The following is a 136,470-nucleotide window of genomic DNA, read 5'->3' as shown; positions in this document are numbered from 1 at the left end:
AATTTTACAAAAAAACATCAGAAAAATACGAAAGAGGATTAGGGCCACAGAAAAAAATAAAAAAGTTAACTGATTTTTAAATATTATTTCAGTTTAATATGAGAAAAAAGTCAGAATTCTGGCGGGTTTTTTTTTTTTTTTCCAAATTCTTACTTTAATCTCAGAATTCTGATTTTTTTCTCAGAATTTTCTACTTTCATTTCAGAATTCTGATTTTATTTTTTTCTCAGAATTCTGAGAGATGTGGGAGTGCTGAGCTTTACTGACAAAGATGTGAGTTATTTGGGAGGAACAGTAACACATTGTTGGAAAATGACGCAATTAGGTGACTTTTCCGTCCCTAAAGCGTCCCTGGTGATGCTGTTTCATTAATGGAAGAGCAGAAGGTGATTAAAACAAGAGAGCTAGTCCCTAAAACAGACATGGCTACGGCTTGATGCTAACGTTTGTTAGCTGACAAAATTCAGTCAGAATTCTGAATTTTTTTCTCATATTATACTGAAGTACAATTTTAAAATCAGTTACATTTTTTCCCCCAGTGGCCCTAATCCTCTTCTGAAGAAAAACAACAAAGTCAAAAATATTTTTTGAACTTTTTCATGCACATTTGAAATGACTCTAAAAACCTTTTTTTAATGAGTTTTTCTGAAGTTCTGCTGACCCAACAGAACACAAATGTTCGTCTCACATCAACCAGAAAACATCTTAATGGTCTTTAAGAGATCTGGAGAAATATCCTGTGGGGTGAAGAGACAAAAGCAGACTTTGTTGGTTCTTTGTCAAATGTTAACATTTATTTGATGATCAGGAACCTCGGAAAACCTCAATGATGAAGCTCTAGAAGAGCAGCTGCTTTAGATCTGGTGCCTAACTAATCCTTACAGACAGGTTAGTCAGGGTGTTGAACATCTAGAGACAATCTCTACTATTTATTGCATTTTCACCTGAGCGAAAAGTTAATTACTGACAGTAGATGGAAATTTGACTAAAGTAGGAGTAATGATGCTTCTTCTAATATTGCTTAAAGGAATAGTACACCCAAAACACGATTAGCCTTCATTTTCTACTCACCCCCATGCTGAACAACACTCTGGAGTACTTTTTTGATATCTCAAATGCATCTGGAGATCTGGGAGGCTTCTTGCTGTCTGCTGACATTCAAATAATGGAGGTCTATGGCGCCCGAGACAGAAAGGTCCATAAAAGTCCACAAAAAACGTGTCAATATTCCTCCATACTGCTCGTCCAATGTATTCCAAGTGTCCTGAGTGGGTAGCGTCCAGAATTTACTCGAAACGAAGTCATTTAGAATGTTTTTAGAGCATAAACAGTAGTGTATAGGATTTCCCGAAAGCGCGCGCCAGCGCGTTCACAAGTCTACGGAAACCGCGGCAGACCAAACCAGATGAAAGTGCGCATTCAGCGTCTGCTCTGCCGATAATGCAAGCGTAGAAGAAGAAATGTGCTGTTTACCTGTGCAAAGAAAGAAACAACGAAAGAAAAATGTCTGAGGACTTCAGTGTTGAGGAAGAGCATGAGTTCTTTGCCGAGCTGAATGCGCACTTTCATCTGGTTTGGTTCCGTAGACTCGTGAACGCGCTTTTAGGAAATCCTATACACTACTGTTTATGCTCTAAAAACATTCTAAATGACTTCGTTTCGAGTAAATTCTGGATGCTACCCACTCAGGACACTTGGAATACATTGGACGAGCAGTATGGAGGAATATTGACACGTTTTTTGTGGACTTTTATGGACCTTTCTGCCTCGGGCGCCATAGACCTCCATTATTTGAATGTCAGCAGACAGCAAGAAGCCTCCCAGATCTCCAGATGCATTTGAGATATCAAAAAAGTACTCCAGAGTGTTGTTCAGCATGGGGGTGAGTAGAAAATGAAGGCTAATCATGTTTTGGGTGTACTATTCCTTTAAGGAAAAGTAAGATCTACAGTACAAGAGAACTATTCTTAAAAATATGATCCTACTAAATGTTACAGAATAAATATAAATTTCATGTTTTGGTTGTGGTTCAGAGGACCCAAATGCAGAGGCAGAGAGGCTGAGGTGATTTCTTGTAGTTTTAATGCAAACAATAATAACAAATCCAAAAATCCAACTAAAAATGCAACACAGACCAGAAACATGGAGACATCAGGGGAAAACACGCACAAGGAGCCAGGGAGAGACGAGGTGAGCAAAGAACAGCAACGACAAGGAACCAACGAGGAATGACAGCAGAGGGAGAGAATACAGCTGACTGAGACAAAGGGAGGGCTAACGAGCTGATGAGGAGCAGGTGTGAGAGGAGACACCGAGGGAGCCAAGGGGAAAGGAACACACACAAGAGGGCAACAGAGGAAAACTACAAAATAACCTGAGAACTAACTTAAATCTAGAAACTACAACAAATAGGAATTAAACCAATAAAACTAGGAAACATGGAGCAAAGTAAAGCACAACAGAACCAAAACCATGACAGTAAGTAGTTACTACCCACCTCTCATGTTTTTTTCTCTCTTTAGGAACAAGGAAAGTCAGACAATAAAATCGATTTTCTGGGCTCTAAAACCCGAAGGACGGAAGGAAGGAAGGAACATACTTACTTCTCTAATAAAGAGCGCATGAGCAGGCTGCGTCTCCTTAAGGCTGATTTATACTCAGAAACCAGGTCGTCTGCGTGAGTCACAGTGAACGTAGATATCGCCACGCCCCTTCCGCAGCCACTCTGCTGCACCTCTCCAAAATTGTAGGTGACCGCAGACAGGAGGCCTCTGATTGGTCAATTCTACATCCGCCCTACTCTATGCGTATTTCCTGTTTGGTTCCTTACCCCCTTGTTCTGTTTGTCTGACCGCCATTGTGAAAAGCGACTCATGAAGTTGGACCCGCTAGCAGAGCGAGGTGCGCGAGAACGCTGGGACCCTTTTTCCACCAGGATCCCCGCTCTTTTTGTCCCCTCATGTCCCTCCGTTGTCGCACAAACTTGCCCCCACTTCCTCTCCGCCTCGGCCGTCTCTAGACCCACAGCTAGTCCCTGATTGGCCCTCTGGCATTGTGGCTTGGAATAACATAGCGCAGACCACGCTTCAATATTGAGCATAAATAAAAAATATCAGCATCATACCTGCAACAGACTTCTGCGGGAGGATAACCAGCACTTAACGGCTCCTCAGCTAACAGCAACTGGGCGACCAGAGCTGGATTAGCTCTCATCTGCTTCAACAGGTGGATTCACAGAAAACTGCATTCATGTGTTTATCACAGTAAAAAGACTACGTTAGTACGATCAGCTCCTTCTGAATCGTAGGAAAGTCAGTCTGACTCGGTCCAGCAAGCAAAGACTTCTCCGGAAGGATTTGGTCGCTACTTAGCGCAGCTTTCAGCTTAGAACCTGTGTGTCTAGCCGTTGCCACCGGCAACGGGAAGTTGAATAGGAGCCACTTCCTTAAATAAACTCCATCACAGGTTGTGACTTCAGGGGGGAGTCGCTCCTGTTACATGACTGTCATTTGATCTTAACAGAGGGAACCTCTAGTGCTGCATCACACAGAGACAGAGCGGTCCATGAAGACGATTATGTTCTGAATTAACTCTGATACAAAGGAATGACCGAAGGGGAAGAGGGGGGCTTTCAGGTCAGGAAACACAGAAGCAAACAATGTCAGTCAGTGGTCCGCAGCGCAGGGGGCAGTTCTGGAACCGTCCCTGTTCCCCCTCCATCAGCTACCAAGGCCGCCACCTGTAGCCGCTTTCAGCTGCCACGGTCGACCGCATCAGAGGCCCCGTCACCGTGGAAACAGAGCAGGAAGTTGGAGACAGAAGTACATCATGTTAAACTACATGTTAAATACAGGTCAACAGATGCGTCCTGTCAGTGGGCCGTCGCTCTGAGATCCTTCTCATGTATAAACCCTCGTGATGTTTAGCACCCATGATGACAGTTTATGAAACATGAACGTTACCTCTTCCCTAGACAGACTGTTTTCCCAAAACACGGAGTCAAACTTTCTATTTACAGGAAAAATAAAGATGAGTGTTTGGTTTGTGGAAAATAAATCAGTGTTTCTAGACCAGACCGGGAGGAACCGCAGAAGGTGATCAGTGAGACAGTTTGGGCAACAAGACCTTTCTCTTTATGACAACATGCAGGTCGTGATGAAACATGATCCCTGTGCTGAGAATCATACATCTGACTGAAAATGATCCTTAACTCCTTGCTTCTGGATAGAAAGAGATCTTATCTTTGATCCATCAGATGTTCTGGTGAAGATTCTCATTCATTCAGGTCGGCCATTTAAAAAAAAAGTAAAAAAAACAATCCACTGGACTTTGTTTCCAAGTTTCTCTCCCCATCCAGGAAGCTTTTTCAATTCAAGGCTTTATAGAGTGGACATGAATGTTCACGTTTTGGACAAAGAAGGCAGGTGGTTTGAAAGGCGAGTGAAGGAAGCCATCTATGTTAACAAAAAAAAAAACAACCTTAAACAGAAGGGGGGGGGGGGGGGTGGACTCAGATTTCAGCTTTCAAAAACCTACAATGCAGCATTAGAGGTGATTCCTTCCCGCGATCATCGCTACTGTATAAAACCTGGAACTCAACGCTATTCCTGACATTTTGAATGGAAAAAGCTTCCTGGATGGGAAGAGAAACGTCTTAAAACTTGGAAACAAAGTCCAGTGGATTGTTTTTTTACGAATGATCCATTAGATGATTCTGGATCCAGGTCCATTATCACTGGCCTATGAAAGAACACAGAGCAGGGGGGAGTTCTCCAAAGGTTTGGTGTAAAACTGCTGATAATGATTCTGCTGCTCTCAGTCTGTCTGATGAAACAAAGCAGCAGGAGGAGAACGTCCTCAAACTCAAGGACAGCTGTGGACGCCGTGTTCTGACCGCCTCAATGGATCCGTCTCAGCTCATGCCGAGCAGATCTGAGGACTCGACTGAACAGCTGATGGGTACAAATAAACTGTCTGTGGTTAAAGGGGGCGGTCTAATCTCTGGCTCTGCCCAGCTATTGGCTGAATGGATCTGGCTAACTGCTGCCCTGCACAGGGAAAGATTCTCTGGTATTATTGAAAGAAAGAAAAACATGTTTCAAAAGGAAGATGTGAAAAACTTCTCAATAAAAAAAGTTGTTTTTTTTTCTTTTTAAGAGAAAGTTATTTTTTATGAACAACTTTAATTTTTTTAGGCAAAGGTTTAACCAGTCATTTCACAGTTTACTATTTCTTCAAAAAACTTTTTTTTTCTTCAAAAATGTAAAAATATATCACATTTTTTCCCTAATTGCATTATTTTAAAATCTGCTACTCTCTCAACATAATTTAAAAAAATTAAGAATTGAAAAAAAGCTTTCTTGGGAAAACAAGAAAAAAAGTCAAACACTTTTTGTAAAAAAAAATAAATAAATAATAAAAATAATCTATATCATCTGAACTAAAGCAAACTGAAAATATGGGTAAAACTTTTTTTTTTAATGCAAATTATAAATTATTTTCTTAACCTTCAGACCTTCATTTCTCAAAACGCATTTTCCTCAAATTAATTTCTGTGTGTTTGCGCTCCATATTCTCTGAAATTATCCTCAGCACAACAGTGAAGCATTTGTCGCCCCCTAGTGGGAACTGTACAAACTGCACACAGAGCCTCTGACAGCAGATAAAAAATTATTTATTCATGAATAAAAAAAAAAAGTAAACATACCCAAAACAGAATCAATTACTTCTTCTTCCTCTACCTTATTAAACAGCAGAGTTTTTTTTGTATACATGGTTAAACTGGTCCTTAGGCACCACCAGCAGGGGGTGCTGTTTCTAAAACAGTGGAATGGAAAAAATTAATAAAATATAAATCCAGATTTAATTTATTGATAACACAAACATTTTATTTTCACAGTGTAGGAGTGTTTGTTCTGGTTTAAGTTCATAAAAAAAAAATACAAAAACACTATGTGTTTAAAAAAGAATAACTTCACAACATTGAGAACTTTTTAAATTTAAATAAAATGGAAATAAAATAGAAAATGACAATGATGTTATTTAGGCTGCTTTATATTTTTTAAGGACATTACTATTATAATTTCTGTTTCTAATAGAAATAAGTATAAAAGATTTACATTAAAAATGTCAGTGTTAAATGTGATATTTTACAGATCGGCTTTTGAATTGGCCGATTTTCTGCTGAAATGATGTTAATAAGTCAAAATAAAATCGAGCTATTAAAATATATGATCACAGTTCTTAAAAAAGCTTCAGTCGGCATCAGAACATGTGAGAAAAATCCTGCAATAGTTTGATAGAACTGGAGATGTTCAGCAAAGAGGGTTCCAGGAGGAGGCAGCTAGTCTGAGCTAAGAGCTGAATGAGGAGCTTTAAATGTGCTGCAGAGATTCAGATAAAAATAAAGATGGTTTTTCATTGAAACTTTCACTCAGATTGAGCCAAGAAAACTATTAAAACAATAAAATTAGAGAAGATTCAGACAGAAAGTTGATTCTGGTGAAGAAAATCCAGTTTGGCTCTGCTTTTATTGTGAAAGTCAATAAAAAGAATCCCTCCCTCTTCATTGGGTTTCTTTCCTTTTCAGCTAAAATGTCTCATTTAAAAACAAACTTTTCAAATATTAATCATTGCAACATTAGGAAATGTAAACTATAAAAAACAAACTTCTGCTAGAAGATCTGGACTGTTTCCGGGTTCAAATGGAGAAAACTAAAGTAGTGTAATTTCAGAGCTGCTGGAGTGTGAGAGATCCGCCCGTTTTCAGGTGTCTTTACCTCTGGGACAGAGCAGACGGATTTCAGTCCTGCTGCTCGTGGAGTGAAGCAGTTTGGCATCTCGGTTTCATCTCAGGAGCCTTTTTCTTTTCCTGAACACCTGCAGGAGGGATAGAGGAGGAAAGATCAGAGGTTTAAAGAGTTTCAAATGTTTCTCCGAGGTCTGAACTGAGAACAAAGAACATTTCCTGAAACAGGAAGTCATCCAGGTCATAGTCATTTAAAAAACATTTAAAAAACATTTGAAAAAACAGTCTTCTGGACTTTGTTTCCGACTTTGAAGACGTTTCTCTTCCCATCCAGGAAGCTTTTTCAATGCAAAATATCAGAAATAGTGTTGAGTTCCAGGATTTATAGAGTGGACCAACAAAGCCTGTTTTTTTGTTTAAAAAACATGCAAATTACGTAAGAGAAACTCCGAGATATTTTAAGATTTTTTTCAGATTCCAACCAGTTTCAGTCACAAGTCAACAGCTGCAGGCATTCACTTTCGGACTCTAAACAACCAGCATAAGAAAGGTTGCTGGGCCTGAGCCAGCTTTGAAACCGGATCAGACTACAACCTGGTGTTCCATACAGTCCTGCTTAAGATCTGCAGCTTTGCCTAAAGTGCAAAGCATGCTGGGTAGATTATGAGCTGTCCGAATCAGGACTGGTTTCATGCAAACTAGACTCCTGGGACAGATGAAGAACAGTCGGTGTTCTGTCAGATGAGCATACCCCGTCAGACCAGCATACCCATAGTCAATACTTGTTTAACCCTTTAGTTTTGTACGATAAATAAACTTTAAACTACCTCAGTGGGCATGTATCCCTTAAGTCATGTTACTGATTGGTGTTTTTTTGAAGCGTATGGCAATCTGACCTTAAATATTTTTTTTTTTGTTCACGACTAAAGGGATACACACTCTTTGAGGTAGTTTAAAATCTATTTTCCGTAAAAAACCAAAGGGATAAACGCAAAAAAACGCAAACATTGACTATGGGTATGCTGGTCTGACGGGGTATGCTGATCTGACAGAGCGCCGGTTTGTTCTCCTGGGAGGATGCTGACCGGTGGATCAGCAGCAGAACATTCTTCACCATCTGGGTTTTAGCCTGGAGGATATTCAGCCTAAATCGTTTTTCAGAACCAAAACCAATTCCAGAATTTCTCCTGAACTGTTGAACATTTGGAGCTCAGAAAACACAATGTAGAACATCTTCACAGTTTGCCTCTGAAAGAGAAGATCTCCAGGAGAGAACCTGCACCGGTTCTTAAAGTTTCCACCATAACTACAGAGATCAGGACTGTTTGCTGGACAAGAACAACCTGGGAAGGTCTTGGTACCGTAGAGGTAATCACCTCCTGGTAGAAAGGAAAGCTCTCTGCCTCAAACTGAGTTATTCTGGATTTTTCCGCAATTTAAACCCATAAAAGAGAAAGAATCCAATGATAATAACATCAGCAAATTATTTCGTACAAAAGAAACCTGAGAGCTATGTCTAAAGAAGAGGAGCATTTTTTTTTATCAGTAATTAACTGGTTGGTTTTATCCACACGCTGATGGTGGTGAGCTAATTTGGAGCCAAAGCTGCCCTGGGGCACGATGACAGATCCAAGTCTGCAGTGCGACCAGAACAGGATCCCCTAAATGTCTGGATCAGATGAAGAAAGGTGAACTGGAGCAAAGATGCTGGACAGAAAATACGTCATCAGTTTCCTAAAGATTGTTTAGCTGATTTTTTCATTAGTGCTCCGCTTTAGAAGAATTATACCGTTAAAAAAGTGTTTACATATGTTTGGACATTGAGAATGATTCTAAATACATCAAAATAAGTTAAACAACTTAATAAACTCCATAAATGCATTATTCTAATATATTATATTTTACTGCAGAAATTAGAGAAAACGTTTTTTATTCAAAGCAGGTGTGTACAAACTCTAGCCACTAGGGGGTGCTAAACCTGACAGTTACAAGTCCTGATCAGGTCCCTGAGGGTACGACGGAGTATTAGGGCCAGGCTAGAGATTTTTATTCTTATTTTTATTTTGAGAATAAAGTCGTAAAATTACGCGAATAAAGTCGTAACATTACGAGAATAATGTCATCATACATCAACCGGTTTCAGAAAGAAAGCTTGGAGCTCCGCCCAGCAGATGACGGCCGACCAGCTCCACCAATCAGCAACCAGATTCCACTTTGACATCCTGCCCAGCTTGATGCTGCTGCTAAAAGATTTCCTGATTAGTCAAACTGACAAAGGTGTCAAGTAACAAAGTACAAATACTTCATTACTGTATTTAAGTAATTTTTTTTAGGTATTTATACTTTACTGTATTACTTATTTTTCTTCCTACTTCTGACTTCTACTCATTACATTTTCACACCAGTATCTGTACTTTCTATTCCTTACATTTTTTAAAACAAATGTTACTCGTTACTCTTGGCTTCGGTTTAATGTTTCTAAATCTTTATTTCCCGTCATGTGCTCCATCCAATGCAGATCATTGGCTCCACCCACATCTAGTGAAAACTAGTGTGATTGGATGAGTCACAGAACGCAAACACTCATTGGTTAGCTAAAGGAAATCATCAGAAGCAAGCAGGTGTTCTTCAAACTGCTAACGTGAATTGTCTATGCCATGCTACAATGTGGGATTCAGAAAAAGATGTTGAAATGTCTGAAAGGTCGGACACAGGCGACACCGTATCGTAACTACTTGTTTCACGTAATTTTACGAATTTATTCTTGTAACATTGCGACTTTATTCTCGAAATAGAAGAAAAACTAATCTCTAGCCTGGCCCTAATACTCCATGGTACTGAGGGTACCATGCACTGCGTTGCACTGTGGCGAAATGAAGCGGCCTCGCTCGCTGCTTTGGAACCTCATAGCGAACTGATGTATAAGTCATGAAGTTCCTTGTAAAGATAAAACCACATTCATCCTTCTAGATCAAATCCTATGTCCAAAAAATCTTAAATATGTCTGATCATGTTAGGGTCATAACTGTTTAGTTAGCTAACAAAGACTTTTAGCTTAGTTAGCTTAGTTAGCGTTTGCAGGGCTAACACCCAGACCTATAGCGGGTCACTCATTCAGTGACGGATCTGACCCTTTCAAAACAAAGGTCCGTTAAGTTATTAATTAGATAAATATTTATTATTTATTAGTTTGATCTATAGACATTTCCTTTAAAATTAACCGAAATTATTCTAATATGTCAGCTGTGGGTGGATATAATATCCCCTATAAACAATCAAGCCTAGAGGTGCAGTGTGGAACTAAGTTGATTGAGGGTGTGGCTTGTGTTTACTTCCTGGTTCCTGAGCCAATCACATTAGAGTTCCTAAAGCAGAGCGCAGAATTTGTTTATTTTTGGGCAAAAGGAGCAGCAGCCAGAAAACAAGGAAGCCAGAAAGAGAAGCAGAGCAGAAATAGTCTGGAAAAAAACTAAGAAGCCTCGTCGTCCTTCAGAAGGATTAGAAAATCTACTTACTGTTTCTGAAGGGTCTTTTCTCATCTTGAATCTAGCTGCGCTATGACTTGATCCTCAACTCACCAACCAGGACGACGCTCTCAATGAGAGAAAGTAGCGCGATTAGTTTGGTGTCGTTTCTGTCTGAAACATTATTGACCCCTTTACACCGGTCCTCTGAAACCGATCCGTGCCGAGTTTGGACCGAGCTCGGATCAGTTAACCGTGCCGAGCTCGGTTCTTACGACCATTTACACGTCACGCTAGCACGTTCCTCGCCTACAATCTGTGGTCCACGATATTACAGCTCTCAAGGTGGGAATTACACAAACAAAAATGGCAGTACTGGAAACACACCGGGCCTGGAACCGAGCCGTCAGCTCCGGGCCCTGGAACCCCGGTGGAGGGGGGCAGGGAGCCAGCGGTGGTAACAGAGGTTGGGTGCTGCTATCTGTGTTCAGAGCGTTTTGAGTCAGTGTTTGTTTTTTTATTTTTTTCCTCTCTCCCACTGCTCCCATGTCCCGCCTCTCAGTGTTACATCATCGTATCTGTCACTTTGAGACACCTGATTGGCGGTCGCATTCCACTGCTTAGAGAGTCGCTACGTGATTGGAGGAGAGACACAGCAGCACTAGGTGAATATTAACCAGCAGCTACTTCGATGTTTAGGTAAAAGTTAGGAGACGGATCGGTTAAAATAATTAGAGATGACACCGAAAAATCTTTTCGTTAAACATACGGAGCTTTTTCAGCTAAAAATGGAAACAGATTGTAGGTTAATACAAGTTATAACAAAAGAAGTTTGAGAAAATATAGTGTGTTATTCTTTACTAGTTAAAAAAAAATCTAGGCTTCTAAGCGGACAATGACTCCCAGTTCCAGGTTAAAATGAACATGTTTCCTTATTGAACAGATAGAATCAGCCTGCAGAGCTTCTACAGATCTTAAACTGATGTTTCTGGCATCATTATATTAGTAAAGAGGTGCATAAATCTTTTTTAAACAGAGAACAGAGAGAAGCAGGGAGAGCTGCAGATTTACTGGGAAATGCAACATGCAATAAAATACATGTCCAAGTTTAAAAGAAATTTTACAAGAAAAAAATGCTATGCTATATTTAAAATGCAGCATATCCAATTTTTTTCTGGATAGAATTGAAATTGTGCTTCTAGGGATGCATTTTTTTCATGCATTGATGTTTTTGGGTCCTATATTTGTAATCTATAAATATAAATATCAGTGTGTTGTTGTCTTGTGTTCTCAAAAATAGGAAAGCATTCAATAAATAGATGTTTTAGCTCATTTTTGGATAATTAGCCTAATGAAAGCGCAACTGTAGGTCCATGATCCTCCACCAACTTTCATCACAAGGTTAAACCCGTTGACGGTACACTTCCCTGTTGATTCCCGGACCAGCCCCCGAAGCTGACGGCTTGGTTCGAGTGCAGATCTCAGCTAAAAGCAGGAAAACTTCAGGGTGCGTCCAATCAATGCTACGGGTTTCGGTTGTTTCATGGAGTCATTCGTCATAAATCTATGATTCACCGGCTTCCTGTTTGCAGGAATTCAGCCCAGAACTGACTCTGGATCAGCACCAGCCCTGCTCTGTGAATCGTCACTTATTGCTCCTTTAATACTTTAGCAGAACCAGACGTCTGTTGTTCCTAGAAGGCGTTTCATCTCTGATGAGTAACAGACACCATCAGCTGAGGTCAGAGAATCCTAAACGGCCTGTTAGGGTCACCTGACCCACTGCTCAACCAGTCAATGAATCAGTTCTTTGCAGATTAATCCACGTTAATCCTCATCTATGCCATTTAAAAAAATGTTTCATCCTTTCTGAATCCTTTTTAAAATTTAAAGGACACTTTGCAAAAAAAGACAAATTGAAGACAAACTCCAGAGTTTAGTGTTTGCTTTATAAAACTTTACCAAAAGAAGTATTTACAAACTCACAAACGGAATACAAATCAACAATCGAGTGCAACTTAAACTGTCCGAACAGAATCAGAACCTCCAGCATGAAGTTCTGAACCGAGACGGTTTCTGATTCGATAAGAGAGCAACCAGCAGGGGGCGCTCCAGGCTGTCAGCTGGGATCAGATCCAGAAAATCTGCATCATTTTCAGGTGAATTCATAAAAAAGCCACTAAAAACTGATACATTTCATGTTTTATAAACTTTAAATATTAAAAGACAGATCAAACATTCAGCTTATTGACAAGAACATTTTATCATAACCCTTTCTTTACGTAAAAACAATATTAAAATAAATCAACAAAGAGATAAAATATCATAAAATTATTTCTATCTACCTGTATTTTACACATTTTTGATAATTTATCTGTATTTGTTTTACATTAATTTAACTTGATATTAAATTATCATGGTTGCAAAAAAACAAACTTCCAGACAACAGAAAATGCATTTAGATTTTTTGGCATTTCAGCATCTCCTTTTGGTGAAAGAATCAAAGATTTTTATGGAAAAATGTTATTAATGAGGCGAAAAGCTATGATGATGAAACCAGGAGATCAGTTCAGCTCAGAGACTCAGAGAATATTTCGGTTCATCAGTTGTTCCTGATGGAGATCAGAGCTTTAAAGGAGCCAGAGGACATCCTGTGCTGCTGAGGCCCCCTGGTGGCCGTTCAGAGGGCTGCATGAGGACCACAGTTCATCTGGAGGCTGATCTGGTTCCTTCAGAGACCCAGATCAGCTGATATTAAAGAATAATTCTGATAAATCAACATTAAGACATTAAACATGACCAGAAACAGGAAGCAGGCCGATAAATATGGAAGAAAAACGGTCTCATTGGAATCTGCCTTTTTCTCGTACACCAAATTTTAAACACTATTTTTTTACATATTGAATTCCTTACGCTGAATTTTAACTGAAGTGACCTTCAAAAAATTAGATTGCAAATGTTTTTACCTTTTAGTGAACTAAAGCCAAAGCAATCTACACTCGATGTAGTCGAGCAGCTTCTAGCCAATGAAATGAGCTTCTTTGGTCACTGACAACGGTTGGGCGTAGCTTTGTTCCAGGAAAAATGAAGCTGAATGAGATTTTCTTGGTAAATAGATATGATTACAAAACGTCAGGTAACTACTAACAGACAGCCATTAGAATTGTTCATCTGATCAGACTGAGTAAAATAACTGATCCGATCACAGCTAGTGCAGCACCCCCGCCTGCCAAGGCTCTTGGTTTGATCCGGAAGAGGCGGCTGGCGGAAAAACTTAAATTTTTCCTGTACAAAAATGAGCTAATTTCATTGGCTAGAAGCTGCATCAAATGTAGATTGCTTTGGCTTGAGTTCACCAAAAGGTCAACACATTTACTGCAGATTTTTTTGCAGCTGATTTTTTTTTTTTTTTGCAGCTGAATTTTTTGCAGCTGATTTTTTTTTTTTTTGCAGTCACTTTTTTTTGCAGCTGATTTGTTATGTTTTTGCAGCCGAATTTTTTGCAGCTGAATTTTTTTTTTGCAGCTGAATTTTTTTTTTTACAGCTGAATTTTTTGCAGCCGGATTTTTTTCTTTTTTTTTGCAGCTGAATTTTTTTTTTTGCATCTGAATTTTTTGCAGTCGGATTTTTTTCGTTTTTTTTGCAGCTGAATTTTTTGACATTGAACTTCTTTTTGCAGCTGAATTTTTTGCAGCTGATTTTTTTTTTTTGCAGCCGAATTTTTTTTTTTTTTTGCAGCTGAATTGTTTTTTTTTTTTTGCAGCTGATTTTTTTATTTTTTTTTTGCAGCTGAATTTTTCTTTTTTTTTTTTGCAGCTGAATTTTTCTTTTTCTTTTTTTTTTGTGCAGCTGAAATTTTTGCAGCCGATTTTTTTTGTGCAGCTGAAATTTTTGCAGCCGATTTTTTTTTTGCAGCCGGATTTTTTTTCGTTTTTTTTGCAGCTGAATTTTTTGCAGCCGGATTTTTTTCGTTTTTTTTGCAGCTGAATTTTTTGCAGCCGGATTTTTTTCGTTTTTTTTGCAGCTGAATTTGTTTTTTGCAGCTGAATTTTTTGCAGCCGGATTTTTTTTCGTTTTTTTTGCAGCTGAATTTTTTGATATTGAATTTTTTTTGCAGCTGAATTTTTTTTTTGCAGCTGAATTTTTTTTTTTACAGCTGAAGTTTTTGCAGCCGGATTTTTTTCTTTTTTTTTGCAGCTGAATTTTTTTTTTTGCATCTGAATTTTTTGGTCGGATTTTTTTCGTTTTTTTTGCAGCTGAATTTTTTGCAGCTGATTTTTTTTTTTTGCAGCTGAATTTTTTGCAGCCGAATTTTTTTTTTTTTTGCAGCTGAATTTTTTTTTTTTTTTTTGCAGCTGATTTTTTTATTTTTTTTTTGCAGCTGAATTTTTCTATTTTTTTTTTGCAGCTGAATTTTTCTTTTTCTTTTTTTTTTTGTGCAGCTGAAATTTTTGCAGCCGATTTTTTTTGTGCAGCTGAAATTTTTTCAGCCGATTTTTTTTTTGCAGCCGGATTTTTTTCGTTTTTTTTGCAGCTGAATTTTTTGCAGCCGGATTTTTTTCGTTTTTTTTGCAGCTGAATTTGTTTTTTGCAGCTGAATTTTTTGCAGCCGGATTTTTTTTCGTTTTTTTTGCAGCTGAATTTTTTGATATTGAATTTCTTTTTGCAGCTGAATTTTTTGCAGCTGATTTTTTTTTTTTTTTTTGCAGCTGAATTTTTTGCAGCCGAATTTTTTTTTTTTTTTGCAGCTGAATTTTTTATTTTTTTTTTGCAGCTGAATTTTTCTTTTTTTTTTTTTTTTTGTGCAGCTGAAATTTTTGCAGCCGATTTTTTTTTTGCAGCTGAATTTTTTGCAGGGATTTTTTTGCAGCTGAATTTTCACCAGATAAAAATTGAGTGTTTAAAATTCGGCGTTAAAAAAGGCAGATACCAAGGAGACCTGTTTTCTTCCATAGATAAAGGCTGACCATTTTATCTGTAAATAAAATAACTTAAGTTTAATAACTTAAACTCGTTTCCATCATTGCTCTGGTCTTCGTCTGCTGCAGCTCAGGCACCAAACAAGCCAACAGAACTCCTATTGAACCTTTCCTGCTGAGAATGTCAACCATCAGAGGGGGGGTAGGGTCTGCTTCGGATCACTGAAAACACCTCAAAGCTGCAGCTTCTATTCAAGTTTTTATTTTCCAGAAACAGAACCAAAAAATAAATCAGATACCCAGATAAACCTCTTTATCTGATCAGAATCCAAAAGAACTTCCTGTCCCAAAGACACCTGCAGCAACGTGCGGTGAAGGTCCATCCGTTCTGAGAACTAAACCGGCTCTGCAGTCTGATGCCTGAAGCTTCCTGCTAACTCATCCAAAACAAAAAGTCCCAACCAAAAAACACACACCCACTCCCACAGTCAGAAAAACACACAGTCCTACATGAAAACCTCCTTCACTGCTTTAAAGTTCTGATGATCTAGCTTTTTATTTTTATATTTTTTTTATCTCCACATGAAGGCGACCTGAGAGCCGATGGGAGGTTCTAACAGGAAGGAACCCGGAAAACAACCTGGAGATTTCTTAAGGAATTGGATACAAACTGGACTTGTCTTTAATAAACCAACGTGAGTATGGAAACCTTTAGGTTTCGCTAAACCAGGATGCAGTACTAGCTTCTACCAGCAGGAGGAGCAGCTGCCTGTTGAGTGTGGGCGGGGCTACATTGTTAACTCCACCCAGTTCCTGCTTTCATGTTGATGATTTCCATTATAATGTTGATGTTCAGCAGAAATTCCCATAAATATTTTCTAAAAAATTATATTCCATCTCTGCGTTCCAATATATGGAGTAAATTATGTTCCAGTATTGTTGAAACGAAAGAAAACTGAAAAGAAAAATGCAGTCGGGAAATTTAACTTGGAAAAACAGTTTTATCAAACAACAGTTTTGAGAGAAACTTTTTCAAAGAGAGATTTCTTTTTCAAAAATTTTTTTAATCAATATTCTGTTTTTTTAAATGTTATTGTCCAAAGTCTCTTCTGTAAAACACAATTTAAAAAGAAAGAACCCAATTTGTAATATTCTAAAAAAGAAAGAAAATCTAAAAAATGTTTGAACAAATTAAATATAGAAAAATATTTGAAAAAAAAAGTTTTTTAAATAAAATCTAAGAAAACAGTAAATTTTTTCTCAAAAGCTTTTTTAATCAAGTTTTTCCCAGTTTTTATTTATGGATTGCATTTAATTTTTTTAATTTCCATTTTCATGGTGTCCTCTTTGCTCGAAAACAATAATGGAACAAATTTTACTCCATACACGTAACTGAGAAGGTTTCCATGGAGATCCTTCCGGTTTGTTAACCTCTTCTGATTTTCAGAGGCATCTCAGTTCTTCTTGGGGTGGAGACAAAAAAGTGAAAGTTCTTCAAAAAGTGAAACGGAGAAGCAGCAAACAGACACGTGACCCCCGTGACCCCGATCCAAACGACCAACGTCAGGAAATAAAAGACGCTCCAAACAACCAGCTCGGCCCAGAATCCGAGCCGAGAACTGTGACGGCATGGCTTCTGTACAGACGAGAGGAAAAGGCACCGAACAGCACCGCTCTGCAGGGGGCGCCGTCTGCGCAGACGCCCACACAGACCATCCAATCAGCTGTTAGAAAGCAGGAGCCCAGTCAGGTCAAGGTGCTTCTTTCTTTCGGTTAGTAAAGAGTTTTAAGGCAAGAAAACAGCAGGAGGCGCTGCTGCGCCTTCCTGCCCTGCTTCCAGGAATTAGTCTGTGCCGCTGCCGGCCGAGGGAGGAGCTCTGAGGAAGAGAGGAGGAGCAGCGGTTAGTACCCAGAGGGAAGGAGGACGGAGGAGGAGACGCAGCAGCAGCCCGCTAATTGATTAGTTGGATTAGAGGGGAAAGGACCACCAGGTGGCGCCAGAGAAAGACAGAATCACTTCACCAGAACTGACTTTGGCAGAAACTCCTCCATTTCGCCGCCTCTGTCTGTCCTCAGGGGCTCCGCAGACGCAGAGGAAGAGGTGGAGTTTGGGGGAAAAGGCCCGCTGGACGCAGGCTTGGGGAGGCTGTACATGTAGACGGCACCGATGACGAGCCCCGCCCCCGCGGAGAAGAGCAGGTCCACATGGAAGCTGAACAGGTAGATGGACATCACCGTGGAGACGATGATGGAGAAGGACGTGGCGAAGCCCTTCAGGATGTTGTCGGCGTACTTGACCACGACGGCCACCAGGAGCCCGCCGAACGCCTGGTTGAAGATGACGCACCAGACCATGCCCGTGTAGCCAAACAGGAAGCCGTGCTCAGACACGGCGGGCCCGTCGTTCCACCACAATCCCAGCAGGCCGAGCACCGTGCCAAAGATCCCCAGCTGCACGTTCCTCATCCACACCGACGCAGAGCTCCCCTTCAGGATCCTCTCAAAGTAAACGCCGGCAAACCCTGACGACAGGCAGCTGATCACCACGGCGACCAGACCCACCATGTAGTTCTGGCTGGAGGAGTCAGCCACCGCCGCCTCTTTGTTTCCCTCCTGCTGCACCTGCAAGGAGACGACCAGCGAACCATCAGCTGGAGCCGCTGGACTGCAGACGGCTCAGAATCACCTGATACCACAAACAACAACAACAAACTACAACATAAAGAACAACATTAGCTAAGCTATGTAATATCAGCAACATTAGCTAAGCTACACTAGCAACATTAGCTAAGCTATACTAGCAACATTAGCTAAGCTATGTAACCTCAGCAACTTTAGCTAAGCTATGTAATATCAGCAACATTAGCTAAGCTACACTAGCAACATTAGCTAAGCTACACTAGCAACATTAGCTAAGCTATGTAACCTCAGCAACATTAGCTAAGCTATGTAATATCAGCAACATTAGCTAAGCTATACTAGCAACATTAGCTAAGCTATGTAATATCAGCAACATTAGCTAAGCTATACTAGCAACATTAGCTAAGCTATGTAACCTCAGCAACTTTAGCTAAGCTATGTAATAGCAGCAACATTAGCTAAGCTACACTAGCAACATTAGCTAAGCTATGTAACCTCAGCAACATTAGCTAAGCTATGTAATATCAGCAACATTAGCTAAGCTACACTAGCAACATTAGCTAAGCTATGTAACCTCAGCAACTTTAGCTAAGCTATGTAATCTCAGCAACATTAGCTAAGCTACACTAGCAACATTAGCTAAGCTATGCAATCTCAGCAACTTTAGCTAAGCTATGTAATCTCAGCAACGTTAGCTAAGCTACACTAGCAACATTAGCTAAGCTAAGTAATCTCAGCAACATTAGTTAAACTATGTAATCTCAGCAACATTAGCTAAGCTACACTAGCAACATTAGCTAAGCTACACTAACAACATTAGCTCAGCTACACTAACAACATTAGCTAAACTATGTAATCTCAGCAACATTAGCTAAGCTACACTAGCAACATTAGCTAAGCTATACTAGCAACATTAGCTAAGCTACACTAGCAACATTAGCTAAGCTATACTAGCAACATTAGCTAAGCTATGTAACCTCAGCAACTTTAGCTAAGCTATGTAATCTCAGCAACATTAGCTAAGCTACACTAGCAACATTAGCTAAGCTATGCAATCCCCAGCAACTTTAGCTAAGCTATGTAATCTCAGCAACTTTAGCTAAGCTACACTAGCAACATTAGCTAAGCTATGTAACCTCAGCAACATTATCTAAGCTATGTAATCTCAGCAACATTAGCTAAGCTATGTAATCTCAGCAACATTAGCTAAACTATGTAATCTCAACAACATTAGCTAAGCTAAACTAGCAACATTAGCTAAGCTGTGTAAACTCAGCAACATTGGGTAAGCTATGTAATCTCAGCAACATTAGCTAAGCTATGTAATCTCAGCAACATTAGCTAAGCTATGTAATCTCAGCAACATTAGCTAAACTATGTAATCTCAACAACATTAGCTAAGCTACACTAGCAACATTAGCTAAGCTATGTAATCTCAGCAACATTATCTAAGCTATGTAACCTCAGCAACATTAGCTAAGCTATGTAATTTCAACAACATTAGCTAAGCTACACTAGCAACATTAGCTAAGCTGTGTAATCTCAGCAACATTAGCTAAGCTATGTAACCTCAGCAACATTAGCTAAACTATGTAATCTCAACAACATTAGCTAAGCTACACTAGCAACATTAGCTAAGCTGTGTAACCTCAGCAACATTAGCTAAGCTATGTAATCTCAGCAACATTAGCTAAGCTATGTAATCTCAATAACATTAGCTAAGCTATGTAATCTCAATAACATTAGCTAAGCTACACTAGCAACATTAGCTAACCTATGTAATCCCAGCAATATTAGCTAAGCTACACTAGCAACATTAGCTAAGCTATGTAATCTCAGCAACATTAGCTAAGCTACACTAGCAACATTAGCTAAGCTACGTAATCTCAATAACATTAGCTAAGCTACACTAGCAACATTAGCTAAACTATGTAATCTCAGCAACATTAGCTAAACTACACTAGCAACATTAGCTAAGATATGTAATCTCAGCAACATTAGCTAAGCTACACTAGCAACATTAGCTAAGCTATGTAATCTCAGCAACATTAGCTAAGCTATGCAATCTCAGCAACATTAGCTAAGCTACACTAGCAACATTAGCTAAACTAGTGACCATCAGCTAAGCCACATTAGCCTGCTGTAGCACATCAGTTTTTATCAGAAATGTGGGAACCTGGTTCTGCTGGAGGTTTCTTCCTGTTCAAAGGGAGTTTTTCCTCTCCACTGTCGCTACAAGCATGCTTAGTGTGAGGGATTGCTGAAGAGTCAATGAGTCGATGCAATCGACTGGTTTCCTTAGATAGAAAACATTGTATCAATCTGACTGGATGATCTGGTGAACTGGAAAGTGCCTTGAGATGACAGGATGTGAATTGGAGCTATAGAAATAAACTGAATAGAATTGAATTGAACCTTCAGGGGTGTGAATACTTTTGACCAGTGTCGGTGTTTGGAGAAGCGGACGTACCTGAACGATGGCGACGCCTCCAAACAGCAGCAGCAGAGAGACCCACTGGACCCTGGACAGAGACTTCCGGAGCATCAGGACGCTGAAGAGCGCCGTGGTGAGGATCTTCAGCTGGTACGTCACCTGAAGGGGGAGGAGCCTATTAGAACCATGAGGTACGAGCTGCAATCATCTTTGGCTCCAACGTTGATGCTAGAAGCTTCTTAGCAAGCTTCTTAAGGATCAGCTTCATAAAAGCTTTAATCCACGGATCTTTTCGGGTTCTGAGGTCTGACAGCGTAGAAATGTTGGTTCTAGAGTTAAAAGACGTCTGGCTGATGGAGATGAGTAATCTGTTTCCTGGTATGTTGAAGAACCAATAGTTTGCATCCAATCATTTAATTAAACGTTCTTAGTTTTGGGGAATAGATAAGAATTATACTCTAATTTGTAGTTACCAATCTGTCGTTATATTTTAATTTGACAAACTGGATCTTCTAGATGTTCTTTTTCCTGTTTGGTAAGACTGCAGTTGTAGATCTTGACCTGGCTGGAGCAGAGTCGAGTAACGAATATCTCGGCTCCGTATTTTGACGATGAAAGACAGAGAAGACGTACGTTGACGGTGACGTGCGGAGGATGTGGAACAATTCTTATTGGTTAACATGACAGAGAAATACGATGCACGACGTACGCGAGCGGCGCGGTGACAGACAATACAGGTGCTGGTCATAAAATTAGAATATCATGAAAAAGTAGATTGATTTCAGTAATTCCATTTAAAAAGTGAAACTTGTATATTATATTCATACATTACATACAAACTCATATATTTCAGATGTTTATTTTGTTTAATTTTGATGATTACAAATGACAACAAATGAAAATCTCAAATTCATCATATCAGAAAATTAGAATATTACTGAAGACCAATAAAAACAAAGGATTTATAGAAATGTTGGCCAACTGAAAAGTATGAACATGAAAAGTATGAGCATGTACAGCACTCAGTATTTAGTTGGGCCTCCTTTGGCCTGTATTACTGCAGCAATGCGGCGTGGCATGGAGTCGATCAGTCTGTGGCACTGCTCAGGTGTTATGATAGCCCAGGTTGCTCTAATAGTGGCTTTTAGCTCTTCTGAATTGTTGGGTCTGGTGTATTGCATCTTCTTCTTCACAATACCCCATAGATTTTCTATGGGGTTAAGGTCAGGAGAGTTTGCTGGCCAATTAAGAACAGGGATACCATGGTCCTTCAACCAGGTACTGGTAGCTTTGGCACTGTGTGCAGGTGCCAAGTCCTGTTGGAAAATGAAATCTGCATCTCCAAAAAGTTGGTCAGCTGCAGGAAGCATGAAGTGCTCTAAAACTTCCTGGTATGTGGCTGCGTTGACCCTGGACCTCAGAAAACACAATGGACCAACACCAGCAGATGACATGGCACCCCAAACCATCACTGACTGTGGAAACTTTACACTGGACTTCAAGCAACGTGGATGAAGTGCCTCTCTTCTTTTCCTCCAGACTCTGGGACCTTGATTTCCAAAGGAAATGCAAAATTTACTTTCATCAGAGAACATGACTTTGGACCACTCACCAGCAGTCCAGTCCTGTTTCTCTTTAGCCCAGGCAAGACGCTTCTGACGCTGTCTGTGGTTCAAGAGTGGCTTGACACAAGGAATGCGACAGCAGAAACCCATGTCTTTCATACGTCTGTGTGTGGTGGTTCTTGAAGCACTCACTCCAGCTGCAGTCCACTCTTTGTGAATCTCCCCCACATTTTTGAATGGGTTTTGTTTCACAATCCTCTCCAGGGTGCGGTTATCTCTCTTGCTTGTACACTTTTTTCGACCACATCTTTTCCTTCCCTTCGCCTCTCTATTAATGTGCTTGGACACTGAGCTCTGTGAACAGCCAGCCTCTTTAGCGATGACCTTTTGTGTCTTGCCCTCCTTGTGCAAGGTGTCGATGGTCGTCTTTTGGACAACTGTCAAGTCAGCAGTCTTCCCCATGATTGTGTAGCCTATAGAACTAGACTGAAAGACCATTTAAAGGCTTTTGCAGGTGGTTTGAGTTAATTAGCTGATTAGAGTGTGGCACCAGGGGCCATCAATTTTGAACCTTTTCACAATATTCTAATTTTCTGATATGATGAATTTGAGATTTTCATTTGTTGTCATTTGTAATCATCAAAATTAAACAAAATAAACATCTGAAATATATGAGTTTGTATGTAATGTATGAATATAATATACAAGTTTCACTTTTTAAATGGAATTACTGAAATCAATCTACTTTTTCATGATATTCTAATTTTATGACCAGCACCTGTATGAAATCTGGGGGTTAGATGCTTCTTCACTGGGCTAATCCACCATTCTCTTTGTTTAAACTTCTGATTGGCTCAGTGGAGTCATGTGATTAGACGCACGCTGCAGTGTCTTAAAGGGGAAGGAAATGGTTTGGAGCGGTTCTGGTCTGACCTGGAAGGTGGCCGCCGGCAGGTTGGAGATGGCCACGTACTGCAGGTTGTTCTGCAGCGTGTAGATGAGGGACGGCACCGCCAGCTTCAGAGTGTCTTTGTACTGAAAGACGACGGAGTCCAGCAGGAAGCAGGCGGTCTCCTTCAGGTTGACTGCAAAAAGACGTCAGCATCAGAACCAAGTCGCTCAGAGACACCTGGAACCCCACCCCCCACCTGGACTTACATCTCTTCTGCAGCAGGATGATCAGCAGACACGTCGTCACCTTCAGAACCTCGGCCATGACCACGGCCGACGTGGTGAAGAACCGGTCCCCCGGCAACGTGCGCACGTAGCGGATGCTGAGGATGAGCGAAGCGTTCTGGACCACCAGAACCGCCAGACTGATGTACTTCAACTTCCTGTTAGCTACAGCTGGAAAAAGGAAACAGGGGGGTGATAACCACGCTACAAGCATTTAATGTCTACTTATAAAGCTTCTAGTTAGAGTGGCTCAGCTTATCCTGAGCTATCTCTATAGTTCTGCTGCTATAGGCTTAGACTGCTGGAGGACATAGGGACCCCTTTTTCATCATTCTATTTCTATTCTCCCACTCTGCAGAATCTGTTAGTTCAATCTCTAACGTTCTGCTCTCTCCTTATGCTCTTTTCTTGGAGAGAAATATCAGCTGTGCTGCTGCCATCAACACCTTTGTTTCTAGATGTTGGAGCTTGGCCTGTTTTTCAGTGTAGTCCTGTTTCTCTGACTGTGACTAACTGGATGTGCAACAGATGAATCAAGATGCTATGACTGGAAAAATTTGATTGACAGATGACCGTTGACATATGATTGGCCGAATTTAGGTGATTTTAAGACAGGATTTTTAATAAAAATATAAATTTTCAAACTTTTTTGGACAATATAGATAAAGAGTACATTTATATACATGTTTAAGCCAGAATGATTTGACATTTAAATATGATTTCCCTACGACTTTAATATTAGCTGCCTGTTTTGTGTCAGAACTGATGTTTTCTCCAATAGTTTATCTAATTAAGACAGTTTATCTGTCCAGATATACAGTTATAATCTTCATTGTGTCCATGGAAAATTATTTGGGAATGGAATGAGAGCGGCGTCCTTCACGTAAGAACAAAGTGTAATATTGTGATAAGGCTGGAGCCATGGATGTCTCCACATCTGCTAACGTGTTTGATGTGATGATGTGGCAGATTGGGGATTTATAAAATTTTATAAAATTTTTAACTGTTAATCGGGGCCACTTCCTGAGAGGTGAGCAGCTGCCTTCTGTAACTCTAAGCAACTTCTCTGATCTGAGTAAAGTCCAATTTATGCTTTTGAGGCATATCCTCTGCACCGTCAAATCTGTCTCTGTGCGTGACCACACCCCCCGCGCAGAGGTTCTGCAACCCGTCGTCACGCACCTCAAAAAAATCCTGACTACGCGTCGGACCTCAAGCGGATGTGCGTAGACAAAAAGCAGCTGTGATTGGTCCTTAGTATGCCTTTCCGGCTGTCTGTGTGGTCGTGCTTCTCCATTCGGTGCCGCGGCGCGCCATTTTTAAAAACCGAGAAACAACTACAATAGAAAACTATGATGAAAGGTTAATCGGTCTTTTTGCCAACTCCATTAACAGAACCTTTTCCTCTGCAATGTCTCGCAAAATCCATCTCTGTGACCATGATATCCTGCAGACGCGCCATTATTGTTTAGGAAAATAAACACTCCCGCCGGTGCCGCAGAAGTTCTCGCGACTTTTCGAATAGGCTAACCCTAGCGCTTTGGTGGGAAACTGCTGTGCATCCCTAGAAATTCCAGACTGATGGTGCAGAAGCAAACCAGCAAAACTGGTTCTCCACCAGAAACAAGCAACAGTTGATGTGTGCGGCTGCAGAAGTATAATCTGACCTAAAGATTACAATTGCTATCAGAATCAGGTGTCATCTCTTCTGGTTATTTAATTCATATAAGTTAAGACGTGTTATTTAAAGAGTTTTTCCCAAAAAAAAAAAAACATTTTCAGGAAAAAGAACCAGAGAGCTTCAAGGTGCAGACACAGAGTCTATCATTAACTAAATCTACAGGCTTCACTGAATGTTTAACGTTTTAGCCAAATATCTCCTCTGAGTTTTTTGTTCTTAAAGCAAATAACATTTTTCGGTTTTTAATTCTGCTTCTCTGGAACCCATTTCACCCTGAACCCAGCACACATGCAGGGAGGACCGGGTCAGATTCATATGGAAGGGGATTAGGGCCACTGAAAAAAAGTTAACTGATTTTTAAATATTATTTCAAAATAATATGAGAAAAAAGTCAGAATTCTGACTTAAATCTCAGAATTGTGGATCTTAATGTAGATGGGCATCATGAAGGCAGAGAGGTGGAGCTCTCAGCTTCACTGACAAACATGTGAGTTGTTTGGGAGGAACAGGAACACCTTAAAACAAGAGATCTAGTCTCTAAAACAGACATGGCTACGGCTTGATGCTAACATGTTTGTTAGCTGACAGAATTCAGAGATTAAAGTCAGAATTCTGAGAAAAAAAGACTTTTTAGATTAGATTAGATTCAACTTTATTGGCATTACACAGGCACGGGTACAATAGCAGCAAGTGGTGGATAAATAATGGTTCCATAAATACAGGACATGGGTTTCTACTGAATAAGCATAGAGATTAATACTATTATAAATAATTAATATAATATATAGATCACTAGTTTTCTGCATATTATACTCAAATAAAATGTAAAAATCAGTTCACTTCCTCTTCCGTAGCACAATAAGTTCATCCCCCCCCCCCCCCCCATGTGTTCAGGGGCCGCTGACACACCTGAGTCAAAGCTCCACGTCACCAGGTGACATTCACTGAGCCGTCGCCGCTCATTCCACCTTAAAGCCGCAGTACTTAAGGCGGAATGGATGTTTAACAGAACCTTCACCTGTACAACTGCACAAGTCAGCAGCTAAATGAGAGAAACCAGGATCTCTGCCAAACTTCATCTAAAAAAACATGAATTTACATCAAAGCTGCTTTTCACCTTTAAATATCGACTTCTTCTACTAATATTAATTAGTCACCATAGCAACTGATAGTTCGGCTTTGTTTCACCGATAACCAGTTTTTTTATTCGGCCCAAACTGGTAGATTTAGCTGCAGTTAGCTGCAGCTCTCACTGGTACAACCAGTTTAAAAGGCTGATAAGGTTCAATGAGAATTCAGTGTTTTAATCCGAACTATGTTCACCTTCATTCTGAGTCCGGTTTGGAGCCTCCCCGGTCTTACTGCTGCTCACAGACGCCATGCTGCGCTCTGCCCCGTCCGGACCGAACCTTCACCCCCACAGCCCACACTGCTAACGCACGCCGCTAGCCTCCTGGGTTAGCTCCGATATCGGTTCCGAACCGGCCAGTGTTCGGAACCTCCGGCGGGTCCTGGTGTCTGAGGCAGGGCGGCTCTGACGGATGAAAGTGAGCGGAGCTGAGTGGAGGGTCCGCGGAGGGCGAGCAGGAGCCCCCTGGAGCATCGGGGGGAGAAACTCTGCTGCGTGGACTGGCGCTGAGCTGTCCCGGAAGTCAGTAGGACTACAGCTACAGAGCTGGAACTGATGGACAGGAGGTCTTCTTCTTCTTCTTATGGGATTTTATGGCGGTTGGCAGACTTGTGAATTGTGCATTACCGCCACCAACTGATATGGAGTAAAGCAAGAAAACAGGAAACGATTCACCCCCCCAAAAAAAAAAAAAAAAAAAAAAAAAAAAAAAAAAAAAAAAAAAACCTGTGTAACTTAAACCAACATAATACTAAATCACATTTGCCCATATAATTTTAATTTACTCTAGGTCATCTTAACTCTGCCAGTTTCTGATGGTCCCATCGGTCCTCCCATCATACTTCCAACCATCTCCCAGTTCAAATCTTTAATGTCCAGATATTTTTCTGCAGCCTTCACTATTATTTTGATTTTTTCCGTTTTTTTTGTTGTCTGTGCAGTACAATTAATAACTTCTACCATGAAAAGAACAAAATTTGTCTTTTTAACAATAAGTGAGTCTTCATCAATTTTTAGAGATTTCTCTAGAGGTTTGGAATTTGCTGTGTGTTGAACTGTAGGTTTGGGGTTTTCTGACTGAGATGGGATCCTTTTTGCAGCTTCAGCGTAGGTTATTCCGAGCTCAAATTGACAGGAGGTCTTACTCTGTAGAACACCGATTACACAAAAACATATGGATTGTAAAATCTTAATTTAGAATATTTTTATGATGATTTGATTTATTATGGATGTTATTTTAATTGTTTAAAAGAAGTATTTTCATAATTTCTATTTTTCAGATATCTATTCTTGTAATTATGGGGTTGATATCAGTTAAGTTGATCACAAATATCAATTTTGGACAGATTTAATTTTTAAAAATCATTTTTGGTTTAAAATTTAGATACAGTTGTGGTTTTGGAAAGTTTCCGCTGGGGCCAATAATTTTTTATGGGAGCAAAGAATAAAATCTAAACACAAAAAAAAAATGAAACAAAAGAAGATCAGATTTCAGTTTTAAAAAAAGAAGCATAGATAAATAAGATGATCAAAGGAAGGAAGACTTGGTTCCATAAGGCAAGATAATCAGAAACTTTGCCTTCAAAATAAGTTGTTTTTTCTTTAAACAATTAATCATTTCCATCTGCAGATTTTCTTCCCTATCTGCTTAAATCAAGTAAATTTACACCTATTTCAAGAAAAAAAATACTTGCATTTAAATTTTTGCAGGTTATGTTTTCAGTAGAGGGGCCATAAAAGGTCTGCAGAGCCACTGGCCCCTGACGGCCCCCATCTGGAACCGCCCATGTTCAGATAACAGCCCATAACATGGATAACAGATGTTGAGCTAATCAGGCTGAAGTAAGAATTGTTTGAATTAGAAAAAAAGCTTAAAATATTAGAGAGGAACCAAAAAAACAATCCTCAGTTCAAAACATAGAAAATATGTTAAAATAAGGCCACATTTATGACAGTACATTTAACGGTGAATGAATCTGGGCTATTATCTTAGTGACCAGCAGGGGGCGTAGGCTAAACATCAATGAACTGTAATCTCTGAGAAAAAAAAAATCATAGATATTATATATATTTTTTTCTTTTTATTTTAATAAACTTTATTTGAAAATTCTTTATAAAACAAAAAGTAAGGAAAACATTTTCCTGTGAAGAATCGCAAAGGGTCTGAACAAAAAATTATACATAAAAATAACTAAAATAAGTAAAAATAATAATAGAGATTAAGTAAAGCAACACATAGAAGCATGTAAAGGGATTACATAAATACTTTGAATTTAGCGTACAAAGATAAAGTTTTAACAGCCTTTTTGTTATTAGAGGAGGATAATGTAGAAAAATAAGTTGTTGCTTCCTTTAAAAAAAGAGATAGATGAGGGTTTAATCCTAATAATTTTATATTTGTGGATATAAAACCTGGCCAACAGTAGCAAAAGATTACATAAGAAGAAATGGTCAGAAAGTTATTTTTTTAATATTTTGATTCCAAATTAAAACATCCTTTAAATAAAGTTCAAATTTATCATAAATGTTGTCCAGAATAAAGCGACAAATGGCTTGCCATAGACGCCTGGTGTTCAAAGGACCAGCACAGGTTAGAGCCGCGGTTCTCAAAGTGTGTGGCGCGACCCACTGGTGGGGAATTGAGACGTGACAGGTGGGGCGCGCCAAGTTCCGGTGTGTGTGTGTGTGTGTGTGTGTGTGTGTGTGTGTGACTATAAATGTAGAACGTGTGAGAGCAAACTGTCCTTATAGCTGTATGTTGCCGCTTTTTAGACCAATCAAACCCACAAAGTAATCATTACTAGCCTACATGCAGTCTAATTAAAAGAACATTAGATATGAGAAAAATTTCCCCTGGAACTGAAGTGCCAAAATAATGATTGACGTGACGTCGGCATATTATTTGTAACAGAATAAACTTTCGCGCCCCAGTGTTGCCAACTCAGCGACTTTGTCGCTATATTTCAGACCCCTCCAGCGACTCTTTTTCAAAAAAACAAATCTAGCGCCTTTTGGAGACTCTTACGTGAAAGCACGTATCGTTCCTTTTCTTGTCCTCCAGCGGCAGGTGCTGCCGTGGGGCGCCTCCCCCGTCCCCACCCCGTTCTCCCCCGCTATCGCAGGAGTCCCTATCAGCGCTGCAGTCAGAGCAGAGACACAGCATGTTTAACTTTAGCGTCCAGACTGCAAATAAAGCGCACATGCGCCGGGATTGACGGCGCAGGTTGATCATAAATAACTGAATTTGAAATATTTTATCTTAAATAAATAACGGCGTTTGATTCACACAGCCACATGTTCATGTTTCTGGTTAGGAGTGGAGAGCGAGTATCCACTCATCGGGCAGAGAGCTGTGTGCATTCTTCTTCCCTTTGCCACATCATATCTCTGTGAGATGGGCTTTTCAGCTGCTGCTTCAATGAAAACAAAATACAGATCTCAGCAGAACATTGAGCATGACTTGAGAGTGGCAGTATCAAGCCTGCAACCCCGTTTTGAGAAACTGCAATGCAAAACAGGCTCATTGCAGCCACTAATGCAGGGATAAATAGACCTGTCTTGCCAGATGGATTTCACTTCTTTTCTTTTATTAACAGATTGCAGAGTGGCACTTTAATTTTTTCTATCTTTGAGCTTGATACAAATTTTGACACAGCTGCATTTTTATTTTCTTTATTTTTGAGCTTGCTGTTATTTGATGTAGATTTGTATTTAGATACTACTTGTTACTTCAATAAAATTGGAACATTTTAAGATTGTTGAATATTTCATTAGCATTGTGTTGGGGCGATGGGGACAGGCGGGGCTTGAAAATTCCCCCTTGTCCAAAGTGGGGAATGACAGAAAAAGTTTGAGAACCACTGGGTTAGAGAGACTGAGAGGAAAGGCTGCAGAAAATAAAACCTGCATCAATGTTAGACATTTTATAGGTAGACGCCGCATTGGATGCTGGCCGACGAGGGCGGCCATCTTGGATCGGACCACCTGCTGTCAGAATGAACAGGAGGCGCCATAGATCTCATTTTAATCACATATTACAATAATATTATAATTGTTAAAAGTCCGTCTGTTTCTTTAGTACCACATTACCCATGATGCATCTGTTCATCTTGTAGTTCTAATTTTACGTAGCTGAATAAGCTGTGTTTTCCATGCTTCTGGGTGGTTCGGTGGCACAAAATAGCATCCACCATTAATCCTACTTCAATCCAGTGTGTATGAAACCTGTGTGCGTTCTTTACGATGTAAGTATACATTTTAAGTCCGATATTGTGTTTTTTTCTGTCAGTTATTAACCCAGGAGGTTAAATTGTTCTTTAGTTTCTCTGGTTACTGACAATGCAAGAATATACTTATAATAACTCAAGTTCTTTGTTACACTTTGCTAGATATATTTCCATTTTATTAGTAAATGAGGGCATCGCCATTTATTTCATATTTTCCGACGGTTTCGTCAGTTAAATGCTTATTACGTTTGATCAATAATGCATGTGTGATGTGATGGCGACCTCCAGTGGATTTATTTGGTATTACAAGCCAATTTCATCCTTCATCTATATGCACATGTTTTGCCTGCATAGCTATAAATATGCATATTTATTGTTTATTCTGTTTCAGATAACCACACATCCATATACATATCCCTAAGAAAAGCAAATATAAACCTCATCATCTGTACCATCATCTCCAATGTACCTGCTTCTATTCCATTAATAAACCTTTTGAGCTGCACCGATGGAGTTGGCATATTCCTTCTGACCGAGGAAGATTCAACTGATGAGATATCTGGAACTAGTGCATCTAAACGCACACAGTCTTCTACAATTGGTCCTTCGAGCCGGATCTCATTGGTCGAATCAACAACATGACATCTTCACAAGACAACATTCCTCAGGAGAAAAGTCATGAGCATAGTCCCCGTCCACGCAGGAGCAGGAAGCTTCCGGGACATCTGGTGGAGTATGAGCATGACCTACCTGATCCGGAGGAGTCAGGGTCATCAACAAGCAGCAGCTCAGAAGAATCTTATAAGGATAAGAAAAGAAGATGGGACAAGATGGAGGCAGTATGGGGCAGTGTTTTAGAAGCAATGAATGAGATGCAAGTTACCATGAAGGAGACCAGTGGTGCATTAACCAAGCGTGTGGAGCAACTAGAGCGAACATGTAGGTCATGCAGCCCTCTCGTGCCCCACAGTCATGTTCAACAACATAATAGAGCAGAATCCCTTCCTGCATTCCTACCACAGTCTAGCAGTGTGGATATACACAGCAGTCATACCAGGGATCAGTTGAACATCCTGGCACCAGCAAGGCAGGACAACAGAACACCTGTGAACCTACTAAGACAAGTAGAACCTGCTGCATCCTTATCATCGCTAAAGGCAAGCCCCACGGTACAGACAGCACGGTTCCACACGGTTCCACAGCCAGATGTAGTTGAAGCACCTCAGCATACGTTTCAGCCACCACCTATGTCCCAGCCTCGGATAGACACGGCCTTCCAGCCAGTAGGTCAGTCAGCATCGTTACCAGCTCCGCCTCCTAGAGTGAGACATGTGATACAGCCTGCTCTACAACCTGACATCCAAGTATCACAATCTAAGCAGCTTGGGAAGCTCGAACCACATCACGCTCAGTCTTTATTCAGTCAGAGATACCAACATCTGCAGTTACCAAGCGGAACCAGCCAGGTGTACTCTGGAGCATCATACAACCTTGCTGCGGCCTCTGCTACACCTTTGTATCAGAAACCACAGGGAGCGGCAGCACAGCAGAACTATAGCCAGCAATATGCTGCTCCACCTACTGATTTTCCCAGCCATTACTCTGCGGCCTATCCAACACCTCCAGGTGCATATCAGACAACAGCCCCACTACGTTTGACGGAAGAAGTCAACCAGCCAAACCTGATGGAGATGATTGTGGCATCATCATACGGCATCCCAAAGCCTAGATTGGTCACATTCAAATCAGGCCGAGAGAGTGAATTTGCACTTCTGAAGAAAGGATTGGACAGCCTGCTAGGGCCTCATGCACACCTCACTGAGGAATATAAATATCACATCCTGCTGGATCATTTAGAGCATCCATGTGCTCTACAAGTTGCTAGGCGCTATATTCATGACCGCACTCCCTACACTAGTGCAATTCGAGCCTTAGAACAGAGATATGGACAGCCTCGACAGTTAATCCAGAGTGAACTCAGTGCTATCCTTAACTGCTCTCCTGTTAAGGTTGGTGACCCTCAAGCCTTTGAAGATTTCTCCCTGGCAGTGTCTAGCCTTGTAGGTTTCCTTAGTACTATGGATGATGTAGCAGCCAGTGAGCTCCATTGTGGTTCACATGTAGACAGGTTACTCACCAAACTCCCTCCTAGCTACAGAGACAGTTTCATTGAGTACTGTATCACGCGTGGCATTATACGCACTGGGAGCAGCCGCACATACAACATGTATGACCTGTCTGAATGGCTCGAACGCAAGTCCCAAGTTCTTCAGCTATCAAGGCAAGCCACTCAAACACAGTCATCAGACAGACCACGACCGGGGAGAAGTAACTCCATAGCATCTACAGGGTCCAAAGCACAGAGTAAGTCTGCATCCATATATTATGGCACAGATCCTTCTCAAATGCCGACAGACATATATCAAGGCAGAAGCTGTTAGTTCTTCTTCCCCTTCCAAGAAGAACAAAAGTTTAAGCCATATTGCCCATACTGTGAAGGAACAGAACACTACCTCAGTGGCTGTGTAAACTTTAAGAAGCTGGACCTCACAGCTGTCGCCACATGGCTAAAGGATAAATCCAGATGCTGGCGCTGTGGCTGTAAACACACTCCGGAACAGTGCACTCTGAAGAAGCTGTGCACCACCTGTGGAGAACAGCACTTATTAGTGCTTCATGACCTGGTTGAGGCTAGAAGGTGGGACCCTAACATCCTAACAGTGAGTACCAGAAGAGTATTTCTGGATCCTGTCAGTCACTCTGGTCGTGTAATGCTCAAGGTGGTGCCCATTCAGTTACACCATCAGAAGAAATCTTTAGACACGTTTGCTCTCATTGATGACGGCTCAGAGAAGACAGTCATACTCCCAGCTGCAGTTAAGTTATTAGGCTTATGCCCAGAGGAGGAAACTCTATCTCTGCGCACCATCCGTCAAGATGTGATCCAGATAAAGGGGGGCTACGTCTCATTCCAGGTATCCCCGAAGGCCCAACCAAAGCGACGTTATAAAATAGCACATGCCTTTACTGCTGAACAGCTCCGCCTAGCTGAACAGTCGTGTCCAGTGGAGCTCCTGAAGGAGAAGTATTACCACTTACAGCCAGTGCAGCTGGAGGGATTCAATCAGATACAGCCTCTAGTGTTAATTGGTTCAGATAATGCTCACCTTATAACTCCTGTTCGTCCAGTCAGGCATGGCCCCGCCCATGCTCCTGTAGCTGTTTGCACCAAGCTAGGGTGGGCCATCCAAGGTCCAAGCAGTAGTATGCCTACACAGCAGGGAGACTTGCACTGCCTAAACATATCATGCCTTCCTCCTGCTGAGGCCCTGCGTCAGGATGTTCAACGTCTGTGGCAACTGGACGCTCCCATATATAGATCTGAGAAGGAGGTTACACGCTCAAAGGAGGACAGAGAAGCTATAGCCATGTTGGAGGCTAAGACAATCAGGGTTCCTGTAGATGGTGTGGAGAGATACGCCACTCCTCTGCTGAGGAAGAAAGATTTCCCTCAGATGCATGTCCCTCCAGAAGTAGTTAAAGGCCTGCTAAGGTCCACAGAGCGGAAGCTGATTAAACATCCAGACCTGGCCCGCACATACAACCAGGAGATTAAGAAGTTGGTTGATTCTGGTTATGTGGTGAAGTTGACTGCAGGAGAGATTAAAAGTTCTACTGAATCTTGGTATGTACCACACCATATGGTACATCATAACAACAAGGCTAGGGTGGTCTTTAACTGCTCTTTTGAGTTTCAGGGCACCATCCTCAACAATTACCTCCTGGTAGGCCCTCCTCTGGGGCCTACACTACTGGGTGTACTCCTCCGCTTCCGTCAGTAACCTGTGGCAGTTAGTGGAGACATAAAGGCCATGTTTCACCAGATCCGCCTGCTCCCTGAAGACTGCCCCCTGCTACGGTTCTTGTGGAGAGATGGTGAAACAGAAAGGTTGCCAGATGTATATGAGTGGAGAGTCTTGCCCATTGGGACAACGTGTAGCCCCTGCTGTGCTACGTTTGCTCTCCAGAGACACGTGAGGGAACATCAAGACACTCATAAAGACATCTATGAATCCGTCCATACAGCATTTTATGTGGACAACTGCCTGCAGTCCCTTTCTGACCCACAAGAGGCTAAGTTGCTTATCGACAGGATGAGAGAGTTGCTCCTCCAAGGTGGATTTGAGATAAGACAGTGGGCCAGCAACCTCCCTGAAGTGGTTGCCCATCTGCCCAGTACAGCCAGGTCAGAAAGCTGTGAACTGTGGTTAAATTTCAGTAGCCTTGATCCCCAGGAGTCAACATTGGGGCTCAGCTGGCACTGCCCAACTGATGTCCTGGGATACAAGCATCGCCCAGTGTCCTATACAACTGTCCCACTGCGCAATATTTATAAGGTGCTAGCCAGTCAGTATGACCCTCTGGGTTATATCTGTCCTTACACCACAAGAGCAAAGCTCATTGTGCAGGCCCTGTGGAGTACAGAGAGAGGATGGGATGAGCCCATAGAAGGAAATCTGCTTCAGTTGTGGATTGAATGGGAGGAAGAACTGTCTCATCTCCAGCATATCGCCATCCCTCGCTGTTACAGCCCTCACAGCATCACGGGTACTACAAACGAGGTTCACATCTTCTGTGATGCCTCCGAGAGATCCTATGGAGCTGTTGCATATCTGAGAACCACAGAGCAACAGGCACACATCTCGACCTCCTTCATCATGGCACGCTCAAGAGTTGCACCCCGCAAGCAGGTTTCGATTCCCAGACTGGAGCTGTGTGCTGCGTTGACCGGAGCCCAACTAGCTAAAGTGCTCCAAACTGAGCTTTCATTACCACTCCACTCCATATATCTATGGACGGATTCTACTACAGTGCTGCAGTGGATCCAGTCCAGTTCCTGCAGGTACAAAGTTTTTGTTGGGACTCGGATTTGTGAAATACAGGAGTTGACCTCCCCAGAGCAGTGGGGGTGTGTGAACTCTGATGAAAATCCGGCTGATGACATCACAAGAGGGAAACTGCTGTCAGAGCTCACCATCTCCAGCCGCTGGTCACAGGGCCCACACTTTCTCACAAAGAGTCCTGACACCCATCAGGAACCCCCAACAGAGTTTTTACATTGTGGCAGTGAAGAACTCAGAAAGACTGCTTTTTGTAGCTTTACATCTATATCTCAAAATCTACCAGATCCTGCACAGAGCAAATCATTAGAGGACCTGCTTCTGGCCACTCATCAATCTCTGCATGGGGCGGCTGCCACCTCCTTCACTGCTGAGGAGCGTCTGGAGGCGGAGAACAAGCTGCTTCGCTCTGCACAGGAGGACAGCTTCCCAGAAGAGGTCAGAGCCCTCCAAGCCGGTGACTCTGTGCACCCAACCAGTCGTCTTAATGCTCTCTCCCTGGAATATGACAGCATCAGTGGACTGATCAGAGTTGGAGGACGCCTACGCCAAGCGATGGATGTAGATTTTGACAGCATCCATCCAGTTGTATTAGCTCCTGATCATCCTCTTACTCGACTCATCATAAAGCACTACAACGCTCAGCTATTCCACCCAGGTGCAGAGAGACTCTATGCTGAAATACGCCGCACATATTGGATCCTTAAAGGTCGACAGGCCATTAAGAAACACCAGTACCAGTGTGTGGACTGTAGGAGATGGCGCGCCTCACCTTCCACACCAAAGATGGCTGACCTTCCCTCAGCTCGCCTGAGAATCTACAAACCCCCATTCTGGTCTACAGGAGCAAATTGTTTTGGACCCTACCTAGTTAAGATTGGACGTCGAAGAGAGAAACGCTGGGGGATCATCTACAAATGTCTGACTACTCGATGTCTTCACTTGGATCTCCTCCCTAGCCTCGACACCGACTCTTTCCTGATGTCTTTATGTAGGTTTGTTGCTCGCCGGGGGAAGCCGTACGAGCTGTGGTCTGACAGAGGCACCAATTTCAGGGGAGGACACAAAGAACTGCAGAGCGCCTTTGAAAACATGGCCCCAGTGTTGCAGCAACAGTTAGCCAAACAGACCATCAACTTCAACTTCAATCCGCCGCATGCTCCACACTTTGGGGGAGCTTGGGAAAGGGAAATCAGGTCAGTCAAATCAGCTTTACAAGTTGCCCTGAAAGACCAAGTTGTGGCGGAGGAAGTGCTTCTAACAGCTCTCATAGAGGTTGAAGGCATCCTTAACTCTAAACCTCTCGGTTAAGCCTCCTCTGACGTGGCTGATCCAGACCCCATCACACCAAATCTTCTGTTAATGGGGCGGCGTGATGCAGGACTACCGCAGGCAGTATATGGTTCTCATGATGCCCTGTCCAAGAGAAGATGGCAACACAGTCAGATCGTCAGCGATCATTTTTGGAAACGCTTTATCCAGAACTACCTCCTAGGACTTCAGTTACGACAGAAATGGAGGAAATCGACTGAAAATACTGCTGTGGGACAAATTGTGATGATCGTTGATTCCAACCTTCCCAGAGGACTGTGGCCTGTTGGGATCATCACGAAGGGTTTCCCTGGGAAGGATGGCGTTTTTCGAGCTGCTGAGGTGAAGGTTAAGGACAGTATCTACATCCGCCCGGTAACCAAACTGGTAGAGCTTCCTGAGGTACCTGAAGATTTGAATACTCCTTCAAACTAGCGGACTTTGCATGAGTGTATTTGTTGCAAATACAGGGGCGGCTGTTAAAAGTCCGTCTGTTTCTTTAGTACCACATTACCCATGATGCATCTGTTCATCTTGTAGTTCTAATTTTACGTAGCTGAATAAGTTGTGTTTTCCATGCTTCTGGGTGGTTCGGTGGCACAAAATAGCATCCACCATTAATCCTACTTCAATCCAGTGTGTATGAAACCTGTGTGCGTTCTTTACGATGTAAGTATACATTTTAAGTCCGATATTGTGTTTTTTTCTGTCAGTTATTAACCCAGGAGGTTAAATTGTTCTTTAGTTTCTCTGGTTACTGACAATGCAAGAATATACTTATAATATCTCAAGTTCTTTGTTACACTTTGCTAGATATATTTCCATTTTATTAGTAAATGAGGGCATCGCCATTTATTTCATATTTTCCGACGGTTTTGTCAGTTAAATGCTTATTACGTTTGATCAATAATGCATGTGTGATGTGATGGCGACCTCTAGTGGATTTATTTGGTATTACAAGCCAATTTCATCCTTCATCTATATGCACATGTTTTGCCTGCATAGCTATAAATATGCATATTTATTGTTTATTCTGTTTCAGATAACCACACATCCATATACATATCCCTAAGAAAAGCAAATATAAACCTCATCATCTGTACCATCATCTCCAATGTACCTTTTTCTATTCCATTAATAAACCTTTTGAGCTGCACCGATGGAGTTGGCATATTCCTTCTGACCGAGGAAGATTCAACTGATGAGATATCTGGAACTAGTGCATCTAAACGCACACAGTCTTCTACAATAATAATCTCTGTCATGTCACAACTTAAAATACCAAAACTAGTTCTAAAATTACTTTTACCTTAGATTACACATATATATTCAGAGTAAAAACTACTTAAACTGAACTCAAACTGGATAAAATATATATGCAAATATATATTATATTTATATATAATATATATGATATATTTTGATATTAAATAAATTGATAAACACAAAGTTTTATATTATGTTATAAGATTATGTTTTAGAAATATACATTTATATTCTATATTATTGAGTATTTTTAAGGATTGCTCTTTGATAATGAGTATTCTGATCTATAGAGGAAAATTTGTTGTAATGCAAAGTAAATTATTTTTATTTTATGTACATTTTTATTTATTTTTGGTAATTTGCAAGACTTTCTGGCAAGGCTTTTTGCCTAAACTTCTTCCAAAACTAATTTTTTAAACTATATTTAATCAGTTAATGTGTGTCATATATATAAATATATATATATAAAAAGCAAACTTAAAAAAAAAGAAATTAGAGATATTACAATAATCTTTTACATATCACAAGAACTTAAAAGACTAAAACAAATTCTAAGATATAAATATATATATTTATTGTATATTCATATATTATATATGACAAATATTAACTGATTAAATATAGTTTGAAAAAGAGTTTTGTAAGAAGTTTAGACAAATTTATAAGGACTAAAAGGCTTTAGTTAGACAACATAAATTTACCATTCACTACGATTTGACAGAAAGTCCTGAAAATGACAATAAAAAACATAAAAAAATTTACTCATTTGTAAATCACATTACAAATTTTCACCTATAGATCAGAATACTCATTAAAGAGCAATCCTTAAAAATACTGAATAATAATGTAGTATACAAATATATTTGTAAAACATAATCTTATGATATAAAACTTTGTGCTTATTAAATTATGAGCACAAAAAATATGCATATATTTTATCCAGTTTGATTTCAGTTTAAATAGTTTTTAATCTGAATAAATCAGTGTAATCTAATTTAAAGGTAATTTTAGAATTAATTTAGGTATTTTAAGGGGTTTTGACATGACAGAGATTATTGTAATATTATTTCTGACTCGTCTTTTGTGTTAATAAAGTTAGATCCTGTTCATTCTGATTGCAGCTATCTGAAATGCGGTCTGATCCAAGATGGCCGCCCTCTAGGCACGTCGGCCAGCATCCAATGAGGCATCTATGGATAAAATGATGGACTTCTGCTCAGCATGGTGATCATTTTATCAGCTCTTTGAATCAGGATTAAAACTGTCGGTGGAAATCTGTCAAAGTGAGACCTCTTTGTAAAACAAAGACAGGAATCCAAAGAATCAGTGTCCAGCAGTTTTTTTATTCAAACATCGGATCTTTGCGTCATCGATCCAGAACTTTTTATTTAATGTAAATAAACAGAACCAAATGGCGGCGAAGCCACTTTGAAGAAATACGAACGTATTTACTGCCGTGCCTTCGGACCGAACATAGTTCCTGGCAACTTTTACCAGGAAGTGATGAAACGGAACGTCTGAGGCGAAGCAACGAGGTTTTCACAGTTTTCCCAAAACTCATCTCAACCAACAAGCTGAGATTTAATGAGTCCAAAACAACAACAAACATGGCAAAGATCCTGCAGCGGGTCAGGAGGAAGGAGCCAACAGTTCGGCGCTCCCTCCTCTTCATCAGTTCCCAGCTTCGCTCTGCCGATCCCGTCCAGCAGGACGTCGAACTGATCAGAAACTAATAAATAATCAATAAATAAAAACTCTTCATCGCTGATGAGGAGCATCTCAGTGGAGGTAAAGTGACTTTATTCGTGGCTTTGATCCGACTTGGATTCACAGCGACGGGCTGGGCAGCGTGTCGCCATCTTCCTCCTCCTCCTCCTCTCTTCCCTCCATCCAAGCGTGAGACAGGATGTCCTCCAGGGACGGACGGTCCTCAGGACGGAAAGAGAGACACCAGCGAATCAGAGCTTGGCATTCTGCGGGGGGAGAGAGAGGGCGGAGCCAAGTCAGCGGCTGAATACTCCCCGAGCAGCTAGGAGTCAGAAGGGGCGGGGCCTGTGTTTACCTTTAGAGACGCGGCGCGTGAAGAAGGGCGCGGCCCCGACTATCTCCTGGTCGCGCTCGAACGGGATGTCGCCGCAGACCATGTCGAAGAGCAGCACGCCCAGCGACCAGACGGTGAGCGGGACGGCGTGGTACGTCCGGCTTTGGACCCACTCTGGGGGGCTGTAGACCCGCGTACCTGCATAAAGAGAACGTTAAAACCCTGCCTACTTCCATCATCATCATCATCCTCCTTCAGCTCCATGCCGCACCTTCAAACTCGTCGTACGCCGAGTCCTTCAGCAGCGCCCCGGACCCGAAGTCGATGATCTTCACCTCCAGCGTCCTGGTGTCCACCACAATGTTCTCGTCCTTAATGTCTCTGTGGACCACTCCCTGAGAATGGACGAACTTTAGCGTCTCTACGATCTGCCTGAAGAACCTGGAGGGGGCGGAGCAAACGCAGGACATCAGAAACTCATTCCTGTAGGAGGAACGCCCAGGTCTGACTGCGGGAACCAAACGGAGACACACCTGAGAGCCAGGCGCTCCGGCAGCGCCCCTCGCTCCGTGATGAAGTCAAACAGATCCTGGCACTGCGGCGGGCGCTCCATCACCAGCAGGAAGCCCCGCCCCTCCACCTCGAACCAGTCAAGCATCTGGATCACGCCGCCGTGACCCCCGACCTCAGAGAGCCGCTGGAGCAGAGCGATCTCCATGGGAACCGGGCTGAGCTCACCGGGCTGCAGGGAAAAAATAAATTCATATTAATAAAACAGCAGGACGGGTCAGAACAGAACCAGATCAGAATGAAACCAGTTTAGAACGAAGCCGGGTCGAAACAGAACCGGATCGGAACAGAACCAGTTCTGAATAGAACCAGGTCGGAACGAACCCGGGTCGAAACAGAACCGGATCAGAACAGAACCAGGTCTGAATGGAACCGGGTCAGAACAGAACCGGTTCATATTCAGGTTTCAGAATCTCTCCGCCCTGACTGCAGGTGTTTATAGGGGGGAGTCCCAGTTAACGGAACCAGTTATTTTCTTTGGGAAAATCCGCTCCAAATGACGTCACAGGTTTCCGCTGGAACCCCCCTAACAGCTGCAGTTCAGCTGCCCCACCAGCAGGGGGCGGCAGCAGCTGACTGGTTTCCCTGATCGAACTGGAGGGGAACTCACCAGTCTGGCCCACTGCTGGACTCTGTCACTGGAGATCTGCTTGATGGCGACCTGGAGTCCATCTGAGATTCTGTGACCCGAAAACACGGAACCGAACCCGCCGCTGCCGAGCAGCGGGCCGCAGCGGTACTGTTTGCTGAAGGGCTCCTTCCCTGAGGGACACAACATAGAAACACATCAGTTAGAACCGCAGTTAACCTGGAGTCTGCTGACATTTAGCAGAAAAGGTCATAAAAAAAAATATTCCATCTACCCACGGAGGGGAAATACAAAAAAACAAAACAACAACTAGTGGATCAATTAATCAACTTCAGCCGGAAAAAATAATAGAAAAAAAACAGATTTTTTTTTCATTTATTTTTTTAATCCATGAAGGGAAAAATAAAAAGTAACAAAAATGTGAAATTGTATGTGAAACTGTTATATTAATAATAAAAATAATAAAAAATAATAAAAAAAATAATAAAAACAACAGCGTAAAGGTCCTGGCAGGTCAAAACTGGACCGGAAGTGAATCTATTCTATAAATCCTAATTCAGCAAATATCATGCTGGCTTTTAATAGTTATTTTTTTAAAGTAAATTATTTTAATGTCATGTAAAAACTGTTAAACTTGAACAAAAAGTGGCGCTTTAAATAGTATTGAATAAATTCTGTCTGAACTAAAACTTTTGTTTTTTTTAAACGTTGGTTCCGATGCAGAGCCGCCAATCAAAAGCCAACTTCAAAGCCAACTTGAGTTAAAATAAAAAAATCTTAAAAATCCAAAAATAAAAGCAACAATAATAACGATAAAAAAAACAACAAAAAACTTTTCAGTTCATCTTTTAAATCCTCTTTTCTTACCATCTTTTCCGTCCACCTTCTCCTCCACATGCGGATCCGCTGGTCTTTTCTCAAACATTTTCCTCCCTTTTAATCAGTTGAAGAACATAAAATCCATCCTTAATCGCGGAACTCGTCAGATTTTAACGGTCCAGAACTTTTTAGGAGAACCCGTCTGAAGCGTCCTGGTGTTTCCCGCTCGATAGGTCCGGTTTAGGTTCGGAACTGCCAGGAAGTTCGGTTCTGTTGCCTAAATATCTAATATTGAGCTTCTAGCTCAGCGGCAGCTCCTGCTCCTCCGTCGCTGTTTTCTTCTGGTTTTATATCCTCTCTGCGCCCCGCCCTTTCCTAATCCTCCCATCCAATCAGAACCTTGCAGTGTGCTCAATGTTTTGAACTGAGCAGCCAATGGGATTAAAGCTGTCGGCTCATTAATATTGAAACGGCGCGTAGGGAAGAAAATTCGTAGAATTCAGAACCTCGAGGCGGGGGGGAGGGGGGGAGCTAACGCTGATGAACTGACGGGAAGCAAGCGGCCGATTTCCTCTCAAACATCAGTGCGCGCGCGAACACACTAGCATAGAAACCACCGCGAACACGCGCGCTTCTAAAAAAAAATGGCGGTTACTCCGACAAGCACGCGCAGCTTCCTGTCAGTTTGTATCTGATGAAGTAGGTGAAGCGTTCAGGGAACTTGTTGGGAGTCTCACCCAATCAGTCTGTTACTCAATCGTTTAAAAGATGCTTTTAATAATAATTAGTATTTTTTAAAATATATTAATTTCCTTTCAGAATCAATACATTGGTTTTTTTTTTTTATTAATTGTATGTTAGGGTGAAATTAACCTACTGTGATGAAAAGAACATTTGCAAAAGAGCCAAAAAATAAAAATAAAAAATTGCATAATAATCTTATGCAATTTTTTTTTTTTTTGTGTGTGTGGGTCTTACCAAATATTTCTTGTTTTAGATTTTTACCTTTTATAACATAATCAGTCTTATTTATTACATTGCAACCACAGTTTACAGGAAAAATAGGCTGATCTGAGATGATTCAGGTTCCTTTGCACAAACTTCCACATTTCTAAATTCCCTAAATAGGCCAACAGACATCCGTCCTCTTACAGCAGAGGTACCATGAAGGCATCATGATGTCAGCCGCAGGATGTTGCGTAGTTTACAAGATCTGAAGTCACATCTTGCATCTCCAAGAATCACATTTTATGTTAACAGTTTAAAGATAACACATAAAAATTCTCTTTATATAATGCATCAACTATTTGTGTGTAATCAAATTATGCACTGGATTAAAGTCAAGATTTCTTGAAAAAACCCAAACCTGGAATTTTTTGTTTATAAATATTCATAAAGAACAAACCCTTCACTGAAATTAAAGATCAGTGCTTGAAATGTTAAAGTTTTTACTTGAACATTTCCTCCTGAAGAGGAACCATAACATGCAGATAAGGAGAAGCTAAGATCCTGAACGCATCGTATGTGGAGGGAAAACTGAAGCTGTTAAAATGAACAGATTAGAGTCGAGCATAAACCTGCTAACATAAGATGAGGAAATAATTTCTTCCACCTGGATCAGGACTTTGAGGCGGTAACCTGGAGGTAGCGGGTCATCCTCGGGTTGCCGGGGGAACATGGAGAATCATGGAGAATCTAAAGAACTACAGCGTTCACATTTAGCAGCAAACTTGTGTATGGACAGAATTTGTTCCTTTATTTTTAGAGGCAAAGAACACGTTTTGTAAATGGAAATAAACCAAAAACTTTAAAAAAACGTGTTCTTTGCTTTTGATGATCTGGATCAACCTGAAGAACCACAGAGCGAACAGAAAACTCTTCCTGCTCCATTCAGAGATTTAACATGTTGCTCAACATGAAGTGCTTTCTTCTTCTTCTTCTTCACATGAATGTTTGTTGCTCCTTAACCTGAGAAAGATTCACGGATCTGAGGAATGTCTGAAGTTCTGGATCGTCGGCTCCTGGTCGGCGCCGCGTCGGGTCGAGCCGCCGGACCCGGGTTCTGAGGAGAGCCCAGTGGGTGGAGCTGAAGCTGAACAGACATTTAAAGGCTGGAAACATGAAGCGCAGCTACTTTTCAGAAACTTCTTCCTCTTTTTATTCCAAGAAACAAAAAAAAGTTTTCATCCCAACTGAGAAAATAAAATAAAACAAACTTATATTATTAATAATAGCAACAATAATCAATCATTAAGAGGATAAGTATGACAATTTTCTATGTCTTCTCCTTTGAAGTCGTCATTTCTTCTATGATGAGCTCGGCTGTTTAACATGCAGCTAAATAAGTCTGATGATGAAGGTGATGATGAGGAGGCGTTTCTATCCGCTGCGCCCTCGCTGGGAATGATCGGCGCCTAACAGAACATGATAAGACTTTTGATCGCCGAGCAGAGCCGGATGGCCCCCGGACAGTCCGGCTCGGGTCGGAACCGCGGGGCCGACAGCCTGATTGTGAGAACAGGAACTAAAAATTCAAACTGCTGGAAGCTGTCCACATTTAAATAAGAACTGATCCCGGATCAGCGCAGGGACCCAGCTCCGTCTCAGAGGGAACCAGGAGGGTGGGGGGCGGCGGCGGCGGGCGTGAAGCGGAGGATTTAGAAAACAAAAAGAGTGCATTGTGGTTGGATGGTTTATTTTCTCCATGTTAGAGCTCCGTCTGTGGGGTTGGGTCTGAGGTGGGGGAAGTAGGCAGGGCGGGTCCGGAGCGCCGTCACCCGGCTATCAGCTGCTGTCCGGCGACGGCTCACGCTCTCTATGCATGGCAGCGGCGGCAGCGCTCTGGTGTTTGATGGTGTCCAGGTATTCTTGCTGGGAGACGGCGAGCACCGAGGCCAGGATCTCGTCGTCCTCCCAGTCCGTCAGACCTGAAACAGAGACGCCATCGTTAGGAAGGAAACCCGGTCCAAACACTGAATACTTCGTGTCGCTACCCAGGAAGGGTTCTAGCTAACCTGAACCGCTGGTAGTAATAACACCTGGGTTCACGACTTTCTGTAGCGGCACCGACCCATTACCCAATCAGTGGTTCATCCACAGCAAAAATAAAATACATTAGAAAATAATCTAAAAAGGGGCGCAACGGGTTGCTCATGTACCGAGCCTTCGGACCTCTACCGGGCCGCCACAGAGTCCCAGCCTGGTGACCTTTGTGGCATTGGGTGTTTTGGTAGATTTGGTCGTCTGCGTCAGATTAGGTTTACGTTCTGATAACAGAACCTTCTCACAGGTACCGTCTGGACTTTGTTCTGTAGAGCTGTGAGACTTTCTGTGCTGCTGATGTTCTGTCAGCTCAGCATACGGCGTCAGGCCAGCATACCGTTAGCATGATCGCTATTAGCTGCTGGAATGGCTTCAGATTGTGCCAGCAGGCTCAGTAGGTAGTTATTGAGTGAATCCTAATCCTAACCTAAAGTCCTTCCTTCCCCTAGCAGAATTATTTGTAATCTGAAAATAACTTTATTAGTTCTTCATGTACTGTTAAAATAAATAAATAAAAATAAAATGATCTGAATGCGGATCATATTTAACAAACTAAAGACAAATAAATCTCATATCCTGTCAACTGGGATGTAGAATCCTATCTATATAAATATTTAATTCTCTGTGAAAAAGTGCCGATCATTCTTTAAAGTCGTAGGGAAGCGGCTGTTCCAACCGTTTCATTTCCGAATTCTCCTGAGTGGTGCCCGACTTTATACGAGTGAATAAAGTGAATGTGATTGGTCGATTATCAAAGGGGCGGGATTGTTGTGGCGGAAGGTTCGCAAGCAAGTTTGGTTGTGGCCGGTTTGTGGGAAGCATCTTGCTAATCAGTTAGCAACTTAGTGCTAGCAGGTTCCCAATGGGAAATTCCATTGGGACCAAGTAGCACTAAATTGGTGACTTAGAAACGACGCTGTCAAAGAACGCTATGGACAGCGGAAATATGCAAGAGGAGGAGAGTTTAGTGTCGGAGGTCGTGGATGAGTCTCCTCCGTCATCCATTTTTTATTTAGAGGAGGAAAGCGGGGACGAAGATGTTGTGGAAGAGGACGCCAGGGCGGCAGAAGCTTGGTTTGGTGTAGAAGGCTTCCAGCCGTACATGTTTGAGCCCTTGCCTCGCAACGCTGCCAGTTCTGTTAGCTCTACGCCTGCCGAAGACACAGACGTCCATCCCCGTGAACACTGGGACGCAACTCAATGGGAAAGGAAAGGATTCTGGTTTCAACCGTTGCGTAAATTAGCTGCGACATATGAATCAAGATGCTATGACCGAAAACATGTGATTGACAGATGATCGTTGATAAATGATTGGCTGAATTTAGGTGTTCAGGCTGACGTAGAACTAACTGGCCTGCAGAAGAAAACGAAAAAAAAAAAAACAGATTTTAAGACAAGATTTTAAAAAAATATCTAAATTAAAGACATTTATATACATGTTTAAACCAGAATGATTTGACATGTAAATATGATTTCCCTATGATTTTAACTCCTCATCAAACTGAGATGAAATTTTGTAGTGAATGACTTTTTTTGTTGTTTTATGCACAAAACTTCTACAAAAACCTGACTAAATCGGGAAATAAAACTGATTGGCTGTAAGGAGAGTGGAGACAGATGACAATCTATGTAACACTTATTACTATGGGTTTGCTGAGGTGACAGAACACTGGTTCATAACGATCCATTTAGAAAACAAACATCTTATCTGATCAAGCATCTGATCCCTTTGGATTCTGGATCAAAACGAAAACCACCAACAGAACCAGAACCTCCACAGAACCAAACAACAGAACCTGACTGATGAATCTGGAGCTGCAGGTTGAGACATCAGCTCTGAGTTTATGAGTAAAACTGGAAACTTAACAATGAAACTCAGAAGGTCTGAGATGACTGGCTGGAAACAAAGAGTTTGTATCTCTGTGAGGACCTGCTCCTCAAGTTTAGCTCAGAATCTGTCTGGGAAGTGGAACCGTTAAAGGTTGGACCGGCGAGACCCGTGTCTGGGCGTGGGTCTTACCGAACGCTGTGGGGGACATCTCCTGCATGATGGCTCTGTACTCCAGGTGGCGGCTCTGGTTGCTGGGACCTGAACAGAGGAGCATAAACAGAACCCTTAAAGTTCTGATCCAGTTCTTCTCGCAGTGATCAGAGAACCTTTCATAACATGAAATGGATTAAAGTGACCAACTTTGGGATGACTGTTTTTAGTTCTGGTCTAAACCTGAGCTTCAACAAAGCTAAGATTAAAGGAAAAGTCTGGTCAGACTCAGAATCCAAACTTCTGAAAGTTCTTTAAATCTGAAATGATTCCATCCTGTTCAATAACTGATCAGTGTTTTTAATTCAGAGTCATTTTCATGTGAATGTGCTTTACTGGAGGCATCCATGTTTGTCAAAGAACACTACTGCCACCTACTGGTTAGTGACGTCACGGTGCGGTATCGGCTGTTGATCAAGTCCCAGTGCTGTATCTGGTGTTTGTCACAACACGCTATTATCCAAGTCATCTTAAAAACATTCTTCTTCCAAATGTTGGCTACATATTACGGGTTTTTTCTCGCTCCCAGACTCAGTGATCGCAAAGTAAATTAATGTTTTTATTCTTTTACTGATTAATGCTAAATTCATTAAATTACCACAAAGGTATTAGTTTTAGGTATAAATAATGATCCATTGATTATTCTTTGCTGACCGGACTTTTCCTTTAAAGTTTACGCCTTATTTAGACCTCTGATAGAGTCCTGATAGAACCGACTGCCCTACATGCATGAAACAGTCCTATTAACCAGACCGATCACAGATTTCTAAGCGTTTGATGCTTTTCTGATCATTCCTTTTGGCTCACGTGTTTAAAAAAAGGGAATTTTATTCCGTAAAAACTTAAACAACCTGTTAAGTTCAAGGGTCGCCGGGTGAGGAGCTGCTCAGGATAGTTACCTGGGGCGCAGGGCGACGGCGGTTTGCTCAGGATGAGGGCGGCCCCGGCGGGGGACGGCGGCTTGTTGTTGGTCGACGGGGCGGTCGTGAGGTCCGAGTGAGAGGGGTCGGCGTCCCGTTGCCGTGGTGAGCGGGCGCTCCAGTCGTCCAGCCCGCTGGAGGCGGCGGCGGTGGCCGAGCTGCAGGTGGCGCTGGCTTTACGGGGCTGGAAACAGAAACCAGGTCACAGCGGAAACAGGACGACGGGTCGGTTCTGCCGGGTCCACGCTTCCTACCTGCCGCGCCTGCTTCTCCTGGTCCTGCAGCCACTGCAGGTAGGACTCCCGGGCCACCTGCTCCTCGATGGCTTCGTTGGTGGCCTCCCAGTCCGTCGCCCTCTTCTTGTCCTCCAGCATCTGCTGCTCGATCCACGACTCCTCTGACGTCTTGATGGCCGACTTCATCAGCGACTGGTCTGCGTACTGGGAGGAAGAGACAACCGTCGGTTAGAGCTTCCATTCGTTCTGGAGTCCAAAGCTCCAGAACGGCTGTGCGGCAACAGCAGGAGAGGAAATGAGAGTCTGGTTTAGTTTTGGTCTCTGGAATAATGAAGTGGTTTTTGTGTGTATTACTGCAGGGTTCTGGTGTGGTTCTGGTACCCCGGGTTTGAAGGCAGGCAGTCCCAGTCCCACCCCGATGGTGGCCTTGTTCGGGTTCACCACAGAGTTGTAGTGGATGTTGCGGTGGTAGCTGACTCTGATTGGCTCGTCGTTGTTCTGGTGGATGCCGTGGAATGTGTTGATTGGCTCTGCAGGAGGAAGAGGAGGACGATGAGGATGAATCAGGACCAATGGGATCCGGGTCCGTTTGGGCCCACGGACTCACCTGTGCTGTACTGGTACACCTCCACCGGTCTGTTGTACATCTCGGCCATGGCCTGCATCTCGATGTGGTTGCCGTGGCAATTGTTTTTCCTCTTCCTGTTGATGTATGTGGTGAAGTCTTCCGTCACGTAGTTGGAGAAGTAATCTGCGTTCTTCATCTGAGGGGGAAAAACGAGCCTCGTTCACGATGCCGGCAGTTTGCAGCCGATTGGCCGAGGGGGGGGTCACGTGATCGGACAGAGCGACTCACCAGGTAATCCATGCAGTGCTTCCTCACCACCTCGTGCATGTCCTGATCTCCGTACACCTGATCGGCTGGAAGCAAACAGAAACCAGACGGTTTGAATGAAGCCAGACTGCAGTCCTCTGCTTTCAGCTAAAACTCATAGCAACCCAAAAACTTCAACTTCAAACAGATTCAGGCTAAGCTGTTGCTAATCGTTACCATGCATTCAAGGTAAAAATGATAACATCTTATCTCGTAATTATGAGATAAGCTGTCTGATTTATTTTTTCCTTGCTTCTATAAATTATAAAGAAAAACAAAAAGCACATATCTACTAAGTTTACCTCTGGTACCTTCATGTTTGATGTAGGGCGATTTAATTAATCCAATTAATTGGATTAATCGTGATTAATTGATTATTGAAATAATTGTCAACTAATTTATCAATCAATTAATCTTTAATTGGCGTAGAGACTCTAAAACATGCTTTAAGCTGACAGAGCGACACACTTAGAGCAGCAATTATATCAAGATTTAGATTGAAAATTTAAATATATCTTTTTCGTCTGTCAATCTGCTCTATAATCCAGAACTCCTTAAGTGGAAAAGTTTTAGTTTCACCTGCTTTAATTTCATAAACAGTCTTCTTTAAGGAACCTTTGGTTATCTTATTATTAATTGATTTATAACAAAAAAAAAATCAAGAGATTAATTGTTTTGCAAAATAATCGTTAGTTTTAGGCCTAATTCAGATTCATTTTATATTCAACTAATGTTCATTTGAAGTTCATTTAAAATAAAAACACTAATCTATTTGGCTTTGCTAAATAAATAGAAGCTTCAATGACTTTGGGTGATTTTTAAGAGACAGAAGGAAAAAGTTCATTGATTTTTAATTGAAATCAATTTGAAATCAATTTTTTCAACAATCAATTTTTAATTGTTTGTGGCTTTTATTAATCTCAGAATCATCATAATATCATCCTGGAGAGAAATATCAGCTGTGCTGCTGCCATCAACACCTTTGTTTCTAGATGTTGGAGCTTGGCCTGTTTTCCAGTGTAGTCCTGTTTCTCTGACTGTGACTAACTGGATGTGCTCTCTTCATCCTCTGACATGGGAGCTGGCTCGGAGCTCGTCTGCCTGGCTGTGTGTTTCCTGGACGGGGCCGCCTGTGGAGCTGGTTGACAGTTGCCTTTTGTATCTATGCTTCTTTTTCTATGTCTGCTTCTGTCTCCTTGAACCCCAGTGGGCCTCAGCAGATGGCCGCTCACACTGAGCCTGGTTCTGCTGGAGGTTTCTTCCTGTTCAAAGGGAGTTTTTCCTCTCCACTGTCGCTACAACACTGCAAAAATGATCTTGAAATAAGTCAAAATTTCTTAAATTAAGTGTATTTACCCTGAATTTGAGTAGGTAAATAAGATGATCTGCAAATGGAATGAGTACTTTTATTCTTAAAATAAGATAATTGGATAATATGCACTTAAAAAAGCATATCTCTTACCTCTGCAATTCAACAAAATTAACTTATTTTAAGAAAAGGTGACTTATTTAGATTCATTTTTTTCCAGTGAAGCATGCTTAGTGTGAGGGATTGCTGAAGAGTCAATGAGTCGATGCAATCAGCTGGTTTTCCTTTGATAGAAAACTTTGAATCAATCTGACTGGATGATCTGGTGAACGGTAAAGTGACCTGAGATGACGTGTTGTAAGTTGGCGCTTTAGAAATAAACTGAATTCAATTGAAGATCTGTAGATCCTCTAAAAAAGAAAAACCCAACACTGATGGCACCTTCAGGTTGGATCAGTTTAGCTTTACGAATGTAGATGCTTTTCATTCAAAAAACAAAACAGCGTTTCAGAATAAAACCCTTCAGTCTGCATCCTGCACTTGAGCCCAATGTCTGAATCAGCTCCTCAGCATGAAGACAAGTCCTGCTAATAACCCGAGTTTTACATCAGAGCCACGTCTAAACGTTTCAGGACCTCGGCCCTCCAAGACAGGAAGGTTTGCAATAACTACTGCTTTGTTTCCTGCAGGAATCTATGAATTAATCAGCCATCAGTTTGTTGAGTTTTGCAGCTTTAAAAGCTGATGGAAGACATTTTAAAAAGATGCACAATCAGGCCCTAAAAGGAAAGAAAAAATTTACATTTGACACTTCTTCCTTTTTTAGAAGCATAAAAATACACTGAGCAGAAACTAAGAGTTAAAAACAAAAACACAGAGACGCAGTTCCTCCCTGCTGGGGGTGTCGGTATGTAAATGAGGCTTAGTTCAGTTTGATTTCCAGCAAGTCACATGATGTGTTACCGCGGCGATTCTCAGAACCCCCCAACAGCTTCCCTTTCTCACATGTGGTTATCAAGTGTGGGTTTTTGTGTGTTGTTGACATGAACACTGAGAATGTAACTCATAACAAAACTAGCAGACATGAAGGAGCAGCAGCAGGAGGTGATGCAGCGCTGACAGGTAATCTCCCCTAGCGCCGCTGAGGCCTCATGCATGCCGGGACCCCGTCCCACAGCGGGCCCCGGACCCCAACCTGTCACTGAGTCAGACTTTCCTGCGCCGTCAGTCTCCCTGTGAGGAGCTGCAGCAGGTGAGTCAGAGAGGCTCAGAGGGAATCTCCCTCCAAGTCTCTGACTCACAGGGAGTCGCTTCGGATCAATTGATTCATCCACCGCCTGACTCTGAGCGGGTCGGGGGCCCGGAGCCACACGCACAGGACACGGAACCAACAGTCATACAGTGTCAAACGGAAAAAATTTGACTGCATGTGAGGTCCAGGCTGCAGAACTGATGCATCGCCTTTTATGACGACATAAATCATTTATGGATCAACCTAAAAGATGTTTTCTAACATCAACATGTTGGACCCTAAAGGTCCAAATCAGGGACTGATAATGTTCTGTTCTCATAGCTCTGAACATTTCCCAGTTCCTCCAGTTGCTTAAACACTACAGACCAGAGATGAACCAGTACATGCATTCCTCCATTCATTATCCCATTCAGCACAGGTGCTTAGAGGCTGCCCGCTCCATCAGTTATCCAGTCCTAATAGTTTGGTTTTTAATAAATTTTTAACATTTATGATTCATTTTATGGGATTGGAGGAAGAAAAAGTAATAAAAACCTAAAGAATCCGCCCAGAAATTAAATCATCAGTAAACATGGTTCCGTTTGATCTCCACTGCAGGCTGTGGAGGATTTGTGGGAGCAGAGAGGAGACGCCATCCACAGCCTGACCTCTGATGCTGGGATGGAAAAAGATGGCGAGGATAAAGTGCGTTACGTTTAGAAAATAAAAGGAACCAGTCGTCATTATGCTCTATGTTCACATGGTTTGTCCATCTTTAGTTTTCTCAGGTTGAGACAACTGGGAAAGCATGTTTTAGTTATTCTGCTCCTGCTGCCTCTAAAACTTAACTAAAACTGTCTGAACTTAGAATTTAAATCTTTTTGTTTGTTTTTATATAAAAGGCCAAAGAAATGCAACAAAACAGAGTGTAAGTCAGTGGAAAACTGCCTATTTAAAATCCACTTGTTTAAACTCCTCATCTATCTCTATAGTTCTGCTGCTATAGGCTTAGACTGCTGGAGGACATAGGGACCCCTTTTTCATCATTCTGCTTCATTCTATCTCTATTCTCCCACTCTGCAGAATCTGTTAGTTCAATCTCTAACGTTCTGCTCTCTCTGCTTTTCTCATTGCTGTGACTCCATCCTGGAGAAAAATATCGGTCTGTTTTCCAGTGTAGTCCTGTTTCTCTGACTGTGACTAACTGGATGTGCTCTCTTCATCCTCTGACATGGGAGCTGGCTCGGAGCTCGTCTGCCTGGCTGTGTGTTTCCTGGACAGGGCCGCCTGTGGAGCTGGTTGACAGTTGCCTTTTGTATCTATGCTTCTTTTTCTATGTCTGCTTCTGTCTCCTTGAACCCCAGTGGGCCTCAGCAGATGGCCGCTCACACTGAGCCTGGTTCTGCTGGAGGTTTCTTCCTGTTCAAAGGGAGTTTTTCCTCTCCACTGTCGCTACAAGCATGCTTAGTGTGAGGGATTGCTGAAGAGTCAATGAGTCGATGCAATCAGCTGGTTTTCCTTAGATAGAAAACTTTGAATCAATCTGACTGGATGATCTGGTGAACTGGAAAGTGACCTGAGATGACATGATGTGAATTGGAGCTATAGAAATAAAGTGAATAGAATTGAACTATACTTTGCTATAACTCAGTTAGTTTTGCATTTATTTCTTTTATGCCTGCTTGCTTCTGTGATTAACTGTATTTTAGCTGTAAACAGGCATTTCTTTTTTTTTTTGTTCTTCTGAGATGCAGTTAAAAACCTCTGGCAGGTCTGCCTTGAAAAAGAAAACAGATCTCAGTCAAATTGGTTTGTTTACAGCTGGTTAAATAAAATGAATTATTACAAAACAAGGCAACAAAAATATTCTTTAGAATGAAATCTGCCACAGAAAACCAATTGTAAAGGAAACATCAGGATGCAATTGCATATATCTATTCTATTCCACAGAAGGAGGGGCCCTGATGCTTCTGAGAAGCGATGGACCTCAGGGCAGCGGTTTAGGGTCTTATAAGAACTTTACTAACCGCTGTTTTTTTGTGCTTTGAGGTCAGACAGCAGAAAACACGTGCTAGATTTGCTCACCCCCATTCTTCAGACTAACCAGAATCAACAGAACATTTCATTTTTATTTCTTGCTTTTTTAATTATTAGCTAATTAATTGTGCAGTCTGTGATTAATTCAGTTCCTAAAGGTTCAGTCAGTCTCGGATCTGATGCTGCTGCAATAAAAAGAACTCATATAAAGATCCATATGAGGCTCAGGGCTATTGATTAGTGCTGCTGTTTTATTTTTGTTAGACATAACGGAGGAGAAACTTATTTCTGACAAGCAGAGATAAATTTATCAGAACTGGACTCAATGACCTCAGTTACAGAAAAACTAACTGGGGCAGGAAATTAATTAAAAATGAAGCTTAACTTCAGAGAAGTGAGTAAAAACAGCAGCTGTGAGGCGGTTACTGAAAAAAAACCAAAGATAGACTTCTTCAGAATTTACCCAGGAAACCACAGCAGGCGCTCTGATTGGCCGGCTCGGCCTCCGCGTGTCCATCCTGTGTGAAACTCCTCTGGTGTTGATAAAGTTTTATCTGTGCCTCCTGGTCCGACTCCACCCTAAGCTGCAAAGCATGCTGGGTAATATAGCTCAGCAGTAGAACGCCATTAGAGTAGTAACCACGGAGGCTGTCCGATTTGAGTCTTTCAGCTGTTAAGCTCCGCCCCTTTCTCTCACCAGCATCAAACTGCTCCATCGTAGTTTGTCTTCCTGTTTCCTAGGAAACTGATTCCTAATCAGAGATCAGCTGCAGAGAGGATGTGAACCCCAGGGAAAGGGGTCAAAGGTCGGCGGCAAGGCAACCCCCTCTATGTCATCCTTTGCTTGATTCACAGAGAAAAGTCTGGTGACGTAAACGGACCCGTATCAGAGCTGGAAACCAGAACCAGCGTCATCCGCTGGTCTCTGCTCAATCAATCAGCTTTTCAGTTCAACTTTCTCTAGAATTCAAGACTTTTTAATGCCACTTGACATAAAAATTTAGGACCAAATTCACAAGAAACACAAGAAAAACCTGCTTGCGACAACTTAACCCAAAGGTTTATTTTAACATAAACCACTGCACTAATGTTTCAAATGTTGAAAAGCTTCCCATACAGGAAGAAAGCTAAAAACACACAAATGACAGATATATTTGAACAATTATTTAACTGAATTCACAAACTTTGTTTTAGCAGGGAACAAAACAAATCAGTTTTAAACCAGTGCTAAGTCTTTTTTGCAGCTATTTTTCTTTGTATGGTTTTCTTAGTATGTTTGATTTGGTGATACGTGGAGGCGTTGCAGAGACAAGGGTGGAACTAAACTGAGAAATACCGGCTGTTTCTCTGTAACTCCATTTTGACGCTTTGTGTTTCGCGCTTCGCATGTGCGACTCCACTGCCTTAATTCCCATCGTTCTGAGCTTGAATGACTTCTTGCACAAAATACACTGTGCCTCATGTATGTTCCCTACAGAAGAGGATTAGCGCCACTGAAAAAAAAAAAGTTAACTGATTTTTAAATTTTATTTCAGTTTAGCATGGGAAAAAAGTCAGAATTCTGACTTTTTTCTAAGAATTTTGATTTTAATCTCAGAATTTTGACTCTTTTATTGTCAGAATTCAGTCAGAATTCTGAGTTTAAAGTCAGAATTCGGACGTTTTTTCTCAGAATTCTGACTTTTTTCCCCATACTAAACTGAAATATAATTTATCAATCAATCAGTTAACTTTTTTTTTTCCACTGGCCCTAATCCTCTTCCGTAGTTCCCTGGTTTTAGCCATGGAGAAAACTCTTGGCTGGAGACAATTTTGGTTACATTTACACTTGCTCATATTTTCCAGACAAAAAGTTAATGGAGCATCTCCCAGATGTCCCGGCCGCAACAACGCTTTATTGGTTCCGCTATCGGGACGGAACCAATAATGGCGAGCCGTTATTTTTTTTTAAATAATAAAAAAAATTGTAAATTTTAACGTTTTATTTAGATTACAAAAATAATGTGCTATGGGTATTTGGTTTGTATCTAAATTAAAACATCACTGCTGCTTCAACTCCAGATTGCAGTTCTACAGTGAAAGTTTGAAATGTGATTGGGATGCTGAGATCTGACCTGGGAAATATTCCTCCGTATCTGAATTAAAACATCAGAGCAAAGCAGAGTGAACATTTTATTTTGTTTTTAAACCCTGAACAGAGTTCATCCATCAGGACTAAAGTTCATCCTTGAAACGTTGAGTAAATGTGAACCAGACGCTTCAGATGATGATAGGAAATGGTACAAACTGATCTGAGGGAAGTCCGTGTTTAACTCAGAGCGTCTGAACCCTCCGCTGATGGAGACACCCTGGAGATTCCTCAGTCTACGACCTGCTGTTTACCTCGGGACACCATCAGTCAGACGTTACAGTAAACAGGTCAGGGGTCACCATGGCAGAGCTCACACAAACACAGAGAAATAGCTGAAGCCCAGTCATAAAAACACATGAGTCACATCGTTTGTCATTAGCCTCCTGACATCAGCCTCGTCAGCTGGACAGGAGAAAACAGGCCAGGTTGTCTTATTCGGCCAAGGAACCACTTCCTGTGTAGAAACACTGGTGTGCGGCGTCATGTTTAATATTTGCTAAGACACCTAGTCATGGCTGCCAGCCAGTTTGCAACACTTCAAACACTAAAGACCCGGATTTTCAACTTTAACGTGACTATTACAGTTGAAGGTTTCCTTTTGTTCACGTCATAAACATATTTTAGGAGCTGCACTGCAAAAACAATCTGGAAATAAGTAAACATTTCATAAATAAAGTGTATTTACCACTAATTAGAGAGGATTTGCCGATGGAATTAGTTTTTTTACTCTTAAAATAAGATAATTAGATAATATGTACTAGAAATAACACAACTGTTTTTCTTTTTTTTTAAATTGAGTTGTTCCATTGCCAAAGTTTTTCACTTACCTCCTCAATTCAACAAAAATTACTTATTTAGATTGAGACTTTTTGCAGTGTGCGTTCTTGGTTCATTCCTCTTAATGTGGAAGCTACAGTTCAGTGAGACATAAGCTCCATTTACACTACGCTCTGAACACCAATCCGTGCCAAGCGCGGTTCCCTACGGCACGCTAACACGGGTTCCCCACTGCCTAGTGACGATCTACGGTACTACTTAGGGCTGGGCGATAATTCAATAACGATATATATCGATCGATAGACGTGTGGCGCAATAGAAAAAAAGAGAGTCGATAAAAGTTCGATAAAGAAACGCAGTTTTCCTTCCGTCTCATTGTAGCCTCGCATGTAGGTTTATGCTAGTCACTGCTTCCTCCCAACCAATCACAATCGCGGACCCAGGCACGCCGTCACAAAGCGCCGCCCTCTCAAACCACAACACAGAGCACATGAAGATGTCGCAGCAAGGAGAGGCGGAGGAAATTGTTCCAAAGAAGGGTTTTTGTAGTTCGCCAGTTTGGCAGTATTTCGGTCATGGCAAGTCGGACAAAAAACAAACCACAGTCATCTGGAAAATGTGTCGGGAACCAGTGAAAACCAAGTCTGATAACACAACCAACTTTTTTTTATCATCTCAACCGCTCACACCCGCAGGAGTACGAGCTGTGTAGGCCCCGGCGCGGCTCTCCTCCCGAGGAATCTTCGGGAATTTCGGGAAAATATATATATACATATTCAGTTCTGGGCAGTTTCCCACGTAGTTCTAACAATTGAAATAAAAATGCTGAGGGGCCAGAAACTTCAAAGTAATAACTCAGGTTAAAGCAGGAAGAATGCGGGTGGCGGCGGGGAGGGGTCCATTTATTTATTTGTTATATTTATTTTGGTCACTTTTCTGGTCACTTTAGTTTATTCTTTGTCAGTATTTAATAACATAACCCAGGTCTTTTAAGTTATTTTTCTTTAAAACAATTCTGTTATGGTTAAAAATGTTGGATAAATAAAGATTTAATTCGAAGTCTGTGTTTGTGTTCTTTATTAAAATTAAACGATTTAGCAATATCATAAAATGTCCAGGCAGAGCTGCACATAAAATAGTTTCAAATCTTTTCAATAATTATCGATATCGATCAATATGCATTTTTTTTTTTTTAATCGATAAGCTTTTTTTCTATATCGCCCAGCCCTAGTACTACTATTTTCTAAAGGTAAACAAGCGAACAAACATGGCGGCGCCTGTAACATTCAGGAAGTTTGTGGAGAGTCTGGCGAAGAATACAGCCTTTGGTGAATTTACTTGATAGTTGGGAAGTTTGGGAAGTGGATACGACAAAAAATAGTCTAATCAGGGCTTCCAGACGCAGGAAACGACGACAGACGTTGAGGTTCATCCCACTGCTAATCAGAATCATCACTGGAAACCGTGTGGTACGGTAGGGAAACTAGTATTTTTATGAATGTCTGAAATTTCCCGCTTAAGGAGGCTGACTGTAAGGAGATGACGTGGTCTGCTCGTGCTCTCCCTGTTATCTGAGAACTGAGCCAGAACTGAACCGCGCCGAGCCGTACTGATGAACTAGCACTAGTTTAGCGTGTTTAACGTCAACAGTTATCTTGGTTACCGTGCTCAGACTGATATCGGTCCGGTTTCTAAAAGGTAGTGAAAATGGGGCAACCATCAGGAACTCCTGCTGGTTAAACGGGACTAACCAACCCGTGAGAAGCAGACCTGAGTCTGTCTGTACTAGGGGTGGAACGGTTCACAAAATCCACGGTTCGGTTCGGTTCACGGTTTCGTGGTCACGGTTTTCGGTTCGGTATATTTTGCTTGTTAGGAAAATCTCTAAGGTGACGTGTTGCACAATGCTTGCACACTGTTGCACTTTTATCCACAACTTTCTTTCCGCCGTCATCGTAGGTCGCTCTAAATGCAAAGTGGTCCCATACAGCAGACCTATAAAGTGCTGCTGGCGCGTCTTCCAACTCCTGTTCTTTCCCACTCGCCATACCCACACAATTCTCCACAACAACGGATTTTTTTCTGTTACACCCGGCTACGCTGCTTCGCTTCTTCTTCTTCTTGTTTACTACTGGTGGTTGGCTTTGGTCGCAGTACCGCCACCTTCTGCTCTGGAGTGTAAACGCTTCGCCTATGAGAAAAAGGAGCAGCCCATAAACCGAACGAAACACACGCGAACCGAACCGAGACAGTCGAACCGAACGGTTCGGACGGTTTTCATAAACCGTCCCATCCCTAGTCTGAACTCATACATCACCACAGCTTCATTCATTCGCTTCCCTGGGACTGAAGAGAGGCTGCTATAGACTAGGGTTGCAAATAACAATTATTTTGCTCTCGATAATTTTTTTCATTAATTGATTAATAAATAGCCAAAAAGTTTCTTAAAGAAGACTTTTTACAAAATTAAACCAGGTGAAAATCAAACTTTTCCACTTCCAGTTCTGGATAAGGCAGATTGACAGATGAAAAACATTTTTTTATCTTAAATGCAACATGTTTTAGGGCTGCAAATAATGATTATCTTGCAAATCGATTAATCTGTTGATTATTTTTTCGATTCATCGATAAATAATCGGACAGCCAAAGCTTCCTTAAACTAGACATTTTTTGCTAAATTAAACCAGCTGAAACAAAAACTTTTTCACTGGAGGAGTTCTAGATAGAGCATATTGACAGACGGAAGCAATTTTTTTAAATCTTAAATGCAAAATGTTTACATATATTTTTTTTTTTTACCATTTTTGTATAATTGCTGCTCTAAGTGGGTCGCTCTGTCAACTAAAGGCATGTTTTAGAGTTTCAATACTCCAGTTAACGATTAATCGATTGTTACCCTAGTTGACGATAATGTCAATAATCGATTAATCCGATAAACTGTCTCAGCCCTAACATGTTTACATATTTTTTTTTCATTTTTTTAAATAATTCCTGCTCTAAGTGTGTCGCTCTGTCAGCTAAAGGCTTGTTTTAGAATCTCTACACTCCAGTTAACGATTAATCAATTACTAAATTAGTTGAGGATTATTTAAATAAATCAATTAAACTCGATTTATCCATTTAGTTATTTCAGCAAACACTGTTTGTTCTCTTCCTTTCATTTGAAGGTGGACAGAGCAGGGTCTCGAACCAGCAACCCACTGGTTATTGGACGAACCCCCCACCAATACCCCTGACACACTAAAAACAGACACAGATCAGCTGCCCTTTCCAACAGAAGTCTAATAATCCTGCTTATATCGTTGATTATTGCAACATCATCCAGAAACACAGATATGAATGAATCTTCCCTTTGGGATATAAAAAAAAAAAAACGGCTTTTTTAATTGTGATAACCAATCCCGTCAGGTTATGGTTTTGTGTTGAACTTCTTCTTCATTTTGGTATCATTATTACCTTCTATGCAGACGATCATTTGATATAATGCTAAATGCAGACGAGTTACAAAACCTCCTGGATTATATGACACGAGTTCAGTGAAGAAAAATTCAAACTATTCTCTGTTACGTTGAGTCAAACATTAAGAGAACAATCCTGTTTCGTGTGTATTCCTGTGCAGACATGTTTCTAATCTTCATGTAGAAGTTCACCATCAGGATAATCCTGCAGAGGAGGTTTTAATCATGCCTTTATAGCAAACACAAAACATGTCTGTGTGGTATTAAGAACTGAACTAACAGCTGCAGACACAAACATACTGAAACTCTGTCTTTATCCCGATGAGTCAAACAGCTCAGAAGAAGCAGCGCTACAGACTTTCCAGTTCATCCAGATCCTTTTATTAACTGGAAACTGAAGTAAATCAGGTCCAACCGGCTGGATGCAGGAACACATATTTATCCTGTGGAATTGCATCAATGTGCTCTGCTGTTCGAAATGTTTTCTCACATCATATTCAGTGTGTTTTCCTTTGACCACATACACAGCAAAACCATCAGACAGAAACAGAAAGTGGTCTGGGGGTGAGAAAGTCGGTGAGGTTCTCTAAAGTCGAGTAGCACCCGTAGTTTTAAAAGTAAAATTAGTTTAAAAGTCGCGTTCGAGCAGCAAGTTTCTTTGAAACGGAAAAGAGAAGTGAGAGGAAATAAAAGGGCTGATTTAACTTCACACTGAAGGACCCATTCAGCTCTCATCTGGGCTTCGGGAAATCTAAACATGATTTAAGTTCAGAACCTGAATTAATTACAAAAAATTACCCAAAAGACGTCACAAAAACTTAGAAAGCATGTTTTCCATTCCACAGTAAACTAAGAGCTTCAATCAGAGATCCGGTTTCTATGCATGTAGGTCAAACAGCGCATGTGATGGACATGCTAATAAGGGAGTATCTCAAATGGAGTAAGCAGGTATTATCTGGTTTTTTTATGACTGGTGCCTTTTAGCAAAACCTAAAAAATGGAGCAGATCAGAAAAGGAATGAGGATCTCCAGAGTTCGTAGGTTTCTGCTCCAAACGGAGGATTTTTAACCCTGTAATGCCAAATGTATCGTATTTGATACATACGGTTTCTGAAATGTTTTGCTTTTGACACCTTTTGCATAATTTAATGGTAAAAATTTTGCTCAAAATTCTATTGTACACAGAGGGCAGAAGACTACACAAAAAAATAATCTTGACTTATCGCATAGTAATAAATTATTAATATCAATAATTTCTGTTTTTTCTTTTTACATATTTTGTTAAAAGGCCAAATAAGGATTTCAAACCAAAAAAAAGTAATTTTATGTTTTGTTTTATTCTTGGATCGGGCTTTAAAGGGTTAATTTTGCCCATTTTAGATCCTTTTACACAGAAAATAATACTTTGTATTGATTGGAATCCCCGGATCTTTGTTCTGGGAATTCCACCAAATAATTTAAGTAAAGAAGAACAATAAATATTTGGTATCCTTGTTCTCGTAGCCAAAAAAATGATAAAAATATGTTGGTATAAACCTTTAGCCCCTACTGTAAATCAATGGAAAGAGAAACTAGTGAACGTTTATACGATGGAGAAAATAACAGCAAAATTAAACTTGTCCTCTGGCTTATTTGAGAAAAGATGGAACCCTTTGAAGACATATTTCCAGTTAATATTGTAGTAAGATAAATGTAAACACACAGGTACATATTTTATAGGCATACTTAACATATATCTCTGTTATGAGAAAAATAAAAGTCATTTTCATCCCCCAAGTAAAAAAAAAAACAAAACAAAAAAAAATGGACTTTCAGCTTGCCGACTTGTTTGGTTGTTGTTACTCAATTGTTTGTATGGTTGTATGGGAAATTGTTGTTTCTGGCTTATTGTATTAATAATTGATTATGAATATTGATCTATTAAAATAAAGTCTTTAAAAAAAAAAAAAAAAAAATACTTTGTTTAAGCTCCTTTTATGTGTGGAGTCAAGTATGATGGTACTCAGAGAGCCCGTAGTCTGGTCGAGTCTTATCCGACTATTACGTCTTTTTTCTGGGTCCCCCTTGGGATGGGTAATTAATTGCATTTGCAATATAACCACAATTTAACTAAACGTAATTTTCGAATCGCAAAGGCACTCAATTTTAATCAGACTATATTATATTTAAGACAAATAAATGATCACTCCTGTCCTTTAGGTGGCGGCAAAACCCTTGAAGCGAGTTTGTCGCCGCACATAAAGGTAGATATTTTTGCGGCTAGCATGCTAATCCATGCACGCAGGGAGAAGTAACCTTTTTATACATGAATAACAATGGACTCTGGGAAAGCAAGCTTTCAAAAACTGAAAAAAAAAAAAAAAGTTTGGAGTTAGGTCAGAGGAAAAGTGAAATCCCAAATGAAGTTTGTGGTTAAAAATGATCCTTAAACACCGTCGATGGCGTTAAAATCCATCGTTATGTCGGTAAACGGCGCCCTGGTTAATTTGACGGGTCTGATGGCGTTCAAATTTAGCTAGTATGAACTACGGCTGAAATCGATTCATCTGTGGATCGTATTTTTCGATCAAGCGATGAATAACCAGATAGCCAAAGGTTCCTTAAAGAAGACTTTTCCACTAGACGAGTATTGAAAGACAAAAAAAGACAAAAAATTATTTTTTTTAAATCTTAAATGCAAAATATTTTCACACATATACATTTTATCATATGTACACATACAATGTTGATATAATTCCTGCTCTAAGTGGGTTTTTCCATCAATTTAAGGCATGTTTTACAGTCTCCATACTCTAGTAATGAGTATCCGATTACTAAATTATCCCTCCATCCATTTTCCTTCACGTTTATCCCAAGCAGGATCGCGAGGAGTGCTGGTGCTTATCTCCAGCTGTCCATGGGTGAGAGGCGGGGAGATTACTAAATTAGTTGACCATTATAACAATAATTGATTAATCAAGATTAATCCGATTAATTGTTTCTGCCCCAGTATGAACGACTGTGTGAAAAAAGGAAATAAAATCTGTAAAGAATGGAGACCAGCTGAGGGAACGTAGATGTTTGCCAGCAGCCAAACCTCACATCCTCCCTGAAACCGCTGGTTATGGAGAAGCGTAAACACAGCCAGACTGGTTATTACACCTGGTTCCACAAAGACTGGGAGCGAGAAAACCTGAAACCTAAATAAATGTCATTTAATCCACTTCTAGAAAAAGAAAAAAAGTGAAATTTTCTAGACATTTCATGACCCCGATCTGATGCTGAATATACAGCAGATCTTCCAAAGTACACAGGAGTCCATGAAACCCAAATAATAATGTTCTAGCCGTCAGATCAGCATACCCATAGTCAGTATGCATGCGCAACACGTCAGATTTGCATTTATCATTTTAGTTTTGGACAAAAAATAGACTTTAAACTACCTCGATGGGCATGTATCCCTTTAATCATGTACAAAAAAAGAAAACATTTTAAGGTCAGATCGCCATACGCTTTAAAAAAAAACATCAAAAACTAATTAATTAATTTTTTTTTTTGTACATGACTAAAGGGATACATGCTTGTTGCCGTAGTTTAAAGTCTATTTTTCATACAAAACTAAAGGGATAAACAGGTAACTATGGGTATACTGGTCTGACCAGGTATGCTGATCTGACAGAACGCCGGCCTTACAGCCATAAAACGGCACTGATCTGAGATCATCACATACATCCAATATTCTAATCTGCGTTTTCAGGTCTCCACCTAAACTCCAAGATGTTTAAAAGTTGAATCCAGAACCATTGATGGCTTCATCAGAACCTTTTACAGCGCCTTCTTGTGTTTGTTTGCATCCGGATCGCTTCCTGCGGCCGGGCAGGAAAACAAACTCCACTGAAACCCAGTTCTGTAACATGAAGCTGGGTTGTGGGTTTGGGCTGAAACTCAGAACAAACCAGCTTTATCAAGAAGAGTCCAACTTTCTCACACACACAGGTGTGATGACATAACTGCGGCGGCACAATGGCTGTTATCTGAGACACAGGCTGCGGCGGCTGAATGGATCTCTGTGAGCTTTTAAGGAACAAAAACACTAATCTCGCACCATGACCTGCATTTCTGCAGAGCTTCCCACCCGACACACGCGAGGAGCCGCCCGACAGCTGCACGGCGCCCCCTGCTGCTAGGAAAGCTTTACACGGAGAGGACGATGTTGTGAAACATGAGCAGAATAAATACAGCTTGATTTTTTCATATCTGTTCATCTTTTTTTTCACCTCAGAAAAACATCACATCTCCAATAAATGAAGAATCCATCACAAGTGGAGTTCTGTTCCAACAACCATCTGCAGTAAATGTTGTTTTCTGTTACATTAAAGCTCAGAGAGCAAACTTCAGACACACGCTGACACCTGCTGGCGATAAGGAAGAACTGCATGAAGGGAAGAACCGACTCACCCACAGCTCTGAAGAGACACGCCCCGTCCTCCTTCATCTTTTTGATGACGAAGCCTTTCTTCTCCCTCAAAGCTTTCTCAAACCAGTGTTCCTGCTGGAAGACACAGAGCTGTCAAAGGGGGCGGAGCCAATAAACTCGCCATCAACAACACGCTGGTGTCAGGAGGAGGACTGGCTTTACAAGCACAGTCGCTCTGGTTGAATGTGGGATTAAAGACAGTTAAAAACAGTTAAAATCCAGTCATCGAATGTTTAAAGAGCTGCCAGGTTCTCCATGTTCCTCCTGTTAGAACCTCACAGACGTTCTCCTGGAGTTCCTCCTTTTTTTTAATACATTAAAGTTAACGGGCTCAAACCTGCTGCATCTGCATTCAATTAAAAGCAACTTTAATGGGGAGGGAAATACGATGTTGGAGCTCTGGTTTCTTTTTATTTATTTATTTTATTAGCTTCAAGAACGGAGCAAACATTAACAAAACTGAAGCAGGCAAAAGGGAATAAGGTGAGAAAAAAATAAAGACTTTTCGCTAATTACAGTTTTTCCAGGTTATAGATCTTTTATTTTATTTATTTTTTCATTTTTCCCCTACTTGCTTTGATTCTGTTTTATTTTCCTATATTTGCATCATCTTTGTACTGAATTATGCTATACAAATAAATTTGCCTTGCCTTTAAAAGCCACAACCAAAATTATTTAAAAAAAAAGTGCTTATATTCAGGATCCTTGAAAAAAATTAATAACTACATTTAAGAATTAAACTTTAACGCTGAACAAAGAGCAATCTGTAAAAATACTGCTTAATCTTTTGCATACGGTTAATAAATGACTCACAAAACATTTCAGGCTGACACATTTTTTTCAGATTTAGATTTTTTAAAGGCGTCTTTGTCTTTCCTTTCAGTGTCACAGGTTTGGATTAGAAACCAAAACGTCCTTAAAACAGTCTGATGATGCTCAGAGTTGAGTTTCATTTTATGAAATTTTTGATAAATCATCTGCAGATGTTCTAGATGAGTTCCTAGAATAGAGTCAGCGTTCTTTATCAGCTTGTTGAGCTTCTTTAAGTCTTTTGCTTTGATGCATCTGAAGGACCTAAGATTCCTCTACAACAGGGGTCTCCAACCCTGGTCCTCAAGATCTACTGAATCTAACGAATAGTTCGCTACCACGCCGTTGTTAAAGACAATGCCGTGCTGAAGAGGTAATTCTGTCATTTGAAGCAGCTGTGTCGGAGCAGGGATGCATAGATCACAATATGAGCCTTTTCCATCCCTCAATAGATATTTATTAGTGTTTTCTTACTCATGTGAAATAAAGACCCAGGGGAATAAACCAACAAGATGTTAGATAACAATTAAGGAATGATTTTAAAGCTGACTGATCTTAATCGATAGGCTGAATTTTTTTAAAACCTCAGTTTTCTCTAATATCAAGAGGATCTATAAATATGCTCATAATTCTGCCTATAGTAATAACTATCTGTACAGTATTCCTAGTACATATTAACCTGCAAACTCTGTTATAATAACAATCATCTGCATATTATGCTATTGTACATATCTGTAAAAACCCTATTTATAGTAACATCCACCTGTATATTATATTCGCTACATATCCAGCTGTAAATTTTGTTCTACTTATCTCTAACCTGACTCCGCCAGATGGATTTGCTCCGCATATCCATCTGGAAACCTTTGGTTGAAGTAATTTTTGGAAGGGGCGAAAATACTGGTTAGCTGATTGGCCTATGTTGGTGATAGACGGGCCAAATAAACCAATCAGATCAACGAAGCATATGACGTACTAACAGAGCGACGACGAAAACACAACCACAAGCCAGGCTACTCTTGCCGAAACCAGTCGGGAGAAGAGCAAAAACATCTTTTCCTCTGAGAAAAGCCTCCAGAGCAGTGTTTTGCTCTTCTTTCAGTGAAGAAATACTCTGTAATTCCGATAAAACTGGCTCGATAGCCACGCTAACGCTAGTTTCATCGGCTGAAGCCGCCATGTTCTTTAGACTGAAATGTCGCGCTTCTCGTTACGTCACACCTCAACCCGCCTCAAAGCCAACGCTGATTGGACTTTTGTTTGGTGAACGGCTCCAAATTTTCTTTAACGGAGAGTCTCCAGACTGATCTGCGAGTGAAATCTTGAAAGCTCGCGAGATCAGGATGGTCTCACGAGGCTAACTTATCTCAGGGCTCGATGTTAACCATCGCCCGATCTCCCGGGGCAAGTAGTTTTTATTGTCGGGAGAGTACAAATTTCATTGCATTTGCCCGGCAGGCAAGTGCAATGGTCGCAAAAAAAAAAAAAAATCAATCAAAATTACTTTAAAATCACTGACATTCGTTATTTGAAAAAGCCGCGTGATTTTCCGCCGGATGGCGTGATTTTTGTCCAGGAATTGGCGCGAATCAGACACATTTTTTTTTACTTAGCAGGCTAAAAAACAACAACAAGGCAAAAAAATGTAAGTAGAGTAACACACCCACCACCCAGATAACCCTAGATTAAAAATTATCGGTCAGGGATTAGGAAAATTGGCATAATTGTATGGCTATCATATGGCAGTCTTCTGTACAGTGATGCAGGTCATACATTAAAAAATGTTCATTCAATTCTTTTCTCTCAGACATTGGAGAGTAGCATTTAAATGTTATAGAGCTAAACATGTTAGATTGGTGACCTGTTATGTTATTATTATTGTCTTGTTGCTGCATTTATTTTGTCAGGGAAAACTAATCCTGAGTCGGTTAAAAGTCAGGGAATTCTGAAATGATGTCAGACTGTGGAAACACTGTATAAAATAACTCTGTATAATGATTCTCTAGAAAAGTCACATTATATTAATAGTATTATCTTGTATAAACATACCGTGACTCTAAAATAAGTTATTCATTTGTGACATTGACTTCTGTCTTGTGATTTATCTTAAGTTTTTAACCTGTCAAGTTTTTTTTAGATTTTTAACATTACAATTTATATTTTTCCAAGCACACAACAGTTTAAAGCAAAGTTTAGTTTGAAAAGAATGTGCAGGAAGGATTGAAAAGCATGTTAACACGGTAATGTAGGCTTGAGTTCATTATCTGACGCATGCAGATACACACCAGGAACCTGGAAACTTAAAAAATACTGAATTACAAAAAACATTTAAAAAACAAACATGTTTCATTTATATATATAAAAAATGAATATTAGGAACTATATTTATCAAACATTATACTGGGCAGGTAAAAATTGTTTCTGGGCAAATGAAATGTGAAAGCCAGTGGCCCAAAGGGCAAGTGGTAAAAATCCTTAACATCGACCCCTGTATCTATATATTATATTCATAGGACAAAACTATTAGTAAAATTCAGTTTATAATGGTATTCATCTCTATATTTATTCAGCAGAAAGTCCATGTCCTGTATTTATAGAACCATTATTTATCCTGCACTTGCTGCTATTGCACTTCTGGTTAGATCTAAACTGCATTTCGTTGCCTTGTACCTGCACATGTGTAATGACAATAAAGATTAATCTAATCTAATCTAAATAACACGAAGAACTAAATATGTTTTAAAATGTGCTAATTTAAAAAAAATAGTATATCATTGTTGTGTCAGATGTATTAAATACTGACTGAAAGAAATAAAACATGTTTTCTTAAACATTGATAAATGAAATTAAACAGAAACTTCTTAGGTTACTGAGAAAAATTATTAATAAAGATGTGAAACAATGTTTCCAATTAACAGAGATGTAAAATATCATTAACAGACAGGGTATGTCGCTTTAATATACTGTTTAATTATCTGTCAGTTAATTTCAATGAAGTGATATTATCATGTAATAAATGTTTTACATGAAGCCCTTTGCTTTCCCTTTATAAATCCCTTCTAAGTGGTTGTTATCAGTTAAATCAAATTTTAATCTGTCAAAACATTAATTAACAATTAATGATGAGATTTTATGTGTACATCCTTATTTGTAACCCTAACCTTACTTAAATTTGACCTTTAACCTTTAGAAATAGTTCAGCCCTACAACCAACCTTGCTTAGCTCAGCAGTTCGAGGTTAAGAAGCTGAATCTATTATTCTGCCTACATTCCCCAGAATGCCGAGCAGGTCCTGAATTTATATAAAGTTGTATCAGATCTGCAACCAAGGACTTTTCTGTAAATCGATTAATCTGACGATTATTTTTTTCGATCTATAATTGGATATTAAAAGGTCCCTTAAAGAAGATTTTTTACTAAATGAAACCAGGTGAAACTCAAACTTGTCCACTTGCTGGTTCTGGATAGAGAATATTGACAGACGAAAATGTTTTTCTTCATCAATTTTGACATGTTTCCTGCTCTGTGTCGCACCGTCAGATAAAGTCATGTTTTAGAGTCTCTATATTCCAGTTAACAGTAAATCGATTACTAAATTAGTTGACGATCACTTTATTAATTGTTTAATTAGATTAATTGTGTCAGCCCTACAACAAAGGAAATACCAACATCCTCTCACTTGGTTGAGAAAAAAAATTCAAGCAGGAAGGGGGGAAAATTACGGAGCCCTTAAAGGGACATGGAGGGGGAAAAAAGAACACATGCAAGATCCCGCAATACTTTTGCGAGATTCCGCAATACTTTTGCGAGATTCCGCAATACTTTTGCAGGATCTCGCAATACTTTTGCAGGATCTCGCAATACTTTTGCAGGATCTCGCAAAAGTTTATTTTTTGCGAGATCTCGCAAAAGTTTTGCGGGATCTCGCAAAAGTTTCTTTTTTCCCTCCATGTCCCTTTAGGGGATCCGTAGAAAATAAACCATCAAAGGTGAGAGAATAAAAAACAGTGGAGTTTTTTTTGCAACAACTAAATATTTGTGGTGAAGCCGTACCAGAGTCTAGCAGTGAATTATAATGACTGAGTGAATATATAATGTTCAAAATTATACAAACTGTTTTTCTCTTAGGATTTAAAAAGTTCATACACTTATTTATTTTGTGTTCATTTGATTTACCTATAAAAATTTCAGCCGGTTGAAAGACAGTTGTTCTCTATACTTATAGAATACGTGACGCCACTGACTGCCGATCACCCAATGCTATTCCTGTATTTTTTTATGTATTTATAGACTATCCTGTTATTATCTGGCAGTTTGTATTTAGATTTATATATCATGCTTCAAACATAAAAACACTTTAATGAGGTAAAGCCACAAATGTGTTTCCATTAGTGCTGTAATCTGTGGTTTAAATAAATGTAATGATTATTGTGAAGCAGTTTAATTTATTGTTTGTATTTGTTTAAAAAGACATGATAAATTAAAATAAAAAAAAAAAAACAAATAATGGCGTTAAATCGCAATACTAAGATAAAAAAAAAAAATCGCAATTAGATTATTTTCCAAAATCTGAGTGTGTTTCTTAACTGAAGGTATTCAGTTCATTTCGGTTCATCCTAAATTCATCAATCTGATCCTCCTCCTGCCCGTCATCTTCTTCCTCCCTGACTCCACATCTCTGCTATTGTTTTGTTGGAGCTTGTTTTTAGCCTCCTCCTGTATGGATCTTTGCTTTCCTGTATCTCTTGACTTTAAGTTAATTTTTCAGCCGGTTGAAAGACAGTTGTTCTCTATACTTATAGAATACGTGACGCCACTATTCCTGTATTTTTTTTATGTATTTATAGACTATCCTGTTATTATCTGGCAGTTTGTATTTAGATTTATATATCATGCTTCAAACATAACCATAACCATGACCACCTTAAGACGGCTGACTGAATTTCAAACGTTTGATTTTCTTCCGACCTTAAGATTCCTGATGGGGAGGTGGTCGTTAGAGGCTGATCGCCCCTCGTTACCCCCTGTACACCATGCACCATGAAGCTGAAAGTCGGCCCGATAGAAAAATTCCCGCATGTATGGAGAATCAAAAAAATCGTAAAAAAATCGTCACTGGTAATCCAGGGTTCTTTTTATTGGAGAAACATCTCAAGTTCTGGTAGAGACGGTGTTTTCTACACAAAGGTTTATATAACTGATCACACACCTAGTCAAAGCATTCATGTCATCTCAATGTGACTGACAGAGTCTGTAGCGACTGAACTACCCAGCAGGGTTTCTCTAGCTCCCCTTTCCATTACAGTTTACCTTAAATCCAGAGGTTTATAACCCAGGTGGAGAAAGAAAGGTTATGATCAGATTTTTAATGGCGAGGTCTTGTTCTACAAACGTTTGAATCTTTAAATCCTTAAAGGCGTTATCAGACACCTGACTCTGTTAAAGGTGTGCAGAAATTAAAAATATAATCTGAACCTGAAAATGTTTCACTGTGTTCTAGTTATTTCTATTATTTCTACCTGGGAATAAGGCATGGTTACAATTTCTCACTGCAAAGCTAAAATGAATTATATTGACACCGAATATTATTTAGATTTTATTTTAAATTTCATTGTAATTTTACTGATAGATTTTCATTAATTATGCCTGAATGAGTTTTAACAGCTGGATCAAATGATAGGTCCTATTAAATCAGATGCAATTAAGAAACTACTGTAACACACTGTTAACTTTTCCAAACGGTTGGTTTTTTTATTACAAAAAAAAGAAAAAAAACCTGGGTTGGAATGTCTGGACAGGCTGAATATACAGTGAGGAAAGTATCTGAACACCCTGCAATTATCATCGTTGATGCCTGTCGGCTGTGAGAGACGTTATTTAAAAAGAAAAATCCAGAAATCACAATATATAATTTCTAAACTATTTCTTTGTGTGATTCAGATGCAAATAAGTATTTGACCACCCCCCGTCTATCAGCTAGAATTCTGACCCTAAATGTCCTGTTAGTCTGCCTTCATAATGTCCACCTCCATTTATTTATACTAGCATAAGAGACATGTCCACCCCAAACAATCAGTAAGAATCCAAAGACCAAAGAGCTGTCCAAAGACACTAGAGACTAAATTGTCCACCTCCAAAAGGCTGGAAAGGGCTGCAGGGAAATAACGGAGAAGCTTGGTGAAAAACGCTCCACAGTTGGAGGAATCATTAGAAAAAGGAAGGAGAAGCTAAACATGACAGTCAATCTCCCTCAGACATGCAAGATCTCACCTGGTGGGGCCTCAATGATACTAAGAAAGGTGAGAAATCAGCCCAGAACTACATGGGAGGAGCTGGGACCGCCGTTTCCATGGTAACTGCTGGTAATACACTAAAGCCGGCGTACACGGGGCGATTTTTCAGTCATGCGCAAATCTTTCGACCGGGCCGACTTTCAGCCTGATCGTGCGTCGTGTAGTGTAAAGGGGGTAACGAGGGGTGATCAGACTCTCACGACCGCCTCCCGATCAGGAATCGTGAGGTCGGGAGAAAATCAAACATGTTTAATATATTAACATAAAAAGATATAGAATTCATGCTATTTTCAAGGCTAGATTTTGTCTTATGGGGTAAAGAGAAAATTATGTTTTTGCAAATCATCTAGGAGTCTTCAGTTAAACTATTTCAATAATAAGTAATCAATTAAATGTAGATATTATTAGATTAAAATATAAATTGTATGCAGAACTATTATTAATAAAGTATGTAAGTAATGATTAGGCAGACACCCTGTCTACTTTTAAGGCTAGGCTTAAAACTTTCCTTTTTGATAAAGCTTATAGTTAGAGTGGCTCAGGTTATCCTGAGCTATCTCTATAGTTCTGCTGCTATAGGCTTAGACTGCTGGAGGACATAGGGACCCCTTTTTCATCATTCTCCTTCATTCTATCTCTATTCTCCCACTCTGCAGAATCTGTTAGTTCAATCTCTAACGTTCTGCTCTCTCTGCTTTTTCTCATAGTAGCTTCATCTGGTCTGTTCCTGTTTGGCTGTGACTCCATCCTGGAGAGAAATATCAGCTGTGCTGCTGCCATCAACACCTTTGTTTCTAGATGTTGGAGCTTGGCCTGTTTTCCAGTGTAGTCCTGTTTCTCTGACTGTGACTAACTGGATGTGCTCTCTTCATCCTCTGACATGGGAGCTGGCTCGGAGCTTGTCAGCCTTTCTGTGTTTTTTCCTGGACGGGGCCGCCTTTTGTAGCTGCTTTTTCTATGTCTGCTTCTGTCTCCTTGAACCCCGGTCGGCCTCAGCAGATGGCCGCTCACACCGAGCCTGGTCCTGCTGGAGGTTTCTTCCTGTTAAAAAGGAGTTTTTCCTCTCTACTGTCGCTACAAGCTCAGTGTGAGAAATTGCATTTAAGTCAATGAGTCGATGCAATCAGCTAGTTTTCCTTAGATAGAAAACGTTGAATCAATCTGACTGGATGATCTGGTGAACTGGAAAGAGCCTTAAGATGACATGATGTGAATTGGAGCTATAGAAATAAACTGAATAGAATAAGATGTTCGCCTCAGAACTGAAACCTGAAAGAATTTTCTCCTCTACACCTTTAATTTAGACAGCATGGATGTTTAAATATATGTGTCTATTTGTTAGCAAAGGCTTTAGGAAAGTATAGTTAGTCTTTATTTAGAAAATATAGATTGACCCTGAGGTTCTAGCGCCTATTCGCTTTCGACCACCCCTAAGTGTACATTGGGTATTATCTGGCCACCCTTATTAACAATTTCTGGCTACATCTCTGCTTTTAACCCCTGCTCTGCTGACCCCACCACACCCCACCCAGTAGCCCCCCTGGCAGCAGCTACTTTGTGTTGCTGGAACCAGCCCAGGGTAAAGAATGGCTGAAATAAACGCATCTGTCCATCAATTTAGAATCAAAGGAAATAAAACAGGAGCTGGGTCAGAACCGGCCCTGCGTATTTGGACTCATTGTACCGTCCAGCCTTCAGGAAGCATCATAGCTACCTGTCAGTCAGGGCAACATCACCGCCGTTACCATAGCAACCTGAAATTTCGGGAAAGCAGGATAAACTTTGACCTGAATGGTGTCGACAATTACATAATTTAGTGTCTCTACAGCTCTGTGTTAAGAAAATAACGAATTTATTTAATAAGTCAATGTGGTCTACTTATTCTCTGAAAAGATTATCTATTTTTTTCTGTCAGAAAATGTAAACAGACTTTTTAAAGCCATAAAGGCTCCAGAAGCCTCCATGTAGCCACGTTAGCTTGTTAGCATCGTTAGCTGCCTACCTGCTCCACGGTGGCCGGGTCCACCGACTGCAGCCGGGCCGCGTTCTCGTACTCATCCTCGCTGTTGTTCCCGGCTCCTTCTTCCGTGTCCTGACTGGAGCCCACTCCTCCCGGTCCGGTCACTCCCGGCTGGCCTCCACCGGCCAGAGCAGCTACCACCCCCCCGGAGCAGGTTCCAGCCTGCCGCCGCCGCTTGCTCAGACCAGGCCCCGAGCAACAGCCTCCTATCGCTCCGCCGCATCCAACCACCCCGGAGGACACCACCAGCTCTCCGCGGGAGCTATTCACCATCCCCCCGCTGCTGTCTCGCCCGTCCCCTGGCCCCACTGGAGACACAGAGCCCACAGGAGGCGGGGAGGCCTGCTGAGGCCGGGAGCTGGCCTCGATGCTCCGCCTGTCGTCTCTGGCTGAAGGTGGGGCGCCCTGGTAGGACCACGGAGGAGGCGAAGCCCTCGGCCTGGCTCCGGTCCGCCCTGTGTGGGGATGCGGGTGTTGGTGAGGGTCGGAGCCGCTCCGGCGATCGTTGTCATCGGTGTGGTCCGAGACTCCGACCCCGGAGCTGGGCTTCTTCTTCGGGAGGATCGTCATGGTGGAAACGGTGTTAGGGGAGCAGGGAGGCGGTCAGAAATGGGGACAGCTCCGTTGTTCTGGACCAAAAGTGTCGGCCTGTTCACCGTCCGGACCGGCCGTTAGGCTCCTACCACCAAGATGAGACCCTCAGTCGAACCCAAGGCGGAGAAAGAAGCGGCCTCTCGGCTCCTTTTCGACGGTTTGAGATGAACAAAAACAAAAAGCGTCTCCCTCTTCCCGTTCTCCAAAACATCAACACAGGCTGACGGAGCGTGACGACGTCACCTCCTGTCTGCTGCGTCACCACGTTTATCTCAACTTTACCCCCTCCCACCACCACCAACCCCCCAAAATAACACAACCTCAGAACCTCAAAGCCTTTTACATTGATGTGCCGCTGTATATCATGGTATGGCAGGCCATTTTGACATTTATTACCTTGATTGAAAATATATCCACCTTCTTCCTAGTCAAAATGAACATTTCAGATATCGAAAATAAAATCCTATCTAAAATATACATTCCACCTATCTGAAATGTAATTGTTATCAGTACAAATGACGTCACGTTTCCCATTCATGTGTATTGGGCTTTTACTTCCAGATATTTAATAAGAAGATTCTTCCTATCTAAAAATGAATTCTTACTAGGATGAACTCTAATTTCAGATCTCTATTTTTTGGCCCCGATACCTGGCTGTGCAGTATAGGGCTCGGGATGCGCGTTGCATTGTGGGACGTGGCGGCCATATTGACGGCTACGCAAACGTAAACATAGCTCTGATACAATGTTGTTGTTGAAAGAAGAGACGTAGAAGTAGAGAGAAAAAAGATGTTAAAATCCCGAAAAGGATCTGGAATTTACCGGGACACATTAAATAGAGAAGCCACGGACCGGTATGTTGACAAAATCAGCATTATTAATAATTTGGATCCATATGAAGTTCCAAACAATGAGTGGAGCACCGATGAGTGAGCGCCTATACTTCAAAACAGTTCAGAAGCTACAAGTCCTTGGAGTCTCATGTGCAGTTCATGAATGGATGGGTTCAGGAGCTGCAGATCATAAAGCCAGCAAACAGTGGGAACACAGTAATCCGTACAAAGGTAAGCTGTGCTCAGATGGGCTCTGGAACCTGCTAGTTTAGCAACTGCTAACCGCTAATGCTAACAACCACTCACGCATGTAATGTACGTTTAACTAGCTGCTATGTGTTTCAAAGGTGTAGTTAGTAACGTTAACTGCCAACCCTTCCTAAACCCTCCGGGTTTCTCACGTATTTGAGCCTTTTCCGGCTGCCGATTTTATTATTTTCCCGTAAAAGATCCCAACTTTTAAGGAAAGAAACAATGTAGACAGTAAAATAAAACCGTGCATCTTTAACTTACCAGAATGAAAATGCAGGGAGCACACTCTCGTTGACATCGGGATACTGTGGAAAGTTATGTTCGGTCGTCTTACAGCCGCGATCCAAGCTAGCCGACGACTCTTTATCTCTGACGCTTGGTCTCCGTGGTTGCGCCTCCAGGCAGGAAAGTGGTGGAAAGTTAACCCATTTTCTATGTTTTTCCCATGGCGATCATGTGTTGAGCTGTTACTGCCCACAATACAGCAACGGTTAACCATGGTTGAAATCAAGTTAAGGTGAAATTAATCAAATTAAAACACGGCTGAGAGGGAGTACAGTACGCGGTAGTCATAGGCAGTAGTCTGAGCCGCGGTAAAAGAGGCCTTCAAGATGGCGGCGACGCAAAGTGCTTACGTCATGACGACGTAAGCCATGATGGCCAAGAGACACACGCAGGCTGTGTTCGAATTCATGGGCTGCGGACGGAGGCTCTGTTGCTTAGCAACCGAGAGAGTTGTAAACACAAAGCAGGAAAAGAATGAATACTAAACTTTTCTAAACTGTTTCTTTTTTATTTGTTTTATATTTTATTGTAAATTGAACAAAGACTGATTAGAAACCAGAGTGGAATAAAGGTTCCAACCACCGGGATGAAGAGATAAAAACAAATCCGAGTCAACCCAAGGAAGGCCCCAGGGCCTGATAACGTATAAGGAGTGTGCAGATCAGCTGGCTGGTGTCCTCACAGACATCTTTAACACCTGGCTGGACCAATCCATAGTGCCAGCATGCTTCAAGTCTGCCTCCATTATTCCAGTCCCAAAGAAGCCTCAGGTCATCTCACTCAATGATTAGCGGCCTGTCACACTGACTCCCATCATGATGAACTGTTTCCAAAGGCTGGTTAAAGGACACATCGAACCTGAAGGCTCTGGAGGAGATCTGTATGGAGGAGTGGGCCAAAATCCCTGCTGCAGTGTGTGCAAACCTGCTCAAGAACTACAGGAAACGTCTGATCTCTGTAATTGCAAACAAAGGTTTCTGTACCAAATATTAAGTTTCATTGTTCTGGTGTATCAAATACTTATTTCACACAATAAAATGGAAATTAATTATTTAAAAATCTTACATTGTATTTTTCTAGATTTTTGTTTTAGATTCCATCACTCACAGTTGAAGAGTACCTATGATAAAAAATTACAGTCTTCTACAAGCTTTGCAAGTGGGAAAACCTGAAAAATCAACAGTGTATCAAATACTTGTTCTCCCCACTGTATATATATATATATATATATATATGTCTGTATGAGATTATGATTAGACACTAGGCTTGAACTTCATAAAGAAAAGCTGTAGATTCTATAGGGCTGTCTGACCCTGCTATAATTTGTTCTCCCCTGTCTAAATCGGACACACAGTGTCCCACCTTTTTCATTTTTTGCTTACAAACATATTTTATGATAAAAAAAAAAAGTACTCCGGAAACTTTGAAGGTGATAGACCTTTGTATTGTAAAGTTACAAGGGGGAACAGATAAAGCTTGTTGAAAAGTGGTGTTGTGCACAGCTGCAGTTGTTGTTCCACCAGTGGCAGCAGTAAATGGTGACATTTCTTCATTTGCAGTAAATCGCTTCATACTGCGCAGAGTGTCTTATTCTCTGCTGGATCCAATGAAATGCTCCCCAGTGTCAGAGAGCTTGGTATCAGTCATTGGTCATGAGGTTTTAACAGACTTAGACAGACTTTATTGTCAATTTGTACACAGAGTGTATACAAAATGAAGTTTAGTTCAGTACAGCTCTCAAGACATTTCCATTTGAAAGTGCAGCATTGATAAAATGTAAACATGGTGATCAAATCTAAACAAAGACTGGTATATGATTTAGTTTTCAACAGTTAGCACTTTTCTTTTTAAAAACCAAATTTTAATGAGGTTTTAAATGATGAGTCAAAACACAGAGCGAGAAAAGTATTGGACTGTTGTGAAGTGGCTTCTTTGGAGCCCTGACCTCAATCCTACTGATATCAATGTCAGCTTTCCAAGGATTAACTGAGACTATCTCTGTAAAAACAGAGGAAACGTATCAGCCGGTATAAAAGAAGCTAATCACCTATGTGAATCCTCTTATTCAGTGTTCTGAATCAGAAGCCTCGTGAGACCATCCTGATCTCGCGAGCTTTCAAGGTTTCACTCGCAGATCAGTCTGGAGACTCTCCGTTAAAGAAAATTTGGAGCCGTTCCCCAAACGAACGTCCAATCAGCGTTGGCTTTGAGGCGGGTTGAGGTGTGACGCATCGAGAAGCGCGACAGTTCAGTCTAAAGAGCATGGCGGCTTTAGCCGATGAAACTAGCGTTAGCGTGGCTATCGAGCAAGTTTTATCGGAATTACAGAGTATTTCTTCACTGAAAGAAGAGCAAAACACTGCTCTGGAGGCTTTTCTCAGAGGAAAAGATGTGTTTGCTCTTCTCCCGACTGGTTTCGGCAAGAGTTTGATCTATCAATTGGCTCCTCTTCGTCGTCGCTCTGTTAGTACGTCATATGCTTCATTGATCTGATTGGTTTATTTGGCCCGTCTATCACCAACATAGGCCATCAGCTAACCAGTATTTTCGCCCCTTCCCAAAATTACTTCAACGGAAGGTTTCCAGATGGATATGCGGAGCAAATCCATCTGGCGGAGTCAGGTTACTGAATCAGAGCCTGCACTCAGCTTTTCTCACATTCACTTTACATGTTTAATTGAAAGGGGGCTAAGCTCCAACCATAATCAGAGTTTTACACTGGGTGGTAACTGTTCCAAGTAATGTCAAATGAATTTCTCATGATTGCAATAAAAACAGAGAGAAATTTGCAGTACAATATCTGAACACTCCAGTCCAGAACCATTTCCATTTAACCTTCAAAGCATGTGAACAGCAAACGTAGTGAGACCATCCTCAGTTTGCACAGCTTCTTCAGTAAGATTCTGGTTACCAAACAGGAAAAAGTTCAAGTTAAAATTACAAGGTCAATCAAAGCAGCAGTGAGAAACAGGTCAAACCATAAAACTGCATGAAATCTATACTCAGAAAACCATTGGGCTCCAGAATCAGATGAGTAAATTTGGTGAGTCAGAGATGCAGACTACCTGTTCTCCTTATGAACACGGTCCTCCTACCTGCCTGTTTCTAACTTTCTTGATGGAGAACTGTTTTATATGGTGGGCTCAGTTATGTGAGTTTTACCTGTGCTAAAGGAAAAAAAGATGATTGGATTTGTTTGCACATGTTTTGTTTTTTCTCCTTTTTTATTTCAGTGTTTTTTCTACTCACCAATAATTCCAGAATGCCCAGTTCATCTTTTCCCATATTTGAATTCATTTCAAACACTGGGACAAGTAGCTTTACATAACTGATTCACATTCAGAGACGCACTTATAGTTTAATTGGTACCAGGAAAAACTTCACACTTAAGTCTGGCTGCAAGGCAGGAGAAGAACAGGTATTAAAATGTTTAATTGCACATTTCTCCTTTTTGATTTTTTAAACCTAATGAGCGGGAGACCTATAAAAGTGATCAGTCAGTAATCAGTCAGTGATCAGTCAGTGATCAGTCAGTAATCAGTCAGTGATCAGTCAGTAATCAGTCAGTGATCAGTCAGTGATCAGTCAGTTATCAGTCAGTGATCAGTCAGTGATCAGTCAGTGATCAGTCAGTGATCAGTCAGTTATCAGTCAGTGATCAGTCAGTGATCAGTCAGTGATCAGTCAGTTATCAGTCAGGAATCAGTCAGTTATCAGTCAGTGATCAGTCAGGAATCAGTCAGTGATCAGTCATTTATCAGTCAGTTACCAGTCAGTTATCAGTCAGGAATCAGTCAGGAATCAGTCAGGAATCAGTCTGTGATCAGTCAGCGATCAGTCAGTTATCAGTCAGTAATCAGTCAGTAATCAGTCTGTGATCAGTCTGTGATCAGTCTGTGATCAGTCAGCGATCAGTCAGCGATCAGTCAGGGATCAGTCAGTGATCAGTCATTTATCAGTCAGTTATCATTCAGTGATCAGTCAGTTATCAGTCAGTGATCAGTCAGTTATCAGTCAGTGATCAGTCAGTAACCAGACAGTTATCAGTCAGTTATCAGTCAGTGATCAGTCAGGAATCAGTCAGTGATCAGTCAGTGATCAGTCAGTTATCAGTCAGTTATCAGTCAGTTATCAGTCAGTGATCAGTCAGTGATCAGTCAGTTATCAGTCAGTGATCAGTCAGGAATCAGTCAGTGATCAGTCATTTATCAGTCATTTATCAGTCAGTTATCAGTCAGTTATCAGTCAGTTATCAGTCAGGAATCAGTCAGGAATCAGTCAGGAATCAGTCTGTGATCAGTCAGCGATCAGTCAGTAATCAGTCAGTAATCAGTCAGTGATCAGTCTGTGATCAGTCTGTGATCAGTCAGCGATCAGTCAGTGATCAGTCATTTATCAGTCAGTTATCATTCAGTGATCAGTCAGTGATCAGTCAATGATCAGTCAGTTATCAGTCAGTGATCAGTCAGTGATCAGTCAGTAACCAGACAGTTATCAGTCAGTTATCAGTCAGTGATTAGTCAGGAATCAGTCAGTGATCAGTCAGTGATCAGTCAGTAACCAGACAGTTATCAGTCAGTTATCAGTCAGTGATCAGTCAGGAATCAGTCAGTGATCAGTCATTTATCAGTCAGTTATCAGTCAGTTAAAATACTAGAAAATGCATATTTTCTTTTTTAATACTGAATACATAGAATTGTTTTTATGTTTTAGGGACATGATGCATGTTTTTAAAGTACTCCATGTTTTTCAATGCACTAAATGATTTGATGACCTCCCCCTGTGGTTGCCTAGCAACGGGAGAGGATGAGAACAGAGCTGTGGCAGGATAAGATGCTCAGCTCGGGTCTGATGGTAGAGTTTCAGGGAACTGTAGCTGTAGAAAATTATATTATATTATATATATATATATATATATATATATATATATATATATATATATATATATACACACACACATTCTCCCTAGTCAGAAACTCATGAAACATAATGATCCGTGTACAGATCTCATGATGCTGCCACCTTGTGGAGACTTCATGATACTACAGCAAAGGAAAACACCGGCTATATCCACAGGCTCATTCCAAAGAGAAAAAATATTTCATACAATTTTATTTCAGTAACTCCACCTCTAAATACAACATCATATAGTTTCATTTTAGTCAGGCTAATGTTTTTAAGTCTTTATTTTTGAAAGGCTTAATCAGAATCAGAATCAGAATCAGAAATACTTTAATAATCCCAGAGGGAAATTACTTTTGTTACACGCTCCCGTTACAGTTTTATATGATATATACACACATCCAGCTATACAATATAATAAAGATAAAAAATAAGAATAAAAAAGATAAAATATATACACATATAGCTCTTCTGTATATATATCTGTACGTATATCAATGCATATGTAAAAACTAAATCCAAATGAAGTGAAAATCCAAGTAAAGTGATAAAATCCAAGTAAACTGATACGTGGCGTGCAAAAATAGTGCATAAATGTCAATTACGGGGGGGGGGGGGGGGGGGGGGGGGGGGGTTAGGGGGGGCTGAATCGCTTGAGGGAGGCGTTATAGTGACTGATGACCACAGGTAGGAATGATTTCCTGTGGCGCTCTGTGGTGCATCTGGGTAGGAGGAGTCTTCTGCTGAAGGAGCTCGTCTGCTGGACCTGTGCCTTTTCATGCTTTTTCATTTTCAAATTTTACATTTCAAATTGAATTTTGGTATTTATTTGCTGGGGTACATTTTGAAAAATAAATCTCAAATATCTTTTTCATTTTAATTAAGTAAAAGGATGAGCGGTGTTAAAGAAGAAAATGAAAATGCAAACAGGATTATTGATAATTTCAATGCAGCCACATTCTTCAAATAAAAAAGCATTTCTGAAAATGCTTTTTTATTTTAAATATGGTAACGATTTGCGTCCATACTTATACATTCCTCACACGTGCACCTCAGATCTTTTTCCATATGAATATAATCAGTATTTGCTCTGTATACCAACCTTTTTACATTTGTCGAAATGTAAAAGAACTTGTACAGATGTACATTTTTAAGGTTATTTTGATCATTTTTGTGTAAATGTTTTAATGTTCTTAGATTTATTTTATCATTTTGTATACACAAGTGTAAACAAAAAGAAATTTCGTTAATAACAGCTCTCTGGACAAAAAATACATAAAAACAGTAATAAAAACATATGACTATATATTTACAGTTCTAACATTTCAGTTTTTTTTCTCTTTGAGTATACATAAAAATAAATAAAAATGGAAGCAGTTTAAAAACATGACGCTGGTCTGTACTATTTATTAAGTTTTATTTATTTATCCATCATTAAAGCAATAAAGCAAATGGCAGTTCTGTCGACATTAACCACATTCCAAGTTGTCTGGCAGTGAACATATTTTTATAACTCAGTTGATGTCCACCACAGTCAAATCTGTGAAAGTAGGTTAACAGAGATGGCGGATGCAGGAATTTGCCCCACAGGACCGTGGTTTCATACCCCGGCTTTCAAAGGGTTTGTGTCCTTGTCGATTATATGAAGCACATTTTTTCTCATGTGAATCCCATATAAAATACATATTTTTCACGTGTTTTTAACATAAAAAGTTCCAAATCCACACACATAGATTTGCTTTTACATGTAATTCCACATTGTATATAAATATAAATAACACATTACCTTTTTTTTGCAGTGAATAGGCTGTATGTTAATCCAGAAGGTATTTACGGTATTAGAAAAATTTACGTGCTATTGTGAAATTCAGCTAGATTAAAAGCGGAACTCACAACTTTCACAGGAAATCAGGCAAAGTATTAAAATTTTTCAGAAAAAACAACTATTGATTTAAAATAATAATAATAAAAAAATCGCACTTTTACCAAGAATCCAAAGTTAATTCAATAATATTTCAGTATAAATGATAAATAACCCAAAAAACCTTCACAACCAATTTATAAGTAAACTCAAAGTCTCAATTTATATCCGCAAAAAAAACCAAACAAAAACATCCCTAATAACTGAAAGTCCAAAACTGTCCGTCTCTTTTTATTTCTTATAATAATGTCCAAACAGGAGTTCCATACACTTCGAACCCAAAGTAAAATCCTGGAACCGTTTCAGTCCAAAGTCCAAACGAAAAATCCAAACGGTAACCCCCACCCAAAAAAAAAGATTAGAAAAAGAGTGGTACCACCAAGAATCCCCCAAAAGAAAAATAAGGTCCAGATCTCACCGGAGCGTCTTTTTTTTTCCCCCCTGGGCGGCGTCTCCTTGCAACGGGCGGCGTCCTCTGTTTGCAAACTCCGTCAATCAGTTTTCTACAAATCTCTGCGGTGATCTGCGGCGCTGGGACAAACTCTGTCTGTGGTTCATCTTTCTTCCTTTATTTTTTGACTTTTTTTAACGGACAACCAACCACACAAAATCTCCCGCAGCACAGAGCTGTCATTGCGCGTCTTCCCCACCGATGCACACGCCCCTTTTTGATTCAAAAATTTTTCCACACCAAAATAACCCAGCATATTAAAGGAATAGTACACCCAAAACATGATTAGCCTTCATTTTCTACTCACCCCCATGCTGAACAACACTCTGGAGTACTTTTTTGATATCTCAAATGCATCTGGAGATCTGGGAGGCTTCTTGCTGTCTGCTGACATTCAAATAATGGAGGTCTATGGCGCCCGAGGCAGAAAGGTCCATAAAAGTCCACAAAAAACGTGTCAATATTCCTCCATACTGCTCGTCCAATGTATTCCAAGTGTCCTGAGTGGGTAGCATCCAGAATTTACTCTAAACGAAGTCATTTAGAAGGTTTTTAGAGCATAAACAGTAGTGTATAGGATTTCCTGAAAGCGTGTTCACGAGTCTACGGAAACCGCGGCAGACCAAACCAGATGAAAGTGCGCATTCAGCGTCTGCTCTGCCGATAATGCAAGCGTAGAAGAAGAAATGTGCTGTTTACCTGTGCAAAGAAAGAAACAACGAAAGAAAAAAGTCTGAGGACTTCAGTGTTGAGGAAGAGCATGAGTTCTTTGCCGAGCTGAATGCGCACTTTCATCTGGTTTGGTCTGCCGCGGTTTCTGTAGACTCGTGAACGCGCTTTTAGGAAATCCTATACACTACTGTTTATGCTCTAAAAACATTCTAAATGACTTCGTTTCGAGTAAATTATGGACGCTACCCACTCAGGACACTTGGAATACATTGGACGAGCAGTATGGAGGAATATTGACACGTTTTTTGTAGACTTTTGTGGACCTTTCTGCCTCGGGCGCCATAGACCTCCATTATTTGAATGTCAGCAGACAGCAAGAAGCCTCCCAGATCTCCAGATGCATTTGAGATATCAAAAAAGTACTCCAGAGTGTTGTTCAGCATGGGGGTGAGTAGAAAATGAAGGCTAATCATGTTTTGGGTGTACTATTCCTTTAATTCCCATCATCATTTTTTAACCAGTGGACTTTTGAAATAATATGATCAATCACATGACTGTTCTACGAGACAGTTTGTCATTGGTACACTTTAATGTTCTTTATACAGAAAGTGAAAAATAACATAGTGGTTATGTTACACTATAATTTCATTTCAAGTCACAGGTATCTGGCCCAGGAATGTTAAGTGTTGCTCTAAATGGGGAGAGCAAATATTTCTCTCAGGTATTATCCATCGATCCAGCCGTAGGTGACTGATAATGTCTGACCCCTCCTGGTAACTTTTAACCACTCCTGTTATTCCTTTGAAGTCAGACAATAAAAGGAGCAGAAAAGAGAAGTTGTGGCAGAGTTGAATACAGACTTTTCAAGGGTCTCATCCTCGGTCTGTTCTCCCTCTCTCTTTTCTGCAGAAAAGAAAGCTTGCTTTGTTTGGTTTTCATTTCTAGGACAATAAGGAGTTATTATTTTTAAACCTATCAGTATTTAGTTAATAAAACAACACGAGTCAATCAGATACAAATAAAAATAAAAACACAAAAGAAACCCCACAAAACCTTATTGGAGTCAGCGGTGTCATGATCGCAGACCCGGTAGCTGATCTAATTACTCACTTCATTCACCTGCCCTTTCCTCCCTGCACTCTATCATTCATCTTATCCACCTGTTCTGCTTTATACGGTTCAGCCAGCTATCGGGGCCAGATCATTATCCCCAGTTATTCGTGTTGGTTATTCCGATTCATCAGCTTCTGAGAAGTTAGTGGCTTTCATTCAGCGCTACGCAAACACTGTTGAGTTGCTTCTGCATCTGGTTACTGGTTCTTCTCCCCCAAAACTGGTTCAAATTCAGTGTTGTCTTCCATTTCAGAGACATTTATGAGAAAAGTTTTATTAAAGCATGAAGGAGATAAAATATTTAAACTGAAAAACAGATTAAAATAAAGGTTAACAAAGACATGAAGACACAAGATCTTTAACCTCAGACTTAAGATATTATTGATAAACAATGAAGCAGAAATTAGTTTGTTTTAGAAACATGATGCTGTTAGGAGACTGAGAGCTAAAATAAAAAATAGTTTTTCAATAATTTTGTTGTCAAACTTCAAATTAAATCTTCTTAATCTGGATTTTGAGCTCTGATTGTTTCTGAGTTTAGTTCAGGTCTAAAGTGAAGATGTTTCCTCAGCAGATGATTGTTCTGTCCGTCCTCCTCTGATCTCCTCCCTCTATGGGTTGGTCTGCAGGAAGAAGAAGAAGAAGAAGAGGAGGAGGAAGATTTGAATCACTGAGACAGTTTTATAAACACTAATGAAACTCAGGTGTTTTATAAAGATTCAGACTCACCTGAGAGATTTCACTGAACTCTGTTTCCACAGCAGGACCTGAAAAACATTCAGATCAGAGCTGAAACTGCTGATTTCCAGAGATTAGGAGACTTTCCAGGAACTAGAAACAAAATCCTAGAAAACGTCTTCAGTATCAGGCTGATCTGCTGATTGATGCTCAGAGCAGATTTTGATCTGAAGCAACAAACAGAAATAATCTGCAGAAATAACTGATTATCATCAAACTAATCTTCAGATTCTTTGTTTATTGACGGTTACTTTCATGACCCTGCAGACCTCTGACATGTAGAGAAGGCTGATCAACACTCTGCAGAAAACATGGAAGAAGCCTTCATGGCTAAGAAGAGCTTTGGTATCGATGCTGTTTTTAAAGTGAGCAGAAAAAAAAGCAGTTTAGTGTTTTGTTTTTCCTCACCTTTGCTTTCAGTGAGCCTCCTCTTCCTGCAGAAAATCACCAAAGGTGTTGAAAATAAGATGATCTTGGCGACCAGAGACAGAAGCACATAGAGCAGCAGACCTGCAGAGGTTTTAACAAGAGAACAGTTTGGTTTTATTCTGACAAAGTGAGAAATGAGGCGTATCAGACTCTTCATGACTCTCCATTGTTGATTTACAGCAATGAGGAAAAATCAGAAACACATTAAACTGATACTTTACCTGATGCTCTGCTCTGTTTGGTGGTTTCAGTTGGTGAGGAAGGAGAGGAGGAACTCATCCTTTCTGATGATGATGATGGTGGTGATGATGATGATGATGATGATGATGTAAACGTTTCCAGAGTCCACTTTGGTTCTGAGGTGGTTGAAGCTGTGAGAAATGAAACAGAATCAGAACAAATTAGTTTAAAACTGACAATAATATTTCATCATCATGATACCAATGAAGATGTTTGCTCCTGGAAAAGTGTCTTTACAGGTCTACCTATCAGCATCCTCACTAGAACTATAGAAAGTAGATCACAGAGCTGCAGCTGACCCAGAACGCTGCTGCCTGCATCCTCAGAACTAAGAAAGTGGAGAACATCAGCTCAGTTCTAAAGTTCTTCCACTGGCTCCATGAAAATAAACTTTAAAATCATTGTTAGTTCATGAATCACTGAATCTGAGCTCATATATAAATTACAGACTTGTCATCAGTGGATCAACAGCCAGACCTCTAAGCTCTTCTGGATCAAATCTGCTCTGCAGAACCAGAACAAAACATGAAAAAGCAGCTTTTTGTTTTTAAGCTAAACAGAAAAAACTCCCAGGAAACTCTAAAAGTTCTAAAAGCCTCAGTTTGCTTCAATAGAGATTAGATATGTTGATTAGATATGTTTGTTCACAGCAGCCTTAGACTGTGCTGTCTAAAAATTAATAGTTTCATTAGTTCGTCCAACTTTCTTTTCATTTTTCATGTAATAATTTTATTTTGATAATTTGTCTTTATCGTCTTTGATTACCTGTGTTGCCATTATGCCACTGCAATCTACTTTTTTTTTAAACCTTGTTCTTAATAAAAACTTGCCTTCTGTAGGTCTGCCCCAGGGCAGATATGGCTACAGTGCAGCTTACCACCATTAGTGTTTGAATATATGAATATAGTAAGCAACTCTTTAGAGGTTTCAGACTTGCACGGGCTGTTCATCCTGTACCTTTCACTTCATTTTAATTTGAGATGAACTTCTGCATCCTGTGTTTCTCTAATTTTTCCCTCTGCATATATACACATTGGTTCTTATTGTTCATTTACTTGTTTCTTCTGTTGCTCCGGTTCATTCCTCAGACTGAATAAACATTACTGATTTAAAACAATGGTAAAGTAAGATATAAACAAGTTTGAACTATACTTTTACCTTTATGTGTGGTTGATGCTCTGCTCTCTTTGGAGGTTTTAGATGGTGAGAAAGAAGAGGAGGAACTCATCCATTCTATTGATAATGATGATGATGATGATGTAAAAGTTTTCAGAGTCCACTTTGGTTCTGAGGTGGTTGAAGCTGTGAGAAATGAAACAGAATCAGAACAAATGAGTTTAAAGCTGACAATAATATTTCATCATCATGATACCAATGAAGATGTTTGTCTGCATGAGTCCCAGTTTGAACATGTTGGAGGATTTAGATCAGTTCAAAACATCTGAGCTACTATTTAAAGGCACACTATGCAACATTTTTCAGTTAATTAATGTGTTCCATAACGTTTTGGATGATTAAATGAGTCATTTCAGGTTGAACAAAGGTTTTCTCGGCCGCCCTGGTGGTCTGTGGGGGAAATACCGCACTTGCAATTGCAGGAGCCCTCGGCCCGCACCCACAGGCTCAGAAGTCTCGCGAGAGTCGGTCTTGCTTTACGGCGAGAACTGCTACACGCCCCCAGTTAAAAGCATTCTCGTTGCTAGCACAGTGGCGATATTTGTGCAGTTATCATGGCGGAACCAGCGTGAAAACAGCGAAAGCCCATGTTGGAGCAGGCAAGAAAGAGGAAAAGGGCTCTGGACAGAGACAGGAGTCGTACAAGGGTGAACATTGGGCAAGCTTTTTCCGAATGGCGAGAGCTAAAATAAAAAGAAGGCTGCAAGGCTGACGCGGACCTCGCATTTCTGCTGATGCGATTGTAAGTAGCATTGGAATGGTTTCTCTCTCTCTGTGTGCATGTTCATACTTTCACTGTGTTAGTCATTCGTTGCATTCGCCTGTCTGCTAAGCTCAAAACAACCGCGTCTGGCTTGACGGAGAAACCAGGAGAACAGCTGAGCATATTTACGACAGTGCACTTTTACTTTCGCCCTCTGGGGGGAGCCTCGCTGGAAAATCAACACCGGTTGCATAGTATACCTTTAAAGCCAGTTTCCTGTCTGAGGTCATTTGGATCAGAAGAAGCTGTCAGTGAGCAGAGTTTTCTTTCAGAGACAAGAAGGAACATTTTCAGGAGGAAACTCACCTTCTGTCACAGTCAGATTAAAATAATCATGACAACCAGGAATCCAAATGTCACCCAAATGACACCAGTACTGTCCAGAGTATGATGGTTTTAGGTCTGTGATGCTGACATACAGAACAGAGGAGTAATAAGGTGCAGTTTTTGCCAACGAAATGCTGTATCTTCCTCTCTGATCTCTTTCTTTTGTTGTTTCTATCAGAATATTTTCTCCTTCACAGTTTCCCTTACAGAAGAACCTCATGCTTCCAGACAAACCAAATAAACATCCAACTGTGATGTTGGTTCCTTCCATTACTGTACGAGTTCCTCCAGCGTCTCCATCCTGCAGAGCTGCTGAGGAGATAAACAGTCAGTAATTACTGTCAGATTCAGCAGCTTGAAGAGAAAATAGTTGAATAAATTTAACTGAAGGTGTGAGAATAAATGTGCATTGATTCCAACATTTCTAACTGATTCTAGTGAATTCTCATCTTTTTATCTCAACAACTTTCTGATTCCTTTCTTCCACCTGGTTAAATCTCCAACTGAGGAGCAAATAAAAATGTGAAAATAGTTTTTCTCTCATTTTATATCTTTGTTGAACACAGCTCTGTTCTGCTGGTTGTGATTTGTTTGTAAGAAGCGGCTGCAGAACTTCTAGGTTTCTGTTGATGCTTCTTCACCTGCAATAAATCCAGGAAGTAAAGAGCTTCTTCCTCTGTTTATCTGACTGATCTACGACTTTTATAAAACTGTAATTTCTCCAAAGCGCCAGGCTGTGATCTCTGTAACAGGCAACTATAACAGTAGAAAGTTGATTTAAATCTGCAATTTAACATCTTGCTGATGTTTTTCTCTTTGAGACTTTGGATCAGAAATAAAACTGTCTGCAGACTGATGTTCAACACACATAATATTTCTTAGAAAGAGATAAAAAGATATGAGATAGCATTTATTTTTAGAACAGAGGAACTAAAATGAAGGCAATCGAATGAAGACATTTATAATACTTTTCATTTACTGGTTTACAAAGTGAAAAATTATTGGAAAAGCCTAAAATAGAATATTAAACCTTAGAATAAAGATATTAAATTTTTTTAATTAATCACCAACATTATTTTGCACTCAAAAATACTGGATTAGATTCAACCTTTAACACGGTAGGAAAACTCACTGATGAACTGAAGGAACTGAAAGGATGAAGAACTGAGAAGAGAAATAAAATAATGTACTCACTGAGGAAGAGGATGCAGATCAAAGTATAACAGACCTTCATCCTGAGATGCTGATGGTTTCTAACTCTGCTTCTCTTCCTGCTTCACTGATAAACCAGAAACTTCTCTGAAGGATGGAGTTCCTCCTCTGACCACTAGAGGTCAGGCTCCTCCTGCTTTGGCAACAGACTCGATTTCTTCAAGCAACAGATGAGCTTTAATAAAAAGTTCTGCTGTGCAGATTTATCATTTAAATAGATGCTGATGTTTTCATCAGGAGCTTAAATCTGCTGATTAATAGAATCAGCTGTTCTATCGACACAGAGAACATCAGACTGACCTTTAAAAAACAGTTTATTAGAGGAGTAATGAACAGCCTTCCTCTAACGACCACAATGATGTCACAGATAAATTATTAAAAGGCAACTTCCTGCTCTTCATCTTTCAGATTTTTTTAACGATAAAGAGGAATTGAAATATTTTAAAAACCATATATATGAAAATGTAACTTAGGAGCTCCAAAACAAAAAGAAAAATCTATATAAATATGTCTGACTGATGCATGGGTTTATTCCTCTGATCTCTATTTTTTCACTGGATTGCTGATTGCCTGAGAACAGTGAAGCAGCCGGCTGCCATATTGTTACTCCCCACTCCCACGGAAATGTGCCTTAAAATGCCTCCCTGTGCAGCATTTGGCTGCAGAAACCAGCAGTTGTCTCTGCAGGAAGACGTTCCACTGGTAATTTCCCAGTTAGTGGATGAACTAAACCAAAAATCCATCTATACTCTAATGGATCCAATAGTATAGTCTTTAGCGTAACATTAGTCTGGCTAGATATTGAATATTTATTAATATTTTATTATGTATGCATTATAAAGTCTTTACCCCTCTTTAATTGTTTGAATGCTTTTATTGCAGTGCTGTCAAAGAAGATTTCTGTCACCATTGGATACAAACAATACCGTTTCAAAAGTAATGCCAAATCTTTGCATTGCAATATGAAATCTTTATTGCAAATAAAAATTTGTGATAAATATCTAATAATAGTAAAAAACAGGAGACTGAACATAAAGCAGCAACAGCAATAACATAAAGACATCCGTGTAAAGTAAAATTCAAAAGTTAAAAACAATGCAATTAAAATGAAGCTTTTACACAAACATTGTAGAGTTTGCACTGAAAATGCTCAAGTTATGCTAGCTGATTTCCATAGGCTCTCCTGCCTCCTGGGCTTCATTGTTGCTCGGAACCTCAAGTGAGAGCTGGACATCACCATCTTCACCCAAAAATCCCAGGAGATGATGTACTTCCTGTGGCAGCTGAAGAAGTTCAACCTACCAAAGGAAATGATGTTGCACCTCTTACTCTGCCATCATTGAGTCCCTCCTGATGCCAGCACCAGGGAAAAGAGCAAGCTGCAGCGTCTAATTTGCTCTGCAGAGAGGATAATTGGATGCAACCTTTCTTCTCTTCAGGAACTGTTCACCTCCAGGACTGTGAGGCCAGCAGGAAAGATTGCAGGCGACACCTTCCACCCCGGACACAAACTCTCCCCTCTGGCAGGAGGCTGCGGCCCATCAGGACCAAAAACTTCCATTGCAAAAATTCTATTTGCAGCTGCCCTCAATAACAAGGCCAGGGTCATGTAGTGACACTTTGGGGAGCAAATTATCTCCACAATCGTAAATTCTGTTTCAATTAACTTAATATTATTTTTGGCCTTTTTTAATTTCAAATACATATCTTTATTCTTTATTTATGACAAATCTTTTTGTCCATGTTTATGATTAGGATTTTATCTGATGACCAGGAGCAGCAGAGCTGCTGTAAAACTAGCTCTGCAAATCAAGGGGACTAAATAGCAGGCGAATCATTGTTGTCGTTGGCAGATCTATTAGCTCTAGGTTTAGAGTAGATTACATCATCTGCATGACAACAGGGGGCGCTGTTGAGAGAAACCAAATGCAGCTCAGAGTACTCTACTTCATCAGCTTCAACCTGCAAGAAGACAAGGAGAAAACTTGTAGTTTGTACATTTACATTTTTAAATCATCCTTCAAGGAGAAATAACTGATTATTTACTGAAGGGTTTGAATCAATTAGATTTTCAAAACATAAATGTTTTCTAGCTGTAATTAAATTAAGGTTTGTGCTTGAATATACCAGAGAAATTGAACAGTTTTCAAGCTTGAAAAGTTCAGTTCAGGAAACTGGACATGAAATTTGAACCTTTTACAGTTTATATTGCATTTTGTGAGGAAAATTATCAAAAGATGGTTAGAAAACACAAAAATCCCATGATGCCTGTGCTAGTTTAAAGTGACTTAGACTTACCATTGTTAGATCACCATTGCTTGTTTTAACTGGAGGAACTGAAAAAGTAGGAAAATTGGTTCTGATTTATATTTTAACCTGTTCATGGCAGATAAATAAACATATTTTTAGGACACCTACAAAATAAGTTTTTGTCTTTTTTTGAGCAAAATACCAAAAGCTGAACTCCAAAGGGTTAAAAAACAGAATGGATGTAATTTCAAGGAAAGTGATCATTATTACTGCAATGAAACATTTTTTTATGAACTACGACATTTATAAATACCCAAATGAACTAAAAAAAATATTCAGTTGTATATTCTGATACTGCAAGTATCAGAATATACAAATAAATTGGTCCTTATTGGTCCTCAATGTCCACAATTATTATCATGGTTTATATGCCAGCCTTTTAGTAACAGTCTCTTGGTGAATCATACAGCAATACAGTCATACAAGTATCAACTCCTCAACTCCTCTCCTTTTTTTATTTAAAAATTCAGTGTATTACATGAATGCATAAATACCTCATTTTATTTTAGTGTTAAGTTCTGTTTAAAGTAACAGATCATTAAAAATGTCTCCGGACCTTTACTGGTTCATGATTTTCTTTATTCGGACCCCGCTGATTTTTAATTGGTTACCGCTGGTTTAATGATTATAAACATTTATTTCACATCATGTGTGCCATCCAATGCAGATCAATGGCGTCATCCACATCTAATGAAAACTAGTGTAATTGGATGAGTCATATAACACAAACACTCATTGGTTAGCTATTCGTCAAAGGAAATCATCAGAAGCAAGCAGCTGTTCTTCAAACTGCAAACGTGAATTGTCTATGCCATGCTACAATGTCGGATTCAGAAAAAAATCTTGAAAGGTCGGACACAGGCAAGAGTGTATCCGGAGATGGAGACGGAGCCTAACAAGACCTCCCTCATCCTTGGCCCTATCTCAAAGAATTTTTCCAAATTGTTGAAAAATGTAGCTTTCAATTCATATAGTGGCATCTGGCTGTTTTTTTTAAAGGTTACTTTATACTTTTATATTTTAAGTAGTTTTTGAGCACATACTTTTCACTTTTACTTGAGTAAAGAGTTAATACTTCAACTTTTACCAGAGTGTTTTCAAACTGCAGTATCTATACTTCTACTTAAGTAACAAATGTGTGTACATTGAAATTCAGTGGCCCTTATAGACTAAGTAACATGGCAGGTGAAAATTTTTTGCAATATATAATTAGGATGGACAATATAATGAAATGGAAAGTTGAACCTTTCTCTGAATGCCGAGGCTGGTCCCAGAATTGCGATATGCTCTAGCTATGTATATGCTTGTTTTCACAATGCCCTACAGAATCCAGCTGTTTATTTCTATCCAAATTATTATGTATTTAAATGATTTGCTATTTATCTTGCTTATTTTTCTGTAAACCACATGTGGTGTTTTGGTTGAGGTGGGTCAATAATTTAAAACATTAGATCTCCAAAACAAACAGAAAAAACACATGGTGACAATAACATATCATGAGTCTCTCTGGTGGACACCAATGCAGTTGCATTTTGATGTTGACATATTATGTCTGTTGATTTGTTGTGATATTTCAGTTATGTAACTATGTAAACAATCTGGTGCAGTTGATATGTCATAATACCGAAATTTCCATATCCGGATTTTAGTGACAGCACATGATTTGAATTCCAAGATGGCAGCACCCGAGAAAATATCTATCTAGATGTACTTTGTTATAAAATTACTAGTGATGATACTTCAGGTTTGCGCTGATATAATGAATGAAACAGAGAATGTTCTAGGTTTTGTTTGACTTGAAGCCTGTTTGTAGCTAATTCTGATAACTTGTTAAGTTTAAAAAGAAAGATTCAAAATGTTTTTAAATGTTTTTTTTTTTAAGGAAAACCCTGAGTTCCAGGAGAAAACCTTGTAATAAGATGAACTACTAGAAAAAATAATTATTGAAAAGAATAAAAAAAAGTATAGAAACTAATATTATAGAATAGAACAGAAGAGAGTAGAATAAAAAGGAATAGAAAAGAATACAATAGAAAATCCTTATATTATTATTTTTTTTTACATTTTAAGTTTGTTAAAAGAAAACTTAAAGTGCTCTTTTTATTGATTATCTATGGCTCGTCCTGTAATTTAGCTATTGTTTTCCAACAGCTGAAAAAACTGGAGTGGAGATGTTTTTACTCTTTCTGCTTGGTTTCTTTTTGTTGTGGAAAATATTCAAGAGTAGGAAACTTTTAACAGATTTCCGTGTTGAGGCGTGAATTTTGGCTGAACTGGTTTCTGCTATTTCTGAAACAGGCTCCTCTGTGATGATCTCTGAATCAGGACTTTCTGGTGCTATCAGGATCATTGGAAGATCATTGGCCTCTTGGAAATTCTCAGACTGACAAAGTTCTCTGATGAGGCTATAATCTATGGCATCTTCAAACACCTCGTCTTCACTGTCTGAGTCCTCTTTTTCAGGGAACTGTGCATCACCATCTATGGCGTCTTCAAATACCTCAGAATCACAATTGGGGTTTTCATTGTCAACGATCTGGGCATCACAATCCGGATTTTCTTTCACCTTCTGTGAATCAAGATCTGGGTTCTCTTTTTCGACGGACTGTGCATCACAATTTATGATATCTTCAAACTCCTCATCTTCACAGTCTGAGTCCTCTTTTTCGGTAAATTGTGCATCACAATTTATGGTATCTTCAAACACCTCGTCTTCACTGTCCGAGTCCTCTTTTTCAGGGAACTGTGCATCACCATCTATGGCGTCTTCAAATACCTCAGAATCACAATTGGGGTTTTCATTGTCAACGATCTGGGCATCACCATCTATGGTATCTTCAAACACCTCATCTTCACAGTCTGAGTCCTCTTGTTTGACAAACTGTGAATCACAATCTGGGTTTTCTTTCACCATCTGTGAATCATGATCTGGGCTCTCTTTGATAACATTAGAGCGACCGAAGAACAAAAAAGCGAGCGGATTTTGAGCGTAGTACTCCGTGGATACACAATCATTTGTTTCACCTGTTTCTGATGATTTCATACCCATTCCACCTTGAGAGTTCTCAGATGCTGCTACGATCTCTGGTTTTAAAACAGATTCCTCTTTGACAATCACAGACTGAGAAGCTGTGGCTTCATTGTCAGTTTCAGAATCACAGTCTTCACAAGAAGAACCAAGCTGTCCCAAACAATCATTTATTTTTTCTTCAGCTGCTGCGAGTTTCTGTTTTTCTGTTTCTAAGACCCCTGACAGTTGTTGAATGACAGATCTTGCAGATTTTAGCTGCATACAGAGATTTCTTATTTTGACTTTGTCCTCTATCTGCCTGAGAATCAGTTTCTCATTCTCCTTTGTAAGACAGTCCAGCACCTTCCATTGTTCTGCTGCAGTCTGTTGTTGGTCTTGCATGTCGGGATCATATTTTCCACTTTCTCTCTCGGCCAATATTCTCTTTTCCCTCTCCTGCCGAAGAAGAATGATACTTGCGTCCAGCTTTGATCTAAGGCTTTGATTTTCCTTAAGAAGTTGGTTTATTTCATGAAACAAACTTGATGTTTCTGGGTTGGGCATGACGACTGGATTAGACTGAACCCCCAGAGCATTATCTGCAACACCCTGCTCTCTGCCTGTTTTATACATTTTCTGAAAACTTTGAGAGGTTGAGGGTATTTCTTCATATAACTCCGTAAGATTAGAGGCAGATTGGTGTTTTTTGAGCTTAAAAAGAAATTTAGCCATCTTTTAAAATCCTCTTGTTTCTTGACAAAATGTTTTCTTTTGTATCCTTTTCTAGCTGTTTAAAGACCAGGATATGTTTCTCTACAAATAATTATGTAAGAGTTTTGGGTGTATCTAAAATCAGACTTTCAAAATACCTACTTTCGCTAAGAAACCTACAAACGCGTCCACCTCTTCCAACGCCTGGAACGAACTGGTTCAGGTGCCCGGCGCAAAGCTCAATATATAGACGAAATGTGACGTCATCGTCGGGAACGTTCCATGCACGCCCACCCGTAGAACGAACGTTACAAAGAAAGGTCAACGCCCACTTTTTAAAAACAAACGCAATTTCTATTTAATGTTGGTTATTTAGCTGAATATGCGAGGTATTTTAAAGTTTTTGAGCCTGGTCTCACCTAATATTATAACTCCACTATTAACTATTTCTATCTTACTCTTTTTCTAACAACTCTGATGAACTGCTATGAAGAAAAGCAGAAGGAAGCGTAATATGCTTTTTGATCACTAGAGGCCAGAAAAGTATTACATTCTGACTTTAAATCAATTTCATGTGTATAGAAAAATAAGAGACATAAAAGAAAATAAATCAGTGTTTTAAGCTCATTAGTCAAAGGAAAAGGATCGTTTGACATTTACTGTTTTTCACCAGATATTAAACTTTATTGGATACATCTTTTTTTTCAAAAAAATTAAAACAAAGAGAGGAGAAATTCTAATTGATCCAAGTTATACCAAATAGTCATAGGAAGGAGTAAAATTATTTGAGAAGGGGAGAGGGAAATCTGGTTGTCTCATCTGAAACTGCTGCCCCTGTGTCCCTGTCCCGGATTAAGTGCTTACTATATTACTTTGGAACAAAAACCTGCCCAAGATTCCCTTCAAAGTTGAGAATTCTCCCATTCTGAGAAATAAAAATCAGAATTTTATGGTGTTTGACAAAATAACATGGTAGAGTCTTTGCTTTCTGAGCTTGCTCATATTCTTTATATGTTTGGAAGCCTTATAATTATAATTTATTTTACCAGAACTTTAACTATGCTGCTAAAATAAAAGTTCTTAGTTCTGTCTTTTGAAGACAAAGCCTGAAACAAAGTTACCTTTAACTCTATCGATATTTGCAGAGGTGTCAAGTAACGAAGTACAAATACTTCGTTACTGTACTTACGTACACTTTTTAGGTATCTATACTTTACTCCATTACTTGTTTTTCCTCCTACTTCTGACTTCTACTCATTACATTTTCACACAAGTATCTGTACTTTCTATTCCTTACATTTTTAAAACAAACCTTACACGCTACTCTTTACTATTTGGTAGATTCATTTTAAAAAAGTACGGGTGTTATGAACAATATTAAATCCAAATAATTTGTCCGAGGTACGGCTGATTTATTTGTAGTAGTCTCTTGTTATTCACACAAAACAATAAACAGTGAAAGCCGACGTGAGTTTGGAAACTGCAAAGCTTTAGCAGAAAATCAAACGCGCTTCTACACAGCACTGCGTTCACAGACCGGTGATGCATTCACGAGCGTCGGATAGCTATGGTGCATTCAGGAGCGTGGGACTTTATACATACAAGGAAAGAGACATAAACGGAACAGAACTTAACTCATACAATAATGTATTTGTTCAGAAACAGCGTGGGCTTTCTGAAAGTACTGAATGCTCTATAATTGTATTTCTGTTATTTTTTGATCATGCATATCCTCCAGCTTTTTATTCTAAAAAACTATAATATTACAGCAGCAAATTATCAACTATTTTTTTAAAAGCCTGTTTAAAAGTTCCAAATGAGGCTTCAGCTCATTCAGTGACAATGGTGCTGTCATTGATTTACAGGCAGAATTTGCATTTGCTGAACCTCGTCCTTTAACTACTGATGGATATGTGAAAACTAGAATCCTGTTTGTTTTCTATTAGTGATGGAAGCAAAGCAGATTCTGTAACTCACCTTTCCGCTGACCAAAGATCCTCTTCCTGAAGAAAATCAGCAGAGCCGTTGCTAATATGATGCTCAGGATGGAAAAACTCAGACCCACAATAAGCAGCGGACCTGCAGAGATGTTAAAAGATTTACTGATTAATTCAAAGCTCACAGGCCTGTTTTGTAAAAACATTCAACCAATGACATTCAATTGGTTTTACCCTTTGATTTTGAATGATCTATTAATTAACAACAACTTCCAGTTCTAGTTAATCATTTATTCATAATCTACTGGTAAAATATCACAACTTATTTCCGTTTGGCCAATTGTTCATGTTAGGTTGTACTCTGCTGTAAAATGCACATTTGATCATTAATATTTTGGTGAGCAGTACTGAGCTTTAAGTAAAGACCAGCGCAAACAGGCACTAAGAGCAGTTTCAGAGTTGGGTCCATTTGCAGTGCAGTAGACCATCACAGACACCTGTGTGAAACACAGCAGGTTTACATGTGCCTGTTATTTGTATTTCTAGGTAAGTTGAAGTGGTTAACATTATGAACAGACATTTTATGGTTGTGATTATAGGTTGTATAGCTCCATTGGGCAGAATGTATGCTTTTGCTTTCCTAAAGGAATTCCATTATTTTAATTGGAACTGCAGCTAAGTTAGTATAAAACATATGCAGTACAGTATTTCATCGCAGCCACTTTTACACATACCTGCTATTTGTATTTTCGGAAAATTAAGGACTGTTTTACAACCAATGCATGCATCTAAGTCTCCATTGTTAGAGTGTGCAATACAAACATAAAAGAAACCCACCATCAGCACCATTAGGTCATAGAAGCTGGGTTCTTAGGTAAGCGAAACAAAAACACAGAACGTTTCTGTCTTTATTTTAATGATAATCTTAAATTCGACTATCCGACTGACCCTCCTTTCCAGAACCCCGGAATAGAACTTACCAGGGGGGCTTAAGAGTGGGATTCCTCTGTAGTTGGAACACACCCTCCGGTCCCCTTTTTTAAATAGAGGGACCACCACCCCAGTCTGCCAAACCAGGGGAACTGCCCCTGATGTCCACACAATATTGCAGAGTCACATTTATCAACACAGCCCCACAACATCCAGAGCCTGAAGGTACTCAGGGCGGATCTCATCCACCCCTGGGGCCTTGGAGCTTTTTAACCACCTCAGTGAAGTCAGCACCAGAGATGGGAGAACCCGACCCGGAGCCCCCAGGCTCTGCTTCCTCGATGGAAGACGTGTTGGTGGGTTTAAGGAGTTTTCGAAGTACTCCGCCCACCGACATACGCAGTCCAGAGTCGAGGTCAGCAGCACACCACCCCCACTATAAATAGTGTTTGTACTGCACTGCCTCCCCCTCCTGAGACGCCGGATTGTGGACCAGAATTGCTTTGAAGCCGTACGGAAGTCTTTCCCCATGGCCTCTCCAAGCTCTTCCCACGCCTGCGTTTTTGCCTCAGCGACCAGCCGAGCCACATGCCGCTTTGACTGCCGGTAATTATCAGCTGCTTCTGGAGTCCCACACGTCAATAAAGCCCGATAGGACTCCTTTTTCAGCTTGACAGCTTACCTCACCGGTGGTGTCCACCAGCGTGTTTAAGGGTTGCCACCGCGACATGCACCGACAACCTTGCAGCCACAGCTCTGAATAGCCGCCTCAACAATGGAGGCACGGACCATGGTCAACTGATACTCAATGTCCCCCTCCTCCCTTGGAACATGTTCAAAGCTCTGCCGGGGATGGGAGTTAAAGCTCCTTCTCACGGAGGACTCTGCCAGACTTTCCCAGCAAACCCTCACAATACGTTTGGGCCTACCAGGTCTGACCGGGGTCCTCCCCCACCATCGGAGCCAACTCACCACCAGGTAGTGGTCGGTGGAGAGCTCCGCCCCTCTCTTCACCCAAGTGTCTAAGACAAATGGCCCCAGGTCAGATGACACAACAACAAATTTGATCATTATCCTCTACAGCCTAGGGTGTCCTGGTGCCAAGAACACATATGGACACCCTTATGCTTGAACATGGTGTTCATTATGATTAGTCCATGACAAGCACAGAAGTCCAACAACAGAACACCACTAGAATTCAGGTCAGGCAGAGACCATTCCTTCCAACCACGGCTGCCAAGGTCTCACTGTCCTTGCCCACGTGAGCCTTGAAGTCCTCCAGAAGAACAAGGGAGTCCCCAGGAGGCACACTCTCTAGTACCCCCCATGAACTGCTGTTCTGTGCATAAGTACAAACAACAGTCAGAACCCATCCCCCTACACATATGCGGTTCACCCTTGTTCACCGGGGTGAACGCCAACGTACAGGCACCAGGATGAGGGGCAACATGTATGCCCACTCCAAGTCGGCGCCTCTCACCTCAGGCAACTCCAGAGTGGAAGAATGTCCAGCCCCTCTCAAGGAGAGTGGTTCAGGAGCCAGAGCCATGCATCGCGGTAAGTCCAACTATCTCTAGCCGGAATCTTTCAACCTCGCGCACTAACTCAGGCTTCTTCCCCACCAGAGTGGTGACATTCCATGTCCTAAGAGTGAGCTTCTTCAGCAGAGGATCCGAATGCCAAGGCCCCCGCCCTGGACTGCCACCCATCACACATTGCACCCAACCCTTTGGCCCCTCCTACAGGTGGTAAACCCATTGGAAGGGGGACCCATGTTTCCTCTTCGAGATCCATGGGTAAAAGCTCGCCACCAGGCGCTTGCCAGCATGCCCCACCTCCAGGCCTGGCTCCAGAACACTAGGTCCATTTGTCTTGGTCATCATAAGAGGTCTTTAGGCTGCTCTTTGTCTGGTTCCTTTCTAGATAAATAAAACACATTTCTTATATATACCATAAGATGTTCTGATTCTTAGGTCAGAGGTGACGAGGTCTTCAGAGAGATCTCCCTATTCTCCCAGGTTGGCTTCCAGCAGAATAGTAACTGGTTCGCTGTTTATTGACTAGAATTAAATCATCTGCGGATAAATAGACTGAAAAGCGGCCATTTGACCGTTGACCCAGTTACAGGAGGTTCGGTAAAGATGGGCAGGCTAAGGGTTCCAGGGTTCCCGGGCGGATGCCTAAGAATCCGGGCTCCATTAATGATGGCTTTTCAAACTTTTCCCCAAAAGGTTAACTCTACTTAGAGACGATTGAAATAATTAATAGCAGCTGTTGTGAAAAGAAAAACTCAGAAATCCCAACCTTAGGCTAGATCAATTTAGAGTAGAGGATTTTTATCTGAGTTTGTTAAACCTGCTTTGTGGAACGGACCCCAGCTCTCGCTGTTAGCCTAAAACACACCAAAAGACTCTCCAACCATGTGGATAATTTACATGAATATGGATAAACTCAGCTTTCCCTCTATGTTCTGCTTCTGAGTCACAGAACCCCTTACTGTATATAAAACCCAGTTAGAGTTTTCAGAACCATCAAAAAGCTGATGTCTGCAAATATGATACCTTACACAATTTGAATGTTGGGGTCACTAATAGCTTCATTAACATACAGAAATGTTAAAATATAAACACATTGAACTGATACTTTGCCTTTATGTCCGGCTAATGTTCTGCTCTGCTGGGTGTTTTCAGATGAAGAATTAGATGAGGAGGAAGTGAAGGTTTCTGTTGAAACTGATGATGATGATGTAAAAGTTTCCAGAGTCCGGTTTGGTTCTGAGGCGGTTGAAGCTGTGAGAAATGAAACAGAATCAGAACAAATGAGTTTAAAGCTGACAATAATATTTCATCATCATGATACCAATGAAGATGTTTGTCTGCATGAGTCCCAGTTTGAACATGTTGGAGGATTTAGATCAGTTCAAAACATCTGAGCTACTATTTAAAGCCAGTTTCCTGTCTGAGGTCATTTGGATCAGAAGAAGCTGTCAGTGAGCAGAGTTTTCTTTCAGAGACAAGAAGGAACATTTTCAGGAGGAAACTCACCTTCTGTCACAATCAGATTAAAACCATCATAAAGACCATGAATCCAAACGTCACCCAGGCCACACCAGTACTGTCCAGAGTCTGATGGTTTTAGGTATGTGATGCTCACAGACAGAACAGAGGAGAAATAACCAGTTCCTTCATACTGAATGCTGTATCTTCCTCTCTGATGTCTGTTTTCTATTGTATCAATCATATTATTTTCTCCTTTACAGTTTTCCTTACAGAAGAACCTACTAATGCCAACATTATTAAATTTACATCCAACTGTGATGTTGGTTCCTTCCATTCCTCTATAAGTTCCTCCAGCGTCTCCATCCTGCAGAGCTGCTGAGGAGATAAACAGTCAGTAATAACTGTCAGATTCAGCAGCTTGAAGAGAAAATAGTTGAATAAATTTAACTGAAGGTGTGAGAATAAATGTGCATTGATTCCAACATTTCTAACAGATTCTAGTGAATTCTCTAATCATCTTTTTATCTCAACAACTTTCTGATTTCTTTCTCTCCACCTGGTTAAATCTCCAACTGAGGAGCACATATAAACGTAAAACGTTAACAGGATTTATTTTTATTCTCTATTTTTGTAAAACACAACCCTGTTCTACAGATCATATCTCTGCGTCTGCGATGACGTTTTAGCTATTTGTAAAATAAAAAGGCTGCTTTTTATGTTTATTTTAATAATCTTAAACTCATACTAAACTTTAAATTCTCCAAAGCAACATATATCAACCTCTACAAGACGTAACTGTAATTTATTAGAATTTAAGTTTGCATTTTAACAACTGACTTTATTTTTAAACTGATTTTACCAGAGAGACCAACAGGAAGCAGATACAGAACAAGATATACTGATATAGATCTGACTTCAGACGTTTGAACAATGTAGAAAAACTCACTGATACAAAGTAAACGAGCTGAAAGGATGAAGGATGAGAGCAGAAAAAATATATAGAGCTAAAATAATGTACTCACTGAGGAAGAGGATGCAGATCAAAGTATAACAGACCTTCATCCTGAGCTGCTGATGGTTTCTAACTCTGCTTCTCTTCCTGCTTCACTGATAAACCAGGAACTTATCTGAAGGATGGAGTTCCTCCTCTGACCACTAGAGGTCAGTCTCCTATGTGTTTAAGCCTTAGGCTTGATGTTATGTCTCATCACAGTGTTTTTCACACTTCTGATATCTTTGCTTTGTGGCATGAAGCAGAGTTGCGTAGATGGAAAGCTGTTATACAGGTGATAATTAGCCTGTTTAATTAATCAATAGACCTGAAACTGGATTACTCAATGTTTGGTCCCTGAACTCATGACCAACATAACAGCATCAGGGTATCTGATGTGTTTCTTTGTATTTAATTAGAGTAAAATAATGGATCAGGAAACATTTCTTGTTAAGGTAATTGGAGAAAACATCTAAATGAGTAAAAGGGAACTTTTTATGGTTATTCAAAACCATTAAAACCGTTTCCTTCAGTTCGCTACACTGAGTAGAGGGGCCACATTTCTTCTTTTCTTTCTTTGACTCTGTAAATAGCACTATACAACATATTAACAAATAGAATCATAACAGTATAAAAACACTTTAGAAAAGACAAAAAATAATTAAATATCCAGATTTATTTTTTGTACATAGATCTTGCTCTTCTGAGGCTGTGAAGGTAAATCCGTGTTCTGTATGCTCCAATATTTGGTCACAAACCTAAAAAATCAATGTACCAGTTTAACTATATATTTTTTAATATATATAAACTACTTATTTTCTGAGAATGCGTTTATTTAAGAGCAACTATGCAAAATAACAAACATCTAGAAAAAGTATAATATATATTCTATTATTTTCCATGTGAATCCCAGATTGTTTGTTATTCTTTGCCTTTTCTACAAAGTGCTTTAAATCAGTCCTAGCTGTCTTTATCCATGCTGGATCAGATCCTGACATTTAAAAAAGGAGGAAAGAAAGCAGGATAAAGCCATAGCCTCGCTGCATGCAGTTAGCCAAGCCTTAAAGGGGAACACCGTGTCATCCGCGCATGCTGGCTAACGTTCATTCTTCCTGTCCGCTAAATTGCTGCTAGTTTTACTCACATGCCTGGAAGATGTCTAGTGCTACTACCACAGAGGATCTCGCTCTCGAAATGCAATTGAACAAGAACGGAAATATGTCACCAATCTGAAGAAAAATGAAATGACGCTTTACTAATCATTAAAGATTAAATATTGATCCTGCACATCTAAAAAATATATATTGATTTATTTAGAAATACTTAACACTTTTATATGAAAAAGATTTTTTCTTTTATGTCTTAATTAGGGTCATTGAATGGGTGGGGCAGCACGCTAGCGCCCTCTATTGGCCACTGATTGTAAGTCATCCAAACAGCTTCTCTCCTTCAATAAAGACTAAAGCAATCGCTATTGTTCAGTGCGGTTGGGAATGTGTTCAGTACCTCTGCATCATTCCAGGTCCTGGACTGGTAGTAAAGAAAGCATCCAGAGCCAAACTGTGTCCAACCAGGAGGACAACGAGTGGGACAGACAGCAGCTGCCATGAAACCCAATTGGTAACCAGTAGAAAATATTCAGGAAACAGAAGGCGTCCTATAAAAACCAGTAAATCACCATGTTATATAGCTTTGTAACTAATGACAGAGACATGAGGACATGTTTGACCTATTTTTATGTTTATGTATTTAGCAGACGCTTTTATCCAAAGGGATTTACAAAGTACTTTGTGTGCAGAGCTACGATGTTTGCCTTTATTCATCAGAAGATATTGTTGGTTTAGTTTAGTTTACATCTCTCCAACTCATCCTTATAAAATTCAGCTTTAATTAGAAAGTTAACATCTCTGATATTTTTCATTGTCTCTTCTTTTCTTTGATGAACCTTGAAGCTTCATCTCCAGATGAAAATATGACTTATTTTTCTCATGCCTAGCCAGACTTTCATATTTTACAGATGTTTCATTAGTCGATCATTAAAGAACTTTTGTGCCTTCGAATTCTTCAAAATTGACTTCATAAAAAATTATTTAATATTACATATTTATAAAAGGTGTGATTGTGAAGTGTTGGAATAATTATGTATAGGATACTTAATATTTTTTATGATGTATAATGTGTGACATATTACTGTTCCAGAGAGGTGTTGCACAAGCAGTATACTGTAGGTCAACTATCAGGAAGTATTGCTCAAGCTTAACGAAACCAGGAGGTTCTCGGACCATTTGACCGCAAGACATTTAAATGCAAATTTACCTGTTAACTGAGGCTGCAAATTGAATTGTATTTCTTGTTTCCTATTCCTTTAGCGCAAACTCAGCTTGTGTAACTAGGGACCCCCCCCTCTGACTTTAATAAATAGCTAGGAGAAAGCTGAAGACCGGCAGAGTGGGTTAGAGATTTGTAAACTCCGCAGTCTCTTCCTACTCTCCTCGCGAGTAAAACTAAATTAATTGTCTCTGTGCCTTCTTTCTTTCCCTGTATGTATGATGTTTTAGATGCTTAGACCTGACATGAAGGTATATGAAGAAAGAGAACAAACCTGCCTCCCTGAAGCCTGTGAAAACAGAAACACAGCTTGAACCAGAAAGCCGTTGGATCTTTTGTCTCTTTCTTTTCCTGATTTTGGTCCAAAGTTTCTCAGTTTTCTACTGTTTCCTCTACATTAATGAGCTCAGGTAGTATTCAAGGTTAATTTCACTCACAGCTTCTACAGTCAAGAGGCTGATGACAGAGCCCATCTGAGCTATCTGAGGACAGACAATGTTTAAAGGCCTGATTTGATATAGATCCTCATAGATGGGTAAAATACAGTATAAAGGACTTCAAAGACCATGTGAGCCACAGAGGGGTGGAGAGAGAGGCAAAGCACAACAAAGACATACAGACGCAAAAGAGTTTTTAAACGTTTGTTACTGTGGCCTTTTTATTGTAATTTAAAGTGGACATCATTCATTGTGACCAAGCCATAAAAGTTAGATTGTCTGGAATATGTTGTTGATGGTGGGGTTCTTTATTTCCATTCTACTGTATAAATAAAGCAGTTAAAGATAAAAGAACTTTCTAAATCCAGAGATCTTGAGCCATGTTGGGACCTCAGACGGTTCTGCACAGCATCAACAGCACCGCGCTATTTTGTCACTGTGGCATTTACAACTAAATTCTAACTTTAACTTGTTTTATTGCTTGCAGCTGCAGTGCTGAGATGTTGGTTTTGTAGTAGCTGTAAAATAAAACCTGGAACAGTATTTGTGAACCACATTTTAGCTCCCTGAGGGTAGATGAGGGCTTTAAACTACCACAAGCTGAATTAACATCTACATCAGACATCCCCAAAGTCGGGTCTTGGAGGGCTGCTGTCCAGCAGGTTTTAGAGGTTTCCCTGCTTTAGCACAACTGATTTTAATGATTGTAGTTGAGCAAAAGCCAGTTAATCAACTATCAATGTTAATCAGCTGTGCTGGAGCAGGGAAACCTCTAAACTCTGCAGGACAGCGGTCCTCGAGCACCAACTTTGGGGATGCCTGATCTACATGGTTATTATTTTTACAGCAGTGACTGGGATGAACTTTTCTTACTGCATACAGTCCTAACTAGGGGTGAATGTTGGCATGGATGTTGCAATAGGATGCATGTCAATATACTTGGGTCAGTGTTGGGTGCTGGATCTGCTTTTCCCTCTAGGTGGAGCCATTAGGCTTTGGTCTGTTTGGAGGGCAGTTTCTGCGCACCTGCGTGCAATCAACCTCATCTTCTCCAGCATAGGAGGAGCAGTCAGCCGGATCTCCAGCGCTTGAGTGTTTAATCACTACTGGTTCTCAAAGCCCCCCTCCGAGCTAAAAAGATCTTATGAGATTCTTTCAACCTGAGCCTGTTTACTTGTGTTTTTTTGCAGGGTACCTCCCGTGTTTTTGAGAGAAGATTCGTCTGAGGAATTCACTTCCTGAACCAAATCCAAACAAAACTTCAGCCAAAAGACACTCCTGGAAAAATCTCCCTTATCCAGCAAAGTACCGCTTCTCTCTCTCTCTGCCAACTACCTGGAAAGACCTACTGGACCTCCAGCCTCCCAACCTCAGACCTCTCTGGCAGGAACAACCCCCGAATCCATTTGAGGATGATCCAGCCCCAGAGGCTCCCCCATAACAACAATAACAACATTCATTCCTTCCCTGTTTTGCTCAGTTTTAAAGGGAAAATAAACCGTTTGATTTGAAATCCTCCTTCTTCTTGTGTGTTCTCTGCACATGCATCAAAGATCTTGCTTCAAACATGAAAGTCAGAATACGATATTATCATGATATTGTGATAAATGACATTATAACACTGTATATCGCGATATTTTCCCTAGCTTTCAAAATTAAATGTATAGAGAAAAATCTGTTCCATAGTGCTTTCTGCCATAGCGACGGTGCAGAGGTAGCCCATTTTCCCTCCCTGTTTTAGGTAAAAACGCTTAAAAAAAAAAAAAAAAAAACTATTTTAGGAACTGAAAGTTAGATATTAAAGCTGCAGTGTGTAATTTTCAGCGACATCTAACGTCCAGACTGCAGACTGCAGCAACATGAACGTCTCTCCCCCCACCGCTTCTCCCCCCCAACAGTACGGCGAGCGTTACGGGACAAAATGTCTTCCACGACGTCGGAATCACCTACCTTCTCAAGTGATGAGGTTTGTTTACATAGATAATTTTACAGATAGTATTTCATTAGTCTGTGTAGGGTATAGATTTCATGTAGACTTGTGTTCGCTGGAAGAATATATATTCCCCGTTTACAGAGGCCAAGTCTTGTTTGTTGCACGGGGGTTACAAGGCGAGGAAGAGGGAGAGGAAGAGGGCAGAGAGGCCGGGGTGGGCGTGCAGCCAGGGCCAGGCGAGGGAGGGGTGCCAGCGGGGTGAGAGCAGAGGAAGAAAGGCTTGAAGATCTCCAAAGGAGCCGGAGAGAAGTAACCGAGGTATATATCCAGAAAATTATTTTACAGAAAATTACTGAATCATTACCTGTGAAACGTCAGGGACGTTGCTGAATAAGTATACCGGAGAGTAACAGCATCATCACGCAGCATGTTATTGTTTTAGACAGGTCTGAGCATCCTGTACTCCAAAAACTGCAGTGATATTAGACAATTGTGTGTGTAGGATTAATTACCTGTCCAAGAGAAAACTGGCAACTTGAGCGTCACTTTGAAAACCTTTTTCCTCCATCAGTGACTTCCATCGTGTAAATGCCGTGCCAATGTTGATCCGTGTTTTTTGTCGTTTCTTGTCACGATTGCGTTTATTCTCGTCGTGTTTCCGCTTCTTAGATGACGGGGGTTCGTTGTCCGCCGCTTTTCGTTGTGATACAGAGTAGGCATGATCCTCCATTCGTCTGATGTTTGGCCAAACAGTTTGCAAAGTCACTCACGCCTGCCGCCTTGTTCACCTTTCTTGTTACTGAGGCGCAGTATACCTGCTTCTTCTTCTTCTTTGGTTTCAGGCAGACTAAACGCTTCTCAGGCATAATACTGCCATCTACTGTTCAGTACCGTCTCAGTTAATCTCTCTCAACTTGCCGTAGTTATTTTCGAGCATAATGGGAGATCTCGCAATCGCTAGTTTGTTGCCTCTGCGCTGCCGTAGCGCAAAGATGTCTGCCTCCATGGCTGCGAGACCCGCTCCTTTGTAATTATAAATAACGAATTCTAAGGCAACGCAAATATTATGGTTAAAAGGCTGAGCTCATAGGTGATGATAAATAACATAGTTATGTATAATATATTAAATTTCTGACTTTATATCCCTGTAATTATTACACACTGTAGCTTTAAATAGGGCAGCTGAAAATCATATAGTTTGAAATCATATATTACCAAATCTAATTTTTCCCACACATCATAAGTATCCAATTATTGGTTGTGAGGTTTCATCGGGAAAACAACTAAAGATCGAACAATGCAAAAAGAATAATCTAAAAACCAAAATCTAAGAAATTGTCAGGGCTTGTAAAGCTCAGAAAACCCCGAATTTGATTTTGCGTCCGATCCGATGGAGAATCGTGTCGGACGATGTCGTGGCGTTTAGCTCTCATTGAAAGTCAATGGGGATGATCACACCCAACACGGTTTAAGATAAAGAGGCAGCGTAGATCCGTCTGAGATAGAGCCCAGGTCTATTTTAGTCAGACTACGCAGCAATTCAGCAGCAATTTCATGGGTCTGACAGAAACACATCCGCTTTGGGGAAAATACAAAATAAAATCTGTTAATAGCACAGGGAATGTGTACATCATGTATTTACCAGGAGGGACAGACTGATGCAAAAACATTGAATAAAAAAAAAATTGAAAAGTTCCCCATGATAGGAGTTTAGGAGGACAGAAAATGGATAAAGTAGTGATCCTCTTTGAGCCTCACGGAAAAAATTATCAGGACAGAGCAGGTCAACGCAGCGTATCTATTTTATCTCTTTATGAAAAAAATAAAGAAAAACTTAGATAAACTTATTTGCTTTAGACGTAGATCTCATTATTTCATAATCTGTCCAAGTCAAACGTGAGAACACATTTTATCTATATTGTGTCGTTCTATACAATCCTGTATGTGTCACGTTTTGGTTGTGGTTCAGAGGACCCAAATGCAGAGGCAGAGAGGATGAGGTAATTTCTTGTAGTTTAAATGCAAACAATAATAACAAAATCCAAAAATCCAACTAAAAATGCAACACAGACCAGAACTTTGGAGACATCAGCGGAAAACACGCACAAGGAGCCAGGGAGAGACGAGGTGAGCAGAGAACAGCGACGACAAGGAACCAACGAGGAGTGACAGCAGAGGGAGAAAATACAGCTGACTGAGACAAAGGCAGGGCTAACGAGCTGATGAGGAGCAGGTGAGAGGAGACAACGAGGGAGGCAAGGGGAAAGGAACACACACAAGAGGGCAACAGGGGAAAACTACAGAAAACTGAGAACTAACATAAATCTAGAAACTACAACAAAATAGGAATTAAAGCAATAAAACTGGGAAACATGGAGCAAAGTAAAGGACAACAGAACCAAAACCATGACACTATGTAAACAGGATGCTAATATCCAAAGGCTCATATACTATATAAAGATTATTATCATATTTGTAAAAAGCTTTTTTGTTGTAGTTTTTTTTACTTTTTGAATTTCTTAGTATTTGTCTCATTGTCGGTGGAAATGTACATGATATTATTAGTTCATTCTGAGTGTGATCTGTTCTCTGTTTTTATAATAACAACACCAACAATCAAAGTGTAACCTATTTAATGTTTTTTCCTGTATAGGTTTTCTTGTGTTAAAATGATTTAATCAGATTAAATTCCGAGGTTGAAACCTGATTTCTTTATTTGATTAAAAAGGCTTATTGGGTGAATTCCAGGTAATAAAGAGAAGGTTATAGAGCTTCTGCAGGGTTATTGGTTGAACTCCCTCACTTGGCCTTGGAGGCAGCGTCACTCTAACGCTGGGGGCAGATGGCCTCCCTCTCAGGCAGCAGCTGTTTACCGGCTGGACGCTGAGTCTCACTCAGCTCTCAGCAGGAAACCACCCAGTCAACTCCTGACTGCTCGCTCCCTGGTAACAGGAATAGGATCCTAGTTTCTCTCTGATGTTTCCACAGTTAATCCATCAGGATGTGAATCATTGCAGGTAGGCCATGAAAATATATTTCTATTTGCATATTCGCAAAAGTATTCACCTGTTGCATGTTGTTGGTGTTTCTGCATGAACTTTTTAAAGTATATTTTACAAAGACATTAACAATGAGCATTCTTGTTGATATCCTTTAATGTTTAGTCTTAAAGAGAGAAAATGTCTCCATCTGAAAGTGTTCTGGTGCTTTAATCTAATCTGAGAATGACTCACCTGCTAAAGCTCCTCTAATTGCATTTGCTGACTGCAGGATCGGCCTTAACAGCTTATTTTGTCTTTACAGAAAGCTAATGCTCACTGCAGCTAAACTGGAAAATAATGTAATCTCAATAAGTCATTTTTTTCTTAATATAAGTGCCTTTTTTCTTGAATTGAGGAGGTAAGTGTGAAACTTTGCCAATGGAACAATTTATATTTAAAATAAAATAAAAAAAACACTTGCATTGTCTCATTATAAGTGGATATGATCTAATTATCTTATTTTAGGAGTAGAAATCCTCATCTTATTTATCAACTCAAATTATGGGTAAATAAACTTAATTTAAGAAACCTTGACTTATTTCTAGATAGTTTTTGCAGTGTAGAGTCATGCTATCAGCTGCACATGAATTAAATGTCTAAAAAGTTTTTTTTAAATATGAGAAGGTAGCCTGAACACTACAAAAACAATCAAGAAATAAGTAAAAATGTCTGAAATTAAATGTATTTAGCCCTAATTTGAGCAGGTAAATGAAATCATTAGCCAATGGAATGAGTATTTTTACTCTTAAAATAAGATAATTAGATATAATGCAATAGTTTTTTTCTTTTTCTTTTTTTTAAATGTAAATTATCTTGTTTGATTGCCAAAGTGTCTCACTTACTTCCTCAGTTTAAGACAAAAAGCACTTTAAGAAAAAATGACTTATTGAGATTGACATTTTTGGCAATGAAGTAATAAAAAGAAGAGGCCGAGTGCTTCAGCAGTTCACTCTTTTATTTAATTTAGTTTTTTTTATTTAACACTGAATTAATTCTGGTACAGCCTTTCTGAATGAGTAAAGGAGCTTCTCTACCGAACGTCGTTACTGTTATGTAGGGAGAATGTCTATCCTGTTACTTTTATTGCCGTGTAGGTGTTTGTTTCCTTCACATTGTTCAGCAAGCAGAGCACCAAACCATCTGCTCAGAACAATGCATCGGGAAAACGGTGGCGTGAAGCCAGCAGGTCGTTTCCTCAGCTGCATCTGCTTCTTGAACAAAACAGACAAACTTGGAAGGGAAGCTGAGTTTTGCTTTCCGGAATGCTCCATTCGGACATGGGAAAAGGCAATGCCAGGCTTTAATTCCTCCTCAGCAGTTTCATGCTCACTAACAGAGTTTTTCAGTTTTTTTCAATGCAGGAAGTTTAAAAACAATCCAAGAAATGTATTTTTGAGTTTTCCTCCTTACAGTCGTGATAAAAAGCTAAAAAAAGAGTCTCTTTGGTTTTGCAGGTGCACATCAGGAAACAGTTGAATGACTCTGGAGCTTCCTCTGTTCATCCAGAACGCTCCAGCTTCCCTCCTTCAATGAACAAAGCAAATTCATGTTCAAAGCAGGAGTGCAGCTCAGAAGCAAACCCCCCCGATGATGGCTGTGTCTTCCCTCTATGTCACAGAGGAACCCGGAGCTAACCTCTCTGAAGCGGATCTCTGTGCTCTGAAGAACAATGTTCAATACGAAGTCAACCCGTCTGTTGTGTGCTCGGTTTGCCTTTCATTCGGCCTCATCTACTGCTTTTTTGGTACGTCTCCACACTGACATTAAATGCAAGAATGACGGAGTCACATAACAGCAGAAGCTGCTATAAATGTTTCATTAGCCCACCTGGTGGCTTCAGTGGCCTGTGGCAGGTGTCTGCAGGTTACCAGGGGTTTAGAGTGGATAAGCCCAAAGCTGGAAGAGACAGATGGGTTTCTAAATTTCGTACAGACAGTGTTCATGAGATACCACCTGTTGCCGTGGATGAAATCCCACTGATGTCATAGCGCTGAAGCTGAGAGCAGCTCATCCAGTTTTTAATGGGGATTTTCTATTTAATGTGCATGCAGAGTAATGTGAAACAAACATTTCCTTCTCTGGTTTCACTCAGAGGAGATGTGAGGAGAAGTTCAGGGTCTGTGAACCCTGACAGTAGGTGAGACACATGCAGCCAAAGTGTGGCCTCTTTAAAATCAAACTAATATAATTTATCAGGGTATTTCAAGTGAGCTGATTGGTTCATTTCATTAAACTCTTCACTGCAAAAATATAAAATCTAAATAAGTCATTTCTTCTTAAAATAAGGGAATTTTTTCTTGAATTAAGGATTTAAGTGAGACACTTTGCCAACAGAACAAGACAATTTACACTTAAAATAAGAAAAAACAATTGCATTGTCTTATTTCAAGTGCATTTTATCTAGATACCTTATTTTAAGAGTAAAAATACTAATTCTATTAGCAAATCATCTTATTTACCTGCTCAAATTAAGGGTAAATACCCTTAATTTGAGACATTTTTACTCATTTGGAGATCATCTTTGCAGTGTTGTCAAGCACAGGCAGTAAACAGAGAAAGTGTTTGTTATATAAAAGCGTCGCTGCTCCTTTCCGCAAGAAGGAATGAATGTGCAACTTATAAATAAAACAACCTAAATATTTTTTTGTTATTTTTGCGTATGGAGAGATAAACAAAAAGATATAGAGCAAAAGTATGTTAAGGAAAGCTCTGTGATTCCTGTTAAAAAAGGTTCATTCAAAATGTTGAATTGAAAAATCTTCCTGGATGGGAAGCGAAATGTCGTCAAAAGTGAAGTGGATTGTTTTGACCTTTTTTTGGACTGACTATGATTCGGATGACTGAGAATCCTCACCAATATGTCGAGCGTCGCAGTTAGATAAACTGGTTTGGAAAACATTAGTTCTGACACACAAAATATAGGAACTCCAGCTTAATTAAAAAAACAAAAAAAACTTATTTACAAAATAACAATTTTAGAATAGTAAAATTTATTTTCAGTTTAACTTGAATATAAGTTTTTTTTCCACTAGGGACTAAAAGATAAGGGAAAAAAAGCAATACATAAAACTGTGAGAAGCTTCAAAGTTGATAATTCATGTTCTGCAGGCGGCTCAGGATATCTAAAGGATGCAGAGATGGCAAAGTACTCACTTTCCGTACTTGAGTAAAAGTACAGATACTTGTGTTAAAAAATACTCTGGTAAAAGTGGAAGTACTGATTAAACTTCTTTACTCAAGTAAAAGTAACAAAGTACAGGCTTATAAATTTACTTAAAGTATAAAAGTAAAAGTAGAAACCACTTTTTTCATGCCGTTACCTACATTTTAAATGGATGTCTGCCAATAGGACTAGATCTCCGTTGTGTTCATTTTCAATCATCTCGTCATCCATGCCACTATGCTAACGCCACCGCCACCAAGCTGCAATGATTTGCCGCCAATGAATACCGCCGAATCTGTCGATTCATCTTGTAGTGGTGCGTCAAATGCAACGTAGATTCCCATCCAATTAGATTGAATTTGGTATTGATGACGTGAAAAATAATAACGGTAACTCCATTGAAATGATTCAAAACTAAAGTAACGAGACAATTTTTTAAAATGTAAGGAGTAGAAAGTACAAATATTTGTGTAAAAATGTAAGGAGTAGAAGTAAAAAGTCGCCATAAAAATAAGTAGTAAAGTAAAGTAAAAATATCAGAAAAATCTACTTGAGTACAGAAACAAAGTATTTGTACTTCGTTACTTCCCATCTCTGAAAGGATGAAATAACTAACAATCATTTTATTCTTTTCTGATCCCCAAAGGCTGCAGTGATCAGCTTAGACATGAAGCCGTTATGGGAAAAAATGCTTGGATCAGAGGCCAAAGTTTCCTATTTATAAATCCAAAGGAAAAAAAACTGGCATTGTGATTTAAACACAAAGCAACTGGATGGAAACCCAGAAATCGGAGGACATCAATAAGTCCAACTTGGAGTTATTGTGAGATTCATTCCTCCACCCTGATGTAAAGGAACAACAGGTGTATGGAGCTGGAAAACAGGACATTTAAGGACAAAGATCGGTTAAAAATAAATATAGAAAAAATAAATCTGTGGTTTAAAGCGTTGAACATTTACTAATGAATTACAATCTGTAAATATGATTTCTATAGAATAAAAGTCATCTCAGTAACACATTCAATCTTAAGAGACACAATAGACAACAGAAACGCTTTCAGTGGAACCGCTGCGATTGATTAGAGACGCTGCGATCAGCTGCGGCCGCCAAGAAGAGCCGCACCGCGGAGCAAACATGCTGCTTCCACCTGCAGGGGAACCTGGAGGTAAAAAACTTAACTTAAAAAATTTACCTCTGCAGTGCAAAAAATTTAAATATAAGTAATTATTTTCTTGAATTAAGAAGTTAACTGATATACTTAGCCTATGGAATAAAGCAATTTACATTTAAAATGAGAAAAACAGCAGTCTCTTATTTCAAGTGCATAATATTTAATTATGTTATTTCAAGAGTAAAAATGTCATGATTGGTTTAGAGATAAACCCACATGCAGAACACCACTGAGACTTGGTAAAAGGTTTAACAGAGTTTATTAAAGTTTCACACAAACAAGACAAGATTCAGGTTCTGGTCTGGGCAGGATTCTCTGGCGTCTGCAGAGACGGATAGTTGGTTAGCTGGGTATGCAGGTAAGTTAAATGGGTTTTCAGATATTTCAGTGGATACCTTGAAGAGGTCCAGGTTTGTCCTGAGAGAGGGAACCGGTTGGGTCCAGAGACTGTTGGTTCAGCAGAGTGCTTAGGCAGCAGCAGCGTCTTACTTCTGACTTCCAGTGAACTGACTTTGGTTGAAGTGTTTAGCTCTTTCCCAAGAGCAGCAGGTGGATTCCAGAATGTAGTCTTCAGGTTTGGCTCTCTAGGGCAGGCAGATTCAGGTTAAGCTCATCCAGAGCTTCTCTCAAGAGATTGGTTTCCTAGGAGCGAGAAGACAGAGGCAATTAGAATAAGGTTTCTCTAGGAAGATAACTATTAGTAAATTCAGAGGCTCAGGTTCGCTAACCAAACTTGGCTAACACTGCGGCGTCGAAGGAAGGTCTGGCAGCTGCTTATAAAGGCCGGTCTCCTGATGAGCTGATGAGCCTCAGCTGTGCTGGAGGGCTCCAGCCCAGGAGGATCCACGGCGCACTCTGCTGGAGAAGGTGGAGAATCTCCAGATCCCAACGAAAAATGTTCATTCCATTGGCAGATAATCTTATTTACCTGCTCAAATTAAGGGTAAATACACTTAATTTAAGATGTTTTTGCAGTGTGCATTTAGTCCGTCCCCTTGGGGAGCCGTGGGCTGCCATTGTGCGGCGCCCGGGGTACTTGCAACCTTTTCAGAGCACAAGCGCTCAAACGACCACGCCAACACTCCCCTACAAAGTGGATTCAGTCGAGTTTACAAATAAAAGACTACATTAACCAGGTTTTTGTAATAAAATCATGTTCATACCGTTAACCAACAGCAGAAATAGATATGGACATTAAATCGGAAGAGTAACTTAAAAAACTAAATATTTGAACTCATTAACCTATGATGGAGAGAAAATAGATGTGGTGATTAAACAAGGATCAGGCATGCAGGACACTGGTAGGTTCAGTTAAATAAACACTTTGCTTTTTTAACTCTTCATTATTTAAATTGGCTCCTCTGCAGCGGCGGCTCCTCAGTGGCGCCTACACGCAGCTTCCACACCCAAAGGAACCAAGGGGGAGGGCTGAAAGCTTATTCTCCATAATATAAATTAATTTATGCCTATGCTTGTGTTGTGATCAAAATAGATAAAACTATGGTTTTATAAAGGGGGCCCACAGGGGCCAGTGCCCCATAGAACTGTTCTTGCCCTCTGTTATGGCCCCTCTACTGAACACATAACACTAAATGAATTTCCTATGGTGATATGTGCTGACAGAAGAGACTGTAGCTGACTGATCCCGTGGTCCACGTTAATCTTTGTTGTTTCAACAAAACTTCTTTTCACTGTAGACAAGCCATGATCTGCTTATCTGTTCTCCATTTTTCATTTGGATGAAATAATAGCTGCATGAATCATGACAGCAGACAAGATAGAGGAGAGCAGGAGGCGGGGTTACCAATCTACTTGCTCTGGAGAGCAGAGTTCGCTGCTTTTAGATGTTGTCTCCAAAGTCTCCAGTAGCAGAAAAAAGTCTCTAGATTTGGCGCTAGGAGCTTTTTAGAAATCAAAGTGCTAGAGGGGTCTGAAAAGTAGCTAAATATAGCGACTAAAGCGCTAAGTTGGCAACACTGCTCTTTGCATGGTTTGTTTTCAAATGGTTTGCTGCTGTCTGTTTGGACCTTTCTGAACATGTGCAGCAAATGGACTGATCCAATATGGTGGACACTGAAGGGGGGGGGGGGGGGGGCTGAGACACACTTAATATTATCAGCGTTCTGATGGCATTTTAATCAAAAACATAATTAATGTGAACAAATAAGGAATAGTTGTGTCAACCATAATTGGAAATAGAGTGTTATGGGGCCCTCAGGAACTTTAGCCCTAGTATTGCTTAATGGTAAATCCCTGCTTGGCCCTTTGTGCTCAAAATAATGAACGTAGCTTCAGTAAGATTTTAATATGAAGTTAATATCGACAGCTGCAGCCTGATCAGGACACTGACTTGTTTGTCTGTTTTTTTTCCCAGGCTACCGCTGTTTCAAGATGGTCATGTTCTTCTCAGGGTTTATGTTTGCATCATCAGCTGTGCTCCTGTTTTACCACAATGAGCCGGAATTTACCAGTCAGCTGAGAGAGGACACCAAGGCGGGCATCAGCCTGGGAGTCGGGGTGCTGTTTGGGCTGTTCACCATGCTGGTTTCCACGTTGGGTCTCATCCTCAGTGGCCTGCAGCTTGGATGCCTCCTCTCCCTCCCCTTGCTCGTCGTTGTTGCACAGTTTCACAGCCTGGCTCCAGTGTGGGTTCCTCTCTGCGCCACGCTGGCTGCCAGCATCACCGCCGCTGTCTTCACTCTGCAGTGGCAGAGGTTGTTCAGCATTTTCTACTCCTCTGTGTTCGGCGCTACGACCGTGATGCTGTGCGTGGACTACATGGTGGGGGCGTTTGTGCTGCCTCACCAAGTGTACTACATATTTAGTCAAGTGGCTCCAAGAAAATTCTGCTGGTTTAACTGGGCCATTACTGGGATCTGTCCTGTTCTGAGCATCATAGGTGTGCTGGTGCAGTGGTGGTTTACAGCAAGAAGAGTTTCACACACTGAAGGTGAGTTTTGTTCAGTCTGTACTAAATAAGTTCACAACTTGAACTTTTTCATATTGTGTCACAATATGATATCTGAGATAAGCCAATGAAATATAAGCAAAATATGCACTTTGCACAACATTGCTTGTAAGATATAAGGAAAAAATCATATGTGCAAACATTTTCACTTCCAGAGGTCAGAGAGAGGGGAAGAAGTGGGGGTACCATCCTGGACAGGTTGCCTGCGTACGACAGAGGATTAGGGCCAGGCTAACCTCTCAAAACCCACCGTGTCGCAGGCGACCCGTTTTATAGCGTTTAAATCTAATTACTTAGAATGCATGAAAATTACAGTGCTAAAATGTTTACCAATATAGACATGTTGGAAAGCTTAGATTCTCCACAATTCAACCACCAAGTTCACTTTATGGACACGGCGAGCTAGCCTCGTGAGACCATCCTGATCTCGCGAGCTTTCAAGGTTTCACTCGCAGATCAGTCTGGAGACTCTCCGTTGGGTTGAGGTGTGACACAACGAGAAGTGCGACAGTTCAGTCTAAAGAACATGGCGGCCTCAGCCGATAAAACTAGCGTTAGCGTGGCTATCGAGCAAGTTTTATCGGAATTACAGAGTATGTCTTCACTGAAAGAAGAGCAAAACACTGCTCTGGAGGCTTTTCTCAGAGGAAAAGATGTTTTTGCTCTTCTCCCCACTGGTTTCGGCAAGAGTTTGATCTATCAATTGGCTCCTCTTCGTCGTCGCTCTGTTAGTACGTCATCTGCTTTGCTGATCTGATTGGTTTATTTGGCCCGTCTATCACCAACATAGGCCAATCAGCTAACCAGTATTTTGCGCCAAAGCACAATTAACACAGATGTAGCAGCATGTCAAAATGTAAACATGACAAAGCAGCCACAACAAGCAAGCATGACTTTATTACTGCTGTTCAAAAAAGACCTATTATTTTCTAGGATAAAAAAACTTTGAGTCATGTTTGTACTGATGCAGCTTGGGCTGTGTTCTACTCACCCGATTTTGTACATATTCTGTATATATTCAGAAACTAGAAGGTATTAGCTTTCAAATGTATCACACATGTAATTTGGGCTTTCAGTTCCTAAGTTATTTGCTTTTCCATTTGGGTATGCAAAATAGGTGAGGATTTCCAAAAATGAGGTGGATGCTAAGAGGCAAGAGATTATTAACATTTTTATATGAGAATAAAGTCATAACATTATGAGGATAATGTTGTAACATTATAAAGTTGTAATAATGGAAAATAATGTAGCAGTATTACAAGAATAAACTTGTACATTTTTTAGAATAAAGTTAAAAAAATTACAAGAATGAAGTCGTCATCATCAGCCGTTTCAAAGAGAAAGCTCATATTTCCATTTTTCTGGAACAGATACCAAAGTATAACTTTACAAGATGGTCAACATTCCTCGTTTTAGGAAAGACGGTGCTTCTAGTAAGAGTTGGCATAAAAAACAACTTTATTCTCGTAATATTAAGACTTTATTCTTATAATATTACAACTTTATAATGATAGAGCATCATTCTGATAATATTCTGACTTTATTCTCGTATTAATAAAAAAAATCTCTAGCCTGGCTGTTATACTCTGTCCTACTAGTGTAACAACGAACAAACACTAAAAAATAATAAGGAACAGTAATTCATTATTTTAGATAAAAAGAACTCAAAATAGTAACATTAAGAAATTCTAAGCAATGGTTTTAGTGGGAATGTGGAGAATATTCTACAATGTCTGGTTTACTATTTGACACCCAGTGCAATAACTATACATATATATATATATATACATAAAAATGTCCAAAAAAAAACAACTGTCATATGTGGACATATGACAGCATCCCCCCCCCAACACCACATCAAAATATTGAAGATATATGTCCAACAGATTGAAACGGTCGCCTGAAGATCATCATTTTACTAAATTAGGTGCTTTTCTTACCAGCATTTTAAAGTTCTGGTTTACGGACCTCTTCACAGGACATGCTCTCCCAAAAGCTGATGCTGTTGATTGGTTGACATTGAAATTGAGGTAGAAAGAGGCGGAGCTTTTCAAACATCTTGTTTTTGTCTATGGCCAGTGCTCCACAGCTTTTAAGTTGAAGATAAAAAAAGAGAAAAAGTTCAAAGTTTAAATGCTTTACAAGACACCATCCGAAACATTTGGCATCTTTTGATCTGAAATATTTATTTCAACTCTGCTTCCCAGATTCACAGAAAAAACTGACCAAACATGAAAGGAAGCAAAAAAGTAAAGAAAGGAGAAGACCCAAAACCTGCCGTCAGCGCAAGCCTCCCCCCTTGAAGCGATACGCTGGTGATGTCCTCGCACCGGTAAGTTACCAAAAAAGGAAAAATGCATAAACGTCCTGATTCTGTTTCATTTACAGCAATCCCCTCTGCTTTCCGCCTTCCAGAGTTACCTCCACAGACTCCAGGAGCGTCAGATGGGAACAGGCTCCTCCACCAGCAGCGTCAGCACAATCACACACACTTTGATTGACTTTAACTTTGAGACGGGCTCCATGGTGCCCCTCACTGCTGCCTCACCAATCTTCACAGTCTGAACATTCAGGACCAACCAGCTGAAGGATCATCTCTGGAGAAGCAACAAAAGCTGCAGAAATATCAGCTGCCAGCCTTATCGGATGATTATTTAACCGATGCATCGTTCCTCAGCCTCTTAATAGTCCTTGGAGAGTTTAATTCTCACAACTTTTGTATTCAGCTTATAGTGTTTTTTCTTTCTTTCATTTAAATAACTCAGTTTATTATTTATGCCTGTAGTGACAGTGGAGAGAAAAAACTCCCTGTTAACAGGAAGAAACCTCCAGCAGAACCAGGCTCAGTGTGTGCGGCCATCTGCTGAGGCCCGCTGGGGTTCAGGGAGACAGAAGCAGACAAACACAAAGAAGAAACACAAAACAAACAAACCAACACGTCTTCTTCATCGTTGTTAGAGCAGTCCATGGTTTTCATCCAGGTCCAAACCACTTTATATTTGGGGAATGTTCAGGATTATGGAGGACCAACTCTGCCATATTTAAAAATAAATACAGAAATAAATAAATGCTCAATAAATAAATAAGCATACAATTAATTGCCACCAAAAATACAATAAACAAATAAATGTAAGTAGAAATTAAATTATACAGTGAGACATAAATGTATATAACTCTTTTAATTAGCTTCTTTATTTTAAGTATTTATTTATGTGCATGTTATATTTTTGTCTGTTTTATTTTTCCTTTGTATTTTTTTACCCTAGTTATTTCTTCGCTGCTATTTATTCCTGTCTCCCCTTTTTACATTTCTGCCTGTCATATTTGCATTTCTCTATGCATTTCTGCCTCATTATGCAAATGAGGAGGGGGCGTGTCTTAGAGAGTCAACTTCTGCTCATTGGTTGGCGGTCCATCTTCTTAACTCACAGAGCTCAGAGTACTAAGTTAAATGTTCTCTTTTCTGTTGCTGTTGATCAATAAAAGTACATAAGATCATTTGAGGCGAGAGCGTTATACTTTTAAGCGTCACCATATGGCCCATTCACAGATTTAATGCATAATTTAAAAGAAAATGTTGCGAACTTGAGAGAATCGCGGCAACCGGCGGAGCTCCGAGGGTAACGGCAGCCCGTCTGCAGCGGCCCTTTCTCGGCATATAAAAAAATACAAAGGAAGAATAAAACAGACACAAATATTATAACATAAACATAAATAAATACTTAAAAATATAAGTAATTAAAAAATAATAAGTAAGGTAAATATTACAAAGGCAAGCAATTAAAGAAGCTAATTAAAAGAGTTATATAAATTTATGTCTCACTGTATAATTTAGTTTCTACTTACATTTATTTGTTTATTGTATTTTTGCTGGCAATTAATTGTATGCTTATTTATTTATTGAGCATTCATTTATTTCTGTATTTATTTTTAAATATGGCAGAGTTGGTCCTCCATACAGGATGTCCCAAATAACATTTTAAAATGGAAGGTATTGGACACACAGGTCACTTGGTCAGTTATAACCAATTTTTTTGGTTTATGATCTGTGCGTTTTAAAGCTTTGGACTTAAATATTATGGTATTTTTTCATTTTCATGGCTTGTAAAACTGTATTAGCATCTTGTTTTAATGCTGCATCATGTATTTCATCTAGATATATATCTTTGGACAATCAGAACAAATGTAAGGTGTACAATTTTGAACCAAGTGGATCTGTATGCTCTGTTTTTATATGTCAGTACGACTTAAATATGTAATGAAACAATCAATAAGTTATATCACAACAGAGAGCAAACATGCAGGCATCAGTGTTGCACCTATAAAAACTGCTGCACATGAAAATATCATCCATAGTGTTAAGATGAGTGTTTGTTGAAGGCTGTAGCTATATGCACGTTAAAAGGTTATGTAGTGCCAGAACGAAAACAGTTTCTTATAACCTGTTTAATCCGGTACTGGAGCAAAATATCAATACTGTCATGTTCCTTTAAATACTAAGTAATATTCAATAGTTAAAGGTTCACTGGGATGCATTTCTAACCCCCAGCAGTTAATGAAGAATGAAAAGTGAAATAAATTCTCGTAAAAATAAAACTTCTATATTTGACGTATAATTATATTAATTTTAACTGCGCATTGTGCTGTGTAACAGAACTCAACATCGTTAGCTCAAAAATGGAAATAATGTCAATTAAAAGATTTGCACACGGTAAAACTGCCCACCCCGCTTATTTAACTGCACTTTAGAGCTATGGAGATGAGACCCTTATTTTATTTTTATTGCAATGTTAAAGCAGATTAAAATCCTCCATCTGTAAATGCTAGAATGACTCACACTCATGAAATTGAAGATTTTTCGTTGCCGTGAATAAGAAAAAGGCAATTTGTTCAAAAATCTCCAATCAAATTAAAGACTGTGAGCATTTCAGGTGCTGAGTTAGACTTAAGGCTTTTATTTTGAAGTCAAAAAATGTAAATTTATTGACTGAAATATTGAATGTCTGTGCGAATTAGAATAAAGAAATAAAGTCCATCCATCCATCAGACTATAAAATCCCCCGTTTATTCCGGAATTTAGTGAATAAATATCATTTAAACAATCTAAACTGACATCAAACAGGGAAGTGAAACTCTGCTCACTCTCAGGCAATCAGAAAGAAAATGTTACACAGTCTTTATAAAGTTTATTAAAATGTAGGCCCTAAATGATCATATTGTAGATTTTCTCTTACCTGAATAACTATTCTTAGTCAGCTTGACAATTAGCCTATGTCATGATTTATGTATGAAAAACCAATCCAGTTAACCTATTCTTGTACAATTCACATAAATCGCAGAATAAATAAAATACAGGAATAGCAATAGTTTCAGTTTAAGATATTTGCTACTGACTTAATATGAACAAAATGACTATAAATCTGAGTTATTCCGACTTTTATTGCAGTAATACAACCTCATCTATGGTCTGATAAGTTTACAGTCATAACAGGATTTAACAGGAGGCTCCTGTGGTATCAGCCCTAAAAACTGAGTCAAATTATCCCAGATATTTCTTCACTGCTTAAAACAGAAACTGTTTAGATCATGTCTGCGTTGAGCCGCTGAGGGCCCCCGGTGGTTCAATCATCACACTGCATCCAGTGAGATGCTGTGTCCCGGGGATATTTCTTCTCCACCGTTTGATCCTTGAGGTTGACTCGCCAGTGCTGGCTGCCTTTAAACACGTACACATTGCCGTCCGTCCACGTCACAGCGGCGTCCGTGTTGCTGGGAACCCCGTTAAAAAGATGCCCAATAGGTTTGGGGTATGAATGAAGGTCTGTGCGACCAAATTCATCCCAAGGCCAGTATCCGGAACCCTAAGGACAGATAAATGTGTTCATTTAAAGATGGAGAAGTTGCAGAATAGTGTGAGTCGATGGAAACGGTGATTCTGTTTCTTACCTTGAAAAAGATCAGCCTTTTGTTCTTGGGGAGATAAAGAGCAGAGTCGATATTTGCTGGGATGTTGGTCAAACGTTTGGGGAAGCCTCTGTCAAGTTTGAACCCCGTGTACCTCCACACTTTGTCCCCTGAAATGAATTCAAATCCAGTTTAAAATAAAGTTGCATCATCTACAAGATGGATTTTCTTTATTACAAATAAACTTTTGCTAGCATGAAATAATAAATCCACCTTTCAGGAAGTAAGATTTGCCGCTCCGCTGAGAATAAACAGCTGCATCGATGCTTCCTGGCAGCTCCTTCCACAGCCCAGAAATCAGAGTGGGAGAGCTATGACCAGAGCTGGACACCGTCCAGACATACTGTCCACTGAAAACATATGTCTTACTTGATGGAGCTACATGCACACAAAAAATAAGAGAGAAGAAATTACTGAAGGGTTATAGACCTTCTTAAAAAGGCAAAACCTTGATTTTATCTTATATAAAATGAAAAATAAAGCTGATTTTATCTGAGTCTCAGGACCTGACAAGACTGCATCCAGCGTGGCTTTGCATGGATCAGGGACAACACCACCCGGCACAGGCTGAGGAATTACAGGCGCAGCACTCTTCTCTGGTTTTCCTAAAAGAAAGATATAAATATTTTAAATCTAAAGAAAATAATTTATATTAAAAGTATGAAACATAAATACATTCTATCGAAACTATTTTAAAACTGAAAAGTAGTCTTTTCAGTTTTAAAACTGAAAAGTAGTCTTTTCAGTTTTAAAATAGTTCAAAGCTGAATGTACAAAATAAAAACTCTGTAATGTTTCTTGATACAGGAAGTATCAGATATGTATGATTATGTAATTTTTCTCCGTCATTTACTATAGTACATAGGGGGCACAGAGGGTTTACTTTTTTTTTTACTGAGAACACAGGAACACAGAAAAACTGCTCATATTCAGAAATCAAACTTCTGAAAGTTCTTTAAATGTGAAATGATTCCATCCTGTTCAATAAATGATCAGTGTTTTTAATTCAGAGTAATTTTCATGTGAATGTGCTTTACTGGAGGCATCCATGTTTGTCAAAGAACACTACTGCCACCTACTGGTTAGTGACGTCACGGTGTGGTATCGGCTGTTGATCAAGTCCCAGTGCTGTATCTGGTGTTTGTCACAACGCGCTATTATCCAAGTCATCTTGAAAACATTCTTCTTCCAAATGTTGGCTACATATTACGGGTTTTTTTCTCTGGCCAGAAGTTCGATGGCAAATCCTCCCTCTTCAAGTTGGCGATCCAACGACCAACCCGGCCGTGGAGGATCAGGAATCAGAAAGGTGGAATAATTAACTTTTACCCGATGTATTCCAGCATCCAGCTGCCATGCACGTGGGCATTGTCAGTTTCACTATAGCTCTGGTGAATTTCAATGGTGAAGTCCTCTGGAAATCTTCAATAATTGTTGTTGATTGCAGATGTGTCTAGTAGTTCCCATTGATTTAGCTTGGAAAGCGGGGAGAATGGCGCTAGGCTTACCGCACCGTGACGTCACTGCTGGAAGATGGCAGGAGGGAGGGGTTACTATATTTGGGCAAAAATGGCCGCTCCCAGACTCAGAGATCACGATGAAAATTATTGTTTTTACAGTATTTTTTAAATGATTAATGCTAATTTCATTAGGTACCCTTGAATCATTAAACCAGATCAATTTGGGCTCAAGGAACTATTCTGTCCAGCCAGACTGACTTTCAACGCAGACATTTCAGCCTGAAAGGAGCGGTCTCAAAAGCTACCTGAGAGGGAACAGGAACAGTTCAACCAATCAGATGCGTATGTGTGAGGCTTTAAAAAAACAACGAACAAGCTCAAAGGGAATAATGAAAACATCTCACCATTGCAGCTGCAACTAGTCTGGTGTGATCGGTTCGGTCTGCTTTAGACCAGAAAATATGGAGCCTTACCAGGCTGACTGAGGTCTTGTGTTTCTCAGTCTGACTGGCCAGGCTTTCAATAAACAGAACAACTAAAAGCCCAGTAAAAAGTATGAGCAGGGAATCAACAGTCAGACCACGGAGGCAACTGTGGTTGATTGTGAGCATAAAGCTTACACATGCAGAGAATGCCTTTAACACAATTTTGCCACAGTTCAAGTGTTTGCACAATTCCATAGATGTGCACAAGCATCTTAAACCAACTATGGGTCTCGTCATGTCTGAGCAAACATACAGGAAGAGAATTAAACAACTTCCAGCACATGTTCATTAACTGGAAGTATTTTTTTTGGGTTAACTGATGTTGATTTTAACTGAATGCAGATTTATGCAATCACTAAGTCAGGTCCAACTAGGCCTAAAAGTGTCTTTGCATATGGGCCACCTGGGTCTAACCAGCACATGGCAACATGCATCCATGCTATTTTAGCCATCTCCTGGATTAGGGCATCGTTGATTTAGGAAGTGTATCACCCACTAAGAGAAGAAAGAAATAACTGAAAAAACAAACATATCACTCTGGATGTAGAGACTGGTTTTGTGTCCTTGTCCTTCTTTAGAGATATTTGTATTTAACCAAAGATAGAAAATAGCTCACCTTCCTGCATCGCAGCTCTAGAAAGAAGAGCCATTATCTTTATTCTTTTTCTGCTTGTGTTTCATGCCACATTTCATTAGGAATATCACTGTAGTTTACTTAAATATTATTCAAACTGTATTTAACCAGTACTGTAGCTACCAAGGTAAAAGTGTGTGCCCTTGGTTCTCCTGCTCCTGAAGTACAGCTAAGCGTTCACCAGTAAAACACAGACTAATTATGTGGGAAACAGAGGGACTTTCGCAACTACTACTTATCTTGCTAATTAAAGCTAAGATTACCTTGTGTGTCGTTGGGAGAGCAGACTGACATGTGCCTAACATGCTCATTAGAAAAGGCAACTTCTACCTGAAAACCCAAAGTTATAATCACAGTTTTACTCAGAAATCTCATTAGCCACAGTGGTAAACCATGTTGGAAATAGCGCAGGAAAAAGTAATGACAAAAAGTTATAGTTACGAGTTACTTCTTTCAAAGAGTAATTTTTCTTTTTTCAAAGAGTCAGTTGGTAGCTCGGTTTCTGTACCATCAAAGTAAATAGCTAGAAGAGGTCTGGTGTTACCCGGTCAGACCAGCATAGCCAATACACGTTTATCCCTTTAGTTTTGTATGAAAAAAACTATTTAAAATACCTCAATGGGAGTGTTTCTCTTTAGTCATGTACAAAAAAACTATTTTTATTTACTTTGTTTTTGGTGTTTTTTGAAATGTATGGCAATCTGACCTTAAATTGTTTTTTTTGTACATGAGTAAAAGGATATACGCCGATCAGCATAGAATAATCAATATTTCATTATGAACAACTAAAACTGATACGATTGTGGTGATTTAATGAATTTAGCATTAATCAGTAAAAATGAAAATAATAATTTTCATCGCAATCACTGAGTCTGGGAGCGGCCATTTTTGCCCAAATATAGTAACCCCTCCCTCCTGCCATCTTCCAGCAGTGACGTCACGGTGCGGTAAGCCTAGCGCCATTCTCCCCGCTTTCCAAGCTAAATCAATGGGAACTACTAGACACATCTGCAATCAACAACAATTATTGAAGATTTCCAGAGGACTTCACCATTGAAATTCACCAGAGCTATAGTGAAACTGACAATGCCCACGTGCATGGCAGCTGGATGCTGGAATACATCGGGGAAAAGTGGAAAAAAAGAGTTATTCCACCTTTCTGATTCCTGATCCTCCACGGACGGGTTGGTCGTTGGATCGCCAACTTGAAGAGGGAGGATTTGCCATCGAACTTCTGGCCAGAGAAAAAACCCGTAATATGTAGCCAACATATGGAAGAAGAATGTTTTCAAGATGACTTGGATAATAGCGCGTTGTGACAAACACCAGATACAGCACTGGGACTTGATCAAAAGCCGATACAGCACCGTGACGTCACTAACCAGTAGGTGGCAGTAGTGTTCTTTGACAAGCATGGATGCCTCCAGTAAAGCACATTCACATGAAAATTACTCTGAATTAAAAAACTTTTTATTGAACAGTATCTTATAACTTTATTTTTAAAGTACTGTCAGAAGTTTGAATTCTGAATATGAGCAAACTTTTCCTTGAAAGTCTACTTTTCATACAAAACTAAAGGGATAAACGCAAATCTGACATCTTGTGCATGCGTATTGACTATGGGTATGTTGGTCTGACAGAATACCGGACATTGACTTGACTCAGATCAGACTCAACTCACAGATTTTTGACAGTTATATTAACAAATAAAAATTTGAAATGCAGAACAACAGTGAAAACATTTCATCGATTAAAGGAATAGTACACCCAAAACATGATTAGCCTTCATTTTCTACTCCCCCCCATGCTGAACAACGCTCTGGAGTACTTTTTTGATATCTCAAATGCATCTGGAGATCTGGGAGGCTTCTTGCTGTCTGCTGACATTCAAATAATGGAGGTCTATGGCGCCCGAGGCAGAAAGGTCCATAAAAGTCCACAAAAAACGTGTCAATATTCCTCCATACTGCTCGTCCAATGTATTCCAAGCGTCCTGAGTGGGTAGCGTCCATAATTTACTCGAAACGAAGTCATTTAGAATGTTTTTAGAGCATAAACAGTAGTGTATAGGATTTCCTAAAAGCAAGAAGCCTCCCAGATCTCCAGATGCATTTGAGATATCAAAAAAGTACTCCAGAGTGTTGTTCAGCATGGGGGTGAGTAGAAAATGAAGGCTAATCATGTTTTGGTTGTACTATTCCTTTAATATCGTTTTTTTTTTTTTTTTTGCGTTATTCGGGCTTTGCTCATTAAGACCTGATACTGACTTGAAATTTTATGCATGGTACTTGGACTTAATTGGAAGTTAGTCTTGAGAAGTGTGACTTGTTAAGGAATGACTTGGTTCCATTTCTGGGAGCAAAGTGACAATGCTGTCATGTTTTATCATCAGAAGCATCAACAGTACCGTACAAAGCTTGGATCCCTCTAATATCATCCGGATGCAGCTGGAAGTTGGAGCGATATCCAACATAGATGGGCGCCATCAGTGCGTTGTAGTACTGTGAGTGACCCAGACCCAGAGCGTGACCGATCTCATGCGCCGCCACAATCCTCAGGTTGGAGCCGGAGCTCTTCCCCTCCGTCCACAGTTCGTCTCCATCAAAGTGAACAATGCCTGACTCAGGAGCATCCGCGTGTGCTAAAACATGACCTGTAGAGGAAGAAACCACGTCCTCCAATGCTGTTTCAAATGCAGATTTTTGCACAATGAGTTTCTTTTACCTCTTCCGTCAAAGGGCACCGGGCACGTTTTGTCTTTTCTGTGAAAGGAGATTTTTATATCTGCCCTTCCTTGATATAACTCCCTGAACTTCAAGGATGAGGCGTCGCTCCAGTACTTGAAAGCAGCCTGGATGGCCTGCCGGGTCTTGGCTACACCCAGGTCAGGGGTGTAGTTGTAAATCCGGTACGTCAGCATCTTTTTCCTCCAGTAACCTGGTCAGCAAGGACCAGAGTAAATGCTGAGACATTTCACTGGCCTGAGAATGTGTTTTATAAAGGAAAGATACCCACCCATGACTCGGTATTTGAGAGAGTTATTGGTGAAGAAATCTTCTATGCCGCACCGAGGCTTCCTCATCATCGTCAGTGTGGCTGAATCCAGGTTTCCTGATACTGGAAGGTTTGATGCTTTCTGAAAGATTCTGACAAAAAAAGGAAACTTAACAAAGACGTGTGATTGATTTCACTGTGGAACCAATTATAAGGATGGTCGTCTCATGTTGTGTCACCTTAGAGCCTCCTGTATTGTCTCAGGTGGAGGGTTGGGTTGTGGTCTGTCCAGTGGGATGTGCAGGTAGCCGTACTGCTTTAAATATGCCTTAAACAAAGAGGAATCAGTTCAACACCAACATTTTTGCCACATTACAAAAACAATCCTTCAATGTGTTTTGTTAAGATTCAAAGCTAGAAATGATACTCAAAACATTTCTTATTATAGATAGAAATACAAAAATAATAGAAAAATGCTTGAAAGAACCACTTTTTTTCTGGAAGTTTAGCTTTAACAATGGTAACAGTCATGTCTCTACTAGATTTTGCTCATTTTTGTTAGTGAAACGGCTAAATCTCACTAAAATATATAGGGTTCATTAAGCAATGGTACAGTTACAGATGGGGTTAATGTAACATTATTTACACTGCAAAAAATGTAATATAAATAATTAATTTTTTCTTAAAATAAGTGCATCTTTTCTTGAATTGAGGAGGTTAGTGAGACACTTTGCTAATGTAACTACATAATTTATAACCTGACTCCGCATATCCATATGGAAACCTTCCTTGAAGTAATTTTGGGAAGGGGCGAAAATACTGGTTAGCTGATTGGCCTATGTTGGTGATAGACGGGCCAAATAAACCAATCAGATCAACGAAGCATATGACGTACTAACAGAGCGTCGACGAAAACACAACCACAAGCCAGGCACAAGCCAATTGATAGATCAAACTCTTGCCGAAACCAGTCGGGAGAAGAGCAAAAACATCTTTTCCTCTGAGAAAAGCCTCCAGAGCAGTGTTTTGCTCTTCTTTCAGTGAAGAAATACTCTGTAATTCCGATAAAACTTGCTCGATAGCCACGCTAACGCTAGTTTCATCGGCTGCACTGGAAAAAAATTGAAATCTATATAAGTAATTTTTTCTTAAAATAAGTGAATTTTTCTTGGATTTAGGAGGTAAAAGAGACATTTTGCCAATGAAACAGGACAATTTACACTTAAAATAAAAAAAACAAACAATTGCATTGTCTTATTCCAAGTGCATAATATCTAAATATCTTATCTTAAGGGTAAAAATAATCATTCCACTGGCAAACCATCCCATTTACCTACTCAAATAAAGGATAAATACACTATATTTAGGATATTTTTACTTATTTGTAGATAATTTTTCCAGTGTGAAGCCGCCATGTTCTTTAGACTGAACTGTCGCGCTTCTCGTTGCGTCACACCTCAACCCGCCTCAAAGCCAACGCTGATTGGACGTTCGTTTGGTGAACGGCTCCAAATTTTCTTTAACGGAGAGTCTCCAGACTGATTAGCGAGTGAAACCTTTAAAGCTCGCGAGATCAGGATGGTCTCACGAGGCTACATAATTTACATTTTAAATAAGAAAAAAAAAAACGTTGCATTATCTTATTTTAAGTCCATTTTATCTAATAATCTTATTTTAAGAGTAGATATACTCTTTCCATTGGCAAATCATCTTACTTAACTAATCAAATTAAGGATAAAAACACTTGATGTAAAAATGTTTAACTTAGTTCTAGATCGTTTTTACAGTATATGCTTTAATCCAAAACATTAAATCCTTAAGGGGTTTCCAACAAATTTACTTACACTGCAAATAAGTTCTAAAAATGAGTAAAAAAAAAAAAAACTTAAATAAGTATATTTACCCTCACTGGAAAAACGATCTAGAAATAAGTACAAAAATTCTTAAATTAAGTGTATTTACACTTAATTTGAATATTTGAATGAGATGATCTGCCAGTGGAATGAGTGTTTTTACTCTTAAAATAAGATATTTAGAAAAAATGCACTTGAAATAAGACAATGCAATTATTATAAAGGTAAATTGTCTTGTTCCATTGGCATGATGTCTCTTCTCCTCAATTCAAGAACAAATGCACTTATTTTGAGAAAAAATGACTGATCTAGATTTGGATTTTTTCCAGTGCTTAATTTGAGTAGGAGATGATCTGCCAATTAAATGAGCATTTTTACCCTTAAGTAAGATAATTAGATATTATGCTCTTGAAATAAAAGACTGCAGTTTCCTAATTCAAATGCGAAATGTCTCACTTATCTGCTCAGTTCAAGAAAAAAAATGCAATTATTTTAAGAAAAAAATGACTTACTTAGATTTCCATTCTTTGCAGTGTGCAAACTTGTTTTGCATCCAATTAGAAACTTCATTGATCTTCTGCCTTGAAGAAAAGCATCTTCAACAAGATGGCGCGATCAGGCAGGTGTGGATCTTTTTTAACAGGCAGCATTTTGCATGTAGGCCAGTTTTATTCTTGTCTAAAGAAGTTACTGTCAACAAACGGCCTGCTGTGGCTTCTTGTACTGTAAACTGCACCTTACAAGGCTGAGCTGCAGGGCTAACACACTGCAAAAAGGTTCTGAAACAAGGAAGAATATCTTAAAACAGGTGTTTGACCCTTAATCTAGGAGGAAAAAGTGTTTTTTATCCTTAAAATAAGATATTACACACTTGAAATGAGAGACTGCATGTGTTTTTTTCTCATTTTAATTGCAAATTGTCTCATTGCATTGGCAAAATGCCTCAATTACCTAATTAATTCAAGAACAATACACTTATTTTAAGAAAAATTGGACTTATTTATATTTCAGTTAATTGTCTGTTCAATCAATATTGCCACCTGAGCTGTGGGAATTTGCACCGGTCAAGGGTCACTCTGCTGACCTTTGAGGAGGTGCAGATTCCTCTTTGCCTCACCTGTCAGTTAAAGATGCTTTTAACCGGTTTCTGTAAGATGTTGCTATATAAACAAACCTTCTTTTAAAATTTTGAACACTTTGTCTTTTAATGATCTTATTTTAAACCATCAGAGTAATTTCAGCCAAACAAATCAATCCATCAACTAAAGACACAAATATGACTAAAACCAAATCAGTGGCCATGAAGAGGTAGCAATGCACTGCACTGCAAAAAATGTAAATCTAAATAAGAGATTTTTCTTGCAATAAGGCATGTTTTCTTGAATTGAGCGGGTAATTGAGACACTTTGCCAATGGATCAAGACAATTTACATTTAAAATGAGAAAACACAATTTCATTATCTTATTTCAAGTGCATATTATCTAATTATCTTATTTTAAGACTAACAATACTCATTCCATTGGCAAATTATCTCATTTACCTACTCAAATTCATGATAAATACACTTAATTAAGACATTTTTCTCATTTTTAGATGGTTTTTGCAGTGTGTATGAGACCCTCATTCTTGTTGTACTGATGTTTAAATTATATAAAATCATTAAAAGCCCATAAAAGTCAACTTAACTGAGTTTTGAGTGTTTTGCTGTTTTGATTTATAAGCCATTACCTTTTAGCACCATCTGTGTTTTATTTGTTCTTACCAATGCTTCACTGAGGTCCTTGCTGCTCCAGGCAATAGATGAGGCTGTTAGAATAATAAGAAGCATAACCTCCAGTCTGCAGTCCATGGTTTGCTTTCCCATCACTAATATAAAAGGAAAAAAACGTGCAAAAATAAAGCAAGCTATCAGTTTTAGATATTGTATTAATGCTCTATCATTCTGACTATAGCCACAGTCATCCTCTGTAAATCAGCCCTTTTACATCTGTGCTGGAGCTGGTTAGTTTGGGAACGGGGCTTTTTATACTGTGTATTTGTTCCGGACTTGCCTACAAACCACACTATAAAACCTTGACAAGGAATGTGACATGTGGAGCATAGAAAAGAAACGGCTCATTTCAGACACTAACTGCATGAACACGGCTTTGCACACCATCATTTTGAGCCCCTTGAAATGTGTAAAAATAAACCCGCCACAGACATGTCTGCTTCAAAGAGACAAAATGAATTTTAGTTTCCTGCCAGAAATGAAAGGTGCTGAACATGAACAGATATAGATCTACATTGAAGACTGTTGAGTTGTCCTCTGTGTGTGAACCTGCATGGTTGCGTAAATTAGTTTCATATTTGTTTGTTTTTAATGTTTTCTTTCCCAATAGAATCAGATTTTATTTTTGTTTGCTTCACGGTTTAAAGTTGTCAAAAAACAAGTGACCATGTATCCCCTGAGGGACAATATGGCCGGCCTGTTGTTTTGTTTCTTCATGTCGGAGCGCATTCAAGAAAAACCAGCGACGCCTACAAGTAACCATTGCAACAAATCAGTGTCACAGGATGTCTCCTTTTGCTTCAAGGGTTATTGAGAAACAATGGTGCTAAAAATCTGTAAGAAGAGATTCACATCTGTTTTGTCTGACACTCTTTATAAGGGAGGTTGATGTTAAAGGAATAGTACACCCAAAACATGATTAGCCTTCATTTTCTACTCACCCCCATGCTGAACAACACTCTGCAGTACTTTTTTGATATCTCAAATGCATCTGGAGATCTGGGAGGCTTCTTGCTGTCTGCTGACATTCAAATAATGGAGGTCTATGGCGCCCGAGGCAGAAAGGTCCATAAAAGTCCACAAAAAACGTGTCAATATTCCTCCATACTGCTCGTCCAATGGTTTCCAAGTGTCCTGAGTGGGTAGCGTCCATAATTTACTCGAAACGAAGTCATTTAGAATGTTTTTAGAGCATAAACAGTAGTGTATAGGATTTCCTAAAAGCGCGTTCACGAGTCTACGGAAACCGCGGCAGACCAAACCAGATGAAAGTGCGCATTCAGCTCGGCAAAGAACTCATGCTCTTCCTCAACACTGAAGTCCTCAGACATTTTTCTTTTGTTGTTTCTTTCTTTACACAGGTAAGCAGCATATTTCTTCTTCTACGCTTGCATTATCGGCAGAGCAGACGCTGAATGCGCACTTTCGTCTGGTTTGGTCTGCCGCGGTTTCCGTAGACTCGTGAATGCGCTTTTAGGAAATCCTATACACTACTGTTTATGCTCTAAAAACATTCTAAATGACTTCGTTTCGAGTAAATTATGGACGCTACCCACTCAGGACACTTGGAATACATTGGACGAGCAGTATGGAGGAATATTGACACGTTTTTTGTGGACTTTTATGGACCTTTCTGCCTCGGGCGCCATAGACCTCCATTATTTGAATGTCAGCAGACAGCAAGAAGCCTCCCAGATCTCCAGTTGCATTTGAGATATCAAAAAAGTACTCCAGAGTGTTGTTCAGCATGGGGGGGAGTAGAAAATGAAGGCTAATCATGTTTTGGGTGTACTATTCCTTTAAGGATCAACTTTGCCTCTCTGAGGGTTTTTCTTCTCCCTGTTCGGTGCACAAGGTTTTACTTCTATTTAGTTGATTTTATGAAGATGAAATTCCAGTTCCATCCATCATCCATCCATCCATCCATCCATCCATCCATCCATCCATCCATCCATCCATCCATCCATCCATCCATCCATCCATCCATCCATCCATCCATCCATCCATCCATCCATCCAAGAGGGGTAGCGAGGGTTGCTTGTGTCTATCTCCATCTGTCTACGGGCGAGAGGCGGGGTCCACCCTGGACAGGTCTCCAGTTCCACTGGCCTTATAAATTGTAGCAGACAGATAAAGAATCAGTTAGCGACTGTGCATTTATTAGACGGTAATTCTGCAAATGATAGGCAGCTCCTTTCAGACTGAACCATCAGGTGGTTTTTACAAGGCCTTCCTGTATTTATGTGAACCAATCAGATCAACGAAGCATATGAAGTACTAAAAGAGCGACGACGAAACACAACCACAAGCCAGGCTACTCTTGCCAAAACCAGTTGGGAGTAGAGCAAAAACATCTTTTCCTCTGAGAAAAGCCTCCAGAGCAGTGTTTTGCTCTTCTTTCAGTGAAGAAATACTCTGTAATTCCGCTAAAACTTGCTCGATAGCCACGCTAACGCTAGTTTCACCGGCTGAGGCCGCCATGTTCTTTAGACTGAACTGTCGCGCTTCTCGTTGCGTCACACCTCAACCCGCCTCAAAGCCAACGCTGATTGGACGTTCGTTTGGTGAACGGCTCCAGATTTTCTTTAACGGAAAGTAGCCAGACTGATCTGCGAGTGAAACCTTGAAAGCTCGCGAGATCAGGATGGTCTCACGAGGCTAGGAGTCTGTTAAACCCTAATACACTACTCAAAAAAAATTAAATTAACACTTTGTAATCAGAGTATAGCATCAAGTCAATTAAACTAGGATATTGATGTGGTCTGGTCAGTAGCAGATGGGGTTGTTAATCAGTTTCAGCTGCTATGGTGTTAATGAAATGAACCCCTAGAGGGGCAACAACGATATGACCATCATAACAGGAATAGTTTTACAGGTGGAGGCCACTGACATTTTATCCCCTCCTCATCTTTTCTGACTCTTTTTCACCAGTTTTGCATTTGGCTAAGGTCACCGTCACTACTGTTAGCATGAGGCGCTACCTGGACCCTACAGAGGTTTCACAGGAAGTCCAACTCCTCCAGGATGGCGCATCAATACGTGCCATTGCCAGAAGGTTTGCTGCGTCTCCCAGCACAATCTCAAGAGTGTGGAGGAGATTCCAGGAGACAGGCAGTTACTCCAGGAGAGCTGGACAGGACCGTAGAAGGTCTACAACCCATCAGCAGGACCTATGCAGGCTAGACAACGGCGCCCTGACTGCCATTAGGTATCGGGATGAAATCCTTGCACCCATTGTCAGACCCTATGCTGGTGCAGTGGGTCCTGGGTTCCTCCTGGTGCACGACAATGCCCGGCCTCATGTGGCGAGAGTATGCAGGCAGTTCCTGGAGGATGAAGGAATTGATACCATTGATTGGCCCCCAAGCTCGCCTGACCTAAATCCAATAGAACACTTCTGGGAAATTATGTTTCCATCCATCCCAATCCGCTAGGTTGAACCTCAGACTGTCCAGGAGCTCAGCAATGCCCTGGTCCAGATCTGGGAGGAGATACCCCAGGCGGCCATCCGTCGTCTCATTAGGAGCATGCCGCGACATTCTCAGCCATGCATACACGCACGTGGGGGCCATATAAATGACTGAATACCATTTTGAGTTGCTGCAATGAAATTTCAGCAAAATGGATTAGCCTGCTGCATGATTTTTTCACTGTAATTTTTGGGTTGTCTGTGAATTCAGCCCTCTGTAGGTTGTTGTCCTGTTGTTCCTAACACATCACCCAGTCCCTATCAGTATAAGTAGTACACATTAGGGGTGTGCAAAATAATCGTCATGATGATGCATCGTGATTCTAATTTTCGTGATCTACTGCATCGATCCTTGACGGCAAGTATCGATTATTAATTAAAAAAAATTAATGAATAAAATTGCATGAATGGTTGGCGAACATCAGCCAAAAACAAGTGTAATACAACTTCCAGTCCAGTAGATGTCGCTGCGGATGTGTTGACGCACGCTGCCTTGTGTCACAAGCATTTCCGGCAGCGGGGAACTGTGCCGAGTCATTCAAAAACTAAACATGGAGGAGAAAATATTGCAATGCATGGCAATAATTCATGTATCGTGATGCATCGTGATAGAATCGCATCGTCGCCTGTGAATCGTGATTCGAATCGAATCGTGACGTCTTTGGCAATACCCACCCCTAGTACACATGTGGATGGATGTTTCAAACTCTGTCCTTAAAGACACTGGGTTTGAGTCATAATGGGTCAGAAAATCAAAAACACGTCTCTTCCTCTTTATGCTGAAAACATATGCGACAGTGTAGGCTCCCGTCACTATGCCTCTGACTGATGATGCACTTTGGCTACTTGGTCAGTGGGATATCCCTTTGACTGACTGGTCAGCATG

General features: G+C 40.1%; 6 protein-coding genes and 1 long non-coding RNA gene across 13 annotated transcripts; 1 reads left to right on the top strand and 6 right to left on the bottom strand.

Moving 5' to 3' along the window:
- Positions 1-6,036: 6,036 nt before the first annotated feature.
- slc35a2 (solute carrier family 35 member 2) lies at positions 6,037-26,287 on the bottom strand. 2 transcript variants are annotated; one of them, XM_038271231.1, is made up of 6 exons: positions 25,952-26,287; positions 22,930-23,112; positions 22,705-22,856; positions 20,243-20,365; positions 17,165-17,754; positions 6,037-6,879 (listed from the first exon to the last, which is right to left on the bottom strand). In XM_038271231.1, the coding sequence occupies exons 1-6, from the start codon at positions 26,007-26,009 to the stop codon at positions 6,852-6,854; spliced, it is 1,134 nt and encodes a 377-aa protein (XP_038127159.1). In that variant the 5' UTR covers positions 26,010-26,287; the 3' UTR covers positions 6,037-6,851. The 2 variants fall into 2 exon arrangements, with proteins under 2 accessions (XP_038127159.1, XP_038127158.1); XM_038271230.1 differs by lacking the exon at positions 6,037-6,879 and adding an exon at positions 16,363-17,009.
- Positions 26,288-38,784: 12,497 nt separating this feature from the next.
- pim2 (Pim-2 proto-oncogene, serine/threonine kinase) lies at positions 38,785-41,852 on the bottom strand. The gene is made up of 6 exons (XM_038271215.1): positions 41,529-41,852; positions 40,683-40,834; positions 40,036-40,244; positions 39,774-39,943; positions 39,524-39,700; positions 38,785-39,434 (listed from the first exon to the last, which is right to left on the bottom strand). The coding sequence occupies exons 1-6, from the start codon at positions 41,584-41,586 to the stop codon at positions 39,289-39,291; spliced, it is 912 nt and encodes a 303-aa protein (XP_038127143.1). The 5' UTR covers positions 41,587-41,852; the 3' UTR covers positions 38,785-39,288.
- A 1,759-nt stretch (positions 41,853-43,611) lies between these two features.
- otud5a (OTU deubiquitinase 5a) lies at positions 43,612-73,958 on the bottom strand. 3 transcript variants are annotated; one of them, XM_038271241.1, is made up of 9 exons: positions 73,098-73,958; positions 63,974-64,064; positions 48,576-48,640; positions 48,327-48,483; positions 48,074-48,249; positions 47,738-47,923; positions 47,463-47,667; positions 46,543-46,611; positions 43,612-44,407 (listed from the first exon to the last, which is right to left on the bottom strand). In XM_038271241.1, the coding sequence occupies exons 1-9, from the start codon at positions 73,683-73,685 to the stop codon at positions 44,265-44,267; spliced, it is 1,680 nt and encodes a 559-aa protein (XP_038127169.1). In that variant the 5' UTR covers positions 73,686-73,958; the 3' UTR covers positions 43,612-44,264. The 3 variants fall into 3 exon arrangements, with proteins under 3 accessions (XP_038127169.1, XP_038127168.1, XP_038127170.1); XM_038271240.1 differs by having other exon boundaries at positions 63,974-64,067; positions 73,098-73,957; XM_038271242.1 differs by having other exon boundaries at positions 48,101-48,249; positions 63,974-64,067; positions 73,098-73,957.
- A 10,611-nt stretch (positions 73,959-84,569) lies between these two features.
- On the bottom strand, positions 84,570-102,069 carry LOC119773986 (cell wall integrity and stress response component 1-like). Of its 4 annotated transcripts, none has more exons than XM_038271235.1 (7): positions 101,943-102,069; positions 100,966-101,292; positions 86,790-86,847; positions 85,527-85,633; positions 85,285-85,386; positions 84,868-84,905; positions 84,570-84,761 (listed from the first exon to the last, which is right to left on the bottom strand). In XM_038271235.1, the coding sequence occupies exons 1-7, from the start codon at positions 101,980-101,982 to the stop codon at positions 84,750-84,752; spliced, it is 684 nt and encodes a 227-aa protein (XP_038127163.1). In that variant the 5' UTR covers positions 101,983-102,069; the 3' UTR covers positions 84,570-84,749. The 4 variants fall into 4 exon arrangements, 3 of the variants coding, with proteins under 3 accessions (XP_038127163.1, XP_038127162.1, XP_038127165.1); XM_038271234.1 differs by having other exon boundaries at positions 100,966-101,295; positions 101,943-102,044; XM_038271237.1 differs by lacking the exon at positions 86,790-86,847 and having other exon boundaries at positions 85,527-85,589; positions 100,966-101,295; positions 101,943-102,044.
- On the bottom strand, positions 90,769-91,361 carry LOC119773989. Its single transcript, XR_005279478.1, has 2 exons — positions 91,322-91,361; positions 90,769-90,985 (listed from the first exon to the last, which is right to left on the bottom strand). It is a non-coding gene; the product is annotated as an uncharacterized LOC119773989 (long non-coding RNA).
- A 7,388-nt stretch (positions 102,070-109,457) lies between the features above and the next one.
- Positions 109,458-119,553, top strand: LOC119773985 (transmembrane protein 198-like). The gene is made up of 5 exons (XM_038271233.1): positions 109,458-109,626; positions 111,105-111,394; positions 116,360-116,935; positions 119,161-119,285; positions 119,369-119,553. The coding sequence occupies exons 2-5, from the start codon at positions 111,238-111,240 to the stop codon at positions 119,516-119,518; spliced, it is 1,008 nt and encodes a 335-aa protein (XP_038127161.1). The 5' UTR covers positions 109,458-109,626; positions 111,105-111,237; the 3' UTR covers positions 119,519-119,553.
- A 2,679-nt stretch (positions 119,554-122,232) lies between these two features.
- Positions 122,233-132,328, bottom strand: LOC119773984 (matrix metalloproteinase-19-like). Its single transcript, XM_038271232.1, has 9 exons — positions 132,107-132,328; positions 128,730-128,818; positions 128,512-128,642; positions 128,221-128,433; positions 127,904-128,149; positions 123,424-123,522; positions 123,131-123,295; positions 122,900-123,027; positions 122,233-122,814 (listed from the first exon to the last, which is right to left on the bottom strand). The coding sequence occupies exons 1-9, from the start codon at positions 132,206-132,208 to the stop codon at positions 122,575-122,577; spliced, it is 1,413 nt and encodes a 470-aa protein (XP_038127160.1). The 5' UTR covers positions 132,209-132,328; the 3' UTR covers positions 122,233-122,574.
- Positions 132,329-136,470: the final 4,142 nt, after the last annotated feature.

The sequence above is a fragment of the Cyprinodon tularosa genome, unplaced genomic scaffold, assembly GCF_016077235.1.
Source record: "Cyprinodon tularosa strain WSP-4 unplaced genomic scaffold, ASM1607723v1 ctg796, whole genome shotgun sequence".
Classification (NCBI taxonomy): domain Eukaryota; kingdom Metazoa; phylum Chordata; class Actinopteri; order Cyprinodontiformes; family Cyprinodontidae; genus Cyprinodon; species Cyprinodon tularosa.
Note: the sequence above shows the minus strand (reverse complement) of the source record. Positions and strands in the feature narration are given on the sequence as shown.

Bases quoted from the DNA above. Each gene is read 5' to 3' on its own strand.
- slc35a2 (XM_038271230.1), bottom strand. From the start codon at position 26,009: ATGGCGTCTGTGAGCAGCAGTAAGACCGGGGAGGCTCCAAACCGGACT. The intron at 23,113-25,951 runs GTGAACATAGTT...TTCCAGCTGTAG, and splicing joins AAACCGGACTCAGAATGAAG to CTAACAGGAAGTTGAAGTAC. The intron at 22,857-22,929 runs GTAAGTCCAGGT...GTCTTTTTGCAG, and splicing joins CATCCTGCTGCAGAAGAGAT to TCAACCTGAAGGAGACCGCC.
- pim2 (XM_038271215.1), bottom strand. From the start codon at position 41,586: ATGTTTGAGAAAAGACCAGCGGATCCGCATGTGGAGGAGAAGGTGGAC. The intron at 40,245-40,682 runs GTGAGTTCCCCT...TTTTCCCTGCAG, and splicing joins TCCAGCAGTGGGCCAGACTG to CCCGGTGAGCTCAGCCCGGT. The intron at 39,701-39,773 runs GTGCGGCATGGA...CTCTTTATGCAG, and splicing joins GGCGTACGACGAGTTTGAAG to GTACGCGGGTCTACAGCCCC.
- LOC119773986 (XM_038271234.1), bottom strand. From the start codon at position 101,982: ATGAAGGTCTGTTATACTTTGATCTGCATCCTCTTCCTCA. The intron at 101,296-101,942 runs GTGAGTACATTA...TTATCTCCTCAG, and splicing joins GATCTGCATCCTCTTCCTCA to CAGCTCTGCAGGATGGAGAC. The intron at 85,634-86,789 runs ATTATCAATAGA...GGAAACGTTTAC, and splicing joins TTTACATCATCATCATCATC to ATCATCATCATCATCATCAT.
- otud5a (XM_038271240.1), bottom strand. From the start codon at position 73,685: ATGACGATCCTCCCGAAGAAGAAGCCCAGCTCCGGGGTCGGAGTCTCG. The intron at 48,641-63,973 runs GTGAGTCGGTTC...GTTTGCTTCCAG, and splicing joins GTGTCTCTTCAGAGCTGTGG to CCGATCAGGTGTACGGAGAT. The intron at 48,484-48,575 runs GTGAGTCGCTCT...TTTCCCCCTCAG, and splicing joins AGCACTGCATGGATTACCTG to ATGAAGAACGCAGATTACTT.
- LOC119773984 (XM_038271232.1), bottom strand. From the start codon at position 132,208: ATGGGAAAGCAAACCATGGACTGCAGACTGGAGGTTATGCTTCTTATT. The intron at 128,643-128,729 runs GTGACACAACAT...TTTTTTTGTCAG, and splicing joins ACAATACAGGAGGCTCTAAG to AATCTTTCAGAAAGCATCAA. The intron at 123,296-123,423 runs GTCCTGAGACTC...GTGTGCATGTAG, and splicing joins GCTGGATGCAGTCTTGTCAG to CTCCATCAAGTAAGACATAT.
- LOC119773985 (XM_038271233.1), top strand. From the start codon at position 111,238: ATGATGGCTGTGTCTTCCCTCTATGTCACAGAGGAACCCGGAGCTAAC. The intron at 111,395-116,359 runs GTACGTCTCCAC...TTTTTTTCCCAG, and splicing joins CCTCATCTACTGCTTTTTTG to GCTACCGCTGTTTCAAGATG. The intron at 116,936-119,160 runs GTGAGTTTTGTT...TCTGCTTCCCAG, and splicing joins AAGAGTTTCACACACTGAAG to ATTCACAGAAAAAACTGACC.